The 125,149-nt window shown below is 38.1% G+C and overlaps 7 protein-coding genes across 17 annotated transcripts; 3 read left to right on the top strand and 4 right to left on the bottom strand.

Moving 5' to 3' along the window:
• Positions 1 to 7,750: 7,750 nt before the first annotated feature.
• On the bottom strand, positions 7,751 to 14,153 carry ankk1 (ankyrin repeat and kinase domain containing 1). Of its 2 annotated transcripts, none has more exons than XM_084127544.1 (8): positions 13,892 to 14,153; positions 13,334 to 13,613; positions 12,935 to 13,086; positions 12,789 to 12,838; positions 12,438 to 12,593; positions 11,779 to 11,879; positions 10,577 to 10,601; positions 7,751 to 10,471 (listed from the first exon to the last, which is right to left on the bottom strand). In XM_084127544.1, the coding sequence occupies exons 1-8, from the start codon at positions 14,086 to 14,088 to the stop codon at positions 9,216 to 9,218; spliced, it is 2,217 nt and encodes a 738-aa protein (XP_083983670.1). In that variant the 5' UTR covers positions 14,089 to 14,153; the 3' UTR covers positions 7,751 to 9,215. The 2 variants fall into 2 exon arrangements, with proteins under 2 accessions (XP_083983670.1, XP_083983671.1); XM_084127545.1 differs by having other exon boundaries at positions 11,788 to 11,879; positions 13,892 to 14,110.
• A 1,355-nt stretch (positions 14,154 to 15,508) lies between these two features.
• Positions 15,509 to 37,813, bottom strand: LOC311091567 (tetratricopeptide repeat protein 12-like). Of its 7 annotated transcripts, XM_084127539.1 has the most exons (25): positions 37,685 to 37,813; positions 37,349 to 37,518; positions 37,117 to 37,147; positions 36,816 to 36,893; positions 36,591 to 36,712; positions 36,411 to 36,470; positions 34,621 to 34,692; positions 34,436 to 34,496; positions 33,893 to 34,081; positions 32,467 to 32,536; positions 31,176 to 31,264; positions 30,655 to 30,823; positions 29,909 to 29,998; positions 29,151 to 29,214; positions 28,109 to 28,243; positions 27,769 to 27,861; positions 27,516 to 27,584; positions 26,810 to 26,911; positions 26,152 to 26,251; positions 25,822 to 26,047; positions 24,895 to 24,960; positions 18,518 to 18,751; positions 16,910 to 17,066; positions 16,442 to 16,562; positions 15,509 to 16,333 (listed from the first exon to the last, which is right to left on the bottom strand). In XM_084127539.1, the coding sequence occupies exons 1-25, from the start codon at positions 37,740 to 37,742 to the stop codon at positions 16,188 to 16,190; spliced, it is 2,772 nt and encodes a 923-aa protein (XP_083983665.1). In that variant the 5' UTR covers positions 37,743 to 37,813; the 3' UTR covers positions 15,509 to 16,187. The 7 variants fall into 7 exon arrangements, with proteins under 7 accessions (XP_083983665.1, XP_083983663.1, XP_083983664.1 ...); XM_084127537.1 differs by lacking the exons at positions 24,895 to 24,960; positions 25,822 to 26,047; positions 26,152 to 26,251; ... (16 more) ...; positions 37,349 to 37,518; positions 37,685 to 37,813 and adding an exon at positions 19,307 to 21,469 and having other exon boundaries at positions 16,179 to 16,333; XM_084127538.1 differs by lacking the exons at positions 24,895 to 24,960; positions 25,822 to 26,047; positions 26,152 to 26,251; ... (16 more) ...; positions 37,349 to 37,518; positions 37,685 to 37,813 and adding an exon at positions 19,307 to 21,469 and having other exon boundaries at positions 16,179 to 16,333; positions 16,442 to 16,559.
• A 371-nt stretch (positions 37,814 to 38,184) lies between these two features.
• Positions 38,185 to 62,606, bottom strand: LOC311091160 (uncharacterized protein). Of its 2 annotated transcripts, XM_084126950.1 has the most exons (32): positions 62,182 to 62,606; positions 61,262 to 61,485; positions 60,868 to 61,023; positions 60,335 to 60,523; positions 58,340 to 58,457; positions 58,141 to 58,251; positions 57,901 to 58,072; positions 57,649 to 57,811; positions 56,835 to 57,023; positions 56,575 to 56,749; positions 54,920 to 55,059; positions 54,335 to 54,636; positions 52,024 to 52,181; positions 51,487 to 51,714; positions 50,661 to 50,996; positions 50,216 to 50,590; positions 47,546 to 47,716; positions 47,315 to 47,472; positions 47,081 to 47,218; positions 46,749 to 46,908; positions 45,209 to 45,342; positions 44,851 to 44,976; positions 43,003 to 43,192; positions 42,859 to 42,924; positions 42,628 to 42,768; positions 42,488 to 42,547; positions 41,635 to 41,751; positions 41,213 to 41,364; positions 40,633 to 40,719; positions 40,222 to 40,368; positions 39,974 to 40,132; positions 38,185 to 39,846 (listed from the first exon to the last, which is right to left on the bottom strand). In XM_084126950.1, exons 1-32 carry the CDS (start codon positions 62,387 to 62,389, stop codon positions 39,688 to 39,690), a joined length of 5,409 nt encoding a protein of 1,802 aa, XP_083983076.1. In that variant the 5' UTR covers positions 62,390 to 62,606; the 3' UTR covers positions 38,185 to 39,687. The 2 variants fall into 2 exon arrangements, with proteins under 2 accessions (XP_083983076.1, XP_083983077.1); XM_084126951.1 differs by lacking the exons at positions 38,185 to 39,846; positions 39,974 to 40,132; positions 40,222 to 40,368; positions 40,633 to 40,719 and having other exon boundaries at positions 41,224 to 41,364; positions 41,529 to 41,751.
• Positions 62,607 to 65,711: 3,105 nt separating this feature from the next.
• Positions 65,712 to 67,673, top strand: LOC311090923 (uncharacterized protein). Its single transcript, XM_084126559.1, has 3 exons — positions 65,712 to 65,930; positions 66,033 to 66,126; positions 66,612 to 67,673. Exons 1-3 carry the CDS (start codon positions 65,882 to 65,884, stop codon positions 67,402 to 67,404), a joined length of 936 nt encoding a protein of 311 aa, XP_083982685.1. The 5' UTR covers positions 65,712 to 65,881; the 3' UTR covers positions 67,405 to 67,673.
• Positions 67,235 to 71,507, bottom strand: LOC311090920 (zona pellucida-like domain-containing protein 1). The gene is made up of 11 exons (XM_084126555.1): positions 71,467 to 71,507; positions 71,181 to 71,279; positions 70,871 to 71,097; positions 70,243 to 70,433; positions 70,078 to 70,150; positions 69,892 to 69,989; positions 69,724 to 69,807; positions 69,265 to 69,436; positions 69,059 to 69,167; positions 68,909 to 68,938; positions 67,235 to 68,773 (listed from the first exon to the last, which is right to left on the bottom strand). The coding sequence occupies exons 2-11, from the start codon at positions 71,272 to 71,274 to the stop codon at positions 68,616 to 68,618; spliced, it is 1,236 nt and encodes a 411-aa protein (XP_083982681.1). The 5' UTR covers positions 71,275 to 71,279; positions 71,467 to 71,507; the 3' UTR covers positions 67,235 to 68,615.
• A 5,072-nt stretch (positions 71,508 to 76,579) lies between these two features.
• laynb (layilin b) lies at positions 76,580 to 81,527 on the top strand. 3 transcript variants are annotated; one of them, XM_084126557.1, is made up of 7 exons: positions 76,580 to 76,838; positions 77,418 to 77,706; positions 78,315 to 78,472; positions 78,604 to 78,651; positions 79,711 to 79,797; positions 80,022 to 80,127; positions 80,236 to 81,527. In XM_084126557.1, the coding sequence occupies exons 1-7, from the start codon at positions 76,763 to 76,765 to the stop codon at positions 80,540 to 80,542; spliced, it is 1,071 nt and encodes a 356-aa protein (XP_083982683.1). In that variant the 5' UTR covers positions 76,580 to 76,762; the 3' UTR covers positions 80,543 to 81,527. The 3 variants fall into 3 exon arrangements, with proteins under 3 accessions (XP_083982683.1, XP_083982682.1, XP_083982684.1); XM_084126556.1 differs by having other exon boundaries at positions 80,010 to 80,127; XM_084126558.1 differs by lacking the exon at positions 79,711 to 79,797 and having other exon boundaries at positions 80,010 to 80,127.
• A 1,437-nt stretch (positions 81,528 to 82,964) lies between these two features.
• On the top strand, positions 82,965 to 123,670 carry sik2b (salt-inducible kinase 2b). The gene is made up of 15 exons (XM_084126551.1): positions 82,965 to 83,538; positions 85,882 to 85,998; positions 89,637 to 89,700; positions 95,574 to 95,735; positions 103,826 to 103,950; positions 104,457 to 104,580; positions 109,158 to 109,378; positions 109,480 to 109,632; positions 109,739 to 109,897; positions 113,822 to 114,053; positions 114,573 to 114,857; positions 115,936 to 116,096; positions 119,461 to 119,571; positions 120,881 to 120,972; positions 121,053 to 123,670. The coding sequence occupies exons 1-15, from the start codon at positions 83,401 to 83,403 to the stop codon at positions 121,606 to 121,608; spliced, it is 2,700 nt and encodes an 899-aa protein (XP_083982677.1). The 5' UTR covers positions 82,965 to 83,400; the 3' UTR covers positions 121,609 to 123,670.
• The last annotated feature ends 1,479 nt before the right edge of the window (positions 123,671 to 125,149 follow it).

The following is a 125,149-nucleotide window of genomic DNA, read 5'->3' as shown; positions in this document are numbered from 1 at the left end:
GGTGCTTGACCCTCAACGACGGGGTGTAGGGCACTAATCAATCATTGCACATTTCTAAATAAAATCTGCCGAGAACATTTTTCACCACTTGCTTGCATTCCAATCACAAATGCGGATGGATGGACGTGCTGTAAATGAAGTCTGTGAATAATGATTTTGCTCTGACAAATGAGAAACACTTGAGCAAAGTAAACCCCACACTTGACTTTTCAATAGACAGATTAAGAACTTAAAATTCTTCATGCCTCATTAGCTGACTAAATTACCTGTGAAAAATAGCGTCAGCTTGGTAAATTGCTCTAAATATTCCTGGAAGGAAACTACGACATTCCGTGTAAGAAACGTCATGAATCTGGACAGTTTCTAATTAACAAAATTGCTCATTTGATACCCTGCAATCAGGTCTACTTTTCTTGCGAGTCAATGAGGAACAAATGCAAAGACAGGTTTCATCATTAGACGAGGCATTCAACAGCCCTTGATTGCTGTCGGCACTTAACAAGAAAGGGGTCGTGGATGGGAAATTAAGTCATTTTGGAAATGTGAAAGGTGACAGAAAGTGACAAGGGAGGAAAGGAAACATTTATGAATCATTTAAGCTATTCTACAAGAGCTAAAAATGTAACCATGTGATACAAAAATGTAATACAAAATGTAAATGTATTTATTTATAATTTTGCCAACTGCAAAAAAAATTGGCACAAGTGTGTATTCTTATTGGAATTTTACTATTTCACCCCCTTTTCCTTTAATTAATCTATTAGGTACACAAAATAGTTACACTTAGGAACTTAAGGACAAAAAAGTCCCCATTGAAACCCATTAAAACTGCAATTTTTAATCCCAGGGCCATTTAACCATAGATATCCATATAAGGCTAGATGTCTTAAGGCGGAGTCACTTCCGGCATCACCGGCGGCCATCTTGCCACAGGGAAGCTGTGAATTAAGGTGAGTGATCAGCACGCACACAAATCCTCTTATCTCGCTGAAATCTTGACGGATTTACAAACGGTTTGGTTTCTTACAAACGTTATTAACGTGGCTATAATTCTTTCATATGGAAGTCCATTGTTATAATTATTAATATGTATGCAGTGTCATAACTACATCTCTGACGTTTATAACAAACCAAACCGTTTGAAAATCGATAGAAAATTGAGCAAGTTATGGTTATTTAAAAGTACATGCACCATGTTACGAGTGAGTGAGCTCCCTGTGGCAAGATGGCCGCCGTGTGCGGACGTCGACCTCCATTGGTCAGCAGCGCGGACGAGACATCTAGCCTTTATTATATGATATCTATGATCTCTAACTATAAATGATGCAATCTTTGTTAAAGGCACACTATGCAAGATTTGTACCTTAATATAACAGCTTCGAAATCATTACGATGGTAAACGAACTCATAGTAGGGCGAATCATCCCGATAGCAAAGCAGGGGGGCAAATCTCGCGAGAATCACGACTTGCTTTACGGCACGACGTCACATACATCAACAACATATGAAGCAGCCTCTATGGAAGACACTAGCACGCATTTCAGACGTGAATCATGGCAGAGTCGACGAAGAAAGCGCGGTCGGAAGATGAAAAGAAAACGACGGCTCTGCGTGAGTGGTATTTACAACAGCAACGTTAAATACATGTACTCCACAGCGACTCTAGGGGTCGCTATTTGAGAAAAACAGAAACTGCATAGTGTGCCTTTAATAGACTTTCATTCTGTTGGCAAGGCCATTTTCTCAGTTACTCAAATACTCACTTTAATACTGTTTTCTGCTTCTGCATATTATAGAGCCAATTAGATCAATTATACAATGATAATTTTGTGGTATGATGTCAGAGTGTGATTTGTATGTGGTTTGTGTGTGTGGGGGCGTGTGTAATATTTGAGAGAGAAAAACTCTACCGAAAAACACAAATCCAACCACTGTGTGCACCAGTGGAGCTTTGCTGGCATCTAATGGGGAAAATTTGGTACTTCGCCCAAAAAAAACAATCTTACTGGAAGCTAATTTTTTGAGATATCAACCTCACGTTTGAAACACTTTTATTAAGTATATATTTTGTAAGTATCATACATTATTATTTAAAAACTTAAACCTCCATAACCCAGCCAAGGGTTTTCTTTAAAATGAGACCAAACTTACATCTGTGCTCCAAAACATCAAATTTTTATGACAGTTTTTTTATTTTTTATGGACCTCAGAGAAACTTTTTTATATTGATGCACAAGGGTTAAAACGTAGTCATTCACTTTACTAATTCAAGCTCGTGCAGCATGTTTTGGACTAATTTGTCTCTTCAAGTCATCTCATTTGGATTTAAATCTTTGGGCTGCTGGAGATGTTGGGCTGAGAATGAGTTCTCAAGGCAAGAAGAGAGAGAGAGAGAGAGAGAGAGAGAGAGAAGGAGGGAGGGTGTGTGATGGCTCCCAAAGCACTGAAGCTATAATCACTTGCTTGGCATGGTAACCCCCACTCCTATGAGCCCAACTAAAGAGAATTAAGCTGGACCAGCTGAGCCACAGGCAGGTGCTGTGTTTGTTTTTCTGATGTGTTAATAAGAGTGCTCATGCTGCCTACTGGACCATACGCCACACACCCCACCCAGTCAAACTACACAGCGCTGATTCATTTAACAGGGCAGTGCTGTCAGGAATTGCAAATAGAAGTCATTTGTCCACACAATTATGTAATTATTTGAGGAAATAGCACTGAACCTATCCCTTCGGCTTAAAGTAAAACCTTGTTATGATTTGAAGGGATTTTTGATCGACTAGAGCCACCACATTTACATTCATTTCTAAGTAAGCACATTTCTACTAAAGCACTTTACAGGAAAGTAGGTTAAATGTAATTACTTCAGTAGGGTAGGATGGGAAGATGCCCCCGTAAGAATAATGTCCATTTACTTTTAAATTGTAACATATAGAGAAGTTTAACTGATGATGCATCAGCCAATGAGTTAAGGAAATATGTGCTAATCATTGCACAAAATGTGATGTCAGACTACTTTAGTAGTCCATTTTAATGTGTCCACAAATCGTCATTAACAAATAGGGGAAAAAAACTTTGATATTCAGCATAATACAGCGTCACTAATTTTTAGACACACTAAATCTCACAAATGTTAATATTCAGATAAAATTACAAAAATAAATAGAACTTCTTGTAGCCATTCATTAAATGTGTTGAGGTCATTTATAAAATATGTTTAGAATTATGTATGAATAATAATAATTATTATTTTTTTGATGCACAGAAATGTGATCGACGGAACTCTTTGTGAACTCTTTCGACGGTTTGTGTTTTGTTATATTTGATAAAACGTGTTGATTTTACCGCAAAATACAGTTGAATAAGTTGATTCTTACAATAAAATGTCGTTTTGAAGCTCTTTAAAGGGATAGTTCACCCAAAAATGAAAATGCTGTCATCATTTACTCTTCCTCAAGTGGTTCCAAACCTGTATGACTTTCTTTCTTCTGCTGAACACAAAAGAAGATATTTTAAAGAAGGTTGGTAATTAAACAGTTGCTGGTCCCCATTGACTTCCATAGTATTTGTTTTTTCCTACTATGGAAGTCAATGGGGCCCATCAGTCGTTTGGTTACCGACTTTCTTTAAAATATCTTCTTTTGTGTTCAGCCGAAGAAAGAAAGTCATACAGGTTTGGAACAACTTGAGGAAGAGTAAATGATGACAGCAAATGGTCACAGAGCCGCATGAATCGATCTCTTACGCTTTAAGTTTCAGCACAAAATAAACATGAATGAACATCTGAGGGTATGCTGAAAAAAACAACACAACTTACTGAAATATTTATTCTCTCATGTCCAGTCAGTGTTTCAACTGTGGAAAAACTTCTATTTGTTATTTAAAGTTTGTTTGAGCAAGTTTTTAAAAAAAACATACAAATCACAATTTCACAATTATTCACAAAAGTTTTGGAATAGATAAAGGTCCATTTCCACCTGTTCTGGATTTAAACAATTACATAGTTCTGGCATGAAACTCATGAAATGGTGCAGGCTGATAGGTCTTTAACTTATTGGTAGCAATCATGTCATTAACATATTGGTTGCTGTTGCATCAGCGGGCAATGATCTTGCTGCTCAAATTCAAATACTTGGCATTGTTTGCTGTTAAAGGCCTGTAGCGTGCTTTCATTGCTTACAGCAATGTCTGTAAATGTATTGGCAGTAGCAAGTCTCAGTACTTGCTCTGCAGCAGCAGCGTAGCAGATCTATTCCGCCAAGACCAAATACATTAACATTGCCATATCATACCAATCTCTATTACCATACCAATCTCCCGAGAGCTGTCATGACAAAACTTAAAATTATTTTAAATTACATAAAAAAGTTATGACCACTAAAATTACACCTGACAGCTAGTGATCATTTCTGTTGTGTCTAAAATAGAAAGCTTGATAACTCCAAACAAGAGTTAGATTTTAGATTTTACACAGAATGAGGTTGGGCAAAGGACAAAATATTAAGCTTAAACTAAAGCAAACAGTCTGCAGAAAGTACATGGCAATCGCCATGTTACAGGGTGATATATGACATTTTAGAAAGACATTTATTTTTTACATTTTGTTTGAAGTTGCATTTAAAATACACACCAGAGAGAGCAAATTAGGTTGGCCATGACACTTCTGACAGTAAGCCAGCCCTCTGGATGTGATAAATGTCAAAAACAATAATTTGATTGTGGCAAATACGGTATGAGCAGCTGATGGACTGACCTGAATGGAAGAATTTTTTGATTTAGAGGAATTCCACCAAATTTTGTATACACTGCAACCAGTTCAGAGTGAGTTACAATAATTTATTGAATTGGGGGAAAACGTGGATGAAAAGTGATTGAAAGTGAAGTCATTATTTTGTCCAGCATGTGACAAGATCAGTGAAGGACAATTGGTTGTCTAGGGAAAACTCCTTGGTGTTCCAAACATCAGGAAGTGAGTGATTAAGGTCGTGTACAGGAATCTTGTCAAGGTTCAGTTTAAGGTAAAGAGAAGGCATCCATGTTGTCCATGTCACAATGACAAACTCCCTCTAAAACTCCCATATTATTAACACGGCTTTGTCATGAAATTTGACATTAACCTCATTCTATCATACTTCAGTGTTGGATAAACAACAGTGCCACAAAATCTGACAATACGCACATCTCTGAGGAATTCTGAATCATATATGCAGAAGTTCTTTATCTTCCGCAAGGCGTTCACAAAGCCAGTTTCAATCAACATGACGAATAATCTGTAAACCATTATTTCATATACCACAACATTTGGGAATGAACCCTGCATCAGCATCTTTCACCACTACACTCCCAATAAGGTGATTCAGAGGTTTTTTGGATGACGGATGGTATTAGGTAGAAGAAAAAACTTCTTTTGGATCTGTCAATAAAAATGTTCTGAAACTGCCCGGTTCTTGGCAACAACAAAAACATCTTTAATATAATATGAAGCAAGTGTTTATTTTCCTTTGGCATTGAATTTATTGAAGTTTTCATAAAATAATAAATATAATGGTATTTGTTTGCTTTCCAGTGCCAAATGATTCCTTTCAGTCTTTTGATGTCTTTAAAAAAAACAAAAACAATTCATGACATATTCAGTAAATGCAACTCAAACATATAACGTACATGGACTGAAATCCACACAACCATAATTAATGGGGTGGAAAAAGACACACAGGTCCCTATTTTAACGATCTGAAACGCAAGTGTCAAAGCGCAAGTAACTTTGTGGGCGGGTCTTGGCGCTGTTGCTATTTTCCCAGCGGGATAAATTACTCTTGCGCCAGGCGCAAATCTAAAATGGGTTGGTCTGAAGTAGCTTCATTATTCATAGGTGTGGTTTGGGCGTAACGTGAAATAAACCAATCAGAGCGTCATCTCACATTCCCTTTAAGAGCAGACGCGCTTTGTTCTAAAGCGGATTGCTATTATAACAGCGAATTTGCACGCAGACGCGCGCCAGGAGCGGTTCACAGCCAAGGAGAGCAACGCTCTCGTCAGGGACGTTGGGGATGGAGAAACCCACCCAAATTAACTTCGGTTAAAAAGGTGTATGATAATTTGGGTAAATGTGTAAGCTAGATGTATGCTTTTATAATAAATTGTCTATCTATCTATCTATCTATCTATCTATCTATCTATCTATCTATCTATCTATCTATCTATCTATCATAATAATGTATGATTTGCAAAAATGAAAACTGCTGCTTCTGTGTAGATGAGAGAATCAAAGTGTATGCGCGTTGTGAACACGCTACATTGATTATGGCCAAGCATGCGCCCTTAAAATAGCATATGAATTCATTTTTGCAAATCATATTATTACAAACGATAGATAGATAGATAGATAGATAGATAGATAGATAGATAGACAATTTATTATAAAAGCATACATCTAGCTTACACATTTACCCACATTATTATATGCCTGTTTAATTTGGGTGTGTTTCTCCATCCCCAGTGTCACTTCTCTCTCTTTTACGGCCGTGACGAGAGCGTTGCTCTCCTCGGCTGTGAACCGCTCCTGGTGCGCGCCTGGCAAATCCGCCGTTATAATAGCAATACGCCAAGGAAAAAGCACATCTGCTCTTAAAGGGAATGTGAGATGACGCTCTGATTGGTTTATTTCACGTCACGCCCAAACCACACCTATGAATAGATTTGCGCCGGGCGCAAGAGCCATTTATCCCGCCGGGAAAATAGCAACAGCGCCGAGACCCGCCCACAAAGTTACTTGCGCTTTGCGCTTTGACACTTGCGTTTCAGATCGTTAAAATAGAGCCCTAAACTATTTTTTCCTGGTTAGTGGCGCAATTGTTTTCTAAACCTGCAAAATAGCATGAAGGAACGTTTGCGCCGGAACACGCCTCCTTTTTTGCGCTGAACCGCCCAGGGAGCGCAAGTTCATTCCCTAGTTTAGCAACGTGCTTCTGTGGAGGGAAAAGCGCGCTTTGCGCGGGTGCAAAATAGGAATGATACATGCGTCAGTGTACAAAGTCAATTGCGCTGGGTGCAAGATAGGGCCCACAGTGTGCCTTACTGTAGCAATTATAATGTAAACAAAATAATTATTATGGCAATAGATAATGTGTTGACACTGAGACCTGTCATTCTCTGGAAGTGGGTTTCAGTGCATGCTGGGTGAATAATCAACCACTCATTAGTAGAGCTGTCTATGTGCTTGCCTGAAGGACCCAAAAAGACTCTTTGAGATGGTACTGTATTTTTCAGCACATTTCTCTGGATGTGCAGTCTTGTGTATAAATGCATTTTTATCAAATTTGCTGTGGAGATTTAAACCTAATCCGCATATGATGCTCTTTGTTGCATTAGCAATAGTCCACAGGGGATATTTTGAGCTTTGGTAATATGAACGTTTTGAAGCTTTGAAGAAAAATGTCCCTGCAAAAATTCCTCTCAGGATCAAAACACTAACAACTATTTCATTACATTAAATTGAGGATATCTGACAAGTGTAAATCACACAGTGGGAAGCCTTCTCTTAATCTGCATTTGTTGTAAACGTGCACACAGGCATGCACACACACACACACACACACACACACATACAATACTAAGCAGAATTATTTATAAATTATTATTTTACTCACTTGGAATTCGAAATTCGAAACTTGAAATGATCTTATACATCCATTTTCAAAATTTATGTAAAATCTCTCTCCAAGAGAAAAACGCCTGACAACATGCTGTTACATAAAAAAGATCATTTATTTTCATATTACTGCATATCAATGAGGGTTGCATCAATCCACGCTATAGATGTTCTCAAAGCTTTAGTTATTATGCTGACATTAATGAGATAAGTAAAGTGTCATGTACATTACAGTTGAGAGGCTGCAGAGCAAACCACAGTCTGTGATAATAGTCTGTATGTGTTCTGATTCCCTCACAAGGCACTGATGTTTTATTAACATATTCACTTGAGGAAAAGTCAGTTGAAACCAGTTCACACATAATATATATATATTATGTGTGAACTGGTGTCAACTTATGACTGAAATGCACCACTATAGTAAAGTAGAAAGTTTTTTTTTTTTTTTTGCCCTTTGTATTTAGGACAAAGCTGTCGAACGTGAGCGGAAGCCTGCTGGGAAGTGATAAGCATGTTGTAAAACAGGTTTCTTTTTGGCTTTTGTCTGTGAACGTAACATGCCATTTGAATGCCACAAATGGTTGTGATTTTTTACCCATAACATTACTGTACACGTGTATGTTTTACATTGGTGGAATTCAATTCATACTAGCATGAATGCATTGAATGATGTTAAATTTTACTGTGCATGAATTTACAACTTATTTTATTCCTCTAATATGATGTGTTTTAAAGTTGAATGGGATATTGAGCACAAAAAAAAAAAAGTGTGCAAATAGATTAGATTGTGAAAAAATGTGGGCGTTACACACCAGAATGGAGCCAGACTGAATGTGAGGTTGATAAAGGTATTGCAATCTGGCTTCTAGTTAAAGGGATAGTTCACTCAAAAAATTCTCTCCCTCATGTTACAGTCATGTATGATTTTCTTTCTTCTGTGGAACATATTTTTTTCCATACAATGGAAGTCACTTGTGACCAAAACTGTTTAGTATCCAACATTCTTCAAAATATCTTATTTTATTTTCCGCAGAAGAAAGTAAATCCTACAGGTTTGGAACAACACAAGGGACTGTAAATGATGACAGAATTTTCATTTTTGAGTAAACTATCCCTTTAACATTATTCATTAACCTGTGCAAACGTAAGTGTCATCAACAGACAAGGAAAGTAGTTTCAGGGATGGAGCAAGTTATTGTTTTGATTCAATATTACAAACAAACAAACAAACAACTGATTTTGTAAGAATAAAATGCTCTGATGAATTATTCACTATAAATAAACTGACACAATTATGATTTTGTTGACTTTCACTACATGTTGCTAGTCAAAATCCTTCATTCATAACACTTCCATTCCCAGAACACACCTGAGCTCCAAACCAAACCCAAACAAAGGCGTTAAATTCTAGAAATCTAAATCAAAACAACAGTGAGAGTGTTTATAAGAACAGGCTTTGCAGGAAGGAAGGAAATCGATAGCAGGAATCAATGCTGGACTCCCTCTAATGGTAGAGTTATCTGTCACTGAACACGGCTCGCTCTCCGCCAGAGTCTCAGCCAGTGTGCTAGCTGTCCAGTAGCTCCACAGCTTCTGTATTGTTGCACCGCTGAGCCAAGGTTAAAGCGGTGCATCCTTTCGAGTCCTTTATACCCCGCTGTGCATTATTCATCAGCAGGGCTTTGATGATGGGGATGTTGCTGAGCTGGACGGCTAAATGCAATGGAGTTGACTGGCTGTTATTCTGTTCGTTCACATTGGCTTGATGGGATATCAGCTGCAGCACACTAGGGAAGCAGCTACTATTACAGGCTAAGTGGAGGGGCGTCCAGCCGTTATCCTCGGCCAGGTTAGGGTCAGCACCTGCTGTTAGCAGCACCGTCACCACCCCATCCTGTCCATGATGGCAGGCAAGGTGCAGAGGCGTCCAGCCGTCTTTCCCTTGGACGTTGACTAAGCCATGGTGCTCTTCCAACACAAGGATAGTCTCCGGATGGCCTTTCAAGGCTGCCAGGTGCATGGCTGTCCAATTTTGATAGGTTCTGATGTTGGGGTCGAGTCCGTTACTCAATAGGAGTCTGCAGATACCCGTGTGACCCTTCAGAGCGGCAAAATGAAGGGGACTGTAGCTTTGCTTATCGACTGTTTTCAGATCAGCCCCACTATTAACCAGCAAACGGGCCACCCTGAAGTGCCCCTCATCTGCCGCTAAGTGTAGGGAACTGGACTGAAGGTTATCCTGTTTGTTGACATCAGCTCCCTTTTTGAGCAAGAGCTTGACGATCTCTAAATGGCCGTAAATGCAAGCCACATGAAGTGGCGTACGGCCAGACTGGTGCTCCTGCTCATCCACGGCATCCAGACGCGGGAACAAGATTCTCACAATGTTCTCGTGGCCATTCTGAGCAGCCAGATGCAGAGGCGTCCAGCCGTCCTTCTCCTTGGCGTCGGCTCTCGCCTTATTTTCCAACAAGAGGCGAGCGGCTCTGTCATCGCCAGTCTGTACGGCAAAATGCAGGGCAGTCCACTGGTCACCATCGCTGAGGTTGACGTCAGCCCCGCGCTCTGTCAGCAAGCTGTAGATGTCGTAAAACTTGTGGAGAACTGCAACAATGAGTGGGGTGTAGCCTTTTACACTCTGGCAGTTCACAGAGGCTCCTAGATCCAGGACCATCCGCACGCTTTCTTTGTCCCCGCTTGCAACGGCGTGATGAAGGAGAGTGTTGTTGTCTTGGAAGAGCGTCGATACATGCTCTTTTCGCAGAACATTCTTAAAGCTCTCAAAGTCTTTTCTTATAAGCAGAGAGTGAATGCTAGAATCATCTGTAATGAATGGGATGGTGGACAGTTTTATATACAGTAAGAGTGTGTTTGTACAGTTTGGACAGAAAGTAAGAAAGACACTGATTGTGAGAACAAAATACTTGCCTGAAGCGTCAGCTGTTTTCTTTGGCTAATGGAGAGAAAGCTAAATTAAATTCATGTTACATCTATTGTGTGACTAGCAAATATATAGTTGTTGTCATGGATTTCAAAGAAATGTGTGTTTGTGTGCAGTTTTTGTTGTGCTGATCGAGATATGGCAGTAAGTACGTTTACATGCGCAGTTATAATTGAACTACAGTGCTTTCTTTTGCGTACTTGAGCTATAGTCTTTGGGCCAGATTTACTAACTGCTTGCGCAAGCGCAAATCCTCTTTTGGCGTTAAAAACTACTTTCAGGATTTACTAAGTCACGCAGTGAAAAATTAGCGCTAAAAAGGCGTGGACAGTTATTTTTGTGGCTGACCTTATTGCATATGCATTTGTAAGAGTTTCCCTTTCAGACACAAAATTTATGGGAGGAGAGTATTTAAATGAATCATGCACGGTGATTAACTAAGGTTTGCGCTAGTCAATTTACTGGCATTTGCACCATTATTTACCGCCCAAAAAAAAGCATGTCTTAAACCAGACGCTAAGTTGTGCTGCTCTTGGTAGATTGCATTGGTCATTATGGAAATGATCCGGCTGTGTCTGTGTTCTTTAATTTGCGCGTTGTCAGTAGATCATGCACAGAACTTTCCACTCCCATCAGCGCTAGTTTGCCCTATTTAGTAAATCTGGCCCATAATCTCTAAAAAATTGAAATTAATGAAAATATACACAACACTAAGGCACACTGAAGTACGATTAACATATATAAATGCTGGGCAAAGCCTAGCTGCTATCGCATTATCTAGGTCTGTTAACTGATGCTTGTTATCAGAGAATGCAGGTCGCAGGTTGCAGTCTTGCTAGATAATCTTTATGTATTATACACGTTGTGCATCATTACTGATGTTTGGAGCAAGCATACAACTCTGACGCCAATTGTAGTTTGATTAACGTGAATAAATGCTGAACGAAGCCAAGCTGTAGTTGCATTAGGTCTAGGTCTGTTTGTCCAAGTGTTAGTCCAATTTCAGTCGGACTAATGTGGTTATGACATTTCAAAAAGACAAATTATTGCTTTAGTTCGATTTTTTCTTTAGTTTGGAGTAAAAAATTTTTGTATATGAATATTTTGCACTGTTTAATATTACTCATGCTAACACCTCATGTGCTGATGGTGTAGTGTGGTCTAAACATGCACTGGAGGAGTCACTTACGTTCAATACCTGTTCAGGCAGACGCTTTCTTATCTCACCCCCTGAAACCGTCTCTGGTATTTTCAAGACTTCACTGAGGACTTCAGTTACCCGAACGATCTCTGCAGAAAAATGGAGATGATGCAGCTGATTGTCACTTTGGGAAACATTTTTGCTCTTGCCTTTTTTAGGGCTTTTCACACAAGAGTGATCATTTGGGAATTATTTTTGCAAATGGCCAGCCAATGATTGACAGCCTTTTAGCAACTCTTATGGAGCATCTAAATTGGCAGTGTAAAACGCACTTTTAGTTATCTGATGTACAAGATTAATCATATTTAGCTCATTATACAATACAACAATGCAGCAAAATTAGCAGAAGCTTATTAAACTAATGCTTGAACACAAACATTGAATAATAAAATTCATAAGCATTATCACTAATTTAATTAGACCTTTTACTGAAGGTGACCTGATGAAGATACAATAGCAGAGGAACAGGGAGGTTGATAAGAGGTGCAACAATGTTGGTTAATTGGTCATTGCTATTTCAGAAGGAATACGACCAGAGAGACAACCGAGCAAACTTCTACTGAGGCTTCTGGAATGCATTTTGTCTGTTTGTAATCGAGCACTATTCTTCATTAAGCAGAAGCAAGAAAAAAAAGGAGGTTTGTTACCACAGAAAGCAGGTCGCCGGCTGCAGTCTTGGTCCCAGCATTGCTGCATCACACCGATCATGTCCTCGCACTCCGGGGGCTTGACTTCAGGGATCTTCTCTACACCAGGCCTTTTGCCAGATGACACTTTGATTAATATTTCTGTCATAGTCAGACCTGTGGCAAGAAAAATAGAACAAATTGCTTGGAGTGTTATATTAACTCCAAATAATGAGTTTAATACAAACACAGCTTGTGCTTCAAGCAATCTCATAACAAACAGAGTGTAAAAGGCATATGCAATGAATTCAGTACAAAAGTGGCCTGAAACTAATTTGAACTAAAAGTGCCAAAATTAGGAACAATATTTACCTTGATACGCGCGCTGTTGAGTGAGAATTTCCCACATAATAATAGAAATGCTGTGAGAATGGTTAGACGATTATTTCATGGCATATCATAACTCATTGTCAAATTCATGCACATACCGTAATGTTCTTTAAGTTATGAACTCTCACCTGTACACATCATACTTCGTTCCAGGAGGTTCAGGATTCTGGGTAAAGGTCTCTGGAGGCACATAGTTTATGTTCCCTCGAGCTGTCAGGTGTTCAATAAAGTCAGTCTTATTAGAGAACTCCTCCCATTTAATGAGGCCAAAATCTGAAATCTTTAAAGAGAAAATACATCCTAAAACTGCAACAACACTATGAGGTTGCATATTTTAACATAACATATTGCATATATGTAGAAAGTAACATTAACCAAGAATTATAAAAGCTGTGACTAATGTTATCATATATACAACCTTATTTTAAAGAGTTAGCAAAACCACTAGCTCTCTTTCTTGTAGAGTCTATTTTTTACCAGAAATTACTTCAGATACATTTTAAAACATGACATAGTATCTGACTCACCTTTACGTGAAGATGATCATCAAGAAGAATGTTAGCTGGTTTCAAGTTTAAATGAAGGATGGGCGGTTTCATGCTGTGCAGAAAATTCATGCCCATCGTCATCTCATGGATCATCTGGAATTTCTTGGGCCACATTAAGAAATGACTGCTGAGAAGGTTATCCAAGGATCCCTTTCTCATATATTCCATCACTAAAGCAGGCGGATCTTTGCTTATTCCATAAATGGAGATTAAATAATTGAACTTCATTCTTCCAATTTTGGACATCTCTATCATGTTCCTATTGGGTCATAAAATGTAAAATAATTGATAATAAAATAATATATATAGTATATGCAAATATTTTATATAAAGAGCAGACAATACAAATAATAATACAAAATACAAATATAATGAGAACTACAAAAATACAGACTATGTATATAGCATATACATATTTAAATTTACTGCAGTTAGCATTCAATAAAACTGTCAGTTTATAATACTTTGTCATTATGGTAACTGCCAACTACTTACAAATAACAGTATATCTTTTTCTACTCTGATGTGTAGTTGTACCTGTAATCATCATTGGTTGTAGTCTTTAGGGCACACGTTTCCCGCCAGACTTTAAGCTTCACCTTATAGACTCGACCAAACTTGCGCTCAACCACTTTCTCCCAGTCATTTTCAAAGTCGTCTTTTTTAAAATGAGTAAATCTCTCCAGGCAGCCATCTCTGAAAGAATCCTTTACACTGGAATTATCTGCTGTCATTTTGTTTTCCAGGCTCAGGAAATGAAGACCGTGTCCTTCAACATTTCTTCTTGGCACACAGAAACCAGGTCAAGGAAATGCATATTAAACAAAAAGGACTGCTGGTTTTGGTGGGAGGAGTCAGAGCACTGATTTTTAGAATAGAAATGCAACAAAACCAGTTTTGAATGAGTTACACAGGTGAGGTTGAGAGATTTATGTGGGACACCTGATAACTGGATATACCAGCTTCATGTTTTTACAGCAGGGATCGCCTCATATGTTACCATGTTTGTGGTTTGTTGTTAGGGAAGAAGCTGCATTTTATTTAATATAATTTAGTGACATGTCCAAAGATATTTGATGCAAAATATATAATTGAAGGGTTTTATGATTAATTATCTTACAGCTCAACACAACTTAAACACGCAATTTAGTGCAAAAAAATGCATGTCCCATTTTCAATATAATTACTAATGTTCTCTGGAAGTTTTCCCACTGTTCGTTAATCTCTCAAGCACTGCCTTTTGAATTTCTTGGCACATTAGCAAAAACCTGTGAAGTGAATGTTATTCTAAGTCAAAGTGTGATGCAAATGAACCTTTAATGACAGGTTTTCAAAAATAAAGTAATGATATTAATAAAAGTAATTAAAATCAAGTGGCAAGCAGCACTTTTGAACCGAGGGGACGATGCCATGCCTCTTCAGCGTTCTTGTAAGGCTTCGAAGGAGAGACTTGGCATGCAGCCGCTGCGATTCAGGCTTTGTCCTCCACTCGAAGAGACACTTCATCCTTTAAAAGGTGCACAAAGCCAGCCACCATTTCAACATGAATACAGAATCTGTTGATTTTCTTCTTGGGTATATATTGATGCAAGGACCATTTAATATTGAAGCTTGTTTCTTCCCAGTTCTGTGACATATTCGCTTTGTTTCCTGTTGAGCCCATTTTGATTGTACTTTCAATTACAAGAAGCTATTATGTTTTTTATTAAGTGATCTTCAAAGACAGTAAATCTGATTCGCCCCTAGGTTGTCCCATCCTGACGGTGGGATTTACATAGAGATGCATCTCAAAGGCAATGTCTGCTTGTTACTACTTAATTGCTTCTTTTTTCATCCAACGGCGATTACTTGAGAAGGAAACACATGGAGTGAAATTTAATAAGCAGATGAACAACATATCTAACTTTTGTGAGCGCTGGGATAGTGATACATAACGAGAAGCATTCATGTATATCTTTGACATCAGCACATCCTGCATTAAAGAATGGTAAATGTCAAAAGTAAGAAAAAGAAAGTAGACAGTGGTAGGATGAACAACCCAACCGAGGGTTAGAGGGACAACTCACCCTCACCCTCATGTCAATCAAAACCTTTCTTCTGCAGAACACACACGCACATAAAAAAAGAAGATATTTTGAGATTTTTTTATATATATATATATTGTTTTTTATCCATACAATGAAAGTCAATGAGTCCAATCCTGTGTAGGACTTGACAGATGTTTATATAAATTTTTCAAAATATATTTTGTGTTAAGATGCGGTCAAATTTCAAAGGTCCATTGTCTACTGTCATAAGTTTAGCGATGTATGAAGCACAGCTCAGACTGAAGTCTCTTTCAAACCAATCAGCATTCTGTGGGAAAATCCGTGTGAGCAACTGGAACCTGTTGCGAAAATGTGTGTGGGGAAAACTTTTGCCCTCAAACGAAATTCCCTTTCACATAGATTCCAACTGAAATTACTGGATTTCATCTGATACAATTTGCAGAACAAAGGTAAATGTGACTGCACTTTTAAGGTTCTGAAACGACATGACAGTGTGTTATGTGAATTATCCCTTAGCTGTGTGACAAAAGTATTCACATTGAAATGGTTACTAGGCTTGTATTTTTAACATCTCTATTGTAATACTCAAAGCTTGACACTATGATGCAGAATAAATGAATATTCAGAAGAACTTTGGGTTACTTTTAACAATGTTAAAAGTTTCATTAGTTTCCCAGTCCAACAACTAAACATAACGATGAGCAATTCAAAAACTGTCAAATAATGATTGAGTGCTTGATGCAGATTTTAGTCCGGTTGGCTGGCTTGCAGTGAACTCTGTTCTGTTAGCATTCACAAAGGCCCCTGGACCAGCAGTAGGCAGACCTTTGCAAACAACGTCTGTTCCCAATCCAGACAAGCAAGAGAGCCAAACACACCAGCAAACAGCCGGCCACTGAGCTGATAATCACCACCATGGCTTCAGTGTCATCTGTACGGCATTAACAAACCAAATCAGACTGAAATCATCGGCTGAAATATCTTCCCATTAGTTTGTTTTATTACTCCACCAGAACAACTTGGTAACACAGTACGTTACCTGCTGTTTCAGAGGCTGATGAATTGTCTGCTCCTTTCAAAACAGGGCCGAAAGAAATGCGGTTTCCTGTGCTGCTGAAGATGGCCCTCGATTCCTCTCCATTTCGACGCTGCACACACTGCTGAGATGTGAAATGGATAACCAATAATGTCATCATCCTGAAAACAAGCCATTATACAACGCAGAAAAAAATTCCCTTAACATCTGCATACTTTAAACTTGTTTACAGACTCGGCGAGTAATTCTGTTAGCCTGTTACGAACTGTCGACCACTTCACTTTCTGTCTTGCAGTGACAGAGTAACAAGCTGCAGAGGATCATTTATTTAGAAACTGCAGATGCTGTCATCAAAAGAGGGAGAGTAATGAAAAGTAGAACATTTTTCAGGAGAAATATTGAGACCTCTTCAACAGTGATAAATGATCCCCAAGTTTTCATCTGTGAGGCCGGGTTCGGGTTGAGACTCACCCTCTCGCACTCAGAATGGTTCTTCAAGCACACACTCAGGTCACAGTGCAGGTAAGCGGTGGAGTAATTGATCATCTGGAAAAGACTGATGGTGAAGCTAGCGCTCTTTGACAGGACGCTAGGAAGCAGTCTAATGCCATGAGGCTCTATAGGCAGCCTGAGGGAGAACAAATCAAAGAGACGCATTAGCTCTGATGGCACGCACATTGCTAAAATAATGAACTTGACGAGTGATGCAAACAGAGGTGAAAGCATGACAATTAAATCCTGTGGATGGAGTGCTGTATGTAGATTTTTGATAGTTCTATGTTCTGATATTCGTCTTTTTGATGTCATTGTGAACGATTTCATTCATGCATTCATCAACATTTTTTTTTAAAAAAGAGCTCAAAATCAAAATGTCAACTGGATCTTGCAGTGAAATGACAGACTCTGGTGATGTATGCCGGACTTCTCCAATTATATGATCCTCATAAACCATGCCCCTTCCTGTTAATCGACTGAAAGCTCACATTTAGATCTGCCTCCATCCGGATCCGATCAACATCCGATGTACAGAATCAAGTTCCCGGCCCCCGCCGGATAAAAATAAACTTCATGCGTAATTGGAAAAAATAAGTTATGTGAACACATTAGTTAATTTTTTCAGTTACGCATGAAGGTTATTTACTTAATAATTTTAAAGTGACGGGTTTCCTCACTTTTTTAATTTAAGTCAAATGATCACTTTTTACAGTGTGCCTGCGTCAGTGTCTAAGATTCTTGCACTAAGCCTCGCTGTACTGTATATGTCAGTGAGAAAACACTACTTGTACTTATGTACCATAAACAGCATATAGTGCAGAGGTATGCAAAATGGGAAGCACTGGCTTCCTCCCTCTGAACCTTTATCAGCTGTTGTTGATGTTCCCTAGAGCAATTTACAATAATGAGTGGTTTATACACTTTTGTTATGTTTTATATGCTTTATGTGCTGTACTTTATTTCCTTATCCATTTTATTTGAGGAAATCCCACCTCCCATGTCTCCCTGATTGAGAGACAATTGTGCTAAACAAAAGCACATTACTGTACTTCCAAAATATAGAATTTTGAAAGAATTTACCTCATAGATTATGTTGTTTTGATACACGACTCTACTGAAGGTACACACTGTGCTGTCTCTGGATATTAGTGTCAGTGTGCTATAGGCAACAGAGCCGAGACACTCACAGAAAGTGAATACTTCACACACCAGTAGGAAAACAGACATCAGCAGTTTACTGTACTGCTCTAACCACACAACTTTCAGCTCGATATAAGTACATACTTCGCCCAGGATATTTATAGCTTTCCCAAGTTAAACAGTTTGAGGGAATGTTTCTTAGCCAATCGTTATAATGCTGTTCCCCTGTGATAAGGTGACCAGTTAAAACGTAGCTGAGTCTATAAACAGGAACTAATGCTGATGTATTAAACCTTCACATAAAAACGAGGGAGATGGGATCCGTATAATCCAGCCATGCTCGGACCACGTAGCTGATTTGGTACCATAATGTGAAATGTGGCCTGGTTCAAGGGCACCATGTGATTTGAGCTAATCTAAAATAACCTGAGAGGTGCACATTACCTGGAAAAAATGCAGCAGGTGGTGTTAAATTCATCTTGTCTGCCAGTAGGCGAGAGGCAGCAGGATTTTATCTCTAGATTGACCTGGCTGTTATTTGTTTTGAGGCTGATGACGACACGCAGGTTTCCCAGGGCAGGGATGAGATCTCCGGGCATGATATCTCTCTCCAAATTCAGACTCATCTCTGCTGTGTAGTTGCCAGTGCCGCAGAAATCATCAGAGATTTGCGCCTGACTGGAAGAAGACAATCAGACGGTCAAAATCCAATTGAGTGCATTGAAAATTAATCATGTTGACTTCAGTTTATCACCAAGCTCTATAGATTGCATCTGTACTTGTGGAGCTAAAGTTTATTCTGTATCATTCCATCCACAACAACAGCAGCCATACTTCTTTGGAAAATTTAAAATAAATAAATAAATAAATAAATAAAACAACTAATGTAATTTTCTAAACAAACAAACAAAAGTAGCTCACCAGATAATACTGATGCAAGTGGGACACTAAAATGTGACATGATTTTTTCACTGTCTCATTAATCCCATTAAACAAAATAGTCCAATTAATCAGATCATTTTAGATATTTTTATTTTGTTTTTAATTCAATCAATCAATCAATCAATCAATCAATCAATCAATCAATCAATCAATCAATCAATCAATCAATCAATCAATCAATCAATCAACCAAACAACCAACCTATCTGCTTATTGATCTAGCACAGCACAAATGCTAATAAAATTGTTTCTGTTCCATATTAAAAGTGATTGAAGAGTTCTGAGTCATTACCCACTGAGAGAATCGGATGATATAACCGTCATCTTCCTGTTTATTACAGGTAGGTCTGACACAAACTCAGTAGATCTCCCTGAGTCACTTTCAGCAATATCTTCACTCCCTCCCCTGGAGGGTAATGAACCACTGGGGAGCAATTGTTTCTCTGTACTTGAGAAACTCAAATCCGTGTGGAGAAGAGGAGAGAACTTTTCCCCAGTAACAGCAGACAACGCAGTCCGCCCAATGTGTTTTTGTACATCATCTGTTGCGCCTAAACTGGACATTTCATCAGATGGAAAGTTCGATTGTGTCGTTTGTGAATGCTGATTTACTGTTGAGGAAAACTCGGTCTCGTCCTCAGTTAAAGTCAAATGCTCTTTATGCAACACATTCTGCATTTGAAAAGGAAACAAAGGAAAAGTTGTTCCATTGGATGATTCAAGGAGTGATGTGTTCAGGGCCCCTTCTGGGCGTGCAGCAGCTGTTGTGTGCCAGCTGATGCCAGAAATTTGGCTGGATGTCATGTTCTGAGGATGCTCCTTAACATCTGATAAATTTACAAACATGTGATGTGATAAAAGTGAATTTTTGTGGTTGTCTTGTCCACTTTTATGCGCTATTGCTGGCCCAATAGACACTGACGGTGAAGCAGAGAAGGTCAAATGTTGTTTAAACTCTGTAATCAAGTGAACATTGGGGAGAACAGATGTGTGAATTGGGTGAAAAACAATCTTGTGCGGAATTGGCGTCAACAAGGTTTGATTCGTGCCTTGAACTGAACGACTGTTCTGATCATGGGGTTTCAGAGTTGTTGGTTTAACCATATCATCTTTCTTTTTTAAGTATGACTCAATCTGAAGTACAGATTGTGTTTGCGGTGTTTCTGTGAGAAATATCTCTCCAGGGTGAGCTTCAGTACGCTGCTGGACTGATGGGATACTGCTAACTGTGTAGCTGCCAAAAAACAGCATCACAGTCCCTCTTGGGATTTTAAGATCTTGTTGTTTATCGTCTAACGGCAAAGCAATCTTTCCAGTTGTCAACGAGTGATTTAAAAATGCATCCTTGCTGTTACTTTTCTTAGAGATGGACAAAAGTTTTAAGAGAACTTTGGCATCTGTTGTCACAGTATTTTGTGACTTACCAAAAGGTGTTGGTAGCAGAATGGACTTATTTTGTGAAACTGCACGAGTGAGTTGGGAGATGTTGGCAAAAGACACCCGTGGCTTTAAAAACATAGTTGTTGTAATGAAGGTCTTTGTTGTGGATATGTCGCTGTTAGAAAGTGGGACCCTAAAATGTGACATCTTTTTGTTGATTGTGGTTGCATTTACTGTTTTGTGTCCTGTGTCCAATGTACTTGAGTTCATGTTTGGCCTCTCGGATATGATGAATGGGACTTTTTGTGACCTGCCGTATTGTTGGTTTAGGTAAGTAGATTCGAATTTAGAGAAGTTTTCCATATTTGTAAATCTCTTCACAGTTGCAGACGTCAATGAAGGTGGAATCGATTCATGAGCTTGAACTGATACAAAAGGCTTTAATCTCTCTGTGGGGGAAATATTTAGAGGCTGTTGAGGCTGATGATCGTTCACTTTGAAGACATGAAACACATTCTTAAGCTTTGTCAAAGGTGGAAGAGGCACTGCAGTAGATAATTCATCAAACTGATTGAGGGGTTTTGAAGTGTCTTCTTGAGTTGAAATGGTTCGGAGAGCGGCAAGTGAGCTTTGAGTCTGTTTCATGAACATTCGCTTATTTGCTATAGTTGCTTCCTCAGCGTTGGCAAATGAGGCAGTACTAAAGGCTATCAATTCACTCAGATGAACTGGAAAATGATCCATTATGTTACGTTTCTCTGTCACAGAGATATTAGATGTTCTGGCTTCTTTGGTACAAAGATCTGACGTTTTGAGTAGAGAAGAGTTTTGAGCAACCAAAGAAAGGTCACTTTTATTCAGGCGATGAACGAAACTGTTTGGTGAGGTTTGGAGCGTTGGTTTAATTTGACGCTCTTTACTTGATTTGGTGTAAACAATTGATTTGCTTTCTAGTCCATCCCTCGCTGCGACAATTCTATGCACGGAGTCAGATATCAACCGCGAGGCCACAAATTGTTTTGTCATGTGCATTTCGCCAGCAGCTGTTTCCATGTTTGAAAAATAATTCAGCGTGGTTGCGTCTGGAAGCTTTGTAGGGGTCAGCTTTGAAGCAGAGAATAAAAAGATTGAGTCTGGGTGCTTTAGTGACACCCCGAAGGGTTTTGGTCCATTGGTGCTGGGATTTTTGCTGCTTTCTATCATTTTATTAACTATTACTTGGCTGGTTGATTTCACTTGTAATGGAGTATCAAGGATCACTGAACTTGGTGAAAGCAGATTCTTCTGCTCTTTTGGCTCATGCTCAGATCCATTTTTTGGATTTTGACCAAGCTCAGTGGTTAAAAGCCCTAAACCCTGCAAAACTGTAAAATGCATAATGGTCGAATGACTCTTATTTAAAGAAGCCTCTTCAGAACGATTCTGAGGCTTATCAACTCTAAACGACTCCAGAGTCCAATTTTCACTCTTGTTTTCGCCCTGTCTTTCCACACTCTCGTTTGACTCCCCAAGGTTATCAATTACTGCTGGATCAGAGGCTGATACCATGGGAATGTCATTTGCGGGCAAAGGAGTAATAGACTCCAAGACTCTTTGATTCTTGCTTTCCAGTGAAGCGTGAAAAAAAGCTGAGATCTTTTCCCTGCCTCTGGACAGATGAGCAGAAGGCATCATGGTGTCATTCATCACTGACTCAAATTCAGCCTCAGCTGAGGGATGAAGCCTTCCCTCATCATTGGAGATCAATGAGAGGTCTCCTTTGGACTGAAACGGTTTCACAGCAGTGCCAACCTTACCCGTGGAATGTGAACCTGTACCATAAGCTAAGACAAAGCTTGGCCCATTTGAGGTAATTGCATCTTTATCAGTGGTTGTGGTTGCATTTACTGTACTTGAGTGCTGCCTCTCATGTGGTGTATGGAACAAATCTGTCCCTGGATAACTGATTACAGGCACAGTCAGGTGAGCAGGGCTTTCGGTGGAAAATTTTCCACTGTTGTCACTGGAGCTGTTTTGCTCTTCCGATGGCATAGTTATAATGAAGGTTGTGCTCTCGGTTTGCAGGGACTGAAAGCCTTGCAGGTCCTCCTCCTTAGCACTCACTGAAAAGTAGCAGAGTTGCAATTTTGCTGGTGAGATGGCTCATAAAATACACATAAATACCTATAGTATAAACAATTCAAGAGGCATTAAAATTTTACGACCGAATACACGAAAAAATATAGATAGTTAAAATTATTGCATGCATAAGGATTGTTCCGTAACAGTACAAACGAGTGAGTTGCAGCATTTGCCGTATCTAATGAATAATTCAGTGTTATTTGTTAGACCGAAAAGTGTTAAATGGTTTGGGAAATGAAGTGATCTCTGAATAGTTGCAACCGCTGGACAGGAAAACGTAGAAGCACAGAACTGAACACATAACAACGGGTCCATAACACTGTATTGAATTGAAACATTTACTTTGAATCTAATCAATAGTGCTCTTATATCGCAATTAAATATATTAGAGAAAATGTTTAATATTTTTTGATACCTAATTGGTGGGTATAATGGGTAAGCATCAAAATTATAATTATATATTTTTAATTATATAAAAATATCAACAACTATATATAAAATTATAAATGACAAAATGTATCATTTTAAAAATAAATTTATGAATACAATTTTATATTTTTTTAAATAAAATTTAAACAATTTATATATATATATATATATATATATAATTATTATTATTATTATTATTATTAAAAAAATATATAAAGATGAGTTAATTTTATAGTTTGTAAATTACAACTATAATATCTTTAATAAATCATGTCTCTAACTTGACATTTACTGTGCTGATCACAGCAGTTATTGAAGACAAACTTAGTGTACATACCTGTGAGTCCAAAAATGAAAAATATGTAACCAATCCCCATGCTTAATCTTCTCTCTTGGTTTCTTTTAAGCTACACATACATAACATTATAATGAAACTACATTGAGATGCACAACACAGGATACTGTCCCAACAGAGCTCACACCACACTCTCTGAAGGAGCCTAATGTGAGCTTTACCTTCCTCTCTTGTCATTTATAAGTAGATTAGATTACTGACACGTGAACAAAAGCAAGCTGAGAAAATGAAACGGATTTCTGCGTCAGTAGAATCCCTCATCATCCTCATCGTGTTTGACTGTGTATAATTTTTCATGCGTGTTGGCTTGCGTGAGCTGCTATGATAAGCTAGTATCCGAGTCATCCATTATCAAACAGATTCAGATAAGACTCAAATAAAGTGTAGAGCAGTGGTTCCCAACCTTTTTTCCAGGAGACCCCTATTTAAACATTAAAAACTTTTAACGATGAGCAAAATCATTTGTTAACTTTTTAAGAAATGCAACAACGGAAACATTAAAGGGTTAGTTCACACACACACACACAAAAAAAATTACGTCATAATTCACTCACCCTCATGTCATTCCAAACCTGTAAAACTTTCGTTCATCTTCGGAACACAAATGAAGATATTTTAATGAAATATGAGAGATTTCTGTCCCTCCACTGACAGGACACAATTTTAAGAGCCTTCAAAAATAAAACTGGGAACTGGTAAAATACTATTGTAAATACCATTGTAAATAATATCTAAAAAAAATCATTAGTGATAGGCAAAAAACAATTTTGTTTGAAGTCAATTGTCATCAACGTTGACTTCTTTTGTGTTCCACAAAAGAAAGTCAGTCATACAGATTTGGAACAATATGAGAAGTAAATGATTACAGTATTTACATTTTTTGGTGAACTACCCCTTTAATTTAATTTAGTAATGAAAACTTAATAAAGTTTTAAAAAAACTATGAATAGAGATAATGGTGCACCATCTGAAATATGCTCTGGGACAAACCTTCAGTGTTAAGGTTCCATATTGCAGTCTGTTAGTCAAATCCTGTCCCGAAGTCTGGATTACACTGTCAGACTAATTTCTGCTAAACCTATTTGAATTGTAACAATTTTACTTTTTCTCATTACATCATCGAATGCTTTCTAAAGCTATCAAGTCTGCAAAGATGAGCAGGCATTAACCATAATAATCTTCAAATGCAGTTTTATTAATCTTTTTATTCAACACATGAAAGCTAGCATTAATCCATTTATCAACAAACAGGGAACAAAATGTAATCAAGGCAACACACTTCCCAAGTGAGTCATTTGGGATGAAAGGATATTGAAATGTTTCAAATATCGTCCCGGGGCAACATGTTCTCTACAACAGCAGATAACAGAATCACATGTCAATGTGAATTCTCTCTAATTAAAATGAACACAGGAAACAGCTGTATAATCAAGATAGGCCTTAAGGCATGACAGTAATTTGTGGCCTCACTTAAGATGAGCATCTTAAGCTGTGAACCAAAGGACAGCATTCATCTGTATGCGTGTGTGCGTTTGCATGTGTGTCCTGAGTTATGGGGTCAATTATTGAGGAACCGAATGTGGGTAGTGGCTCACGTGATCAATCTCGCACAGGAATGAAGGATTTCTAAACCATGAAGCTCCCTGAGTTTCTCCATGTGCCTGAAAAAAAAAAGCAAAACAGAGATTTATCAAACCAACAGAATTAGTTTTTTTTTCTTCTCATTTTGACCACACAATGTATTCTGAACAACCAAATATAAAACCAGAGCTAAGAATATGAAATGCAAAAAAGTATGAAAACATCAGCCAGTTTGCTCTGCACATAAAGTAGATTCATCGTTTATGTGTAATATTTTTGGCAGTGTCTGTACCCTCCACTGTTTTCTGTCTGGAATGTCTTTTTTAGGCTGCACTCTCACCTCAAAGGTTTGAAATCTCACTGTAAAGACTCTGAGAAGTTGAAAGCTCATCAAAGTTGAATGCCATAAGATTCTGACTCCTCTTTGAAGGACTATACTTGTTAGATGCTGATTGGGAGAATAAGACGCCTCAAAAACACTTAACCAACAGAGCTTCTTTTCTCAGGTCTGAGCTCATGAACCCTTCATAAATTAAAGATGAAGGGAAAAAACTTGATAGTTCTTTAGGTCAATAAGAGTATAAAGGTGCAATCGGTACATATTTAAAAGAAACTCTCTCTCACATCTGTAAAAGTGCTTGTTAACAGCAGTAAAATGAGACTAGAATATAAACAAATGTCAAATGCAACAAACAAACATGTTTATATCTGAATCACATCAATTAGGATGCCTTTCTTATGCCCTTAAACTGTAGATCTGACATTTTTAATTCATTATTCATTCAGAAAGTTCATCATCTTGTTGAGGTTAATTATTTAGAGGCATTATCTTTTCACCTTGATGTTTCCCAGAGTATCACTGCTGTTAATAAGAACATCAGCATGAATGTTAATCAATACAATGCAGCTGACTGCAAAAGGTAAGTCAGACTTAATTATACCTGGGCTCTATTTTGCACAGCTTCCCAAGGGTGATGGCCGCGTTCTGCCGAACGGCTGCTCTTTTGGCATCTCCAGCGGTGTGGCGTAGCAGCAACGGCACGCAGTCTGTGCCCAGGAGGCCACTGGCAGCTCCATCCACTTCTAAGCAATGCCCCATACACAAAGCTGCGTTCCCCACCACCAACTCATCAATGCCACCCAGGAGTTTCCTCAAAGTGTGCAGCCCTGAATGAATAAATGTGTGTAGCACACAAAGTCACCGTAAGGCCATAGAGCTTAAGACAACTTATTAAATCCAATCCTCTGCCTCCCTGGCCCTCAGAACTCACGTTTGTCAAGCTTAACCAGCTCCTCGCAAGCCTGTGGGATTGAGGCAGTACAGACTGTCAGGGCTTTAATGGAGTATCTGGAGCTCATCTCTCCTCCAACCTGACCGGACAGACACACAAGCAAGTTTCAGTTTAATCTCTACAATTGCCAACGCAAATGTAAAAAAAACAAACAATACAATTGGTCACCAGAATACAAAAAATGTGTAATGGAGGCAGCCCACAAAGTTAAACTCTTTAACCCTGTAAACCCTGCTATTTAAAAAAAGATATTGAAATAAATAATTAATATTAAAATATGCATTGCATTTAGGTTTCTGTCTTTGTGTTATGCACTTTGAACGACAGACAGAACGACAGACAGACAGACAGAATGAATGACAGAACAACAGACAGACAGAACGAACGTTAACTAATTATTTAAATTAAATTTGGGTAATTTTGGAAATTTGGCTTTTGGGCTGATTTAAGTCAGTAATTATTTATAATCCACTGGTCCTATGCTGGGCTGAGAAGGTCTTTTCGGTAGTGATTTGCATTGCCAATTTAATGCAAGGGGCATAATCTCTACCATCTCCAATATATTATATCCAATTTCATTTGACTTTATTTCCTTACAGACTCTGTTTCAACAACTGAAACCTGATATAGGCTCCACCTTCAGAATCTTCAGCAACTTCTTCACTATTCCATTCCGCACAACTTCCTGAGTGGCATCAGAAGACATCGGGAGGAGAACGCTCAGCAAACCTGCAGCTCTCTGAAGCCGAAGACAAAACAATATGTTTCATACCAGAACTCCCATCATTAGGACAGATAGGACATTTCAACAGGATAAGGCTGTACTCTGATGTATTTCAAGGCGGCTTGTCAAAAATGCAGTTATCACAGCAGTAAAACTCAGTCAAATCCATAATAAACCCTTTCACCTTAACTGTACTCAGAGAAACAGCCTGACTGGAGAGATATGAAGCGCCAAGGCAGCAAAACCCAAGCAAACAACCTGGAACCTGATTTACATAGTCAGAGAAAATAGTCCCCAATAGGGCCTGGGGCTGCTACGGTAATCACTATGTAAATGCTTCCGTGAATGCGAAATCCTTCTCTTGGGGATGTTAGCCATCTAAGGACATCCATATATTTAAACTTCCATTTTTGATCTTGTATAACCCATTTATGTAAATGTTTTGTAGAGATCCTCTAGAGATGCGAATGCGCAGGGTTCCACAACATCCCACATCCTGCAGGATGAACATTTTAATAATTAATGAGCAGAAATCTACAGTTCAAACGTTCTGGCGGCTCCCATCATCAGGGGGTGGGTTGAAGCTTGCTTTGGCCTTGGTAAAACGAATTCAACTCACTGTGATGACGCCTCCAGAGGAATCGCTCAGCAGGTCCAAGCACCTGCTGCTGGCCTGAACAGCGTGCTCCTGTGTGTTGAAAAAGAACCAAAAAGTATTCTCTCCAATTTTCCTTTGCTGTTTCAGACATGATTGCAACATATGGAGAGAAAAGGCACTAGAAGAACATTCTGCCTAGCCAAGGCCACAAAAAGTGCTCGATGTGTTGGATGAGGGCTGGTCAAAAGCCCAGAATATTAAACTTCTGCTTTACCTGGACAACTTGAGAGGGATTTGAGGCTAAGTTGATCATCAAACCCAGGAGGGGATAGAGGACACTTCTACATTCACAGGCGACGCACCGCTCCTGCAACCAAAACAGAGCTTTATCTTGACAGTGCCGGAAATTAAATTCATGTCCTTTTCTCAGTTTTAGCGTCTGTGGGAAATAGCGGTTTCACAGCTCGTGTAGCAGGATAGCAAAAGGAGCTTAAAAACAAACCCTTTGAATCAAAATTCCCAGTGCAAGACGTCATACATAATTCAGCAATGTTCAAGGACAGAGTATTTGGGAGCTTGGTTGTGATGTAAAGGGTTATCATCTCCAAGATTACCATTGCCTGAAGAGAGCATCTCCAAAAATGTTCACGTCCTGCCAGATTTTTATTTATGACATCATCCAGAGCCATGATCCCGATCACAGAAATCACAGAAGCCAGGATCTTGTCGTCAGCTGTCATGATATTTGACTACATGGGAAAAACAGTATTAGCCACATTTTGGACTAGTTTTATTACGTGCAATAACATTTTTTTTGGAAAGATTAACACTAACATTACTTTTATTCAGGAAGGATCAACACTGACAGTATGTTTCTTGGTGAAATCAGCATATTAAAATTAAGAAAGAAGAAAGGTTGGTAACATTTTAGTTTAGGGTCCCATTCTCACTACTGACTAGTTGCTTATTAGCATGCATATTACTGAATATTGGCTGTTTATTAGTACTTATAAAGCACATATTAATGCCTTATTCTGCATGACCATATTCTACATCCCTTAATCCTTCCAAATACCTAAACTTAACAACTACCTTAATTATTAATAAGCAGTAATTAGGAGTTTATTGATGCAAAAGTCGTAGTTAGTAGTTAGTTAATAGTGAGAATTGGACCCTAAACTAAAGTGTGACTGAAAGTTTTTTAGTATAACAGGATAAGCATTATAAAGTACCTTTATAATAAGACAAAAGAAACAGCTCTCATCATACTAGTATTCATATGATGAGTACTAATACTAATTATATCAGTAATTGGATGTATACATGGACTGTAATCTATGTTGCATGTAGCATATTTGCATGCTGTAGTATGGTAAAATAATATCTTTGTATGTAAGACGGAAGACATTTCAATGCTAAGATGCATATAGGGTCTTTGACCAAAAAGAAAATGTTCCTTTAATAATTATGTGACTGTATGTTATAACAAGTCCTACAAAGTATATAGTCATATGTCTTCTAGTTGTAAAGCCAGCAATGTACAATCCAGTGCCAAAATGTCTGATAAATCAGACAATAAAGCATTAGAATATGATATTATGATTTAGAATATTATAATTATTAAGAAGATGATTATAAATGATGCTTCATAATCACCAGCAGATGTTCAAGAGGAAGGGCAAAAGCTGCTGTGAAGATCTGCCTTGACTGAATCTTAAATCTGAAAAAGAGAAACAACAAAAACAGCAACAAAAAGATATTAAATAAAGAAATTAGCTACTTAACAAGAATAAAGCTTAACTGACTAAAATCCTCAGATAACCCTCTTGTTGTAATGCGCAAAGAGCCGTGGGGGCAAAAGATAAAAATGCGTTATAATGTGGTGGGCACTGATCCAAGCAGATCTATGGCTGCAAATCTCACGTTGGTGACGTCCCACGCACAACACGAGACAAGACCAATATGGCTAACCATCCTTATCTAGAAACAAGAGAGCGGCTTGAATTCACTGAACACTTTTCATTGACTATCTATCAAACCATTCTCATTTCCTTTTGTGCATGAAGTGGCTGCTTAATTCCATCTCCTGGTCACCGGGAGCACCTTTCTCTATCTGAGAGTGGTGAATGGCTAGAAACGTCGCTCTCTCACAGAGATAAATGGAGGGATTTGTGAATGTGATGGATTGTTTTGTCTTAAATGTGTTCACTTTGCGTTCTCAAGGGACCTGGGCTGTTGAGCTGAATGAATTTGAATGTGTCTCGATTTAATATGTGCAAGCGACTATGATGTATGGGAATCTGCTAGACTCTCAGGTGGGTCGTGCCCAAGATTTTGTAAAAAGAGTCAGTTTTGCGGTTTCTCTCACAGGCATTGATTCATATAGTAAGGGTGACTAAATTGATTGTGCATACTTATTTTCTGCAGCCAAGTTCTCCAGAACTGTCAGCGCCGACGCGGAGCTCGTATCACGGCAAACACAGCTCATCAGGTTCTCAGCCGTTCTACAGGAGACAGATTGCATTCGTTATGGGCTCATTAAAAGGACTTTAATAAAACATGCTATATCAGTAGGAGGCATTCTGCATGCTAGCTAATGAGATGAATCACAGATAGCGTAGCAACACCACACTTAAATCGATCTCCTGCTCTGGTTTGTAGAAAAAACAGAAGGTTGGAATGAAATTGACATCACCGATAAGTCAGTAAAAGCAATACATTTATTTATTTTAAACATATAATATGCACTTTTTGATATAATGAATTAATTATGCTGTTTAAATATTCAATTAAGTGACACAAACAATTATTATTCTAACAGAAAAACCTTTAAGAGATAAAAAATGTATCAGTATAAACATGGGACATTAACTAGTCTTTAAACTAGCACCTAAATGCTCAGTAATTAATGATAAGAGATTTATTACTTATTAATCATGTTCTCCGAGAATGTATTTTTATCTTTACCCCTGATCTAAAGCCATTACAGTATTTCTTAGCAGTGTGGCACGCCGATCCATTTTGTTTCACATAATTAGTCCTGTCTAAATGGCTCATTTGACCTCATATGTGTTATGTTGTAAGTAATTAATTCATGGCACATCATTATGTAGACTGCAATGCAATGCATTCAACATGACACCAAAAATACTGCACGTACTGGCATAAATTAAGGTTGTCGATGAGCACGTCCCTTCCGTGCTGAGTTTGTGAGTACAAGCTGAGCAATTCCAGGCTTTCCCTCTGTATTTCACATTCCGGTGATGCCAACATCTGGACTATGTGTTGTCTAGTAACGGGACACTCCATCAGCAGCTGTTGGTTCTGCTCTGGAAGGAGCACAATTATGGAGAGGGTTTAATAAAGACAAACGCAAATTTAAATGACCAGTTAATGAGATTGCCACTGAAGGGCACAAAGTACTTACTAAAGAGACTTTTAATGCAATAACAATTTCACTGCTAGCAGGCAAGAACAGGATAAATTGATATTGACTTGAATTCATTTCACAAATCCTCATTACTTTAAAAGTAGGGGGGAAGCAGAACCAGACCATGTGGTGTCGATACATTTTACATTTTCCAGAGAGAGACCGTTTAAAAGGATAAAAAAGGAATGTGCAAATAGGATTGCTATTTTTCCCTCAGCAATAGCACCTTTCATTTTCAAGGCTTATCTTACCGTTTCCACTGCAAACTGTCCTCCATAGTTTGACTACGGACTTGCATAGATCCACTGCATATGAATCTTTTGAAATCTGTGAGAGGCAGCTAAAAACAGAAAGGGAAAAACTGTAATAGAGTAAAACACACTTCAGTCATGCACTGTAGACCAAATGGAGTTAAAGGGATAGTTCACCCCAAAAAAAAGCATCCTTTTTGAATGGATGTCCTGTTTCATTGTAAATGCATGGAAAAGAACGACACACAAAAATTGTGTTCCATGGAAGTAGTAGTCATACAAAGTGTCGTTATTGTTAACTAAAACTAAAACTGAATTGAATCATTGGAGGTCAGCAGCAAAGATATTGGTCAATAAAGTGACATTAAATACATAAAATATATTTGTATTATTCAACATTTTTAATTATTGCATGTTTGTGTAATATTCTGAGTTGACATTTCACTGTTTTTATTCATTTTTAGGAATACTGAATCTGTTTTTGTGCAAGTGAAACAAGTAAATGCATGCTCACATTTAGTCTAGAACTACAATTACCATCATGTTCAGACAGCACAAAACACCTCTGCACTTACTCCTGATTCCCCTCAACATGGGGACTGAGAGGTGTCAGTCAATAAATGGGAAAACAAAGTAACTAACAAAGAAAATCTAACTCGGATATTTTGTTGTAATTTTTTTTTACTTTACTCGTTACTTAAAAAAAAAATCGGATTATGTAACTCACGTTACTTATAATTTGTTACACCCAACACTGGGAAGGGCATGAGACTGATGAAATAAATGGCATAATCTTTTTTTTTTGGCTTAACTATCCCTTTAAACAAACATGTGAGACCATTAGAGACCACACGTGTGCAAACTGCATGAAGCTAACACAGCGAATCTCCCTAACAAACCAATCAATCATTGTCAAACACGGATAAACCCTTTCAATTTCATTCTGGTGTGGAAAGTTAAATTCCAACACAAGACATGATCACACAGCAGAACCAGATTACACATCTGTTGTTTAAATGTATTCAAATTAGTCAATTAATTTTAATAGCATATTTGGTTGGTGCAAGACAACCGATAAGGGGAGAGAAAGCTGCTTGATAAATGATGAAGAAGCAATCAATCATATGGCGATTATGCATGCACACTTTAATACTACAGTAAGTACTATGCACAAAGCCTAAAATTCAATTAAGTAAAATACAACTTCTAGAGAGCTTTACACAGCTATTTTCAAATGTTAAAAGTACATTCTGACCACAAACTGTCAGGTTCGCTTCTTTAGCAACCTTACCTTCTTACAGTGTTGTTGCCATTAATGATACTGAAGCCATTGTTTAATCGGAATAAAGTCTGCCCAGTACCTGTGAGGGACACCAGATAAGGTCAGTGTTAGTAGGTAGTGAGAGCCATATATCAACACTAAATCACAGTAGCCAGCCCCAGACACACAATATGCTCCGTTCAAGGGCAAAAGAGCGTACAAGGAGAATAAACAAAAGCTCATCAAGAATAAGAGAGCGCTGCCTTATCTACACAGAAGCAGTGTTCATTCTGAGGAAATACTAGAAATTAGTTCACAAAGAGCCATTCAGGTATCTCGCCTGAACAAAACATTGGCACAAAGCTTTCAAACTTGGAGAACTTTCAAGATTATGCTTCACATTGCGCAGGCCCATATTTTACCCTAGCGGAATACTTCAAATAGCTTTAAATGGAGTATTTCTGTTGGAAAGGACTGCAGTGTGTTAAGTAGGAAGTTCAATTGAAAGTTTGATTCAGCTTGTAGTTTTTATAATGTTACCTTGATAAGGAACTTAATATGAAGTATAACACAAACATGCATGCCGTCCTGAAAAAAATATTATCATGGTTTCCACAAAAAATGTAGCAGCACAACTCTTTTGAATATTGATAAATAAAAAATTGTTTCTTGAGCACCAAATCAGCATTAGAATGATTTCTGAAGGATCATGTGACACTGAAGACTGGAGTAATGATGCTGAAAATTCAGCTTTGCCATCACAGGGATAAATTATATTTTAAAATACGTTCAAATAGAAAACAGTTATTTTAAATTGAAATAATATTTCACAAACTGCACTTTTACTGCATTTTTGATGGAATAAATGCGGCTTTGGTGAGCACAAGAGACTTCTTTCAAAATTGAAAATAGAAATTGAGTTTCAACTGTAACTTAAATATAATTGAAAAATATTCACTTCAATATTCTCTTCTTTTGTGAGGTGTGACAAGTAGCCCTGGTTTCCCTTATATATAGTATTTTTTGTCACAATCTAAATATATGATCTGTGCAGTGATATTTTGACACAAGATCAGAACCGAACAGACAAAAACTGACTAAAGGCTTTGCTTGTGATAGGACTGTGTCTGTCCTCTATGGCTGATCATGAGGATTAGTTTCCTCATCATGAACTGCAAATGAACCACAGAGCAGAATCAATGAGCCCTCCGCACAAAATTCCTCACTACTCTCCTCTCCGTATCGATCCTGAGTGCAAGAAATATCACCCTGGTTGCTGGAACAACACTGGGTAAACCGAAGGCATATTTCAGACAATTCTGAGGTTCAACAATGCCGTAAAAATGTGCTCGTCCTACCAAAAAACTGCTGGAGTTATGTGATAATTAATGAAATAAACAAGAAACAACAGCAGCATCTAATAAAAAAGGACTCTGAATTAATCATGTGAACTTACAGTCTTTAATAGCCTGTGAGAGCAGCTCCAATCCACCACAGTAGTAAAGATTGATCTCATTGGGTCTATCGAGCTTCTTCAGCAGCTCTGATACTGCCGTGGCCTGTCTCGTTCCCGCTTGTAGCTCTTCCCAAGCTGCCTTTTCCTGGAGAGCCACCTTCTCTTCCAAATCCACTTGTCTCAGATAAACTATTGCAATGTAATGTATTGTGACTGCTCCATGAACATATATCTTTTTTTTGCAAATTCATGTGGAAATACTCTATTAAAATGCTTAGAACGGAAATCCATAATGACATTACTCCTCTGGAAAAGTTCAAACTAATGTTCTAAAAACTGCTGGTGTAAGCTTTCTACAAGAAAATGTAGAGAGAGAATTGTGTAAAAACCAAAAATAAACGCAGTTTATTCTGGTACTGCTGAGATGCTAAAAGCTAATAACAACACTAGTCCTACTTCTGTTGCTAAAGAATGGATCTAAAGTCTAAAATATTTACTTTGCCTTTCCTTGCCTCAGATCTTCACAGCATTTTTAAATCATACCTTTGACCAGGGTCTCCCGCTGTGGCTCTATCTCCAAAATCTTTCGATAGCAAATCCTGGACTGAAAGTGAAGCAATAAAAAAAAAAAAACATGATAAAAGGACAGGTGTCAAATAAGGTGAGAAATAGTGTAATCCAGCTTTAGGCTTGAAAGGACATAAGGACTTCTACTGAACGATACATACCTGTGGGAAATCCTTGAGTGCTAGGTGAGATTTTCCCATGTGTATATATGCTTTAATACACTTCTTATTGCACTGTGAATGAAAGTTTTAAATTTTAATTAGCCACTTGAAAACAACAGAAGATGCATTGACGTAATAAACTAGAGTCAGCAATGTGACATTTCTGTCCTAAACTATTATTTTAGCAAAAAAATAATTAAATACAAATTTAGAGGTGAAAACACTGTTCTATAATGAACATGTTTTTCATTTCTTATAGTTAAAACTCATTTTGATATCTTTTAGGAGGCATTAAAGGACAACTCCGGTGAAAAATGAACCTAGGGGTAATTAACACATGGTTACCGAGTCAATCGTTCCCTGGGATGCGTTTTCATGAAAATCGGATGCAAAGAGTTTTATCTCTAAAAACAGAGTAGCTTATAATGCAAGTATATGGGGCACAGAGTAAGTAAAAGTAAATCGCTAGTTAATACCACTAACAAGGCTCAAAATAGCCTCACACTAACACGGTAGCATAATGAGGGTCCCTACATGCAAACCGAAGCATTGAGAACTTTGTTAGTGTACAGACAGTTTAATAAGAAGATAGTTTATAAAGACAGTACATTACGCGTTTACAGACAGGATCCATCTTGGAAAACAGTCTCAACTAATCGAGTCACGAACGCCGTGCTAAGTGAGCTGGTCGATAGGAATTACGTTTGTGAAATCTAACGTAGCACGGCGTTCGTGGCTCGATTAGTCGAGACTGTTTTCCAAGATGGATCCTGTCTGTAAACGCGTAATGTACTGTCTTTATAAAGTATCTTCTTATTAAACTGTCTGTACACTAACAAAGTTCTCAATGCTTCGGTTTGCATGTAGGGACCCTCATTATGCTACCGTGTTAGTGTGAGGCTATTTTGAGCCTTGCTAGTGATTTACTTTTACTTACTCTGTGCCCCATATACTAGCGTTATAAGCTAATTATTTCTTAGAAAAAAAGAGGGAAAAAACACATAAAACAGAAAATGATATCAGAGAGACTCCCTGTAGATCTTCATTACTGTGTGACAAGATGCGACCCTCTGAAAAACGTAAGAATTTATGAATTGTATTTTAAATGCTTTTAAAATTACTTTTAAATAGTGCTGTCAAATCGATTAATTGCGATTATTAACTACATAAATGTATAAAGTGTATATGTGTGTGTGTATATATATATATATACATATATTTTATATTTATAAACTTTTGTTTAATTGATTAAATATCGCAATTAATCGATTAACCGCAATTAATTGATTTGACAGCACTACTTTTTAATAATTATATGATAAAGATATGTGCACACACTTTAGAACAGGGTTCCTCAAACTCGGTCCTGGAGGGCCGCTGTCCTGCTGAGTTTAGCTCCAACCCTGATAAAAAACACATGAGCATGCTAATTAATGTCTTCAGGATCACTAGAAACTCACAGCTAGGTGTGTTTGATCAGGGTTGGAGCTAAACTGTGCAGGACAGTGGCCCTCCAATACCAAGTTTGAGGAACCCTGCTTGAATAAGAATATATAGCTAGTTCTTACTTAACTTTCTAAAAGTTTTCCAAAAGCAAAGACTATTCGGCACAGCCCAGAAGGAACTTCAACCCAATTTTCTAGTGCTGAGCAACTATCCAGTTCAATAGAAACCGCTCTATGTAGCCTGCTGTTCTCACCAGACAAGGTAGAATGAAAAACTCTCCGCTTCTGCTGACACTGAAAAATGAGGGGTCATTTCTCTGACCTCTTTCCTACTGATTTACTCACCCTCAGAGCCCACTCACAGTCACTTATGGCCTCCTTATATCTCTTCAGCTTGATAAAGGCCTACATAATACATGAATGTGAGACAATAAAATCACAAGAGGAGAAGTCTCACGGGAATATCAGTTATGATACGGCTCATCTGATTATTGTAGAGAAACTTGTTCTGAAATGTAGAAGTACCTGAGCTCTGTTTGTATAGAGAGCCTGCATGTCACGCAGCTGCTCCAAGCCTTCGGTATAAAACTTGACAGCCGTTTCGTAGTCACCTTGAGTGAAAGCCTCATTACCCTGCTCCCTTAACGCTGCGGGTCAAACGAGGACACAAGAAATCAAGACGTTGCAAACTAACAGTGCAAAACTGCCCAAAAAAACTGGCCATTTCGCTCTCAGGCTCGGTATACACACCGTTGGCTTTTTCCTCTTTCATCTTTCTTCTATGACGTCTCTCTTCGGCATCTTTCTCTAATGTCCTCAAGAAATTCTCTGACGAATCGAAGGGTACAACAAACCGTTGCAAGATTTATAATAAAAAAACAAGAGGTGAAGATGAAGGTAGCAAGTCTGTATTGATTTATGAATCATTTACAAGACTTCAGGGGCAGACATTCAAGTTTTATACCTGAAACCAAATTATTCAACAGAGACAGAGAAGTCATGTCAACTGCCGAACACAGAACATATACGAGACTCAAATACACAAACCTACCTGGATTTTGAGTTGATTCATACTGGATGTTCTGAAAAGAAGGGGAAACGCAGTGTAACTGTAGTTGAAAAAAAATAAATAATTTTTTTTAAATATTAGGTATGAATACAAAGTATGAAATAATTCAAATATTATTGATAATCACGAGTCTGTAACATGTATTAAAAATGCAATAAAGTGTGTTTTATTCACAGTGTTATATTGTATTAAATGTTTAATAAAGATACTGTACCAGGGACACATTTTCAGATGAGGGATGTTTGTTAATAACCGTCTTATTGATTGTGGTTTTACATTGTTCCACCTGCTCCAGGGATGAGATGAATTGATCTGCCTTCGCAAGTGCTTTCTCTTGACACGACACATCGTTGGAATTTAACGTTAACTCTTTTACTAACTCATCTGCAATCAGATATCAACAAACTTCAATAAAAAAGAGAGAAAGAGATTTAAGAAAGAGTCCCGTCCCGTCTACACTGACTTAACGTGACGTTGTATAATTAATCTAAGTTACATTCCGTTATAACGCAAGAGTCGCGTGAAGATGGGTTAAACAAACAGCACTTACCTATCTGGTCAACATTCCTCAAAAAGCGTTCGATATCGTCGTTATCTTGCAAAGTCATGCTTCAAAACGAGTTCACAAAACAAAAGGAATTTAGTGAAGAGAAGTGAGGCAGTTTTGTTTACGGAAGTGTGTCCGTAAGCATAGCAACAATTACCGGCATGTGCAAATGAATAGTTTGCTCCTGCTGGTAGATACTTATAACTACATTAAGCGGTCAAAATATCTATGACAATCTTATATCAATTTACACTTTTTTTGTTTGTTTTGCTAAAACGAATGTTTAGTAACGTGAAAACACCACCCTTTCCCCAGTACAATGACAACCACACACTCATTCTGTCAGAAAACATAAAATGAATGTTGAAATATTGATACTAGCCTACATATAAAGCTCTACTTTATGTTTTAGGGTTTATTGCAGATGAAGGTGCTCCACATTCATGAATATAAGCAACGACTAAGGTGTAATTTAAAAAAGCAGGCATACTTACACAGACAAAAATGTTTTATTGTGCCTTTATTTTTCTAGTTGTTACTTTAAAACATACTTTATAATAAATTACAATCCCTAGAGGGACATTCAGTCACAAAATAGCAGCTGTATTAAAAGTAGATTTAGAAAAACGCCACTATAAATAAATGTAATGCAATCAAACAAGACAAAACATGAGTACAATGACATAAATGCATATAAGTATTTGGTAAACAAGATTCTGAGACATCCAAGAAGTGCTAACGGGCTGTCTTGTACTTTTTATAGAAAACAGAACAAGACAGAAATGGTTTATTTGTTGCAGCTTTAAACTTTCATCATTGCAATTCTGCCCTGAGCATTTTGCAAAGTTAAATCTATTTTAAACTCAAAGCTTAGGCCATTATTTTGCTATATATGCTGCATATGCTTGTCTTTCTTTTTATTTTAGTCATAATCTAATACTGGTCTCATCTGGTGGGTCATGAGTCATGACCCTAAAATTGTTTGCAGGTCTGTTTTGATACGTCACGGACTGTGGGGAAATTACCGTTCTAAACACAGACAAATTGAATGGAAAAAATCATATAATTGTGTATGGATTTCCAGAGTTATTAAAGTCATAAATGTAGCCAGGTTTTTTATATTTTTCATCTTTAAAAAAATTTAAAGGTACATTTATAACACTATTATCTTGGCATTAAATAAAAAAAATGTTGCTGCCAGGTTGTATTTTAATATTTTATTACACCGGCTGATAGTGTTACTTAAATTCGACATATTTTGTCTTTTCTGACTGCCGTAATTAATACCTATCTTAATACCTATCTATATATATTTTATTTTTTAGATAGGCGTGGAAACGTGGTTGTTTTCTTCTGCTATTGGAACAAATTTATTATAATTATAGATACACTATAAATATAAAGTTATATTTAATATTTGTTATAAATATAATTTATTTTAGCAAATTCACTTTAAATGATTATTTCCTGTATTTTTCCTGTTTATTTTTTCTGAATTTATATGAATTATATTTTATATTTCTATATTATTTCTGAATTTCTTCATAAAAATGTCATGATGATATTCTCATTCAAATATCCCTATCCCAATTTTTAACAAATTGCACCCTGATTATCATCAAAGTTTGTGTGTCCAATCAAACTGTATGTTATTTTGGTGCAAATTTGCATAATTTGGCAGAATCTAGTCAGATTAGGTAGATGCCAACAATGTCAAATTGTGTAACATTGTCAAGTTGTTGGACCTATGCAATTTATGGTAATATTAACTAATATTTTCAGATAATTAGTTAAGGCATGTTTTTCAGTCACAGCTATAGTTGCTAGCTGTGTTGGGTCACCACTAGATGGTCCTGAAGCAAAACAAGGTGCTCGAACTTGGTCCAAGGGCTGTTACTGTACTGTTACGATAAGGCCGTGAGATGTCCTGCAGTATATAACATGCCTTTGAAAGCTGGATTTATCACTGTCAGAAAGACAGTGCTGTTCAAAGTTAAAATGTCAGTTCATGTAGGAGCGGCATCTTGGCTGTCTGGGCCGTCGCTGACTGACGGGTCGGTGTTGATGTGGTTGATCTCCAGGCTCTTAGGAGACTCTCTCAGGAGACTCTCGACCTGGCGGAACACTGAAGCCTCTCTGTATTTGTGCAGATGCCCCAAAACCTCCTGCCCAGAAAACAGCACACATTTAAGATCAGTCCTATCCTACGGCATCTGCTACATCCCAGTGAATTACTTGACAACAGCTACTGAGAACGTAAGGGGCGAATATGGCAAAATAAATCAAACTTGCATCCTCTGTGAAAATCCCAGGACTTGGCTTCTGCACTCTTTCCAGCAGAAGACCATCGAGAGCTGCGTCTGACGCCAAATCTTTCGTCCTCTCGTCGTCTGGACTATCAGTTTGTCCCAGTCTGGCATGGAACAGCTCACTTAGGCCCACCTGTAAAACCTGGAAATGGGGACAGGACATGAGATCATTAGCACATTCATTCTTGTCTTCTTCAAGCTGTGCTGGTGTGAGGCAATTGTATGAGGCACCTTGAAAAAGGCCCTTTGGAAGGCAGGATCAGAGTCTGTTCTCATCTGACTGGTGGAAATGTGTGCAGCACAGTGCATGAGCAGCAGAGAAAAGCCACCCACTGACTGCAACCTCCGACGGCGAACAAACAGAGTCCTCTCTTCCTCCTGAAGACATAGGGAGTGCTAAGTGCACAGGGGTTTGTATGACAGAGCTCTAAGTGTGCTTAACATGAATAAATTATAGCTCACTCGGTGACTGACAAATAAGGCAATTTAACCTTACTGCAACCAAACTAGCTGTGAAACCAATTATATCTCAGGGAAAGTGGTGTTAATTATCACTTCTCAAAGTGTGGTATATTATTAATAACTTTCCATATGTTCTATTTTTCGCTGGTTCAATATGTACATGCATAATTTTAGAAATACCTGATAATAGAAAGAGTTGCGGAAAGCATTGTTATTGTAGTTGTTGAAAGGAAGACTAGAAGCCAGTTGAAGTGTTACTGCTGGTATCTAGAATGAAGAAATCAAAGCTGTGAACAAACTATTTCTTTAGGCTATTTGCATGAAACCACTGCACAATCGTTTAAAAGTTTGACAAAAGTGACAGTAAAGGCATTTATACTGTTACAAAAGTTTCAAATAAATGCTGTTATTTTAAACTTTCTATTAATCAAATAATTCTAAAGAAAGATGTATCACTGTTTCCACAAAAATATTAAGCAGCACAACAATTTTCAGCATTGATAATAATAAGAATTGTTTCTTGAGCAGCAAATCAGCATATTCGTATTTCTGAAGGATTTTTTTTTTTTTTACTGGTTCAGTTAAATGATCTACCTGAACAAATCAAAGATATGCTGTATGTGCAACCCAACAACGTTAAAATACCTACTGTTTTTGTCATGTCACTAAAAAAATTTAAGTAAGTAACGTTTTGTTAGTTACTCTATGAGAATCACACATACTGTAAAAGCAAGTGAGAGAAAGACAGACAGATCCAGACCATTTTATATAACTGAAGGTGCTGGAGGAGAAACTGTCCATGCTGGCAGAGCAGAAGCTCTCGTGGGTTGAGTGTTTCAGAGCTCACTAGAATCAGCTCTCCTTCGCACTCCCACTGTGCATCCATGAAATCCATGAACGACCGGCCTGCACCTGAATGCATGTACCAACACACACCATTTAATGTGTCACACGTTGATCACTCTGCATCTTTGCAAACTTTAACACAAAATAAAGTTGTTAATTAATTACATTCTCACATCCCTTTAACCTTTAAGAAGATGCTAAAATAAAGCTCAAGTTATATTTCGACTGACATGTTGATGGTTCTCATGGCTTTAAGTCATCTGTTGCTACACTAATGACTTTGCAGTTGTGATGAGTTCAGATTGCACGTTTCAGTGGTGATAATTAGAGCCTGACCCGAGGGCTGGATCTTCAGCAGGCCTCTATCTCTGGCACTATCCCTGAGCTGCTGCTCCACTTCCTTCATCAGCTGGAAGAGAGGAGATAGCGCTACTAGTCTGGACCACTCTTCCCCTGCAACACCGTAAAACAAATACAGAACAGGAAAATAATTACTTTTTGTTTCCCAGGTTACTTTAACACTCTGGATATGACTTGACTCTTACTTTCAGTGTAAGTTTAGGAATTTTTTTTGGCCATTTTATTGACTACAGCCAAAAATTTAAAGGTGCGATCACATTAGAGAATTTTAGTGGATGTACGAGCAAGCTTTCTGTTGGATAGCATGGCAAATCCATGTGACTTACTTGAGCTAGTTTGAAATCTCCATGGGGAAATCTTTCGCCCTCATACAAAATTGATCTCACCTCACTGCTGGCAAAATAGACTTTCAATAAAACTTGGCTGTCTGTGCAATAGAAAGGCGAAATTTAATTTATTTTACATGAAATCAAGTGTAACGTCAGTTCTGGCAGGTTACGTTAGTCAAGCTCACATCAGCTGACTCTCAGCTGATCCACGTCTACCTGATGATACGACGCCTATCACTGTATACATATATAAGCTCGTCAATATTATCAACAGCTATTGTGTTTCTCAGGAGCAAATTCCCTCTTTTTTATGTTGCCTGCCTTAGCAAACACGCTAATAGCCTCAATAACTACTTGGGTCATGTGCTAAAGCAATGTAGCAAATCATGTTTTTGCTTCACTGTTCTCCTCTTGTTAAAACTTGGATTCAAGGTCAAGGAAACTTTTCTTAAACACAAACTGCAAGTTTCACTCAAGGTGCTCCAGTAAAACGCTCTGACCTGCTAGCTTTGGGATACTGATGTTTGCGGACAGACCAGGTTCCTGGAGAGATTGGACATCTGAATAAAACAAGAGAGAACATCATGTCGCGATCTGAAATGAGGATGCCGGTAACATCTCTGACTTAAGACAGCCTCACCCTGGCTGCGGTTTAGATGTGTTTTTTCCTGGCTTTTCTGAGTGTAAGATGGGTTTGACAGAGAAAGAGAGGGCACCGTGGCATTCTGTTCACTCGCAGACGGAGTCTTCATTTGATCTTTAAGGGATTGAGTCGAGACACCTGGCGTAGCCAGAGACACAAACACAGCTGTGAAATTCTACAGTACTGACAACCAGAGTCTTGCTATTTATTCTGTGCATTCAAATATACCTTTCATAACAGACACAGATTCGGTCCATGCTCTGGAAGCGATTTCCCGGCCAAACGCCCGCTTCCCTTTTGAGATAGGTTTGACAACTGAGACAAAAACATGATTAACGTTTCAATAATAAGGCATAAATGAGGATATTGTACCAGAGCTTTGTTGTGGTTGTGTGCTGGTAGACTGGCCAAGTGCTTTGCTTTCCTCCAACAGCTGAATAAGTCGTTCAAGACAAGGAAGGATTTTCTGCTGAGTCATGGCTATTACTTTCAGAGGGTTCCTGACACCCTTGGGCTTCAGCACACCAAAATCTTTAAACCAGAATGTGCCAGACACCAAAGACTGGAGGAAGAGAAACAATTTAGTATACTGTCAAGGGAAAATATTGAATAAAGTCTCCTAAAGCATTGTCGCTGTTTGGATTTAAATAGGCAAATGCTTAAATGAGCAAACAAGTCTATGATTGGATCATTATTGCAGTGATTATTATGTTTCTAGGATGTTGTATGTTTGGCAACAGTTCTTCTAACCCTAATTGATTGAGTTTGTTGCTTTTCATTTCTTAAACAACCATGTAGGAAGACACAATGACAATGTCAAGATTCATCAGGCTCAAATTGTGAAAGAATGGTTGACAGGAAGCAGGAATAATCATTTTCACACATGAATTGGTACCTCTAAGTCCAGACCTTAAAGGGATACTCCACTTTTTTTGGAAATAGGCTCATTTTACAACTCCCCCAGAGTTAAACAGTTGAGTTTTACCGTTTTCGAATCCATTCAGCCGATCTCCGGGTCTGGCGGTACCACTTTTAGCATAGCTTAGCATAGATCATTGAATCGGACAAGACCATTAGCATCTCTCTCAAAAAAATGACCAAAGAGTTTCGATATTTTTCCTATTTAAAACTTGACTCTTCTGTAATTACATCGTGTACTAAGACCGGCAGAAAATGAAAAGTTGCGATTTTCTAGGCTGATATGGCTAGGAACTATGCTCGCATTCCTTCGTAATAATCAAGAAACTTTGCTGCCGTACCATGAGTGCAGCAGGTAATTATATGACGCAGCGCCTGAAAATAGTCCCCAGCTCGGTAACTTCCAATGTGACCGGGACTAAGTTTGTCTAACCTATTAGACCTATTTTCAGGCGCTGCGTCATATCATTACGCCTGCTGCACCCATGTTACGGCAGCAAAGTTTCTTGATTATTACGCAGGAATGAGAGTATAGTTCCTAGCCATATCAGCCTAGAAAATCGCAACTTTACATTTTCCGTCGGTCTTAGTACACGATGTAACTGTCTTTTTTGAGAGAGATGCTAACGGTCTTGTCCGATTCAATGATCTATGCTAAGCTATGCTAAAAGTGGTACTGCCAGACCCGGAGTTCGGCTGAATGGATTCGAAAACGGTAAAACTCAACTGTTTAACTCTGGGGGAGTTGTAAAATGAGCCTATTTCCAAAAAAGTGGAGTATCCCTTTAAATTCATTGAAAGTCTTTGGGATGTGCTGGAGTAGACTTTACAGAGTGCTTGACTCTTGCATTGTCAGTACAAGACCTTGAACAAAAATCGATGCAACTCTTGATGGAAATAACATCACAACATTTATTTCTATCAAGAGGTGCATCCATTTTTGGTCAATATCTTTCATTCTTCCAAGCCATTCTTTCACAATTTGAGCCTGATGAATCTTGACATTGTCATCCTGGAATATGGCCATGATGTCTCTTCCTATATGGTGGTTTAAGAAATGAAAAGCAACACACTCAATTAATTAGGGTTAGGACTGCTGCCAAACATATACATGCTAGAAACAAAACTGCAATAATGATCCAATCGTAGACTCTTGCCTATTTAAATCCAAACAGCAACTTTCTTTTGGGCCGGGCAGTGTATATACAAAACAGCTCTAAGGATAAACCAAGGACATCGCTACACAATTATCGGTCAGTGCCACAAGCATGCATTACACATCTAGCCTCCGGCACATGTTACCTGCGCGGTGTCAGCACGCAGCTGGCAGACCAGACGAGCACTGTGGAGAGACGAAAGCACAGCGTCCAGCTCTGCTTGTCTCTGCATTAATTGCTCCCACAGTTCCTGCTCCCTCAGTTTCTCACCCTGTGATAATCACAAGACATCGTGTTATATATCCTAGAGCAGACTCCATTAAACTGGAAAATGGACAGTGCAAAGCCAGAGTATTGGCAATCACACCAATAGTCACACAAAGGATGTTAAGCTTCCAATGTATTGATCTGCTCATTCAACTGTTTAACAACGTAGTAATGAGCTCAGCAGATTTGAATGTTTCTGTTTGAGGGTAAGAGTTTCAATGTGAAAACAAGCTGACCAGATGCTGCGTTTCCTGTACTGATAGCTGATCCCGGTCCGTCCGCAATCTCTCCATGGACACACTCGCATGGTTCAGCACGGCTTTAAGCTCGGTGTGCCAGTAACACTGCTGCTCCCACTCCTCCTCGTCTCCTTTAAGGAAGAGTTCACATAGAGATGAAACCTTTTATGAAACAAAGCTGCTTTATGAAATAAAATTGAGGGCAATATTGTTTTCCAAAAAATGACAGTGACATCTAGCCAACAAACTCTCAAGGTAATTTGTAACTTTTTAACATTTTTGCAAACTGGTGACTTTTTCAATTCTTCTGAAGTCATATTATAGCTTTATGTGAGGAACATTCTAAAAGTTATGTTACTCATTGATAATTTTCTCTTCCAGCGAGTAACTCGAGAACCGCTGCGAACAGATCAACTGAATCAGTGGGTTGAACTCAAAAACCAAATAAGTAAAGGAATCATTATTTTGAACTGATCTGTGATCCTGATCCTTGTTCAGTATTGGGACTGAACAATTTCTTCGATTTGCTCAAAAATCAGTTCGACTCACTGGTTCAATGATTTGATCTTGAGTTAACTGCTTACTGGAGGGGAAGATTATCAGTGAATAATTACCTAAATCTGGGTCTGTTCCTCAGATATATATACTTTATTGTATGACTTCAGAGGACTTGGAATATAGTGCACAGGGAGTTTAGACAACTTTTACATATATTTTGCGGTGGGTGGGGTGGGGGGGTTGATTTGAGCAGCCATAGTCACTATGACCTGTCACTGAATGGAAAAGCCCTGTGTAAAGAAAATTCTTACAGTTATTACTTTTTTTCCACTTAAGCAAGACAGACATATTAGGGCAACATGAAGGTGAGTAAATAAAAACAGAACTGTCATTGTTGAGTGAATCTCTTTAACGCAGATTTTAAGTAAGTTGTCAAAAGCAGTCTGTTATTTGTCTATATATTATACACTAGGCCTAACGTTCAAAAGTTTGGGGTTATTACGTTTTTTTTATTTTTTGCAAGAAATTAATACATTTAGCAATTATGCTTTAAATTTTGCATTGACATTTTGACATTGACAGTAAATACATTTATAATGTTTTATAAAAAAATATATATTTCTATTTAAAATAAATGATTTATTTGACAAACTATTTATCCATAAAACCTGAATTTTTTCCCCACAATTTCCACAAAAAACTGAAGCACAACTGTTTTAAGTACTAAGACATGTTTCTTGAGCACCAAATCATCATATTAGAATGACTTCTGAAGGATCATGTGACAGACAATGAAGTTGTAAAGATGCTGAAAATTCAGCTTTGCAATCACAGAAATAAATTTAATTTTAAAATATAATAAAATTGAAAATAGTTATTTTAAATTGTATTTCACAATATTAGTGTTTTAATTAGTGTAAATACACCCTTGGTGAGCATAAGAGACTTACCGAACAAGAATTATGAATGCTATTTTTTGAATCTTTAAAGCATGACCGTTGAATGCGCTCACAGTGGGAGTATGAGCGTGAGGACTGACCTCCTGTGAGAGCATGTAACACATGGGCTGGTAGAAGCAGAGATAACTCTGAGTTCTGGAGAGCTTTTCTCTGGGCCTCACACTGAGCGCTTTCCTGAACCTCAGCGGCAGTCTCCCTTAGCTTTTCCCTTAGCTGCCTGTCGGTGTCCATCCAGTCTATCTGTTTCACACACACACACGAACATGCGCAGCATCTCATTTAGGATGCAAGGATGGTGGAAACGCTTTCTATCACTCTGACACTCACAGAAATAAAAACAGACACTTGGTCAAAAGACTTGCATTTTAAATAAGCCACAGAGTGCAGTGCCATCTCTGTGGAGTCAACTCACACAGTCAGTCTCATGTATGGATGTGGATAGATAGCGTTTAACGGCTCTGTCAAAATCTCCCACCATCTCTTCTTCCTTCAGTGTCTGTTCACGCCAGTAATTGCCCCGCGCGCTGCTCTCCATCTGGAGGGTTTCCACCTGAGGCAAACAAATACATTTTGCAAACATGTAAACACCCCCAAGCCAAATGAGCTTTTATGTGGCTGTGATGTGATTTAGTTCGACTTCGCTCACCATTACACTGTCTGGGTTTTCTACTAAAGTCAGAATCTGGGACACAGTTACAGGAATCACAGTCCGCTTCCAAACATCCAGATTGGCTCCAACAACTGGAGCCAGCACCCCTGTCACTGGGTCCACCGTCTGCGATCCAAAACGTATGGGAACCAGCCCTGAGAGTCGTAATAGGTTAACACCTAGAGATTAATGTAACAGGATTTGGACATTCCTAGTAACCTCCATTACCTTTTCCATCTGCATCCTCCATGGTTCCTGCCAGAGGCACCATGCAGCCTGATACCCAGTCCAACTGAGCTCCGAGAACTGGGACATGCAAACCCGAGCCTCCGGGGTCAGGATACTCCAACCCGGGTAGAGCTGGCAAGGAGAGCTCAATGCCAGGCAGCTTGATCTCCCCTAAAAGAGCACAAGCAGAAAGGAGGCAAAGTTAAACAATTTGAAAAAACGCAGTAGATTCTGCTTTAATCTGATTAGTGTAAATGTTAAGCATACAAATAAAATAGCAAACATTATATATATTAAAAAAATTATGCACAAAAATATTTTATAAAAATAAATAAAATGCAAAAATAATAAAAAGTTTAAAGGTTCAGCTTTTCTATCACAGTAATAAATTACATTTTAAAATATATTAAAATAGAAAACAGTTATCTATTTTACTGTATGTTTGATGAGATCATTTCTGCCTTGATATTTCTTGAGTAAGAGACTTTTGAATGGTAGTGCATCTCATAAAACAGTTCTTTACATAACCTGAAGTTAACACCACTGTAATCATAAAAGATCATTCTGAAAGTGATCTGTGATCTGCAACTGAGAATAAGCAACACACAGTGGGGGTCTTCATCGACTTAAGCAAAGCATTCGACACTATAAATCACAGTCTGCTATTGTCAAAATCATACAACTATGGCATTAGGGGTCCAGTTCATCAATGGCTCAAAAGTTATCTCAACAATCGACAGCAGTTTGTTCAAATTAATGGTCAAAGATCTGAGTTAAAAGATATAATATGTGGAGTTCCACAAGGGTCCGTTTTAGGCCCATTACTTTTCATTTTGTTCATTAATGACCTCTGTGAAGTTTCTAAAGTATTACAGTTTTTGATGTTTGCTGATGATACCAATATTTTCTATTCTGGAAATAATCTGTCAGAAATTACAGAAAATATAAATTCAGAAATGGGAAAAGTTAAGAAATGGTTTGACAAAAACAAATTATGTTTGAATTGGGAGAAAACAAAGTACATGATTTCTGGTAATTGTAAAAAGAATGAAAACGTAAGAATAGCAATTGAAGGAAATGAAATTGAAAGAGTTAATGAGATTAAATTCTTAGGTGTTATTTTGAATGATAAATTGAATTGGAAAGAGCACATAGTTTATATTAAGAGTAAAGTTTGTAAAAGTATTGGGGTCTTGTATAAATTTAAAGATGTTTTAGACTATTCTTCATTGCATATGTTGTACAATTCCCTAATACTTCCATATTTTGGATACTGCACAGAAGTCTGGGGTAATACATACCCTAGTAACACAAGATCTCTGTTTTTGTTACAGAAAAAATCATTAAGGATTATCAACAAGACAGGCTACATAGAACACACTAATAGTTTATTTGTAAATTCTGGACTTCTAAAATTTAAAGATTTGGTTGATTTGAAGATTTTGATTTTTATGTGGAAAGCTAAGCAGAGAGTTCTGCCTATGGTCTTGCAAAATGTATTTACCTTTGTATCAGAGGAAGATGGGCATAGAAGGCAATATCATTTTAAAACTCTTTTTGCACGTACTACACAAAAACAGATGTGTGTGTCTATTTATGGAGTTAAACTGTGGAACACCTTGGACTATGAACTGAAGTGCTGCAAAAGTGTTTGTAAATTTAAGAATTTGTATAAGAAAAAAATACAGGAATGTTATAAGAAAAATTATGACTAACATGCTTAAAATGATGATAATTAAGTGTAAAGATAGGTATTACTGAAAATATTTGGTGTTTGGGGTGAGGATTGGGGTTGATCCATTTATAAAGCAGCTGTTTTTTATTTTTTTCTGATGTGCACAAATAAGCGACAGGTACCATAAGATTTTCTTCTTCCTGTTCCTTTTATTTATTTATTTTTATTCGTTCATGCGCGTATGAATGAATGAATGAATGAATGAATGAATAGATGAATTTATGTATGACTTGTGCAATAAATAAATAAATAAATAAAAGTTATTGCACTGTTTGAATGAGATCCCATCCCATATTAAATGACCTTTCACTAAGCTCTGCCCCCTTGGTTAAGAATGAACTGGAGATGTCTGTGAACAGCATGGTTTTCAGTAAAATTTGCACATAAAGTGGTAAAAATGGATTGGATATTATTATTACATGGACTGGAATACATTGTGACATAGCAAAGTATTTTATTTGCCATTTTACTTTAAAGAAATTGTTCAGTTACGCAGTAACTTGATTTAAAACTCCAAAGACTGCAACTCAGAATGAAGAAAAACACTTCAGCACACACTCACAGTCAACAGATAAGAAAAAAAATTGAGATTAAAACAGATTGCATTAGTATAAAGGAGGAAGTTACAAATATTTCTAATATTTCTAACATCTTGGTACTGTGAACTCTGTGAAGTTACTTTGGACATAACATTTTTGGATAATTTCCACTAAATTGTGTAGTAAACCCTAGTCTGAGATGCAGACAATTTGGTTATCTACAACTGTTTATTAATGTTTTTAAGGAGGGGCTCAGCGCAGGGTAAATCGATCATGATTTTACAAAAGTATCAACAGTAACCATTTGTCAGAATGGAACATTTTTGTACTGACCTAACCTTTATATTAATATACAGATTTTGTACTGATATTTTGTAGTAAACAGCTCTTACCCACCCACACTACCACCATTCTCCACCACACCCCTGGCCTGTTCCTGTACGGCTTCCAGACGACTCAGCATCTGCAACATCCAATGTTGGCTGCTTTTCCAGGCCTGTTCCAGCTCAGATGTTCCTGCCGAGAGTCTATCGAGGTCACCTTGTAGATCTGCGGCTGTTGAGCTCCACTCATCACAGCAAACTTGCATGAGCTCTGCCACCCGCAAGCAGGCGCCCAGAGCCTGGCTGTCCAACAGAGCCTGGAAACCCCCAGCATGAGGCACCACCTTCCCTCCTCGCACGCTGCCTCCACCAACCCGCACCATCCGGCCGCTCAAGGGCTCAATGAAGGACTCGCACAGGAGAAGTCCCCCAACTGGAAGTACAGCCCCTGAACAGACACAGTCATCAATCAGGCTGTTTGAACGTGCTGAGATTCTTTCAACATACAGACAACGGACCTGTGTGGGGATCGAGACTGACCCCCGTGATGAGCACCAGGTTGCCTGTACGTGGGTCCAGCATGGGAGAGCCAATCTGAATGGGCAGCCGCATGCGCGAGATGGGACACATGTGCACGCCACCCAAAGGATAAACCAGTCCTGTTTGTGGATGGATGGTGACTGCCAGAATAGGCACCAGAACACCAGTGTCATAGTCACACATGGGTCCTCCAAGCACCAGCCTTTGGCCTGAACGAAGCCCCCGTAGTTTGGAAGCAGCATGGATTTCAGCATGGCGGGATGGAGGGTAAGGAATGAAAGGCAGCAGGGGTGATTCCCATTTCCCCACCTCACCTAAGAAGAGAAAACCATTGCAGGTGCCTCACCGTAAACTTGATTTAGCAAAAAGCAGTTAAAAAAGTTTTAATCAGATTACTGTAAACATTAAACTTACAACAAGTAAAAAAAGTATAACTTATAAACATAACAACTAATGAATAACATTTTTTAAATGTTATATTTATATTACTTCCTTACAATGTTTCTTCATTGCCATCACAACATAACACCTAAAATGACCATAAAAATGACAAGAACAACTCTAAGGCTTAAACAGCCTAATACACGTTTTATTTAAAAAAAAAAAAATATATATATATATAATAACAAATAAAAAATAATAAGCATCACATTTTTTGCTTTTATGTCCCCTTGTATTTACATTCAAGTGCCTCACTGTCACCTGGTTTCTTTAGCAGGGGTCAAGTGCTGCTGACTGATCTTAACTTGTACTGAAAACAGAATATTTATTTAAACATACTAATAAGCATATTAAGGGACTCACCCACACAAGCATCGGCTGTAAAGACAAGGGTGGAGGAAGCAGGATCAAAGCCCACATTTCCCGCCACAGGCAGTAGTTTGCCGGTCTGGGGGTGCAGGAAGAAGTCTGGGGGCACTGGCATGCTGTGCCCACTGGCCAATAACATATGGGCATTAGAGTTGGGTTGAATGAGGCCTGTGAGCGGGTCTACATGAACGGCATCACAAGCCCTAACAGATCCGTCAGGAGCTGTGGAGGGTAAAGGAGTGCAATTTTTCTGTGTTTCCACAGACTTAAATCAATCAGTCAAGCCACATACATGCCAAGTTGAGCCTCAGGGCACATTTGTCAGGATTTGACCTGCAGCCAAACGAGTGCTATGTTGTAAAATACTTCCACCTAGTGGTGTAGCTGACTATTTTCTGTTCAAATTCCACTAGGGGGCGTGATTGCACAGTCACTGACTGAAAGCATTCTCACCATATACAAAAACATGAGGTCTGAAGTATATGGTTAATATCTGTAAATTCTCACACAAATGTTTTTAATAGTTCTTACCAATGGCGTCTTCCCTACTGAGGACCGATCCAGTAGCAGGGCATAACAGCTGTGCTCCAGTGCCTTCTTTAAGCACAACCCAGGCTCCCAGCCTCTGGCTCTCCACTGATACCATCTCAGTCATCTCATCAGCCAGCACAGCTACTCGCTCCAGAACACTGCAATGCACAACATATACCCAAGGAAACTGATGAAGAAAAATTTTAAGTAATATAAGTATTATTTAAAATATTGTATACACACACACACACACACACACACACACACACACACACACACACACACACACACACACACACACACACACACACACATTCTTGTACATCTATCTTTATGAGGACATTCATTGACACAATGCAATCTCTAGCCGCTTACCCTTACCTTACCCATCACAACTAAGTGCCTACCCCGAACCCTTACCCTAAACCTAATTATAACCTTATCCCTAAAACCAAGTCTTGACCCTCAATTGCAAACAGGACTTAAAAGGGGTCTCAGAAAGTGAGGACCGGCCAAAATGTCCTCACTTTACTCTCTTTGTCCTCACTCCAATGGTCTAAAACTCAAACGGGTCCTCACAACGATAGCTGATAGTACACACACACACACACACACACACGCACGCACACACACATAAATACTATAGTAAAACTATTGTAACAAGCTACCAAAAAATAAATGTAAATACCATAAAGAGATACTATTGTATACCATATGCAATACTATACTATAATATTTTTTGCAAAAACTAAGGTTAAGGAATGCCAACACACAGGGATGAGAGGATTTGGGCTTTGAAGTGTCTATGTGATATGTACTGTGTAAACAGAAGGAGGTGCTGAGGGAATTGAAGGGTTGTGCATTGGCTGGGTATCCAGAGGCAAGAAGTCAGACAAACCCTGGTTTTGTGGTGGCCTGGCAGTGTCATGCAGTTCATGGATTCAAGGACACCTTGCTGCTGTCTCCAATGCTTATGTTATCTGATGTGCCTCATGAGTTCAACACTGAGGTCATAGACATGAACTGAGGCTAAATGTCTAGTTTCCAGTCCTCTCTATCTTCAATGAAACCTACTTTCTTTTCATCATGATAACATATAAATCTTACTACAGCCAGGCATATCGGATTTAGACAGCACATTCTAAAATACAGGTCCAATGTCATCACAGTAGTCACTGGACAATCAATCCTAAAGATCAGATCTGAAAAACGATCACAATTGTGTGCAGAAAGTACAAAGCTTTAAGCTTCTCTTTCGCTTTGTGATTATAGATCTGGAAATGTGATAAGAGGGCTGGGACGAGGATGAGACGAAGGGATTCTCCACCATTTATTATGGGGAAATGTTGTTTTTAAGAAACCATTTTACTGTAAGTGCACAGTTGCTTTCGAATTCAAATTACAAAGTAACACAATTTTAACAGATTAATCCGAATTTAATTCCTAAAAGATTTGTCTTGAGAGGGGTCTTCTTGAGATGCCTCCTGTGTGTGTACACAGACAACTGAAAAAATGACAGAAGTAATACAAGAATGTACCCCGGCCTGTATGTGAATAGCCCTTTACCTAAGCTGGCTGAACACAATTAGATAATACCAATTTAGGTCAACCAATTACCAAGCAATGCTTAATTTTGTTCAGTCTGTGGTGTAGAAAGGTCACGTTGGCAATTAAAGAAAAACATGGTCAGGTCAAAGTGTCTGAATCATTTTTGGTACCAAATGTTATACATTTTACTGGTAGTCCACTCTATGAAGAATTTTTGGCTATAATATGTCACAATTTACTTTATTTTGCTATCCTGCACCCACTAGTAAAAAATATCAAAAATTATATCTGGTGTCTGAATAATGTTTGGTTTGACTGTATATTTGATCAAAAATGTATTATATTTCTAAATATTTCTTATTATTATCAATGTTAAAAACAGTTGTGCTGCTTAATATTTTTGTGGAAATCGTGATACATTTTAAATGTTTGAGTAGAAAGATCAAGAGAACATTTATTTGAAATAGAAATCTTTTGTAACATTATAAAAGTCTTGTCAATTTTGATCAGTTTAACAAATTCTTGCTCAAAAGAAAAAAATCTGAAAAAAATCTTACTGATCCCAAACTTTTGGACGGTAGTATATGCCATTTAGTGTGATTATCTAATCATTGGGTACATCATACAGTATGATTAATTTGATAATAGGCCTATATTTTAATCAACTGAAAAGCATTTATGAACCATATTTTTGTTTGAAGAGGGTTTTTTTTCAAGCAGAGATAAAAACAGACAGATACATATCTGCCTCTCCATGACATACTGTTGCTTGATGTGTTTATCCCAGAGCGAGGTCTGACCCTCAGCCAGCAGTCTAAGAAGCCTGGCGCTCTCCCTCATTCGCGCTCTGAAGGTCTTCTGCATGGCCTGCTGCGCTCTCATCTCCACCCGCAGGATCTGCAGCTGACTGTCCAGTAGCTGTGTCAACTGATTCCCCAGCGCTCTTCGTCGCAGCATCTCCTGCTCCACCTGTCTCTCCAAACCTTCAGTTTTCCCTCCAAACATCCTCCAGCCAGGGTGGAGCTCTCTCAACTTCCCCAGCACCCCCTGGTAGAGCTGCTTCACCTACACAGGGTGCACGTTTCCTTCAATGAAACAAGCTTACAAAGGAACGCTATACTTACAACTCATTTTACAACTCAAGCCACACACTTTTCGCCCCAGGGAAGTAACAATTCACTTCTGTATCATAGTATCATACAGAACAGTGAAACAAGAGAGACTGTTAATTGCAACCGAGCATCTCGGTGATGCTATTCTATTCTATTATAAATATGTCTGAACTTTACGAGGGTGATATTTGAAGCTCTGAGGATGGGAATTAAGACTTGTTCCCATGGAGTCTCACCTCTCCTCTGAGCTGTCCGAGGCGTACTGTGACAGACACGCTGTGCTTGAGCAGGATGTCGTAGAAGGTGCTGGAACTGAAGGCTTCAAGATCCACTTGCTCTTCATAGTCCCAGAACTCATTTGACACCAGAGCCACCGCTGTGGACAATGCGAGCACAATCTGTGGGAATTCTAACTATGGACAGAGCTGATATAATACCATAGGAAAGCCAAATGTGTCACGCACAATAAGTCTCTTGACAATTATTGTTTTGAAAGCAAAGAGTAATCTTTGCTAACTGTGTACGATGCTGTCTAGTACTTTTAGTGTTTGTCAAACTGAGATATAGTTCTGCCAAAACAGCAGGGATATCCTCAAAACTTGCACCACATCAGGGTAAAATGAGTCAGTTTACTACTGCAGTCACAAATGTAGCCTGATAGCATGGTTATCTTAAGCAGATAAAGAATCTTGTCAATGGATGTTCAAATGCTACTTGGAGCAAATAAAAGAGCTTTTGACATCTTGGGGTAATTGTTTTCTCCTTTATTGTGAAACATATGGGGATTCCTTGTTCAATGGAATGTCCCATGTTCAAAAATCAATATATGTCATGTTTGTTCATTTTCTAACATGGAATCTATAGGAAAAAAAGTGACTTTCATTAATAAAACATTTCCTTTTTTTCTGGTTGTTGGGCACCCATTACAAACGTCTTTTTTAATTTCTAAATTTCAAATACAACAATTGTATATTTTATAATATAACATTCATATAAAATGTGTTATTATCTGCTACCAAATTGCATGTTTGTACTTCGGGGAAAATTAAAAAATAAAAATTTAAGTAGAATGCATCTAATAATAATAATAATAAAAATATTTTTTATCTAATCAGAAAATTTCAAATCTATGTTTGGGTAACATTTTACAATGAGGTTCTAAACTTCTGATCAAAAGTAGCCTATGGGGTCAGTAAGATAAAAAAAAATAAAAAAAAATGTACACTTTTATTCAGCAAGGAAGCATTATATTGATCATAAATTACAGTAAATACATATATAGTGTTACAAAAATTATATTTCAAATAAATGCTGTTCTTTCAATTTTTCCAATAATCAAAGAATCCTGATTTTTTTTTTTTATCAGTTTCCACAAAAATACAAAGCACCACAACTGTTTTTAACATTGATAATAAATAATGTTTCTTGAGCAGCAAATCAGCATATTAGAATGATTTCTGAAGGATCATGTGACACCAAAGACATTTTAAAATATACAAAAATAGAAAACTGTTCCTTTAAATTGAAATAATATTTTTACAATATTAATAAATATACTGTATTTTGATCAAATAAATGCAGCCTTGGTGAGCATGAGACTTCTTTCAAAACATTTTTTAAAAAATCTGTAGTTTACTTTATGTAAAATGAACAATAACCTAGAGTACAGTTCATTGTTAGTTCCTTATTTAGCAATGTTTGTTAGATTATGTGAAGTCTGTAATCTTTCAACTCATAATATGATATTGGCTGTGCATGAGGCATTAAGGACAAGGATCCTGGGATGTACAGGCTCAGAGGTGATAGAGGTGACAGGTCTATTTGTGTGAGAATGTGAGCGTAGCCCCTGGCGGTACTTAAAAAAGGTTTACTTGTGTCTATAGTAGGTTACCTCTCTGCACTGAATCCTCTGTCAACCCCACCTGCAGGTTTCGGTGTGTTTTTTTCACAGCCACCACCCTGGATCCCTTCGATGAATAGTCATCCATGTTGTACCTGAGCTGCAGATGACGGTACCTGGCCTGAGCTGGCAGTTTCTCAGGCCAGCCGTACTCCCTGAACAGGATCTGTGAGGACGCAGTGCCCAGTCACTTCAATAAGTCAAGCTTTGTTAACCCCAAATTTTTCGTTTAAGCCTCCCATATCACTTACCAATATTGTCACGCACAAGCACAAGACTACCACAGCTCCAGCTAAAAGCCCACCGATCATCGGCCAATCGGGGCGGAGCAACAGTTGGCGCCTCTGCGCGATGCCCATGCGAGTCAAATGATGTGGGTCAGATGGGAAGAAGGTTCCAGTGTCATAACATTCTCCACCTGCAGGCACTACCCTCACATACTGAAAGGACCAGACAACAACATCTACCAATACACATGAAGGTTGATTTATTTTATTACAACCAGGTCTTAACTTTTTTGCCCACCAGCTACTGTGGCTAGTGGTTTTCCAAAGTTACTAACCATTTTCACTGGCCACAATTTTAGCATCGATACTATGAGGAAAAACTGCCATATAGATATTTTTAATATTATCTAATAATTTGGCAGCAGGTATATTAGGGTGCTGTCACTTTAAGACCTGACGCATGGATAATTGTATTGTTACACATGCGTTTTCCATGTGTAACAGGAAAACGCATTTTGACCTTTTGACATTATTTTGTGTGTGTTTTACTGTTAATAAGCGCTGAGGCAGCTCTTGGTGCACGCACTTTGGGTGTGAGCACAAAATCTGCGGGAATAAGTAAAATGATGCGCAATAACGTGCAACTCTGCGCCGAAATTCAGTAATTTTGAAATTAGCCCAAGTTAACTGTGATACTAAAATTCACTTGTAGCATTCAAAACAATTGATGTCAGGTTTTAGCATTTTATTTTTAAAGTTATTTAGAGTGAATAGTATAGAATTTTAATATTGGATATATAGTGGTTATCGGCCACAACATAAAAACAGATCACAATACCATGTGCCTATGTTGGTTGCTGCTCAGTTTGAAGGCATACACCCCAGGCTCATGGAGACTTATGGAGAAAAGGGAGTGGGCAGATCTTGCCAGTTCTTGGTCCTGTGCCAGTAATCTGAAGGGTCCCCAGTCAAACGCAGCATTGGTGTTGTACAAGCTGTCCCTGTGAAAAAAGCAGGATTCCCTCTGTGACAATCTGGGACAGTGAAAATGAATGGGCAGCACATGAATCACATGTCAGCATGTACTTACACATCATACTGAGGGTAGTGCTGCTGGGTCACAGTAAAGAGAAGAATATCCCCAGGAAGTAGACATGCTGTTGGGTTCAAGACTCCTCCAGGCCGCATGTCGGATGTACCGAACGCTGATGATTTACTGGACCAGTGAGAGTCCCAATCTTCCTCTTTGTCTTTGATGTTTCCTAACATGACAAATCTCATTAGATGTCCAATATGGTATCTGGAATATACATATTGATGTATTAGATACCTCTGTCTGTATCTAAGGGCTCAAAATGGCTGTTGGTTTCCTGGCTGTGGGCCAGAATCAACCTCCGGACCTCGACGGGGACAGCATTGAGCAGACCAAAGAAGCCTGTCTCTGCACAACAGCAAACAAACAGCAGGCTGCTGATAAACCGTGGACACGAAACACTCTGTACTTCCTGCCCATGTCTCTGGCCACTCACCCCCTGTTTGCACCGTATACACAGGCCTAGAGAAATTGAGCGGCACATTGCATTCCAAGCTCCCACGGGAGTCCCAGTACTTCAGGACGGTCTCCAGCATGCCTCCCGACATGCTCACCTTTTAAGAAAACACAAGGATAGTTTAATGGCAAATAGGTCAGAGTGTTATCTTACCGATGTTTGTGAGGTGCTCTCACTTGTGTATTTAGGGCTGTATTACACTCTCAATGTCATGTGCAAGTCCCTCACATTGTGTACTGTGTTAAAGTTATCCAGTCATACTGTGTTTCCTTCCTTTTTTGCTGTCAGTCATCCTATGGATTATGATACTTGAATGAATAAAAATACTAGATCAACTTTTCGCGTGTTGTTGAGGATTTGTAGTCATATTATACTTTTACAGTACTTTTGATGTTTCCATTGTGTTACTCTTTATAAAAAATAATCTATATATTTTGATTTATTTTTCTTAATAATAATTATTACATTTATATTTTAAATTATGTTACTTAATTATTGTTACTTTTTATGAGAAGCAATGTATTAAGTTTTTGTGCTACTTTTTTTTTTTTTTGTTGTTGTTGCATAAGTTTATACCCCGACACAGCAGTGTTGTTATTGTAAAAGTCACCATGAAATCAAAATGAGCAATTCTTAATTTTTTACAGAATGTATAGTGTTTATTATAAATGATTTATCAATGCACAACATTATTGTTTTAAAAATTAATCTGAATTCATAATATTTCATCAAAAGCGTTAACCTCCCCTCCCCCTCGAAGCGGTGTAGCCAATGCTCTCTTCATGACGCATTGGCGGAGAGTGGGACTAAATATTTTCCACAGCTAACTGCAAACTGGTATTCAGATCTGCCTCTATTTTGTTAGCAACGTCCAACTTTCTACAATCCAATCAATTCCTAAAGGACGAAATCAAGTCCTGCCCTACATTTGTTCTTGTTCCAGAAGCTGTTGGATAAGCATCACAATAAATAAAATTATTAAAAATCGTTTACATTTGAAATAAAGCTGAAATAATATGTAAATATTAGATGAAAAATTAACTGAAAAAAAAAGGGTAAATAAAATAAAAGTACTAAAAGTACTAAAACTAAAATGGAAAAAAAAGCTAAATAGAAATATTTTTTTTCAAAACATAAAATATGCATATCTTTTATATATCAAATTTTTTTTTAAAAAATTGAATAAATACAATAATTGTATATAGAATAAAACAAAAAATACACTGCACAGTTTGCATAAAATTATAGAACTTTTACATAGAAATATAGACTTTTTATGCACCAAATCTGTTTTTATACTGAAAAAAACAATTACATTAAACAACCAATCACACTGGAATATTATATTTCTGACAACAGCAAAAAAACACACAGAAAACAATTTTACTTTGCTGTATTTTTTTTAAACATAAAACTCCTACAATACGTAAATGCATGCACCTTAAATATACCCATATTTTAACATGAAAAAGGGAGAGGTTTTCAGTTGTATTTGTCAGTAAATAAAGATATTATGGTGAAAATTTAACAAGTAACATGCGGTTTTTCTTTTTTTTCTTCTTTTTTTGCATATTGCTTGTAATGTGTTGAGGCCCGTTCCCACCAAGAATGATAACTATAAAGATAACTAACGATAACTATAGCATCCACAACAGCGGACGATATCATTCTGTTTATGCGTGCGCTGCAGTTTTGTCGTCTGTCACTTTAAATGCTCAAGTTCGTTACAGCGGGATGGATTCTGATTGGTTCAGCTGGAAAAAATTATTCTGAAAGTGATTCCAACTATATTGTTTCTCTGTGCGAAATCCTAGTTGTGGTGTGGACTCTGATATTCTTTTATATTTATAATGATATCTTTATCGTTATAGTTATAGTCATTGGTGTGAACAGGCCTTTACCCCCAAGACTAGACACTACTCTAATGTTTTGGGCCTCCTTACTAACACCAAATCACGATGTAGATGACCTGACCTGTTGATCCAACTCGGTGTAGAGCAGGTAAAGACTTCCAGTGCAAACCAGCTGCAGAACTGGACTCGGGGTGTTCCGGCACCAGCCCACACACTCAACTCTGTCTGACTCAGGCCTGGACAGACCTCTGCACACACACAGACCCAGGGAGCCATCGTAGCCCTCGTACAACTCAGTAGATGGACACGCCTGCAAGCAGGTACAACATATGACCTATTGATCAACGGGGTCATTGGGCTGCAAGAGTCCAAGGGTAAGTCACATGTCACGTTCAGTGTGAGGCCCCTTATGTGCATAATAAGAGTTCATGGAGAAAGGTATTTTACTTTAGAGGCAACTGGTCAACCATTCAACACTAAGAAAACATCCCATATTGGATGCCCTTCATGAGCAAAATAAGCGAGTCGTCACACACCATTCATAACATTTTTACTGCTAATGACCGAAAGAGCAAGTATGTCACCATCTGTGTGCAAACAGCATGACTGTAGTACCAAATTCTCAATATTATCTCAGTTTATGTGGACGCTCACCTGCTGGGAGCAGTAATGCTTCCATTGCTTGTGGTCTAGACATTCTCCATGCTGGTTACGTGCTCTTCCATCCTTGCAGATCTCATAGACCTTCAAGACACAGGCTTCTCCTTTCTGTGTGTATCCCAAACTACAAGGACACTGTCCGTCACTGGCCTACATTCAGGATTGGGAAGATGTCAGCCGTTAGAGACAACAAATCCTGACTCATTTCCCTAGTGGGTAGTAACTGATGAAAAGATCATTCAGCAGTCATTGAGAGTGGTAACTAGATTCCCACTGGGCTGAAACATGAGCTTCTGTCAGAGCAGAGGTCTGCAGATTGTTTCCCTACAGGGATGCAATTAGCTAGAAATGCTTGGGAACTTATGTAAACAATGCAATAAGTTCTTACCTGGAAGATTTGACCCTCTCGCAGACATGTACAGCTGTCCTGTCCAGGCAGAGGCTGCTGTGACCATGGCCCACAAGGCAGGCAACTGCTCATGCCTTCTCTAGGTCCATAGTGATGTGGTGGGCAGCTGATACAGCTGTTTATGGTTGTGGCCCAGAAACTTGGTCCAAATGTTCCTCTGGGACAGGGAACTGGACCCTCATCTCCCTCTGGGCAGTAAAAGCCTTCACAGTGCATAAAAGTAGAAGGTTCTCAAACCAATAATCTTGGTTGCTCCAACAACCAAACTCTTACGTTTTATATTTAAGGTTTTCTTCAACTACATTGGAGCCAGTGGACTTCTAGACAATGAGTTCCTAAAACACATTTTTCATAACTAGTTTAATTTGTCTTCAGACATTGTCTAACGTGATGGAAATGACGTGTAAAATAATTAGAAATAAAATCACTTATTTGTCTTCATTCATTTCATAACTAGTACTGTATCCTAAATAAAAAAACAAAATAATATTTTTTTTTTAATATAATTTCACATTTTTTTTATAATTTCACATTATTACAGCCTGGTTGGAAATGGCTTATTTTTTTCATAATTTTAACAATAAATATTGAAATGGTTTATGATTATTTCACTATTTTTATGTCATTGTAATTTCAGTAATACATTTTTATAATGCATTTTTACAGTTTAACATTGAAAGATTGGGGTTAGAACAAGGATAAAATATTATTATTAATGATAATAAACATATACATAAATGGTATTTAAAAAGTAGCCAAAACACGTTGATCAAAGCCTGGTAAAGAATTTAAGACAGTTAATTTGATGTTCGTTAAAATAAATAAATAAATAACCTCTGGGACTAGACACCCACTTGATGAACTTTCACCTCGTCATGTCCCAGAAAAGTGCAAGTTACCTGGTTTGCAGGAAAATCTTTCAGGAAGTCTTAGGTTAATGTTTGATCCATCAGCAAGGCTCAGTCTTAGGGTGAAGAACCAGCAAAGTAGGTAAGGCCAGAAGAGGCAAACCCTGAAAGAGCACATCATTTCATTATGTTGTCCAGGGCTCAGAGACAGCCCGAAGGCATACAGGAAGCTCTTTCCCTGCCATGCTGAATGATTCATGAACCGTCTAGAGATAAAGTATCACACATGCCAATAGGTAGAAAGATGCAACCTGATGCTGCCAGTTTAGATTACAGGCCACAGTGAAACCATGAAACTGATTAATTTTGGCTGTGCTTTAAATGTCTTTCAGCACATCTAAAAAACAATCATTCACAAGTTGCAGGTTTATGAGAAAAATCCAAGTCCTATCAGACAGTTTCTACTAGTGTGCAATTTCTCGAATAGTTTGGCAGGAGAAGTGAACATTACAGGCACTCTGTATTCAAACAAGCAATGGGTCACTAAAACAACAAACCTTGTTTTTCACATCCCTTGGCTTCATTCCTTTGATGCACCCCATAGGCGAGAAGGCCATGGTCAGCCTAGTAAACCAATTGCTTTATCTGGGTTAAAGTTGAATCTGCAGGATCCAGAGCCTTATATCACTACAGAAGGGAATTCTGTGACTTATTTCTATGTCATTTCTGTTGGAAAGCCAAGTAGGACTCAACACAACTGATAAAACGAAGCCAAATTTCATTCAGGTCAGTTCACTGGGTGAACTTCACAGGCAACATAAGTCCTGGGACAGAAAGTATGAAGTCCATATCATAATGTTATTATGCGCTTTTGTAATTTAAATAGAGGGCTCATGTATCGAAGTTTTCAACCCTGTTCACTTAAGTAAGAGCTGTCCAAATACCTCTGGTTAGTAGTAAACATATCCCAGTATTGACCTCGAAAATGACGTCAAAATTGGCCTTGGTGTGACATCACAATCACAGTGGCTACTCTGAATCTGCGTTGTTGGAAAAGCTTTGAAGAGGCGATCAGCAAAATAGGTTCCTGACGCCCATCGTTATCAAACTGACCCTCCACAACCTCTGATAAGGAACTGCTTTAAATGTGGACTCAGTGGAAGAATTTCTGAATTAACACAAAACACTTACATAAGCTAAAATTGTTACAATCTTTGAACTGTGCAACTGAATAAAATATAATATTATGTAAACAGGTCATAAAAGTTTAAATTTTAAAAAGCATGAATCTGTACACATTACACACATGCTATAATGACCTCATAATTTTTTATGCTTCAAAATCAATGAACTTGGACCCTGATTTAGGCTACTTGCAGAGTTTGTGTGGACTTTGACCTCATGGTGACTTATATTTTGACATTTCACACACTTTTAGGTCTACTAAGTATGAACTCAAATGACAAGGTAGTTTTAGTGTTAAAATTGCAAAATATCTGATAAAAACTAATATACAAATAAATAAAGACATTCGAATTACAATTATTTAGTAACTGATAGCAGCTACCCAATTCCCGGAAACATCCTTTTGCACTTTTTTTTTTTTTTGCAAATTAACTCTTATCCGTAAGACACCTTGCAATATCGTGTTTCCAAACATGGAGAATTGTCCTGCAATTCCTTCATTAGACCTGAACTATAACTACTGTGTCTGTCCGTCTTTAGAGATCTATTCAGCAGTGACGCACTTGTAAAAAGCAAGCGACTCGACTACGACTCGCTAGGCTCTTTTTCCTGGGGCTCGAGCCACCATAAAATACTGCTCTGGTAAATCCTTGTCTGAGAATGGATTGCCCGAGAAAATTATTTTAAATTTACTACGTGTTGTGTGTTTGCTACTTCGTTCCTTTCGACTGTTTAGAATTCTGAACTTAAAGGGATAGTTCACCCAAAAATGAAAATTCTATCATTGTTTACTCACCCTCAAGTTGTTCCAAACCTGTATGAGTTTCTTTCTTCTGCTGAACACAAAGAAAGATATTTGGAAGAATGTTTGTAACCAAACAGATCTCGGTCCCCATTGACTACCATAGTATATTTTTTTCCTACTATGGAAGTCAATGGGGACCGAGATCTGTTGATTACAAACATTCTTCCAAATATCTTCCTTTGTGTTCAGCAGAACAAAGAAATTCATACAGTTTTGGAACAACTTGAGGGTGAGTAAACAATGATAGAATTTTCATTTTTGGGTGAACTATCCCTTTAAGCGCGAATTAATGAATCACTGAGAGTCGACTCTATTTTCAATGAATACGGCATTCGAACAGTTCACTCACGAACTGAATCGTTTAAAACCAACAGTATAACACAAACACAGACAACAAAACAGCGCTGGAAGAACTGGATATTTATCAATGGTCCGGTTAAACAAACAATGTAAAGGGTGCCTTTTCGACGCCAATGGTCGCTAAATTTGTGAATGAATGTAGTAAGTTAGATCCAGTTTTGCAAAGTGTAGAAAGCCTGTTTGTTTAACTTAGTTTCCGTTTGTTTTGCGGTCAGTGAAGTATAGCCTCTATATATATATTTTATATTAAGTTAGGTTACTCAAATGCCAATAAAAATGTCAACAAAATGTAAAAATGCTGCTCCCAAAGTCACCAGAATTGAACGATTATATAACATCTCTTGTTAAATCATGTTATTGCTCAGACTGCACTGGTGTAAAATCAATAGGGCAAGTTAAAATGATGTAGCCTAACGGTTAGTGCTATGAGATTTGCACAACAACACATTACCCGGAACAAAATAGCACTTTTGGTAACTAAAATGGGTGCATATTGTTATTGCACAATTCCCTTTGTTTGTCAAATACTCACTTATACATGCAGCTGAAAGTAGGCCAGGTCTAAACTGAAATAATCAAATGTTCAAAGTATCCCACTATTGGCTTTGTTTATCACTAGCTTTGGCCATGTAGACTCAAAGCAAATCTAAGAGGATCCATTCAGTAAAGTAAAAACAAACAGCACCTTTGTTCGCAGAGTCAGAGATAACGAAGCAAGCACAGGCTGGAGGGCTCATTCTATGTGACTTAGCCAAGTAGGACTCAACAAGACTGATAGAACTAAGCCAAATGTCATGCAGTTCAGTTCACTGAGTGAACTTAACAGGCAACATAAGTCCTGGGACAGAGTATCAAGTATGAAGTCCATATCGCAATGTTAATATGCGCTTTTGAAATTTAAATCGAGGTCATGTATCGAAGTTTTCATCCCTGTTCACTAAAGTAAGAGCTGTCCAAACACCTCTGGTTGTGGTTAGAAGTTAACATATCCCAGTATTGACCTCGAAAATGACGTCAAAATTGGCCTTGGTGTGACATCACAGTGGCTACTCTGAATCTGCGTTGTTGGAAAAGAGTATAGCTTTGAAGAGGCGATCAGCAAAATACTTAAGGTTCCTGACGCCTATCGTTATCAGACTGACCCTCCACGTGGTTTGTGTTGACACAGGTGAAAAGCACGAAAACCTCTGATAAGGAACTGCTTTAAATGTGGACTCAGTGGATGAATTTCTCATTTTTTGTCTCCAACAGGTAAGGGCCAGATGTCCACTTGCATAGATTAATTACTTAATGGCATCTGAGTTGTTCTGTTTAATATATTGATAACCAACAATCTGATTGCATAAATCTTTTTTTTTTTCAAACAGAGAATAACCTTCATCAGTAAAAAAGTAAAGAAAAATGAATCTGAAGTTTGTTACATTGGCTTTGGCCTTTGCTACCACAACAGGTTTGTTGCCTCTCCAATTTCTATGATCAAATTCAATTGAATCTAAAATGGTTATTTTTATGTTTTATTACATTGATCTAATGCAACTATCCTCCTTTTCAGCATTTCCACTCAACGATGAGATCAGTCGAGAAGCATTTAGTTTACAGAGAGACAATCAGGCCACTGACAAGAAAAATGTTGGCAAAGACTCAAAGTAAGTTTACTCTCATAAGATATTTTGTTTACTTTCATTAATTAAAAACAGAATTCATATGCCATGCCTTGAACACAATTCTTCCATGAAAAATTCATTTTATTTCAGATATTAAAAATTAAAACAAATTATTGCTAATTAAATCTTTTTTGGGGCAGGGACATATAGTCACAAAGCCTGGTCTAAAATGTTTAAAAGCCTTAATAAAAAAATTCATGTCATGTAACAGACTCACCAAAAATGTAATAATGATATTTATGAATTATTATATAAAAAATGCTTTTTACATTGAAACATTTTTGAAAGTAATTATTAAGATGTGTACTTTAAGGTGTAAGGAAAATATTATTTATTTTTTACTTGATGGTTATACCACAGAGATTTTCTTGAATATGTTTTTTTTTTTTTTTTATCAACATGAATACAACAAGTTCTTTATCCTGGTAGGCTCTTGTAAGTCATTGACCCCTGATCCTGTTTTGCAGTGGTATGTGGAAGAATCATGTGGTGAGCAGTGACCTTTACTCCCAGGACTCTTACAACCCTATGGCAGCTGAACTGAGACGCAAGCTGAGCATGGAGTCTGAGCGGCTGAGGGCTCGTCTAAAGCAGGAGCTTGTGGAGTTGAGGGAGAGACTCTCTCCTTACCCCAGCCACCCAAAACACACCATGGCCAATGTCAAGGAGTTCCTGGCCCCCTTCACCAAGCAGCTCCAGGCCGCCCTCCAGTCGAATACTCAGGAACTCTGTGAGAAACTCAATCTGAACCTCCAGGAACTGAACCCAGAGGAAGCCACTCTCTACCAGGAGGCAGTGCAGAGGATCACACAAGCTCTGGATGAAAGCCACCAGAAAAGGACAGCAGCCTTTGAGGACTTTAAAACAAAAGCATTTGAGGCGGTAGAGGAGGAAAGAGACAGCAGTGGAAAGGAACTTTGGGAGGAAGTCACTGCCAGGCTGGGACAGGAATTGTGTACCTTCAGTTTAGAGGTACAAGGGAAGGTGGCAGCACTGAAGATAGCTTTGACAGGCCATCTTGCCTCAGCACAGCCTCCAAGGGATGTGATGGCTTCCAAAGTGGATCAGTTCTGCCAGAATTCCTCAGCTCGGAATCAACAGTTTATTTCTAACTTAGACCTACAGATGATCACTCTCCAAGAAAACCAGAGCCATGGTGAGTCATCTGGTTTCCATCAGACAAACATAGAGTCCATACAGGAGGATTTCTCCACTAGACTCACAGCCCTATTACAAGACATTGTACATACTCTCAATTAAACACACCTCCAGTCCTATCAACTGTAATGTAAATAACAGCTCCTATGTTTGGATTGTACATTGTGACTTGTAACTTTTGTATAACAATATTGTTGTTTGTACAGTTTTCAAAAAGAACCTAATATTATGTACTGCGCAATCCATTGAAGTGAAAGACAGAAAATAATGCCTTTCTTCATTTTACTAAGGATATGTTATGTAGTGTGTGGATATACTGTTTCATAAACAGACAAAAGCATGTAAATAAAAAAATTTGTACAAATTTGAAATTAATGTTGTTCATTGATTTTTGCCTCAACTACAGTATATTAATACAGTTATTCCTTTCTAAATACATCACATCTAGACAATTGTTATAGTAGCAAGTCATTGGCTAATACAGGGGTTTTCAAACTGTGGTTCGGGACCGCAAAGGGTTCTGTAGAAAATGTGAGGAATTATAAACAAAGAAACTGTAAAAGAAATCTATTTTACAAAATTATTTTTTTAGGGCTGTCAAAGTTAACTTATGTATCAAATATGTTTAACTAACTAAAATAATTTTTAACACAATATATTAAAAAGTGCTTTACAAATAAATCTGAATTTAATTGAAAATATTTATTGTTATTAATTTCATGCATCTAAATATAGGTAGGTAGAAAACTTTACAATACATAATATTGTAATAATTGATTTGCTTTTAATATTCAATTTAAAAGCCAATTATTTAATTCAGAAAACAACATTGTTTAATATATTTTTTTCACTCAATATAAACAGGTCTTTATACATGACAAAATAGCTGCCTTTATTTTTTAGGAAGAGGGTCCTTCAAAAAGTCTGAAAACCCCTGGGCTAATATACAAGCAATGTGTATAAGAAGCAAAGTTTGATTAAAACATTACAAAACGATTACATCCACAGTTTGTTCCTCTCAATAATACCTACATACCTTTTACAGTATAATTCAGATAATGAACACCTAAAACACATGAAACAATGCAGTATTTGCATTTACATGATACAATTAAGCATTAGCATTTTCTTCCAAGCGCATGGTGACTGGTCTACACAGTGCTGTCTAAATAGATTCAAATATGCTAAATAGGCATTATGCAAAGTGGTTCTTTGCTGGTTTGTGCAGATGCCGTGATGTGATCAGACGTCTTATCGGGCATATCAAATTAAGCTTCATTCAATGCAAAACAGATGGCGAGTTGATGGATCTCTTAGTGGAAAGCCTGAGGCAGACCACCGGCCCAGAAAAACTTCTTCAGCACAAACCATCCAGCCATAACCATCAACACAGCACCGCCGGTGGCAAAAATGACCCCCACCACCACTCCAGCCACGTTCATATTGTCCCTGTTCAATGGCTCACTGCCTCCTGATTCACAAGAGAAAACAAGCTGTGCTGTTACTGTCTAGCTTTTATTCATTTTTAAGTACTTTCATCTGAATTTCAGACACATCAAAGTGCAATATTTTGATTGAAATAAAGTTTTCAAAAAGAGTCTCATACCATAGGCCCATGCAGTGGGAACATCATTCTCTACAGGATCAAAAAGACACAGTTAGGCATGGCTCTCATTTGGAATTCAGTGTGTTTGACAACAAGCTGGGTCTCAGATCGGTCTCATTCTGGATTCATGTGTGAACGTGACTGACTCACTCAGGGCTGTGGTGTACAGAGGACCCACGGACACCGTGGCAGATTCTTGGGCTTGTGATCCGTAAGGTTCTTGGGCCCTTCGCCGTCGTGTTCTATTAGAGTTGCAAGACTGCATAAGTAAAATAAAGTGACATGTTAATTGGCTGACATTGCCAGTAGTGGTACTCTATTTAATGCGTTCTATTCGAACAGTAAAAGACTCCTACATTAAGTAATTCTTGGCACTTCACTGGCTCGCAAAGTCGCAGTATACAGTGCAGGTATATAGAAGACTTTTCTTGATTGCGGTGCTCCACGAAGCGGAAGGCTTCAAATGAAAATCGCGAAAACTTGGAAAACCCATTATAGAGCACCGTTGTCCGATTCTCTACAACGCATCTGTGATGAAACAATAGAGAGACATTGATGTAGTTGCACTGGCGTGAGGACGGGACATCACAGCAATAGCAAACAACAACCAACGATCCAATCAATTCAATCAAGTCCCGCCCTACATTTTTTATTGTTTGAGAAACCATTTCATTAGAATATATGTCACAATAGGGAAGAAAAGATGATAGCAACTTCCATTTCATGCTGACTTTAACTAAAATAGTTAACTGATGTTAACTAATGGAACCTTATTGTAAAGTGTTACCATGAATTCTTAATCAGGAGTAACTCACCCTGTGAAAAAGTTGTACTGTTTGTTGTTGGTGTGATTATAGGGAGATGGGGTTGCAAAACAGTGGTCCAACAACAGATGAAAACTAAAGAAAGGCAGAAATTGTTTTTTCATTCCTCAATAAAACCATTGAGAAACATGCTATTCAGTGAAACTGCAGTGTTCTTACTTTCCAGTGAGATTGTCAGCCTTTACTTCAACATAGACTTTAGTGCGCAGATCTAATCCATTTGGCGGAACCACCAAAGGGCTGGTATAATCTGTGTTCTGACATGAAAATAATCGAAAAATATCTTTAAAAATCTGGCATATTTTGCATTCAGAGAAAGGAATTTTAACACAAATCTAGACTTACATTGAAGACACCCATGCTGAGAGTGTCAATGAAAGTTCCATTGTTGTCACTAGTGGCCACTGACACTGATGACCTGCATGAAAAAAAATATAAATCAAGTCAATCCTCTTGTTGTCACTGCAGTTGGTGAAGTATGCAGTGGAGGGTGAACGTCTTAATGCTCACGCTACGATCTGAGTGTTGTTGATGAGGTATTCCAGTGGATAACGGCAAGAGAAGTGATAGTAGAGGTCTGTGGAGTAACTGATGATGCCCTCTGCCGAGCTGGGCGTATCAATGTATCCTGTGATAATGACGGCCTGAATGCTGGAGAACATGCTGAATGGACCAGAGGAGCTGGGCTTCTCATCCACAATCTAAAAATGCACAAGTGGAAATTATTATTTTTTTATAATTAGTAAAGTATGTATTCAGCTTTTGTTCATTTAAAAAAAATTCTAATTAGAATATAATGTATCACATGATGACCTTTTCAATAAAATGCTACACAAAAATGCTATACATCTAAAAATATTTTACTATTTATACTTTATATACTTTTTTGTATTTATAATACATATTAAATCACAAAAAAAATCATAAAAAATGGTTTAAAAATATCTTTACACATTTAGCCTCAATTTTTTTGTGTTTAACTATTTTTGGAAAAATAATTTGTATGTATGCAGCTTTTATTAATGTTTTAGTTTGTATTTGCCACCCCACAACTGTGATTTAAAAAAAGGAGGAGAAAAATGATGTTTTCAAACTTAAACATAGAGAAAGATAACAAATCTCTTTTTTTTCATCGCACCTGCAAAGACTGTCTACATGGGTTCTCCTGGCTGTGGTTGACTGCCAGCAGGTAGCGGATGACAGGTGGGTCCACAGTGGTGTCAATGGTGCCCTTGCACTGGGCGTTATTGCGCTCCCCGTTCAGAGCCAGGCCATTGGGATCAAAGCCTGCCCACTCAGCGGTGCACAGGTTTACCTCCAGAGTGATCACACTGGTGCCACAGTGTACCACCAGATCATTGTTATCTAAACAAAAAGGGAGGTCTTAGTGTCAAGCAAACTGCAGAGAATGGAGGACTGTCGTAAAATCTGAAAGGTCACAGACTCACCTGGAACCCTGTTATACACCGAGGAGCAGTTATAGGCCGAGTGAATGGGCTGTAGGACGAGAGCCAGTGCACATAAGCAGAGGCACAGCATCATTCCTGCTGTAGAGCAAAGGCAGAACATGACCAAAAGTCACCTATTTAAAAGTCAAGTCATCCAACATCACAACCTTAACCTCTGTAACAGTTACAATAACAGTGAAGGTAATTATTTAGAATTAATTGTATTTTTATAGTAATTTAGGGAAAAAAGCAGTCGATATCAGTGTAAAGAAACAGTACACCATACCTGTTTAACTCCCAGGGAGTTGAATGGACACTATCTGAAAAAGGTGATGAGATGATGCTTCTTATATAGGGTTAGACCCCAGGCGTGATTCAATAGGTGCAGGGAGTGTCTCATCCCCCCTACTACATTACCGTACAGTTCCTTCACAGATTATAACATCAATCCTCTGGCTCTGGTGAACAATGACAGTGACAGCAGGATCTGACACATATCCAAAAGACACTTTTCAGATAAGTCCATATACATGAATTCTAATAAAACTGTGATAACGACCATGTGGATGTTAATAGGTTTATATTTATATAATTTTACAATCAAATGCATTTTTTAATTGGCCTATAATGTGCAATATGCCATCAGGGGCTTTTATGTAACTGAATGTGCTAATATTCAGCCTGCAATATTTTATGAGTAAATGTTTCTTGCTTCTGAGAGCTGCCATTCTAAATGTTGTTGTACTTTAATGACAACAAAGTATCTTACTCTTACACGATTTTTATATTTTTAAAATGATACCCACTGTACTGTTGCAATTATAATTGGTTTTATGATGTATTATGTATAAGCTGGAAAGGATATTGACACCTGTCATTTGTATGTATGTAATAAATGCAGTCAGTTAATCTGTTCACTGATATTTTCTTTCAATGAAATAAAGTCTTGAATAGCACACAATCTAAAAATGAAATCCTATTGGCCAATATATTAATTTTAAATAGTGTTGGTTGATTAGTCGGCTTCAGGAGTAAAAGATTTGAAACTACGTATACAAATTATTACAGGGTTGTTGTGAGACTGATGTTATTGCTATATTGTTGTAAATGAACATGTAAATCCATATCTTCAAACTTTTAAATGTGTTGTTGTCTGTGTGAACCAGCAGTAAAAACAGTTCTGTATTCTTGCATTCAGATGGATTTTATTTAAAATACTTTTTAATGATTTATTCAAAATAATTTGTATTAATTTATCCATCTGGGAACCTATTTTTCTGTTACAGTATTGAATCTCAAAGATTTATAAAATAAATTAAGAGTCTATTATGTATGAATCATTTGAAACATGAAATGTTGCATCATCTCCTGCAGGGAATAGAACATTATGAATATAAGAAATGTGATAATTTGCCACAAGGTATGAAACACAGGATGCCAAAAATAGCTTTTGTTAGTCTGGCTCGCATGCAAGCATCATCTATTGTATTCTAAGAGCAGCTATCTCTAGACTAGCTCAAGACACCCCTGCTAAAGGCTAAAGGGTCGGTTTTGAGTGATGAGTGATATCTGACAAAGAACTTTGAATGAAGCATGTTCGCTTGTTTTTGCCAAAAAGCCCCTTGGTCAGAGAATACATTTCACATATTATGCTTCAATGTGTCACACCTTGATGATTTTCAGTTCTTCTCCACTGGACAAAACAACTTAACAGTGACAGCAATCTAAATCCCTGTGTTCTTCTGATTCAGAGAGGAGGTCAAATGCATAGTATGAGAATCATACTTGTTCAAGAAGTCAAACCATCTGCACAGTGAGGTTATTTTGAATTGATTCTTTATTCATAATTCATACATTTACATCTCTATAAATAAGAACTTTCCACAACTTCACATTCTGATCCTGTAACTACAGAATACAAATTTTAGCCACACAATTCTCCATTTTTAAAATAGAGGAAGAACAGAAAGAGAACCAAACAAAACGATTTGTCAGGTGCCAGCAATACTAGTATAATATTGTAATTGAATCATATTTTGTGGGGAACAAAATAGTGGTTTCATACTGTTGTTAGAGTTCTGCTTCTTTCATCATGATATTAATCACATAGGACATTTTACTACTGGAGAAAAAGAAGATTCCCTTTAAAGGATGTCAATTGTGACCGCATTAGAGTAGAATAGACCCAAGTTGATCAGAACCGACCCAAGGAACAGTGGAGCCTGTTCAGAAAAACAGAACAATACTAGTACAACACTACCACCTGCTGGTTCAAAGGTTTAAAAACAACAACACAAATATTTTGCCAGTAAATGAGCAATGATATTGACAGCGGTCTTAATACCAGATAATAATAGGTTATGTTAGGTCCGTTCTGCTTTAATATCAGAAATATTATTATCTTACTATTGCTAATGGTTCGAGCACAAAATAAGCAGACAGAATATAACCCAAATAATAAATTAAACAATTCTAAACAGTCTTGTCTTTCAATCTATTCTCAAACTATATCTGTCTATGATTACATTGAAAGTAGTGGCAGTATATCTGGTGTCTTCTCAAACTCAGTTATTACAAGAGTCAGTCTGTGCTTAAGTATGCGTAGGCCTATATCTGCCTGCTGCAATAACTACTTTCCTGCAGGTTATAGAAAATGCATTGCATTCAGTGAGATAAACTTTAATGTCCATTCTATATGCATGTGCAATAAATATACGGCAACAGCCATCCACACAAGGTGACACAAGCCGAACATACCTAACCAACTTGCTCAAGTGGTCAGTTTGTGTGCAAACGTGACCAACTGTCTTCATTTTTGATGTAATTAACGTGAAATTAGTATAGTAGTAAATATTAGCTTAGTTATCATCAAAGCTCTCTCTATTTTTTTGTTGATCAATAAAGCATTATTCTGCCTCAGAAGCCAGTGCAAAATTAGTTTTGAGAGATAGGCTACCTTCATGCGCAAAAGCTGCTTCACTGCCAAAGTTTTTGGACATAGCCCAGGCGTGCTGATATAGCCTAAGCCTACCGGAGTACCAATGTACCGACAACACTGGTTACTTTGGCTGCATCTGAAATCGAACGCTTCCCTACAAATACTAGACGAAAAAACAGTATGTGACAAAATAAGTATGTCAGAATTCACAGTACTGTACCCGTACCCACAGTAAGCAAAAAGTACCCGGATGAACTAGCTACTACTTCCAGCAAGATTCTGAAGTATGAATACGATGGACATTTTACTATCCCATGAGGCCATGGGAGAGGATTTGTGAATGGCGGTGAAGCAACGTAAATGGAGCTGGTAAGTCACTTGATAATGACGACATGGCGAATGTAGGCTAAACGTCTGGATTACATTCACAATACACACACTCATATAACATTCTTTTTTAGTGGTTGTGAATTACTTATTCAAAATAAGTACCTACTTAAGAGAGTATGCGATTTCAGAAGCAGCCTAAGTCTTTATGAACGAGTCATTGAATCATTCAATCAATTCATTCAAAAACACAGAATAGCACATGGTCGTAGCTAGAGGGCCCCCCGTGATTTCAACCGAGGGGGCCCACAGCAACAACCCGCACCAGGGCCCCGTATACCCTATCTACGGCACTGGAATAGCGCACTAGCACTTCTTATTTCTCCAATATCTTTTAATGGCGAGTATTCTGCTATTCCGTATTTAGCCTCCGTCTTTACGAGTTAGTCATCATTAACTTACAAATTATTTCATTTAGGAACAATGCACAGGGATTGTGCTGTGGCTTTGTTTGTGGTGGATCAAAAACAGACAAATTAACTGGCATGAAATGTAAGTCTAAAATATAAGTTACTCAATACAAGATATAAATAACAATGTAAATAATTTAAACACTCAATAATGTAAATATAACAATTAAAGCAATAACACAGTCACAAGTTTCTGAACGCTTTCAATACAAATGTCAAGCATACATTCAGTGGTTAGTGGTTCTCAAAAGATGTGACTTGAGCCTAATAAAAGAGACATGACAGAGGAGGGGCAATGAGTCCGGGCAGCCTGCCAGAGATCAGCACAAACAAACTGCACATGCAATGCCACTGGTCTAATGGCCTCACCCTTACTTCTCCAAAACCTCATGACATCTGCAGGATCTGTTCATAATACCAGATTTCACTGCATATATGATTACATACACAGTAGGAGTTTTCCTCTTCCATGAATTTAACCCAAGTTGTAACTGGGCCTCTTGTCACGAACACCAGAATTTTTTTTACAGTTTATATTTCCTAACTTAAGCTCCGTATAATGAATTTATTTTCTTTGTCAGGTCAAGGGGAAAATGTCTAGAAATGAAAAAGGACAAAAAAAACAAAAACAAAAAAACTCCCCACTAAGATGAAGAGGAAACAGCCTGTTGAAAAACTGTGTGCTTTCTTTCCTGACTGGCTTCCTATTCCTGGGGATAATGTGCGTCTGACTGTGAGCTGGCAGGGTCAGCAGCAGTGACTGAGCTCCTTTGACTTGCACAAACCAGTCACCCATCTTACTTCCTCTGTCAGTTTGCTTGTGAGCCAAACAACACTGGTCCCTCTGCACATGTCTCCGAACTGATTTTATGTGAATTAGAAACTACAGTGATTGATGCGTGTTAGTGATACACACAGGAAAAGTAGAAATTGTGCTAAAAGATGAAGAACACGGTTACTTATCACTTATCTCCTGCAACATATTTAACATACAAAAGCACTACAACATAAAACAATTTAGAAGAAAAAAATGAAATAGAAAAAAATTAATAATTTTTCATATTTTTATTTTGGGGTCTAACCTCCCAAAAATAACTCTATGGTACTATCCATTATATAAAAACACAATCATTTTTGTTTGCATGTCTTTTCTGTGGTGTAAAACGGCTTCTCGAACTAGAAAAAAAAAACTATGGCGCTGGGCGGGACTTGATTTTGTCCATGGGGAATTGATTGGATGGTTGTGGTTTGCTATTGCTGTGATCTCATGTGAGTGACAGGTTGTCCCGCCCTCACGCCAGTAAACACGTCATCAGAGAAGAGATGAGATGTCACCGCGAGAGGGAAGTTAGTTTAGTTTGACTGAAGATTATGAGGGCACCTGAATTAATAAAATAATGATGTGCATAAGTATTATACTACTGCAATATTCCATAAAAATAAGAATGGTCAATTTTGATTTCATGGTGACTAAAAGTTTAAAGCATCGAAAGCTCGAAACAGTAAAAAAAGTATTCAATCGGTATACATTAAAAAAATTGTGTAGCCTACTACTTTTCACTAATTTATTATTTGTTAATTAATTTAAAAAGTAGCTAACAAACAAGAAACGATATCGTGGAAAAATTCTTTGGAACACTGTTTACATTTACACAGAGAGTGTCAGCACAAAAACAGCTACAACAGTTTCTGCTGGCAAGCACATTCATTCGAGACCCGAGCAGCTTTCTTGAGTCGAGCGAAAACTTTGCCTGTGTTTGTTTGTTTCGTCTGACAGCGGGACGTTTTACCAGGATCTAGAAACCGTCGTGTCGAGGCAATCACACGCCTTTTGAAACTATGTAGAGATGGAGTTCATGAAACTGATCGGAACTGTTTTGGCAGTTTGTTTCCATCCCAGCTGCGCATCAAGCGCGTTCGGTGGTGAGTTTGTGCTTAATATTTATATAAAATGTCGGTTCATGCACAGTGGTATTCAAACGACAGGACTCCGTTAGATTTTTGTTGCCTCTTACATGCGTTGAAATAAACCTTAGTGTCCAGTTCGAGTGCACAATATGCAACACTGACAGTCAAACAATACGATGGTTTCGGTTAACGAATCGCAGTTTTTCAAATAAAGATTTCTGAAGCGTTTTGCAGAACCATTTAACGAATATAAACTTCTGATAATACAACAAAACGTTCAACTACAGCTTCACTGAGTTTTCTTTTTATGTTAAAGTTGTGTGTTTATGTTCAGTTTTCGGATAAGAAGCGTTTTAAAATTTGGGTCACAGCTGTTTTTTAGTCAGAGAGGGCATGGCTGATGGCTGTCGCACACATGACTTTGCTTGAGAGGATTTTCCGCCTGACAGTATGTGGAAGTTCTCCTGGTTTCTTCCTCACTTAGCTCACTGAATTCCCTGCGCCAACTTTCCTATAACGGTTCCCACAATGTTTCCACAATAGTGCTTTAGGTTCAACACTCTCATCAGTGTTTTTTGGTGATGTGGTTTGCAGAAAACAGGATATGCCGGAGAGGGATAGAGAAGCCCTGCTATAAGATCACAAGCTTCCAGGACAGCAGGCTCAGAGCGAGCTTTGAGGCAGCCAGAGAGAAATGCAGGGAGGATGATGGGGAGCTGCTCAGTATTGAGACCGAGAATGAGCAGCGTCTGGTGGAGAAGATTGTTCAGGAGCTCAGGGCCTTGGATGGAGACTTCTGGATTGGGCTACGAAGGAGCCCACAATATAACGTTGATTGTTCAGCACAGTATTACTGGCTTGATTACAGTCAGGCCACATATAGGTAAGATATTTGCAGTAACAACATCCTGAAATTTTCTGATGATTTTTCCCCCCTGTATGTTTGGTTTTAGAGATTCTGTCATGTTTTTCTCATCCTCATGTCATTCTTATTTCTTCACTAAAGGAGATATTTTGAATATGGTTCCGGTTGCAATTACAATAGATGGGCACAAAAGATTCATAAAAGTGCTCTATACCAGTGCTGTTATTGTTATATAAAACTACCAAAATTGTATTCGGTAATTGAAATAAAGCTGAAATAAAATACAATATAAATATTAGATGAAAAACTTTAACTTAAAGAAAAATTTGGCAACTGACTGAAATAAATAACAGAAATAAAAATGAATTAAGCTAGGCTATATATAAATATTTTAAACTAGAATTAAAGTAATAATAATAATAAAAATAATAGCTAATTGATAATAAATACATATATTAATAGTAAATAATACTAAAATAACACTGCTTGTATTCTATATTCTAAGTCTTATGAATCATAATAGTGAGTAAATGATTACATCATTTTCAATATTTGGTAAACTATCCCTTTAAGTGAAAGTAAAATGTAAAATGTGAGAATTTTCAGTGAATGTGTGGTGTGTTTAGGAACTGGCTGGTGACGGAGCCCTCTTGTGGCCTTGATCAGTGTGTGGCGTTACTCTACCGGCCCTCGTCTTCTGCTATCCAGAAGCAGCGCAACCTGTTCAAGTGGATGGACTACAATTGCAATTCCAAGAATAATTTCATCTGCAAGTACTCAGACGGTAAGCTTTTGCTTGTTAAGATTAGCTGTCACATTAAGATGTTTAATAGCGAACAAATATCAGTCAAGCATCTTTTGGTGTAAACATATTATGTAAAAGGACTTCAAATGTAAACTCCTGTATGTGTTTAGAGAAGCATCCTGTCCCCACTCCAGCAGGAAATATCACCACACATACAGGTAAACAAATCCATAAGTTTTATCTGGTGTGCTTGATACTTTTTTTTTTGACACAACAATAGTGATATTATATTTTACTTATTAGTAATATACAGTATATTAATAAGTGAGAGTGTCTAAATTGCTGTGAGATATTAGCATGTTTATAGTACCTATAATCACAGATAAAATTAGATTAATGGGATAGTTCCTCAAAGAAATTAATATTCTGTCATAATTTTACCAGTGCTGCTGTCATTAACTGAATCTAAAATAACTAAATAAGATTAACAAGTTTAAATTGAAGTTCTAAAATGACTAAAACTGAAATTAAATCAATTAAATATTTATTTAAAAAACAAAATTAATAAAAATAACAAAAGGACATAAAATTACAATGTTAAAAAATAATAATAATAAAATAAATAAAAAATAATTTTTAAAAAATTAATAAATGCTATAATAGTATATAAAAAATACTAAAAAATAATTACTCACCCGTTCACTTTAATTGAAAAAAAGAAAAGAGCAGCGTTAACATTCTTCTAAAATGCTTTGGTGCTCTATGGAGGAAAGAAAATTATATAGGTTTAAAACGACTGGATGTGTAAATGTGGACACAATAAAAGGACAGAATATGATTTTTTTCTTTAAAAAGACATTCCAACTTTGTATGGATAATAATGCTTATGATGACCTCTAGAGGTGGAAGTGGAATTATACTTTCACAAACATAAGAGGACAGTCATCATCTTTAAAGGGATAGTTCACCCAAAAATTCTGTCATCATTTACTCAGCCTCAAGTTGTTCCAAATCTGTATGCATTTCTTATTTCTGCTGAAAACAAAAGAAGACATTTTGCTAAATATGGGTAACCAAACAGTTGTTGGGCCCCATTGACTTTTGGGCCCCATTTAACTGTTTGCTTACCAACATTCTTCAGAAAGAAACTCATGCAGGTTTGGAACAACTTGAGGGTGAGTAAATGATGACAGAATTTTCATTTTTGGGTGAACTAACCCTTTAAGACCAAATATTATAAGTGCTTATTCCTCATTCGCTGTCATTCTTGTTTTTAGGTATTCATGACCTGACTTTGGTGCCAAAGCACCCGCCCATTACTGTGGACAATGACAGGATAAAAACTGAACTCTCAGAGTCCTCTGGTAATACAGCAATAAATACAGCAAAAACCCTGACAATTCATGATCCCAATTTTGTTAAGGAAAAATAATTATATTCTCTCTCTCTCTATATATATATATATATATATATATATATATATATAATATTTATAATTTCTTTTTAAAATGATTATTTTATAATATTTGATTAATAATTATATTTGTAACATTCAATAACTATAGCCTTTTTTTAGTTTCTATTTCAGATGACACGATTAATATTTACTACATCCTCCTGGCCATTCTACCAGTGATGCTGCTGTTGATATTGGTGGTGTCGGGGGTGTTCTGTTTCAGAGTCATGTCAAGGAGGTGTGTAATGCAGTGCAAACATTTTCATCAATTCATACTTTGATTATCTTCATGAACTATTTTGTCTGTCACCCTGCCATATAATATACTTTGTGTCTGTATTTGAAGGAGAAAAGAACAGAATGAAATCTATGCCGTGCCAGGACAGTGGGTGCGTCCAGTAGCTCCAAAAAGTCAAAATAGTTATGAACACACCAACAAATTCAACCAGCCTGGAGCTCACCTGGAGTACATGAGCTCTGAAATCGACAAAACATTTAGCGTGACATCCCCAAACAGTCAGTTTGAGGACTACGAGAACGTTCCGAGCCGCCCCGCACGGTGTGGTTTTGTCACTAATGACATCTACGAGACCTGCCGGAGCCCCTCGGCAGGAGAGGCCGGATGGGTGGACAATGACATATATGGATACTAAAACACTATATACAGTATATACTGACCTCTCTCCCACTAGTGTGGCACCATGTTTGATCTCATCTCCAGTCTGAATGCCTGCTCTTTGATGTGCACACTGTGACCTAGTGTGAAGGATTGGGAAGCCAGTGGGGTCTAATGCAGGGGTGTACAGTACAGTGAAGCTCAAATTCCCATAACTGACTATACAAAGAAGCATAAAGGTGTCATCGGCTTGTGAGAGCTTCCTCTGTGGAAGCTGGTATCCTGGAACAGGACCTTCCCTTTTGGAAATCCACAAAACACGCTGACCTCTCAGCCCATCTCAAAAACATCCTTCTATGTCTCTGAAAATGGCCTCTCTAAAGGATATCTACTGTTGTTCCCTTGTTTTTGAAGGCTAGTTGCTTTGTAAGCTCCATTGTGTAAAAAAAAAAAAAAAATTAAAGGAATTAGCTAAAGGACTTGTATGCATAAAACATTATTATAACATATTGATTATGTATTTTTCCTTTGGGTAGGTATGAAATTGTGAGAAAAAATATAAATGAGTTTTTGCTGTATTTTGATTGTAAATGATTATATGTTGTCTCTGTCCTTATAATAATAATAATAATAACTCTGTCACATTATTTTGACTTTTTCTTAAACAGAATAGCTGTTTGGGGTTACTCTACATTGTTTCCACACTCATGGAAAAGCAGGTAATTTTAAAATCAAGCATGGAAAAGGAGAGTACTTTTTCTAGTTATGCTTACTTATAAAATATTTCATTAGCTAAAACACTATAAAATCGTAATGACTACAAAAGACATGGAAATGGACTGATCAAAAGGTCTGACTCTATTTGAAAATGCATTATTATTCTGCTGAATTCTCCGACGTCAGAGCTGCAGGAGCAGTGAAGTATTTTATTAGTACTGCAGTACATCATGTGTCCAGGAGATGTCGCCATATGATAGGCTGATACATATTTGTTGTTTAAAATAAAATTTCCAATACAAATCGTTCGCTGTCTGTAGTGCTTTTTTACACTTACTCTTGATATTCTCTCTCATCTGATTCTAGAGACATTTAAAGTTTGCAACGAAACTGCTTTATATGATGATGTAATTGACCAAATATGAGGTGAGCTACGACTGCTGTGACGTCTACAGGGCTGGGTTGCAAACCCTTGACTTGTCCTAGATGTCATGTCATGTTTCAAAATGTTATTATTTAAAGGTATAGTTCACCTAAAAATAAAAATTCTGTCATTACTCACCCTCAGGTCGTTCCAAACCCGTAAGACTTTCGTTCATCTTCGGAACACAAATGAAGCTCTTTTTGATGAAATCCGAGAGCTTTCTGTAACTTACGCAAATAACTCTTCAAAAAGTTCCTAAAACTAGTCCATATGGGTTGAGCGGTTTAGTCCAAATTTTCTGAAGAGACTCGATTACTTTATTTGAAGAACAGATTTAGTTTAGGCTTTTATTCACATTTAAACATTGATCAGCGAACATAAACAGAAGCTCAACCGAACATGCTTGATGCGCGAGAACAAACTAACTCCTTGGTTCTTGCGGAAGCTCAAACATGCTGCGTAACATGAGAATGAACCTCATTGATTCTCGCACGTCAAGCGAATATGCTTGAGCTTTTGTTTACCACAACTGATGTATGAGTTGATGAATGTTTATTTGTGAGTAAAAGACTAAATTCAGTTTGTTCATCATATAAAGCGATCGTGTCTCTTCAGAAAATTTGGACTAAACCGCTCAACTCATATGGATTTGTTTTACGATTTCTTTATGAACGTTTTGAAGCATCAAATGGTAGCTGCATAGCTGTCTATGGAGATTAGCCAACAGAAAGCTCTCAGATTTCACCAAAAAGATCTTCATTTGTGTTCCGAAGATGAACGAAAGTCTTACGGGTTTGAAACGGTGAGTAATTGGAAAAGGGTGAGTAATTAATGACAGAATTTTCATTTTTGGGTGAACTAACCCTGAAGGCCGGGTTTGTGGGGTTCTACTTAAAAGGAGGTTTGTGGAAATGTTTAGAATAAAAAAAAAAGACATTAAATAAATAAGAAGATTATGAATAAGTAATATCTTTAAATAGGTAAATAATCTAGTGAATAAATAAATAATCCATTTTACAGTACAGCACAATGAGTAGAATTTTTTTTTAACTAAACAGAGACCAAATATTTTTCTAATGATGTCATTTTGACTTATTTATAATATTGATTGTTCAGTATTTATAGCCTCGCACGAGGATCGTCACACTGGGGATCAGCGACACCTAAAAGATTGAAACCCCTGCCCTGACTTGATATTAAGATACAATAAAGAGAGAAAAACAAAGCGCACAGCCTTCAAATACCGAGCACGTCCCCCGTCGGCTCTCATTCCTCGACTGAACTGAAGTACTCGAGAGAGACTTTATCAAAGTTGCTCACACTCACAGCCAGCGCTCGAGCAAACAGAGCGACGCTCTGGCCGTTGACGTAAGAGGTGGGTCTGTCGTCTTGGAAACGAATTGGCACTGGAGTGTGGAAGCGCTTCTAAGCCCCGCCCCCTGTACAAATACCCCCATAGGCTCTGACGTCAATGCACGTCAACCAGAGAACATGATGCCTCCTGCCAGTCAACTCGTGTACTCTCGCAAACACAGATGAAATATTAGAGCTCTATTGTATTGGAGGAGGTGGCGTGACACTTCGCCGCGCTCCGAAACACTCTGCTTCTCCTGGTAAGACTGGAGCGGACCGTCAGCGAGCACCGTGGCCGGCACACTGGCATTTCTACACGCGTTAGCCTCTGCCGACCTCGTTATCTTGAGGCTCAAGTGGCAGGTCTCTTATCTTCCAAACCCTAGTGTTTCACAAACAGCATGGTCATGGCTGACTGTCACCAAAAGCCAGTGCTCAGGGGTCCTGTCCGAGTGGGCTTCTACGATATCGAGCGGACTCTTGGAAAGGGGAATTTCGCTGTTGTAAAACTAGCAAGACATCGTATAACCAAGACAGAGGTGAGTTGAGAATATATGAGCTAACCTAAATATATGAACTAACCCTTGTGTATGCACTGCAAAACTACTGGATACAAAGTTACAGTCTCTAAAGTCTGGCTTGATAATATTATGTTATAGTTGACACTAGTTCTGTGAGAACTTATTGTCTTTGGGTAATAAACAAACAACCTGTTTGTCTGAAGCGGTATCAGCATTGTTGTGCTGAAGGAACCACCTGGAATGTTTTATAACTTCATCTGGGCTGATTTTTTTTTTTTTTTTTTAAACGTTTTAACCATTTTGTCAACATCTATGTAAAATATTTAAATGAATTAAAATGAATTATTATTTGTTTTTCATTATAAAATAAAATCATCATCAAACCTATATCTAAATAATATAAATGTTTATAACATTTAAATAAAGTATCTGGTGCATTTTTGTCATTTTCAGTTCAATTTTAGTTTTTTTCTTTTTCTTTTTCTGATCCAAAGTATGTTACAGTCTACATTTAGATGAAACCTTTGTGCAGCTTTGCACGCACTGGTACACGCACGTCCACCAGCCTAATGCCTCAATGGAAATATGCAGAGTATTCAAGCATTGTCAGCTTTAATTGTGTCTGAAACTAGTTGTCAAAGAAAGACAAAGCCAAAGGCTGTGTACAATAGCAAGAAATTATGCTGGTTTAGTGCCCTTTTATGGGCCATGCTGTTGTGCAGTGGTTGCATAAGCAACATGGGTGATTTTGTGATAATGGATGCCGTCTCATCACAAAACCTGAGCTGATGTTTGTCTTGCATTCCTTGCAAAGAAACCCTGCTGAGCACCAAATGCATGACACAGGGTCAGGGAAATCAGGGAAATGTCAATAAAATAATAATAAAATAAAAAAGATTTTACATTTTCCTAGTTACACTAAGCTCTAAAATGTTTACTCTATGAGTGCAGTCTTTATCAAATGATTTTTAAAAATCCAAGGTTCATGACCTCTGTTGACATTGTGTCACTGAAATGTGTTGCTTTGCAGTAAAGTTTTGGTTGAGGGTGTTATAGGTGCTTGCGTTGTGCCACGCCTGCTCTGAGAGCTGTGGTTTTCCGACTCTCTGCAAGTCTGCAAATGTAGAGTTGAGCATTGGAGCAGAATGTGAGGGAATTAAGATATGTAACAGGATTATGTTGTACAGAGTTGATGCATCTCTGCAGTGGCTGCCTTGAGGCGGCTTCATTTCTGTGGGGACGACACCGTCTCGGCTCCCAGAGCTTCTCATCAGCCTCTCTTGTGTTTTGTGATTTCTCTGTTCTCCCTCTGAGCTCTCTTCAGAATACACATGCTCTGGTACCATGCGTCTACCGCTTTGTGTTTCTGCTCCAGTATTGCCTCTTGCCTGCATTGTTCATGGTTTCAACGGACAGTTGGATCACTGTTACTTCCAATGAGAATGACTAACCACATTCGCATATGACAGGTGATTCATAGGGAGTGATGTGCTGTAATCATGTATTCAGTCAGTTACCATTATCTTGGCCCGGAGTCAGTGTGAGAGAGTTTCAGGCCAGTAGACAGAACTGTCACTTGTCCAATACATTCCAATTTTCTTACATGCATTTATCATGTACATATGTTTTAATGCCTTGCAAACGTAAACATTTGGATTTCTGTGAAATACTGATTGTTGTTTTGCAAGTTCTGATGATTCCGATCTCACTAAGATAATGTAGCTGACTAACATAGATTACGTCTTTCGAAATTGTGTGAAAGAAAGCATCAGATTAATAAATTATATAATTAATTTTTTTTGGCACCATATGCCATCATATATATATATCTCCTTATTGTTGAGCCTTACTTTGGCATTATAAATATTACTAACAGCAGGAAACATGCTAAAGCACCACAGTATCGTAAATCTTCAAAACAAAAATGTTTTATATCACTGTAATAATATAAAACAAAGGTTAAAGTCTTTACCTGTGGAAAATGTCCTGGTTTCTCTGCTTCTGTGTACTTACCTGAACATTATTATTACTATACAGTCAAAAGAGGGGTTAAAGTATGACTGGTTATGAAATGGTGAATTACTTGTGTTCTTCTCCTATTTGTCTGGCAAAAGATGAAAAGCCTGTGGGAAAATTATCATTTGGATCATTAGCCTACTTCAGTAGTTGAGCCGTTAACAGACACTTAGGTGTATATTAACTTTACTCGCGTGTATTGTGCCTTTGATCTGCGCTGGGGCTTGCGAAGACTAGATCAACTTGCACTGCAGACAGCAACAAGACTAATGAATTTCACTGAGTAGCTTGAGGCAATAGGCTCTGTACCAATGAAAGTGTGTTTCTGTGCCCTTAATTCAACAGGTTGCTATAAAGATCATTGACAAGACCCAGCTAGATGCTGTAAACCTGGAGAAGATCTATCGTGAAGTACAGATCATGAAAATGCTGGACCATCCGCACATCATTAAACTGTACCAGGTAATGCCTGCCCAGGCCATTTGCTGCCAGTATTGTTGGCTCTTAAATGATTTAAGTTGACATTTGACATTTTTAAGTTGATTTGGATAAAAGCATCTGCTAAATGTAAATATAAAATACTTGATATAATATTAAGGTTTTAAGAAGGATGTACCGATATGGGATTTCTAGGCTCAAAACCGACAATCAACAGCTGGTACAGTGACCAGTGATTTTACTTTAAAGGGGTCATCATGACATGAGAAATCAAATTTGCCTTGATCTGCTGACATTTAAGAGGTCTTTGTATCATTAAAACATCCCGCAAGTTTCATAGCTCAAAATATCCTCCTCATTATAAACAAAGCATTTATTTTAGGGCTGCCCCCTAATAGTTGACTAAACGTTAGTCGACTTGAAGAGGCTTAGTCGACCAAAATTTTATTAGTCAGTTAGTCGCAGAACAACAACAAAAAAACCTTGTGGCGGTTCTTTGTGGTAATTACAGTATGTTGGGCAGGAAATCCAAATGTTCGCCTGTCCTCCATCGACCTCAAATATGGCTTATCATTTGAAACATGTAAGTAGCAACTTTACATGGCTGCTTGCTCTTATGTTAACTTAGATAAATGTCCGCTAATTAGGTGCAAATCCAAAGCTGTGTCCCATTTTGAAGGCTGCGTCCTGCATATGTCATTGAGGCTGCTTAATTTCAGTAAACTGACCACTACGCATGACATGGAGGCGCAGACGCGATCACTTGCATTTTTTCCTGACGACATTTTCCTGATCATTTTTGGTCATACAGATAAGAGTTATAGATCATTTGAAACTGCCTACTTTTATTTGTGTAAATTCACAATAACACAAAAACATTGTGCCTTTGTAAAATAAAGAAAAAAAATACAGGATGCGCTTTCTGCCGTCTCAGTCTCCGTGAACTGGAGCATGTCACAAATGAACCAAAACTCAGCATAGGCTACTTGCCTCACAGATATGAGAAATGTATCTATAGAAAGCTTGAAATGTCTAACCAATTCAAATCAATTCATACAACTTGACAACTTGAACATACACTGCAGACAGCAGCAAGACTAATGAATTTCACTGAGTAGCTTGAGGAAGTAGCTTTAGGAAATAGAAAACAAGTTATTCTTTAAACACTATTTCTTATGAATAATTATCTCAGAAATAATTTTGTTATTGTTAAAATATTATTTATGTTAAATAAGTTTCAGAGGTATTGGTGGTCATTTGTTTTGTGTAGATAATCATACATTCATTATGCATTCATTTTGTCATGGTGAATAAGCAGAGGGTAATGGCTGTTTAACAACTAGGCCTAATTTGAAAGTTCCATGCTACTGCCACTAGGGAGGCGAAACGTGACAAACATCTGTGAATTTCAGAGATAGTGGAAAGGCGGCTTCACACATATACCACAGGTGACAATGACACACAGGACTGGTAATAGAACAAAAATTTACATTTACGCATTTAGCAGATGCTTTTTATCCAAAGCGACTTACAAAAGAGGAACATATATTATATGATATACCATGCACTTCTCTCATTTTACCTGAGCAAATTTCACCAGATTACCTCCAGCCATTTGTCTAAAGTTAATGGCTAACTACCTTTCACTGTAAACTTTCACATGACCAACATTAAAGTTGTTCAGCTGGAAAAAGCCTGTTTTAACAGGAGATCATTAACACTCTGGAGTCAAAGTCACACAAACTCTTAGATGATGAGATAACTTCTCCCTCAATGTGACTTCACTGCAGCATTATGTAAGACTTTAGGTCACTTTGGCTTTTGGGAATGTGAATAGCGCTTCCTTATTATAGAACGTACCGGCACCAGTCCAAGCCCCTTGCCGTGTAATCATAGTGTATCATTATTTCCAACGGTTACTCCATTCAAACTGCATGGGTCAATTAGTCATTTCCTTTCAGTCATCATAAACAGAGGGCAGCTCTGCAGGCCCTGCCATCTCATCTCTAACCCCCGGTTTCCCTCTGCCCCATCTGCCACGGCTCAGGGTCCTAACACCAAGCAGCTGCTCCGCACATGCACCCTCACGTACATGTAACGCGGCAGCAAATAATCCATATTTACTGTGGTAATCTGCCTCTATTCACACGTCATTCATCAGCAGCATTACGTGTCAGCTTTTTCTTTGGACCTATCAGATGGAGCATATGCAGTGCATATGCAGCATCATTCATGTAGGTTTCTAGGTAGCGTGATTTGTTGGTTGAAACTTTAAGCAGTGTCAATTTAACATGAAAATTTAGTGTGATCATTTTCTTAAAAATTGCATATATATTGCAGTTTATATGCACACACATATGCATATTGTTTTATTATTAAATGTAATAGAATAACTAATGTGCTAAGGTTGTGCATTTAATTAAAAAATGCATTAAATATCTCATATATTCAAATATACACTAAATACTAAATACTTCATATTTCTTAAATTCTATTTTTCTACATTTACAATGTTATCTTAGCATAGCATCAAAACGCAAAAATGTATGAGATTAAATACCATGTTTTATCTCAAGTCATCGTATAATGTCAGTTCGAGTGTTTGAAATAACTTCCGTGATCCTATGTGGCTTCTTATCACAGAATGAGACAAAAAATATATTATTTTGTAGTATTCTATACTGTGATTTCTTTAATTATTATGAATAGATAAATAGTTGATGCATAAATGTAGTGCAATTAATTAAACAAACTAAATCTACACACTATACATACAATAGGCATATTATGTCATTTCTAATTGATTGATAGCCCTACTTTGTTTGCGGTTATCTTTGACTACAGTGTGAACCATCTCTTGACTTAATGTGACTCACTACTACTGGCAGTTTGTCACATAAACCAACAGCCAACTAGTGTAGAATCAAATATTCGCATGAGATAATTTGAGTTATTTCCAGTTATTTTCTTATTTGGCAGCTGATTGGGATAAGACGTGCTTTGTGATCATTGTGTTCTGAACAGCTCTGAGATCACAGCTTCCATCAAAACAAGTTTCTGGAAAGAAGAATTAGTTGAGGAGTTTAAAAGATGATTCATATTCTGGCCTAGCTGCTGATTTTATTAGTCAACCCAATAATGCCTTTAAATGGCAAGAGTAGAAAATCCCCTACAAGTTGAGCCCAGATAAGGCTGATTTACACAAAAGCCTCTTGGTACAGATGAGGCTGATGTATCAGTAAACCTTAAACTGACTGTTTAATTGGCCGACAGTAGTGTTTATGTGGGACTCTTTGAATGTTTCTGAATTATAACATGCCACTTCTCTTCACTACATTTAGGTCTATTCATCTTTTTGTTTGCTTTGGCTAATTCTGGAGTCCTCCCACACATCGCTGGCTCTGACACTAAACTATGAATCGAGGCTACGAGTAAACTAGCGTCCCACTCTGATTCATGTGCGTTTCATTATAATACTGTGAACTCAGTGGGATACTTCAGATTTAATCTTAATGTAGCAGTCATTTTATCACTCAATGGTTTTTGCACTCTCTAAGTGCTTTTTTGTGTATTTTGGAGTTATGTAGGCCATCTACCATAGTGTCAAAGACATATGGAGGATTTTACATGTAACATGCATTATATTTTTCATCCTTACGCAGGTCATGGAGACCAAGAATATGCTGTACCTTGTGACGGAATACGCCAAGAATGGGGAAATCTTTGGTAAGTGTTTTTTAGTATTAATGACACACCAGCCATCACTGACCAAATTGCAATTGATTTGTATGTTATTTCATTTGTAAAAATTGTTTGTTCATATTGGTAGTTGCATGGTATATTGGTACAAAAATGTTGTGGTACCAAACATTTACAATGGTACAATACAATTGTTTTGCAAATTTCAGTGGCGTGAAGGTGTGAAAGCAAAGTACACAAGTGCAACAATGCATGATTTGAGAATAAAAATCAAATGCATTGAATATCTTATTATGAATAATTGTTACTATAAAAACAAATATTAACACTCACAGTATCTATAAATTATTGGCTGAATGTTGTTGTATTCAAGATGGGTTAGCAAAGCATTACATGAGATGATTTACAGAATGTACAATCTGTACGATTTATGTTTTTGTTTGGTTGTTTATTTGCACAAAGCTGACTATCACTTTGGGATGGGCATAACTACTCAATAGTGTTGTTGTTGTTGTTGTTGTTGTTGCTCTTGTTGTTGATTCAGGATGACAGCCAGATCTACCTCTTATTTCACTGAAATATCCTAATTCCACATATCACTGACATGGAGAAAGTGTGTATTTAGACTAACATCTTGGTTTCAGATGATAGTGACAAAGGTCAGGCTGAAATTAGCTCAGGCGTGACAAACACAGTCTGTGTGAATAACCATCATGGTCACAAGCAACAAATGTGTCAGTGATGATGATCATATTCTGACGGGTCAGCTGTCTATCTTTCCGTTGCTTTGGAGTTCTGTTCTGTCTGACACACAAGCTGGAAGCTAAGAGCAAAACTGAAGGTCAAAGAAAATTAAAGGAATATTTCATGCAAAATATTAAGGTACTGGTCCACCTTTTATTTTACAGTGAATGGGGACTGAAGTGAGGTAACTTAGATCAACCGAATCTTTGAAAAGATCTGATTTGAAAAGAACATAGCCTTGTGGGAAGTGGCTCATGGTCCTTTTCCAAAACTGTTCCACTCTTTCCTATCACTTCCTGTCACTGCTTCTACTGCCCTATCATAGCAAAAATGGCAAAAATATATAATTTTAAATGAACAGTTTGTTCACAAATCGGACATTGCTGCTTCTCTCATGAACATGCCAATGAAAGCTAGGACAGAAATTTACTGTCTCTTCTTCCTACAAAATTATTGTAGGATTTTGGAAGACTTGGAAAACAGGGAAGGAGTTAATCACTTTTATGATATTGTTTAGTGTAGACATGCACCGGTCGACACGCTATAAATCAGAACCGGACTGTTTTTGCTCTAAACACATGATCGGCAACCAGTTTTTAGTTTTTTTTTTTGCCGAATTCTATTCCGGACTTGCACACAAACTGCATTGCAATCATTTCCCAAAATGTAATTTGTGTGTAAATATTAAGAAGTCTGTAAACAGGACATTAACACAGGCCAGAGACGGGACACACTGAAGACGGACGCAAAGAGGAGAACACGGATGCGCCAGCAGAGAAAATACTGTACCAGATATAACAAGCTCACTGTTTGTGATGCTTGAAATCTAGGAAGAAAAATATAAATATTGAATTGGGGGTTTATATGAATGTATCTCTTAAGGGAACTGACTGTCATTTGCTTTTCCGCTTACCTCTGTATGAAGTAGTGTTAATAAGAAACAGCTGTTGTTCCATAATTGCCACCTACTGTCAGAGAGTGAATTTACATTTTCATTCAATCTGTCTGCTGTTTTTGTTTTGTTCAGGTGTTTAATGTAGCATAATTTCACAAATATGAAGTTGCTTTGAATTAAAAACAACTGCTCATGCTACATGAATGTAGCATCTTTGTTTGGATTGTGATTAAAATGCAGTGGTTTGCCTGTTATAGAGCAAATAAACAGCAAATAGTGATTGTCATCACTATAGTGATTCACTTTTATTATATTGAAAAGAGCAGGCAGGAGAATCCTGAGTGATGTGGGTTTGGAACAACATGGATGTAAATGATCACAGAATAAAAAATTTTAGTTGAATTATCCATTTAAAAATCCCTTGTTGGTGATTCTTGAAAGTGTTCTAAGAGTAGACTATATAACTTCCACTGACTGATCCTTTTGACTTTGTAGCAGCAGTTGCTGTTCACCACCTGTGAAAACTCACATAATCATCACACATTATTCTTACATAACAGTGTCTGTTTCACAGTACACGGCAATGTGATATGAAGAAATCTACCTATGAAGCTACCAAGAAATTGTTCCTACCCTAAGGATTCAGTTTTTTTTCTACGTGCATTTAGAGTTTTAATGCACTTTACGGGAAATAGCCTGTGTATAGTCCTATTGGGACTATCCTATTGGTCCAAAACTGTATATTCAACATCAAATATGTTCAGATTGGTTGTTATTCTGCATTGAGCAACATGTCTGCTTTCATTGTAGACAGACAAATTACTTAACACTACTTTGCTTCGGATATATGTTGTTTTTTGTAAACGTATTTGTCATGAAAATTCTGCTTGTCCAGCCACCAATCAGCACGTTGTACTAGCAAAGTGTTTTATCACTAGACAACAAACAGACATTTAGCGTGATGCTAAATCCATCTCGTGGTTGTGGTGTACGTCGTTGTGTGGACACCATGACCCTGGTGTTGGATGTGACAACAGCGTCTGTTTTGAAAGAGATATAAAGAGGAATGTCGTGGCTGAGGCAAACCAAATTACTTGTTCCTGCCCAAGTGTGCAACAGGGTGAGATAACAGCCAAAACTCCCATAGAGACTTGAAATGAGATTGCAGAGGTCAAGCAAATAAAAAACTAAAAACATAAAATGATCTGTCAACATAGCATGACAAATACTTGCATGACAGTTTTTGTAGAGATTACCATATAGTTACTGGTAGTACTGAGAGGCCATGTTGTCCAGCTTTTGTGATTCTCTGATTGCACAATATGATTATGCAACTTATTTACAGCATGTTCCATGGCTATAAGAGACTAAACGTCTTCAGTTAATCACAAATTATGAAAGATACTTTAAAAAAAATAAAATTAAGACACAAAACGGAACCCAATTAGTTCACACTAAACCTAAGCTATCCTAACGTAACACAGGCACTCAGTTCCATCAGATAATCTTCACAAGGATAAAAGAGAGGAGAGAGAGAGAGAGCAGCATTTGGTGTTGTGAAGTGCTGGGTTCGGTCCCCCGTGGTGGAGCTTAGCAGTGCAGAAGCCCACCACGAGAGCCTGTCTGCTCCACCAGCACCGCAGATCAGAGCCGAAGCTTTAGAGGGACCTGGAAACTGGGTCAACTTCGAATAAGCAGGAGCTGCAAAACGCACAGGCAAAGCAGGAGAGAGAGGGAAAGCTAAGGGACATTGATTTGAATTTTGGAAGTGGAGAGGAGAAATGTAGGCCATGCATATTTTAGAAAAATACAGAGCTCGAGAAAAGGTTCTTTTTCAACATGTCAGATGATCAGTCTTGACATCCGTGTCTGCCCTCAGCGTCTCAATCCTTGCCTTTTACCCTCAGGCTCTATTCCTAGTCTGTCAATTTTAGGTTTTAGCATGAGTAATGGTGGTGTTATAGGAAAATTCATAAATCCTGTCTAGATCATTTATGACACTAGAAAGAGTATACTTGAAATGTATTCTGTATGTTGTAAAAAGTCTAATTTATTTTAATATGTATGCAGGAATCCACTTACGGGAAATGACCAAAATTTAACGTAGTAGTAATACCATAGTATTTTTTAATACTCTTAATTTATTTTTTATTTAATATGATATTCATTAAAGTATTATTTGTTGAGTTGAACATATTTTTCACATTTTTTCATTAATTATTAATTTATTCATGTAGTTAGTATGACCTCATTCATTGAGAGACTCTTTGAAATCTTTTTTAATTACAGTTTATAGATTTATTTTATATTAAAAAAAGTCACACAGCAAAAGAAAGATTGTGAAAAGCTTAAAGATGTTAAAAAGCTTAAAATAAATGGAAATTTAAGTAAAGAAGAATTAGAAAATACCATGGTATTCTTTGGAGTATTATTCTTTGCTTTTTTTTCTAAATCTTTTAAACTATTATATATGCATGCATATATGCAGACTATATGAAATATTTGATTTTTATTATTAAAATACCTTGTTTATTAAACAAACAAACATGTTGTTGTTATTCAAATATTTGATTTCAGTGAATTAAAGATGTTGAACCTAATATACCCTATCTGTAAGTGACAATACTGCTAGGACAAGGTTCAGCTAGTTCATGTTTTAAAACCCCTAGTGCACAAGCCCTTCAGATAATGCATCTTGCTGGGAAGAGGAAATGCTTTTTCTCCTCTTCGTGTGCCTCTTCAGTTATTCAGTCCATGCAACTGTGGTGTGACTGCTGTTCTGGTTTGTAAGGGTCAGTGGAGAGGAAGTTCAGTTGTACAACTTATGAAGTCGAAGCAACTTTTATTAGGTCAGCCGGCCAACTCAGGCTCTTTCAGGTCTATCTTGTTCATGCTCACATGGCTAAACAGAAAGAGAAATGCATGGATAACAAGCACCAATGTACCTGGTATGCTGGCACCAGACTTATATTGTGTTCTGTTGGCCAAAGTCCACAGTCTGTGCTTTAGTGGGGTTGATTACAGACGGTTGAGGGGTATAGAGCAGAGTGTATGTACACCTTATCTCGGAGTAGATTCCCACCGGCCAGTTGACACAAATATGAGACATTCCTATGTCAGGTGTGCTTTTTGATTAGCAACATACCCCTAAAAATGTTTTTTACACCGGAGCACAATTTCAGAATGTTGCATCTGTTATCTAATTGGTTTGCTCAATAAATTTTACATTTGGTATTACTGTAAATGTATTATTATTGTAGTAATATTACAAAGTATATAATATATTAGATGTATTATTAGGTTACACTTTATTTTAAGGTGACATAGTTACATTGTTCTTCCTCAAATAAGTACTTGGTAATGAATGAGTTTCTGAACTACATGTACTTACTATAGAATTATGGTTTGGTTTAGGGTTAGTTACTTGTAATTATGCATAATTTACTGTTATTACTATAGTAAGTGCATGTAGTAACGTGTAACTACGTCCCCTTAAAATAAATGGTTCCCTATTATTATATCATTACTAATAGTATAATATTATTATAAGTATATTATACAAATATCATATACCATTAATATATATTTATTTAAAAAGTGAACCCTGTACAAATGCAATAAAGGTAGTAGCTTAGCAGCTACTAGGTTAGTAGCTAATATGCATTCTTTGCACACAATACATTCTTTTAAATGCATTTTTCTTCTCTATTCTTTAGACTAGGTTAATCAAGGTAATTCTGCAATCATAAATAACTATCTGTTTTTGAAAATAGTTTTTTCCCCTGCTATTAGAAAAACAACTTATGCAGAGAATGACGCCTTAAACATGTTGCCATGTACACAAAGTCACTCTGCCAACCCACCTCAGTATAATCCCAGGGCGAGTATGGAATGGAATGTGTGAGGATTGTAGGTTTGGCCATGGGCCAAGGCCCAGGGGCTGACCCAGCACTTTAGGGTGTGGTGACCACATGATTACACCATCCGGGGGATGTTTACCCTACTCACACACCACAGAGCCTCCTTATTGTGGCTCATCAATCTCTGCCACTAGCCACACCACACCACCAGAGCCTTTCCCGGTACAACGTGTGGTCATGGTTTTCAAATTATTGCTTTTTTTTTGTCCAGTCACATTTTATTATGACCCATATTACACTACAGTACCCATGCAGAATGTTTAATTGATTGTGTATTTTGTGATTTAGTTTAGATAAATCACAAAATTTATCTAATTTTATCCCACTTCCTCTTTATTTAGACTACCTAGCCAAGCACGGACGGCTGAGCGAACCAGAGGCACGACGCAAGTTCTGGCAAATTCTGTCTGCTGTTGAGTACTGCCACAATCGTAACATCGTTCACCGGGACTTGAAGGCGGAGAACCTGCTGCTAGACGGACACATGAACATCAAGATTGCTGGTAATAGTTCATAGTTACACTATCCAAAATTTTGGCTTTGGACCATTACTAGTCTGATACAAAAAACAACTGCTATCTGCTATATTATATTATATTATATTATATTATATTATATTATATTATATTATATTATATTATATTATATTATATTATATTGTATATAATATATAAATAATAATATAAAACAATTTATTATTTTTACGGCTATAATGAATTATATTTTACTATATATTGTATCATTTTATATAATATAATACATGCACAAATAAAATATATTATATTAAATTTAGTTTGGTTTATTTTATCAAAGCTTTTTATTCGTGCAACTGAGTAAATGCGCAAATAAAAAGCACAAATAAAAAAAAATGTGTGTATCAGTAACACTGACTTGGAGACTGTAGATTGTTTATAGAAGTTTGTAGCACCACAAAACAGCTGAAAATTGGTCAAAATGGTTTGGTACTTTTTGGGGGGGAGTTTTCCTTGCCTTAATTTTTCACCTACATTTTTGTGAGTTAATAGTTATAGTTAATTATAGGGTGTGATGGACAGTTTATATAATCAAAGCTGTAATGCTCAGGATGATGACTCAGGTACTACTCAGTTGGCAAAGCCATGACTTGCGTCAAGAGGACACAGGTGCATTCTGTGCTGAGCCATACATGCAGACCAAGGTTAATTTGCAATTTGCAATATAAAGTGAGCCAGACGCTGAGTATCGCAGCCATCCAAGGCTCTTCGTGAAAGGAGAGCTTCCCACACACATATGTGCACACATATTCAAACACAGACCAAACACTGTCAGTTTTCCTGACACCTCAACCTTCTTTCTGCCCAAACTCCACTGTCATGATGGTAGATTGTGATGTTTTGCACAGCAAGTAATGCAGTGGCCAGTCACAGAGGGGTGTCCCACAAGGCTTTGTTAAAGGTCCTTTTTACTTTAGCCATCACACTGATACACAGTCAGCCTCTTAGAAGATGGCCGGAGCTGGGTCACTCAAAGAAAGGTCACCAGCCTTTTATGTTCCACTTCAAACATTTTTGTGCCTGTGTCATCATGATTTAAAAAAAAAGACATTTTGATGAAGCAGAAGACACTGTGAAACTCTAATCTTTTAACCATGAAGACCCTTTCCCATACTGTATAGATATACAGAGAAATATATATATTTCATTTCACAGTGATTTTGCATTGTGATTATATGACGGATTAAAATGTCAACGCTTGAAGCAAGAAAAGAGTATACATCTGTTTTTATTCGTGTTGAATGAGCAAACCTGTGGGAGTGGGAGACTTCCTGGGGTTGGCCAATGATTGGGAAACCGGATAAAAAATGGTTAGGATTGGATCCCCAGAGATCTTTACGCAACCAACCTCCAGCACAAATCCAATGCATAGTGTGTTACGCACACTGCATCCTGCACACTGTGTCCACTGCATAACGAAATTATGAGAGCCAGGGCTATTGACCTCAATAAAAGCTTTTATTTAAAGTAACAAAAAGATCAGGTCTGCCTGCCGGTAAATATGGCACTAGCCACTGTTTTCCAAGCTGCAGGAGTTAAGCTCTGGGGCCGGATGATATTGAGTGATTCCTGTATTGAATGTTGAGGCTCACTCCTGCAATGTCTGCCGCTGTACTGCCTAGAGCATTGACGTCAATTCCTCCTGCTCAGCATTCAACTCATGAAGTGGGTCAGCTCAACTGATATGGACTCATCATACCGGCTTCTTACATCACAGTCACAGTGTAATGCAACCACGGCTGCTTTTTATCTCTCCTTAAGGTTCACATTTTCATTTTATGAGGTCCCTGAAGCTCAGATTATAGACAAACTCTCAATACTCAGTGGAATTTAAGTGAAATCAGATGATTTGACATCCTAAACTTTGAAATTTTTATACATGTAAGGTTATGTAATTAATACAATTATTTATATATATATATACAGTGAGGAAAATAAGTATTTGAACACCCTGCTATTTTGCAAGTTCTCCCACTTGGAAATCATGGAGGGGTCTGAAATTGTCATCGTAGGTGCATGTCCACTGTGAGAGACATAATCTAAAAAAAAATAATCCAGAAATCACAATATATGATTTTTTAACTATTTATTTGTATGATACAGCTGCAAATAAGTATTTGAACACCTGTCTATCAGCTAGAATTCTGACCCTCAAAGACGTCCTTTAAAATGTCCACCTCCACTCCATTTATTATCCTAAATTAGATGAACCTGTTTGAGGTCGTTAGCTGCATAAAGACACCTGTCCACCCCATACAATCAGTAAGAATCCAACTACTAACATGGCCAAGACCAAAGAGCTGTCCAAAGACACTAGAGACAAAATTGTACACCTCCACAAGGCTGGAAAGGGCTACGGGGAAATTGCCAAGCAGCTTGGTGAAAAAAGGTCCACTGTTGGAGCAATCATTAGAAAATGGAAGAAGCTAAACATGACTGTCAATCTCCCTCGGACTGGGGCTCCATGCAAGATCTCGCCTCGTGGGGTCTCAATGATCCTAAGAAAGGTGAGAAATCAGCCCAGAACTACACGGGAGGAGCTGGTCAATGACCTGAAAAGAGCTGGGACCACCGTTTCCAAGGTTACTGTTGGTAATACACTAAGACGTCATGGTTTGAAATCATGCATGGCACGGAAGGTTCCCCTGCTTAAATCAGCACATGTCAAGGCCCGTCTTAAGTTTGCCAATGACCATTTGGATGATCCAGAGGAGTCATGGGAGAAAGTCATGTGGTCAGATGAGACCAAAATAGAACTTTTTGGTCATAATTCCACTAAACGTGTTTGGAGGAAGAAGAATGATGAGTACCATCCCAAGAACACCATCCCTACTGTGAAGCATGGGGGTGGTAGCATCATGTTTTGGGGGTGTTTTTCTGCACATGGGACAGGGCGACTGCACTGTATTAAGGAGAGGATGACCGGGGCCATGTATTGCGAGATTTTGGGGAACAACCTCCTTCCCTCAGTTAGAGCATTGAAGATGGGTCGAGGCTGGGTCTTCCAACATGACAATGACCCGAAGCACACAGCCAGGATAACCAAGGAGTGGCTCTGTAAGAAGCATATCAAGGTTCTGGCGTGGCCTAGCCAGTCTCCAGACCTAAACCCAATAGAGAATCTTTGGAGGGAGCTCAAACTCCGTGTTTCTCAGCGACAGCCCAGAAACCTGACTGATCTAGAGAAGATCTGTGTGGGCCAAAATCCCTCCTGCAGTGTGTGCAAACCTGGTGAAAAACTACAGGAAACGTTTGACCTCTGTAATTGCAAACAAAGGCTACTGTACCAAATATTAACATTGATTTTCTCAGATGTTCAAATACTTATTTGCAGCTGTATCATACAAATAAATAGTTAAAAAATCATACATTTGTGATTTCTGGATTTTTTTTTTTAGATTATGTCTCTCACAGTGGACATGCACCTACGATGACAATTTCAGACCCCTCCATGATTTCCAAGTGGGAGAACTTGCAAAATAGCAGGGTGTTCAAATACTTATTTTCCTCACTGTATATATACACACACACACACACACACACAAACATACACGTATATTAAGAAAATTTGTGCTGTGTTGGATAATTATAAGAGTGGATTTAGTAATTCAGGGTGAAATTATCATAATACAATCATGATTGTTTTTTCCCCGTTTTAAGTTAGATCTGTTTATAAGCTTATTTGTTATAAACAACTTACTCAGATTTGTGCTTTTGCATTTGCACAATGTTATGAAAAAATACTGACTTGTGATCTATGCTTTAATTTTGACCATTATACACTAGTAGTATCAGATTTGTCTTAGAGTCATATTTGAAGCCATATTTGGCCGTCTCGCACCACTGTCTTAGATTTCTGGCAGCGGTGGCCATTGTATCTAATCTCAGAGCACTTTGTAAAGCTTTTCCAGCCCATTAAAGCAAGGGTGAGGTGGTGATGACGGTTTCCGTCTTCAGGGTTTGCACGGCATGATCCACTAAGCCCTGTTACAGATGCTGCTCAGCCTGTGTGTTGGCTTAGCATCCTTCTGTTCCTTCATTGAATGTTGTCCAATTTGAATGTTATACACATTTGTCGGTAGACATAGTGTGGTATAATGTCAACTTAGTCGCTTTGAAATTTTAAGTGACCTTATGTAATGCAGTCTGATTTTCTGGTCATTCACAGTGTTACAGCTTCTTAGGCAAAGTGTAAATCAAGTCACAGAATCATGTTTTATTACTTTCATCAAGAAATTGTTTGAGTTCAGTTTTCGTTTCTGTGTTGATGTATTTCCTAGTGAAACAGGAAGTTCAGATGAAACATTTTAAAGGGCTTGTCCCTTTTACAAAATAGGCACTACGTATTAGTTAAGTCACAGCCATGAACATAATTCACTATTTTCTAGTCAGTTGCAGGCGGTATTAGAGAAACTGATATATTCATTCTAGATGGCATTTGATTGGACAAAAATCTGTGTAGTGCAGAATGAGTCATCTGTATTTTTGCTCTGTTTCTCAGAAGAGGAAGACTAAATTTGAAATGCTTTATCTAATTTTCACTTGTATCTAGATGATCTCATACATAACACACATGGGCTAAGTCACAAAACTCTATTTTTGATTTAATGGATCTGAAAGATATATATATAAAAATGCTGTCTGACTGTACTACAGGCAAATTACACTATAACAGCAAAGTTTGTGTGGGAATGATTTTTAGTTTTTTTGTAATGGCCTCTCAGTAAGTACAACACTAATATTAGTCATCAAAGTAGAAAGAAGTGGGCTGCAAAAGCATAATTCTGTGAGCTTTGAGGATGTCTGGAGGAAATGTGTTTTTGGCTTAGGATATTGGAGAAGGATGTTTTGCAGTGTCTGTATTGTCAGAGGCATGGGTAATTTTTAAGGCAAACATTGCACCTCTGGTTCTTTGCACAGAAATTATGGTATGCAGTTGGAAGGATATTATATTTCTCAACTCTTGACAATTGATGATAAATGATCCACACACTTACAGGATCCATTATTCACCTTTTTCCACACTTGCCAAAAGTGGGTAAAATGAGAACATTTAACCACCATTAACATCTTACCAGTCATATATATGACTATATATATATACATACAGCGGGGGAAATAAGTATTGAACACGTCATCATTTTTCTCAGTAAATATATTTCCAAAGGTGCTATTGACATGAAATTTTCACCAGATGTTGGTAACAACCCAAGTAAGCCATACATACAAAGAAACAAACAAAAATAAGTTCAGAAATTAAGTTATGTGTAATAATGTGAAATGACACAGGGAAAAAGTATTGAACACATGAAGAAAGGGAGGCGCAAAAAGGCATGGAAAGCCAAGACAATTGCTGAAAACTTAATTAAAGCAGTAATTAAAAAGCAATCTAGCCCCCTGTCAGTGGAAATTAATAACAGCTGGTTCAGTCCCAAATGATGGCCTACAAAAAGGTCTCATTGCCAAGGTGTCACACAAGACACATCTCATGATGGGTAAAAGCAAAGAGCTGTCTCAAGACCTTCGCAACCTAATTGTTGCAAAACATAATGATGGCATTGGTTATAGGCGCCATTCTAAGCTTCTGAATGGTCCAGTGAGCACTTTTGGGGCCATAATACGGAAGTGGAAAGACAATAATTTCACCATAAATTTGCCTCGACCAGTGCTCCTCGCAAGATTTCTGATAGAGGAGTGAAAAGAATAATCTTTTAAATTTATATTAACCCTTTCATGCATGAATTATGATAACATCAGTCAGGATTTTTTTTCCTATGTGTTTTTATTGCTCTTAGGGCATGAAAAACAAGAATTGATTTTTATTTTATTTTTTTTACAAATTTTTCAAAGAGATCTTCAGATGTCCACTTGAGTGGACAGCATGCGGTTGGTTTAATCTTAAGATATAATATATTAAATATAAGACAATAATCAAACACATAAAGTATGTGAATTTAACAAACTAATCAATACAATTATATCAAATCATGTGAAAACTATAAAATATATACAAAAAATATAAATGTAAAATATTGCAAAGGCTTCATACAACTTCATACAAGTTGCACTTCGCGTATCTTTGATATCAGAACATGAGGACGTGATTCCATCAGAATTTTCTACAGTCTGTCAAGGTACAACTGTGGAAACCACTCAGATGGTCCCTCCAGTGCACCAGAGTATGGAGATTTACCCTTATTAGCTGATAATTCTGATTATGTTCTAGATGGACATGCACATTTCTATCATAGCCCTCCTCTGAGAAAACTTAGCGATACGTTTTTTCAGGCTACGTTTACACGTGGATGGCTATTTTCATAAACGGACATTTCTCCCCTCTTCGTTTTCAAAAATAACATCGTGCACACGAACCTGTGTATATGCTGTCAAGAGCATGCCAAACCTGTAGGTGGCAGTGTAACGAGAAGCTCAAGCCCACCTTAGCCAATCAGAATCCCGAAAATGGTCACATTCCGTGACGTCGCTGCCTAAAACTCCGTTTTTCTCAGTTTACATGCAAAAGTGCAAACGAAGATTTTCAAAATCTCCACTCTGGCCGGAGTTTTTAGAAAGAATCGGTTTCATTGGCGAATCCTCCGTTTGCGTGTAAACGAAGGGTGCAAACGAAGGGAAATGTCTCCGTTTTTCAAAATAACCATGTACGTGTAAACGGGGCCTCAATCTCATCTGAAATGATCAGTGTTTGGGGTAATGCATTACAAGTAACATGCATAACGCATTCAGATTACTTTTTTGATGTTACAAGAAAAGTAATGTGTTACAAGTAACATGCATTACCTAATCAGATTACTTTTTTATCTAACAAGTAATTAACTACAAGTAATGTGCATTACCTAATCAATTACTTTTTGATGTAACGAGTAAAGAAACGCATTACAAGTAACATGCATTACGTAATCAGATTACTTTGTGATGTTATGAGTAAAGAAACGCATTACAATAACGCACATTACATAATCAGATTACTTTTTGATGTTATGAGTAAGGAAACGCATTACAAGTAACATGCATTACGTAATCAGATTACTTTTTGAAGTTATGAGTAAAGAAACGCATTACAAGTAACATGCATTACGTAATCAGATTACTTTTTGATGTTATGAGTAAAAAAACGCATTACAATAACATGCATTACGAAATCAGATTACTTTTTAATCTAACAAGTAATGCATTACAAGTGTCATACATTATGTAATCACATGACTTTTTTCGATGTCAATGAAAATTACATTCTAATAATACAAGTACATTTATTTACAGTAAAAAATGTCACTGCAGATTAAGTTTTTAAGTTTTAAATTTCAAAAACAATATTCACATTATAATTATGAATTGTAGCTGAAATATAGCAATTGATGCATGACGTCCACTACAGTGGACATGTGATTAATCAGAGTTTTCTCTCAATCTAAAATCAAAACTTGGAAAATTTTACTGTGATATGACTCATTAGATATTGCTTGATGCTGCAATATTTTTTTTACCTACAAGAGTCTCCTAGGATAGAAGGAATGGGTGGATATTCCGGAGCAACTTGGCATGTCTGACTGACCCTTGGCCATCTTGGTTTGGAGGGGGAAAAAATCGAAACACAACGGCTTGCCACTTGGTTGCAATTTATAGGATGATGCACCAGGGTCCAATGAAGAGGCTGATGTGCAACTTTGCCATAAAAACCCGTGCAAATTCAAGAAAATGTTTTTTTAATAGCTGTCCACTGTAGTGACCACTATGCGTGAAAGGGTTAAAATAGAAAACAGCTATTTTAAATTGTAAAAATATTTTACAACATTTTTTCAATAAGTTAGAAAATCAGCTAGAAATATCTCTTTTTAGTGGGTTTAGTCTCTATTAAATGCTTTTTAAACACACTAGTCATGATTAACTGGAAAAGTTCAATGGTCACTTGGTGTGGGAACCTTGATAGTACAATCAGTATTGAGCACAGGCTTAGCCAAGCCTGTCAGTTTCATTCTTATTTCACAGTTCTCTTTTTTTTTTTCTTTTTTTTTTTCTCTTTTTTCCCCCCGTCTTTGCAGATTTTGGCTTTGGAAATTTCTTCCAGTCGGGAAAGCCCCTGGCCACATGGTGTGGGAGTCCTCCATATGCAGCCCCGGAGGTGTTTGAGGGACAGCAGTATGAGGGACCTCAGCTAGACATCTGGGTAATGCCTCTCTGCACTTCCAATGTATCCGTGCACGTTCACACTGCAGTGTGTTTGACAGTAAATGATTAGTAAGTCAGCTGACAGTTGTTTGTGTTACCACCTATTCAACCTTTGAGAACTCGACTGACGTCAAAGCGTAAACCAAACACCCTGCAGTTCGTGTGAGAGAGATAGAGATCAGATCATGTGAAATCTCTCTTGCTCGCTTTTTACTGCCATTAAGGAAGAGTTCACCCAAAAATAGGAAATCATTTACTCACCTTCAAGTCGTTTCCAAACCCATATGACTTTTTAATAAGGTGAAATTTTCACATACAATGAGAAAAGAGCAGCACGTACCTCCTGTTAAACATCTCACTTTGTGTTCCACGAAATAGAAAGTCATACAGGTTTGGAACGACATGAGGGGAAGTAAGTGATGCCACATGCCACCTGTACATTTGCACATTATGATCTTGTTTTTCACCATTGAGCTGAAGCTGTGTGTGTGTGTGTTCCTGCAGAGTATGGGGGTGGTTCTGTACGTGCTGGTGTGTGGTGCCCTGCCCTTCGATGGGCCCTCTCTCCCCGTCCTGCGGCAGCGTGTTCTGGAGGGCCGTTTCCGTATCCCTTACTTCATGACAGAAGGTGAGACGTTCTCCTAGTGCTCAAAGTCCACCAGGAGAGGTTTTCTGGCGGTAGTTGCTGTTTTTTTTTTTTTTTTATGAAATTCAAGCCTGGTCAATTAAAACATTCCATAAGTGCTTGGCTACAGTTTGTGTGTGTCTGGACTGGATAAAGAAGAATGGCTCTAACTGCTCAGAGACATTGAGCCATGGAACATATCCCTTTGAAATTAGTTATGAGGGTCAACTTGTAAACTAGTTATCATGTAACCGAATAGTCTATTAGTGAGGTTGACTGGTAGGGTTGCACTGATATTACAATTCTGGTCGATACCAATAAACCAATTAATTGCTGTTTTTGTCCAAATATATCCTATAAATGTTAAATGCTACAAGTGAATTTAGGCATCACAACATTATAATGTGTATATTCATTTTGAGATTTGCTAAATTACATTTAACAATGTTATTACATTGTGTTTTTAAAAGTCAAATTTAAGTGAATGTTAGACAACGCCAAAAAAGGTCATCTACACTACCGTTCAGAAGTTTGGGTTGGGCAAGATTGATTAATGTTTTTGAAAGAAGTCTTTTATGCTCACCAAAGCTGCATTTATTTGCAGTTATTGTGAAATATTATTACAATTAAAAATGACTGTTTTCTATTTGAATGTATTTTAAAATGTAATTTATTCCTGTGATGGCAAAGCTGAATTTTCTGCATCATTATTCCAGTCTTTAGTGTCACATGATCCTTCAGAAATCATTCTAATATGCTGATTTGGTGCTCAAGAAATTATTATTATTATTATCAATGTTGAAAACAGTTGTGCTGCTTAATATTTTTGTGGAAAACATTTCAGGAATTTTGATTCATTTGTGATACGTTTTTCATTTTTTGGGAAATAGAAAGTTGGATGAACAGCATTTATTTTGAAGTCTTTTATTATAAATGTCTTTGCTCTCACTTTTGATCAATTTAATGTGTCCTTGCTGAATAAAAGTATTTATTTCTTTAAAACAAAAATTCCTATTCACAAAAAACTTTTGAATAGTAGTGTAAACATTTTATGTAAAAATATGGTAAATTAGCAATTAATAAATCTATTAAACAAAGTCTTTAATATCACTAATATGGTACTGATTATCAAGCATACCTACTGACAAGTTTATTAGAATTTATTTGTCATATTTTTATCATTGGTTCCACCATTATTTTTTTAATAGTGTGTCAATTATTAAATAGTACTTTGGAAATGCATCGCAAGAACATGCTAGCTAAATTAGCCCACTTGTTAAATGCTCCTAATCAACACATTCCAATCAGGGTCAGGTGACCCAGAAAGCCATCTAGTCATACAGGGCTTCCTTAAACCTGATTTGTTGTCCTACGCAGAGTAAAATCAAAGCAGTCAGCGTTCGCTCCACTCTTTTTTTTCTTCTTTTTTTTTTGCCAGAATAACGCAAGCCGTGAAGGGCAGGATTGTATTTGAGAAAAAGGAAAGGAGAGCAAGAAAAGAGATAGATAACGTAATAGGGCAAAGGTTGAGATGCAAGATTTCAGACTATCCTGATGGCAGTGAGCCAGTTCATGCCAGACTCTGAGAGAGGGAGGGGTGGTCCGCTTTTGACGTAAGAGTCATAATGTCACATTTGTTCATTTTTTCAAAAGCTTTGCTCACTGTGATTAAGCACGGATCAGGTAACCCGAGGAAGAGTGAAGACATGTTAACCTACCGGTCTTGCCAGGATGGCCCCTGATTTGGGGGGAGGGGGGCCGGTAGTAGGGGGTCAGTTGACTTTGTTCAAGACATTTAAACAATTAAGCCACGTTGAGAATGTTAGCCCAAAACTCATGTCCTTGCGGGTCCCCAAGTGAAACTGTTACTCCCCAAAATGAGAACAGTGTGTGGGTTTCCTTTACATTTTGTTTTCAAATGCTCTCATCACACAGGATTTCACCCCACCTCAGTCTGCTCTCAGCCAAGACTGCTTGCACACACTACATGCTTCACACTACGTCACACAGTGAACACAGCACACACAGTTGGGAAAGATTATGAGAGCCTGGTGTGCTATACAGGGAACTTTGGCTTATTTCTCAGTGAAGGAAAAGTACTTTTCCAGAATTATCCTGGTAGCTTTAATGAGAACTCAAGATGAGATGGAACATTCAGGAACTTTCACAGTAATGGCATTATCTTCTAGGACATGTAGGACAAGTTTTCTGCCCTTTGATACTTTGAGGTGAAATAAAAGTATGATTGAGGGAGGAACTTTTACTATAAAGAATGTGTTTAGTGAGGTGTCACTAGAGAGAATTTTAGTATGTCTATCACAAGTACATTTGAAAAAGTCTTTTAAAAAAAAAATTGTATTGAGATTATTATTTTTGTGGCAAGAAGGGCGGGGCCGAGAGCCGTGAGAGACTGGCGCGAGGCCGGTGGCGTGATTAATAACGAGCGTCTACTCTGCGCCGCTCCAGCCTCATATCTTTCACGAAAGAGCTACGGAAGCATAAAAGGAGGAGCGACGACAGTGAAGGACGAGAGAGACTTCATTTTAAATTTTTTACACTTTTACTTTCGTTTTGTTTTGGTATAATTAAAGTGTTTGAATGTTCGCCGGTTCCCGCCTCCTTCCCTGAACAACATACTGCGTTACATTTATTATTTTATTTTTTTATTCTTCCTTGTAATTGCCTTTAAAATAATCTTCTGTGCTGACTTGGCATTAATAAATTTGATCTAGCCTTAGTTTTGATACGTCTTTGAATTTACTCCAGGGTAAATTATATTAATAACTAAAATTAAAGCAATAAAAAACGAGCTTATGTTGCGTTCACGCTATGTCATAACCGTAGTTATGATCCGTAGATAGCAACCCATGACGTTCGTACTTGGAGCTGTACACGTCCTCGGACTCGGAATTATGCATTTCTGAGGCAACACTATCAATGCCAAAATGAATCTGTACAAGTCAGAGCTCTAAGTTGTTTACGGTCATTATTATTGTAATGTAATGTAATGTACTTTGAGACATGAGGTAATTTAACACCGTCTCTCTCTCTTTGCAGACTGTTCTGGCAGGGTGTGTTCATGTGTTTTGAAGGAGGCATGGCTTTAGAAAGCGCTCTGAAGGGAGGGTGGGATCTTATGCTTTCAAAGCTAGCTTGCTATTGCTAGCCTCTCCGAAATTGCCTACCCTACCTTTAAGTGACTGAACGCCAGTAGGCTGGCACTATGTTGTGATATAAAACTATTCTTTGTAGATGTCTTGTTCTGGAGCCAGGTGTAGACAAATTAATGTGAATTTCCCTTTCTCCCAATAATCTGTTGAGATTTTCAGTGAATAAAAACTTAAATTTTGTCTTTTTCTTCCACAAAGCTATTGTTTAGTTTCAGAAAACTTGCTGTTAAGTGCCCGAGTCAAATGGACTACTTTAAGGATGCTTTTTGGTGCTAGACAGTCCCGGTTCCCAAGTAAATGATGACCGAATTTTAATTTTTAATTCATAAAATTTGTCTTAAGTTTTGTCTTTAAAGCAAGCAGTGATTAAAAATCTAATAATATCAGTAACCATTCATCCTAAAATCAAGGTATTTATGCTTATGATTTCTACATGAATATATTAATAAGATTCTGTGATTTTTTTTTTATTTATTTTTTTTTTATTTTTTTTTTTCCCTGCTGAAGTGAGGGAGCCGTCAGGAGGAGGATGTTTCCAGCAAGCGGACATCCCACTGTGTTTTAGCACAAGGAGTGTTACTGTAGCCATGCGACTCCCTCTGTTTGCTCTCGTGTCTCACAGGCTCTCCAGCAACCATAAATGTGACAGATTAACAGGATGAACAAGTCTAAAAAAAAAATAGTCAGCAATGAGCAACAGGAGCATTAAGCACAGCCGCATCACCACCAGCCCTGTGACGTCAGTTTCATTCAGCCCAGCTGAGTCAGACGTGGTCAGTAGTCAAGGACACAGGGACAGACAGAAGACCTTGTGCATTCTCGGATGAGATAATGTAATTAAGGTTTGTGTTGGTCTGACAGTGCAGCATTTGTTGGGCAGTTTTCAGCAGGGACTGTAGACAAATCTTGTCAGTGGAGGTTACAGGCTGTCACCATTGCTGAGTGTATGTCTCAGATGCAGCAGTGTTTACTGTGAAGCAAACACACTGTGACCTTTTCAGGTTGAGATTGTACAGAGCTGCTGTTTTCACTGCTGAGACAAGCACAGAACTTTCTTACTGCTCCCACAATTATGATAATACTTGACCAATGATACTACTAATAACTGTTATCAGAATAAACAGTTCTTCCGCCAAGACTTTTTCCCCTCCAACATACACCACTGTTCGTGTCATATTTATCTTTTATGAAAGAACGTCAAAAAGAAAAGCATTTCTTTTAAATATAAATCTTTTGTAACACTATCACAATCACTGTCACTTTTGATCATTCAAATGCGTTTTTATTATAGTATTAATCTCACCCTAACCCTAACCCTGACCCCAAACTTTATTTAAAAAAAAGTTCCCCATCAATTCCTGGGTACAGGACGTGTCATGTTTATCTTTTTCTTTCCTCTCTTATGTGCAGACTGTGAGCATCTGATCAGGCGGATGTTGGTGTTAGACCCCTCTAAACGCCTGTCTATAGGACAAATAAAGGAGCACAAGTGGATGGTGATGGAGGTGCCTGTGCAGCGGCCGATGTTATATCAGCAGACTGTGGAGGGGGAGGCTGGTGTGGGAGAATACAGTGAACAGGTGCTCAGGCTGATGCACAGCCTGGGCATCGACCAGCACAAGACCGTAGAGGTGAGAAATTACACTGATTTTAAGAAATGAAATTGCGTTAATGTTCATACAAGCTTGACTAATGGCCCTTCTTTTTAATAATTTCTCCATATGTTCTGCAGTCTCTTCAGAATAAGAGTTACAATCATTTTGCTGCTATCTACTACTTGCTGGTTGAGAGGCTAAAGGCCCACCGCTGCAGTTTCCCAGTTGAGCCCCGACTCGACGCCCGCCAGAGACGTCCCAGTACGATTGCAGAGCAGACCGTCGTCAAGGTAAAACTCTTCAAATTGCCTCTAAAAATTAAAATGTTAACAGCAGTGCAAGTATGATGTTGGCCAAGCTGTTGACTGTGTCCGGATCTTTTTCTCTGCACCGCAGGCGAGCAGCGCTGCTCCTCAGGTGAGCCTCCTGCCTCAGAACATGCGTCTCCTGCGATCCCCAGCTATGCCTCAAGCTTCTGCGGACTCCTTCACATTCCCACATTCCACCTGTGCTACTGAGCACAGCCTCATGGAGGAGGAGGTTGGGACTCCCAAAGTGAGTGAGAAATGGATTAATGTTCAATTATAGGGGAAGAAGCTTGTGTTTCTCTCTGTTGCTTGTTTAGGCATTGATTCTTCTATGAAAACTAGAGTTTTCACTCAAGCTTAGCAAATAGGTAGGCAGGTAGCTAGAGGTAGATGTAGTCACCTTTATTTATATAGCACTTTATATAATACAGATTATTTCAAAGCAGCTTTACAGTGATAACAGGAAAATGATGTATTTCGGCTGTTGTTCACCTGAAGTCAGTTCAGTGTTGATTCAGTTCCATTGTAAAGATCATCAATTATTAGATTAGTTAATTTCATCTACAAAGCAATTCTGCAGAAAACAGTGATATCTATCATCCAGCTCTGTTCACTTCTCATAAAGCAGCGTCAATACAGTCAGAACAATAAGATCAATAACATTGTTGAATACTAAGTGACAGTGGCAAGGAACCCAAACTCCATCAGGTGAGAACACGGTGTGATTATGATTCAGGGTATATTTTAAGATAGATAGATCTAGATAGATCTCTGTCTACTATATATGCATATGACATATATATATCTTTATATATAACTATATAACAAAATAAGCCCATTCTTCTGAGACATTCTTTCTACACTGATGTGCAGCGAGCTGTTGAGACGCTGATACAAACAGCTGTTGTTACAGAGTTGAATCTGACTGCTGCACGCTGAGTGCTCTTACACTCCTTCCCTACATTGCTGTTAAGCAACGTTAGTCCTTCCAAGGTCAGGCAGTGGGCCTGGCTGTTTGCTCAGGCCTTCTCATCACGCCCGCTCCCCGAGGAGCCTTTTGTTCAGAACCATCCTGACAGACGGCCAGATCGGCTGCCAGCTTGGCATACAGAACAGGAATAACAGCACAGGAGCCGGCCAGCTCTGCCACTCGTATCTACTTCACTCACTCGAGACCTAGTTATGCTGTCTTCATTTTTATCTGTCTCTTTGAGGAGGAGTAATCAGCTCTCTCAAAGACTCTTCTTTCACTCACTCTCGCTCTGTTTTCATTGCATTTTGTGTCGATGAGGGAAAAGCTGTTTACATTGATGTTTTTTAGTGGCCTTAGTCATTTTTGTCTTTATGTATCTGATGGTGAGGTGAGACGTACACTGTGAGTGTTTCCCCTTGAGGCCGTCCACAGCTGTTTGGCTTACATAAGCGGGTCAGACTGTAGACGTCTCTGGCAGTGACACACATTGGACGTGACAGCTGTCCATTCGCTCCGGCTTAGTCATTCCACTCTTTCTTCTCCCTCTCTTTCACTCTCATACACTCTGCACCACAGACTGTCTGGCTTTGTGTGTTTCGGTATTTTACCATCTTCGGAAATGTGGAGTAATTGAGCATTCATGACTTTCATACTGAACATTGCATTAGCTAATTCCTCTCTTTAACATTGTGTTTGTTTAAATTTAGTTTTAGTAATTTTGTTATGTTTTTGTTTTTATTTTATAGTTTTTATTCCTTTTTATTTATTAGTTTTAGTTTATTTAGTTTTAAGTTATTTTGTTGCTTTAAGTTAAACTAAATGAACTTGAGAATTTTTGCCTTGGAAATAAGTTTGTTTTTTATGTTTTATTTTATTTTATTGCAGGTAATATTTTTGTGTCAAGTAATAATTTTTTTTTAATGGTTTTAGTTTTAGTTAATGATATTAACCCTGTTCAAGAATTTTTCAGGTCATAAAAAAATCTTTGTGACTCCATATGATTGGAGGATGGATGGGAGAACTTTTTGTGACATCAGCAAAAAAAACAGAAGTAGTTTTTCAACATTGTGTTGAAAGATTACAAAACATAATTGCATAAAATAATGTATGTTTCCACACAGGTTTCCTTAAGCATGTTCCTGTGTGCCATTGGCTGAACAAACAGATAGCCCCCACCCAAACTTACTACTTGAGATAAAACAGCGATTGTGTTAACACTTTTTGGAGAAATCAACCTACAAATGGCTTATTTATAGTAGTCTCCACTTCCTCCACATGAGATAGAATTCAATATTTTAGCATTGAAAAAATGACACACGTCCCCTTAAAGATCAGAGGGGGAATTGTGGCACTCTCTCCTGTACGAGATCATCAAATCTGAAGCTTGATCTCAGAGAGTACAACACAACCACTGGTGGGGAGGGGACGGCTGGGATTACATAATTTGTTCAAAGTCCGAATGATCACACTGTTTGTGTGTGAATAACAGAGGGGCCGGGCACAAAGATGGGCTGAAATGCAAAAGAATAAAGAGAGGATCTGTGGCTGTTCTTTAACCGTGTGTTGGGATAACAGCATTCCTGGCCCAGCATGCTGCAGGAAACTCAACTCATCCAGATGATCCATGTTGGTTGAGTGTGTGTGTTTGATGGCATGTCTCTCTCAGTGTACTCTGTCTGCATGAGGCTCTGACGGCCCTCTCAGCCAAAACACACTTCCTGTCCCTGCATTCCAGACTTCCACCCCCTCCTCTTCAGCTCACTCATTCGTTTGAACGAAATGCTGGAGTGAAAGAGAGGGAGCAATAAAAAGAGGCAAAAGGGAGAGACTGCAGAGCTTTTGTTTACTCTCGCTCAGTCCCCAAATCAGTAGGGAATGTGTTCATCAAGTTCTGCCTGTCATCGTACAGCACGTAAAAGTACATGTGCATGGTGCTGACTGAGTGGAAATGTGCCTCAGGACTGTGGGTGACTTGTTAGGGCTGATGGGAGATTAGAACTAGTTTACGGGAAATACAGTGCTGCGAGGCATGTGGGTGAAATGTCTTATCTACAACACCAGTGTAAGTGAGAGTTCATGCAAAGTAATAAAAAGAAACATCCTGAAAAGTTGTCATCTCCCAAATATTTGAAAGAAAATATATAAATTGCATATATACTAATCAAGTCACCTTTATTTTTATAGCACTTGATACAATAAAAATGGTTTCAAAGCAGCTTTACAGTAATAAACAGGGATATAAAACTAATAATAATAATGCAAATTTAATCAAATATGAGATTCAAATTCTGCTGTAAAACAGCTATAGCAAGATAATAGTGTCATTATTCAGCTCAAGTCGGTTTAGTGTTGAATATACTACACTTCCACTTCAGAGTAATAAAGAAACAACTTTATGACTCACAATGTGGCTTAATATATTTCACAGTTTACATTTTATTTTTCATTTAAAAAAAAAAAAGTACCTGCCAATTGCAATATCAAATCATCAGGGAAGGCTTTCCATAATGCCTGCTACAGACTGTGTGATTTCACATTATATGACATGGATGTAATAAACTTGGGTGCGACTTGTATGTAGACTGTACAATGATGACACCTATTGAATTGTAGGCCATGACAAAAGTTAGTATAGAAGAATAAAACGTCATCAGCATACGCCTGTGGTAAACAAATTGAGCCAGATGAATTGCACTTTGGCAATTGTTTTTATGTTCGGTGAAAATAGGAGGAGGAAGCGAAAGAGGAGAATATGGACATGGTCATGGCTAGGGAAAAGAGAACAACTTGGCATGTCAATTTTGCAAATGAAGCTTGATGCAAGTAGTTTTAAGTTTCAGCGCCATGATCAATACACCATTTCATGTTGCATTTTTATTGGCTAGTCAGTAGACGTAGGTCGCAGCTGCAAACACACTGTGAGATGATAATGCAAAATTTCTGACAGTGTCAGAAAATTAGCGCAGACAATCTTTGGTCGCAACATCGTCACTGTACGATGTAGGACCACCGTTTAGCAGCCACGATCACAGAAATCACCACGATTGGTCATCTTTCAGCTGGGCCAGCCCAAAATCGTACAATGTGTACCAGGCGTTAGATGTTGCAACATGGCTGTGGGAATTTCCTCAAGCACAGTAGCATCATTCAAATACTGTTCGCCACATTTTATTTAGAGATTTTTACATTGTTTTCCAGGTCAACGGCTGCATGCTGGACCCCTTGCCCCCCGTGGCCGTTCGCAAATCCAGCGCCTCGTCTCCCAGCAACATGATGGAGATGTCTATAGACGAGGGCATCGAGACGGAGGAGCTGGACACTGAGGATGATCATACCCATGTCTTCAACGCCTATCAGACGGCCCGCTTTGGTCAGCGCAGACACACGCTGTCTGAGGTCACCAACCAGCCAGGAATTGTGACCAGTGGAGGTGGGTGTGGCTTAGGGGTAACCACATAGTTATAGGTTTAAACCCCACTTCATTGTTAATAAATCAGTTAGAATAAAAATGACAATGAATTCACAATAATCTACTATTTCAAAACTGTTAAAGTCCCCCTGTAGTCAATAATTGTATCCCTTAAAACTCGAATGTAACTACACCCTTGCCTCATTTAGTAAACGCGGTTCTATGAATATGCAAATTAGCCCCGCCTCCACTCACTCACACCAGCTCAGAGATCCAATCGTTGACGTGATTGGTTACAAGGTAGTTTGTGACGTCAGAAACCCCAGCGATTTCAGACCGCGTTTTTGAGACTGTCTTTGGTTCACTGCAGTTTTAAGGAGAAAATACTCAGCAATGGTGTTGACTTATGAATTTGCACATGGTTTGTCTTAAAGCATATTAAAACACCACATAGACATATAAACAACATTAAAAACTTGATTTTCACCACAGGGGGACTTTAAGATTATAAATGAGTGTCATCTCATTCTCTTTACCCAGGTAAACTGTTCAGCATGGGTCATAACCCCTCTCTGGGTAGCGTGGACACAGAGTATGACATGGGCTCTGTGCACAGTGACTTCAGTCTGCTGGAGGATGCGCCCTCTCTTAACGAGGTGGTCCTGGCAAACACACCCGTCACCCGCCTGACTCCGCCCTTCATCAGCGCTCGTCCCGCTAACCCCACCATGCAAGCGCTGAGCACCCAGAGGAGAGAGACACACAACCGCTCTCCCATCAGCTTCCGTGAGGGCCGCAGGGCGTCAGACACCTCACTCACTCAAGGTGAGCAGCATCCTGTGCTCTCCATGAGAATAAATACACAAAAGTTTAGGGACAAATTTTTTTTATTTTTATGAAATTAATATATTTATTCAACAAAGACATTAAATTGATTAGAAGTGACAGTGAAGAATTTTATATTGTTACAAAAAAAAACTTTTTCAAACGAATGCTGTTCTTTTAAACTTTCTATTCATCGGAGAATCCTGAAAAAAAAATCTACACAAAAGTCTCCACATAATTATTGAGCAGCACAACTGCTTTCAACATTGATAATAACAAGCAATGTTTCTTGAGCATCAAATCAGCATATTAGAATGACTTCTGAAGGATCATGTGACACTCAAATTTGTTATGCTGATGATGTAATTTCTATTAAATAAAATCATTAAAATAAAAAAATAACTAAAATATAAAATAATTTTAAAAAGTGCTCAAGTTTTTACAAGTGGTCTCAGACGTCTGAACCCCACTGTGGTACATGCATTAGATTAAAACATTTCTCTGCTCTTCCTTGTCTTCTCTCGCACTTATTGTTCTTTTCACACACTCTCTCCCTGTTTCTCTCTTGTTTTCCTCCTCTAATTCCCCACCCCCCCGTCAGATGATTCATTGAGTGAATCAGAGAACGCTTTGAAGATTAGGCCAACTCTGTCCTATTGAGTTCTCTCATCCTGTGGCCTGAATAATTACCCTTAATCACTTGAAGCCCTAAAATAACCTGAGAGTCCCTTTTTTCAACCCATCTACCCTCTTCCGTTTAGCTGCAGAGAAGTCAAGAGCCACTAAACAGCATTTTAATGGGCACTTGAACGATGAATAAAGCATTTGCACCCATGCCTGAACATATGTTCTCCTGAAATAGACTGATTAACAACTTTAATAGAGGTCGCATGGTAGAACCACACAGGAGCAAGCAGAAGTGGCGTGGGCTTGAGGGAATGTGTTTCACTTCCTCTGTTCTGACACTCCCATGTAAGAATTCATGATGACACAGGGGGTGGAATATCATCTGATGATCAATAAATCATTTGGAAATAACAGTGCTATTATTCATAGTCTTACTCCTCTCTCCATGTAGGCTTGGTGGCCTTTAGACAGCACCTACAGAATCTGGCACGGACCAAAGGTATCCTGGAGCTAAATAAGGTGTATGAGCAGATGGGCTCTGGAGAAACCCCTTCCCTGGGGCTGCTGAGCCCTCAGGCACATCCACATGGCTTATTGGACCCTGCACTACAGGTCAGTCCACCAGGGGAGCTACTAGAAAGCACAGATTTGAGCTAGCCTAAAATAGTTTTTTTAGTATCTCTAATGCCAGTTTCAGACTACACGAAAATGATTGTGTCAGATATGCAATTTTGACTTATAATATCGTATTGTGGACAAAAAACATGTCAGACACGTTGCTTCCAGACCAAATTATTGCTTGCTGTCTTTAACAACATTTGTAATGTCATTGAGATTGAGGAACTATCGACTGACGTGTTGTGAGCGTAAACAATGGCTATAGAAGCCTTGTCTTGTCATCAGAAAAGCCCCATTAACAAAGAATGACAGTTGACACGTTTCTAGATTGCACGAAGAGGACAGTATGGAATACTCTAAAGGGAACTTTAGGTAAAATATCGATTTTTATTTTTAGCCAGTAGTAAAAATAAATGTACTCTGTACCTGGTTGCTGAAACACCTCTGCTTCAATAGTAGATGTGTGAATAAATTCTAGCCTTTCCATTCTTAACCAACATACAGTTGGAAAACGGACTCGAGCGTTTGAGTAACCAAACTCACATCTCCAACCTATATTGCTCTGGGACGTGTCAACGGTAGTGATGTCCGGTTGTTTGTGAACGAATCGTTCTTTTGAACCGGTTCTTTTTAGTGAACGTGTCGAACCAGTTCACCAAATCGAACTGAATCGTTCAAAACAGTTTGCGTATTGAGTCAGGGCTGGTCCACAGTTTTCTAAAGTTACTCGCTTTCGGACAGTCCCTCCGACTCAAAATAAACCAATATCCCGGAGTATATGTTACTCCAGTAACTCCAACAGTTCACTGAACTGAGACATGTTGTGCTGAGAGAAGTGATGAGCACGAGCAGCTGATGCGTGTACTACCGAACGCACAGGTACAGCCACGGTCGCTTTGGCCAGGTGGTATTTATAGCATAGGAGGCGGGATGCTTTAGATTCTAGAGAGCATTTGATTGGACAGAACATGCGATGACAAGCTGATGTCCGTGGTGATGTCAAAAAAATCCGTGATCCATTTTAGGGGAAGTGAGAGACTGTAAAATTTGAATGCTTATTTCTCCTAAATGCAAATTTTTTAATTGTTTTGGATCACACCAGCTTATTCATAACCTTGAGGCTAACCTATTCATACTAACATCTGAAAAACTTACATTTTGATTTCAGGGGGCCTTTAATATAAGGTTTAAACAGGGCCATAAAGACAGGAGTACTGCCTTAGCTCCACGAATCTTTCCTCCATTGCACCCATACTGTCGTCTCTCTTTTGTTTCGGCATGCTTGAAAGCTGTGTACAGAAGAGCTTCTGTGCTTCTATTGGTCAATGTCACAGATGTGACGGAACCCGTCTTGGAAGACCGGAAAAAATTAAACATGCTAGTTTTCTGTCGTGAAGCATCACAGACGTGGCATCAGTTGTCATCCACTATACGAGATAAAACGATGGATTCTTGTGTCCTGAAGCCCATTGTTGTTAAGAACACCCTACGTCAAATGTATCGTGCCAAAATCAGGCTAAAATCCTGTAGTCTGAACTGGGCATTACAATTCTGAAGGACCAATGCAGAAGATTTCAAACTGGGGTCTGCAGAAAATTGCACACAAAAAAAATTAAGGCTGTCAAAATTAACAGTAACTTGTGTTATTAATATTTTTTTTAAACAGTTACCAAATTAGATGATATTATGGTTTCATTCTTTTCAAAACTGGACAAAATTTATCCTGTAGCTCAAACAGTAGACAGTTGGCAATTGCAACACCAAGGTCATGGGTTCGATTCCCAGGGAAAGCAAGAACTGATAAGAATGTAAATGTGTACCTTGAAATGCAATGTAAGTGGCTTTGGATAAAAGTGTCTGTCAAATGCATAAATGTAAATTTAAATAATAAACAATTCTACATGTATATTTGATTTATACATCTTATACTCCTCTAGCATTGTTTAGAAAAAAGATACACTGGTACACTTGCATTGTCAATACAAGATCTTGACAAGAATAGAATAGAAATAACATCACAACATTTATTTCCATCAAGAGGTGCATACATTTTTGGTCAAGGTCTTGTACTGAAAATGCTAGAGTCAAGCAATCTGTAAAGTCTACTCCAGCACATCCCAAAGACTTTCAATGAATTCAAGGTCTGGACTGCATCAGGTGCATCAGTTCATGTGTGAAAATGATTCTTCATGCTGTCTCCCAACCATTCTTTCCCAGTTTGAGCCTGATGAATCTTGACATTGTCATCCTGGAAATATTGCCATGATCTGTCTTCCTACATGGTTGCTTAAGAAATGAAAAGCTACACACTTTATCAATTAGGGTTAGAGAAGAACTGTTGCCAAACCGCTATAATGATCCAATCATAGACTCTTAAGCATTTGCCTATTTAAATCCAAACAGCGGCAGGGCAGTGTATATATGTGTGTGTGTGTGTGTGTGTGTGTGTGTGTGTGTGTGTGTATATATATACAGTTATTTCCACATAATATTTTAATGTTTTTTTTCCCATGTTGTTTTCACGAAGAGACCCTCAGTAATCATTGTCTGCATTCCACCGGTGGCAAATAGGTCACAGTTGAAATAGTTGAACTATGAGTGTTGCGTTATAACGCTTGGCCTGCATACAATACTGTAGCTTGAAGCTTTGCTCAGTAAAATTTGTGAACAGGGAGAAGGCCTTAATGCTGGTGCAATAATTACAACATTCCCAGGTTGAGGTGAACCAGGGTTCTAAGACATTATTGTGAAATGTATTACTCCGAGAAGCACTGCGAGTTACTTTGGTTGAAAAGTTCCAGAACGCCCTTACTTGAACTCTTCTACCCTTCTAACCTCCCTACTGACACACAGACAGCCCGCTTATGTAATAACTGGAGAAGAAGCAGCCAATTGTCAGTTGTTTACTGTCCATCCGGTAAGCCCGCTGAATGCGGCCATTGTCGAGTAACAGGCTGGTGGCTGGTGCCCATTGCTCCATGCAAGCCGAAGACAGAGATTTAGTATGAATCAATGAATAAACACTTATGGGAATAACTAGTAGGGGTACCGCACAGGGCAGGCGCCAGTGTCTAGATGAAGTCCAAGAAAAAATCTGCTCTAAATCATGTTCATTTTAGTGAGCTAATATAGTAGAAAAAAGAACAGTGAAAAATGATCTTCCATTAGAAGCATGTGGCATTGTGAGTAGGATCAGCTACTGGAGCAGACTGGCATGTTTTTCCCTCTGGGTCACTGGACAGCTATTCAGCCTTTTCATAACCAAGTAATGAATTTATGCATTTGAGTGCACAGCCGCCGATGTGGCCACCTAGCGAGGCGCTGACATGTTTTCTGTGTGTATGTATGGTTTGTGCAGGAGGAAAGAGGTCACCAGCATGACATGGCTCTATGCTCAGGTGGAACACACCCTGCACTGTTGTCAAGGAGACAGAGTCTGGAGCCGCAGTACCTCTCTCACAGAATACAGGTGACGCACCTTTATTTCTGCTAACGTCATCCAGCTAATGATCATTATAGTTCATCTGAGATGTGTGTACACTTACAAAGCACATTTCTGAGGCTTCATGGTCTACAATAGTTGCTTAGTAATGATAGGTTAAGACAAGCATAAATATTACTACTGCTCAGACAGTCTTACCTGGATGAACAACATAGCAAGATGCTAGCAACCATCCAGAATACCATAGCAAATATTAGGGGTGAAGGAAAAAATCGATTAGTATATTTCAAAAATCGATTTGCATCGATTCACAAATTTCAAAAATCATTTTTCTAAAGTGTTACACTTCTTTGACTTCGCAGTACTACTTAAAATTACTTAAAGTTATTGACGTTAATCACAATAAGCCGCGAACAAGGATTGTCAAAATGCAAATCGTATGGACTGTGGAGTATTCACTGTTATTTTTCCTACGCAAACGAAAACAAATGGGAGAAAATCGGATGTGTAACAGTATATTAGATCCGTGCATTCATTCTTAAAGGGACAGCAGCCTCATAAACTGTTGCCATCCGTTTCATTAATGTTCATTTAAAAAGAAACTCGCTGCTTTTGACTGAATCACTTTTATATCTTTAATATGAATCAATTTATATTCATACAATTCATACAGTGAAGACAAAGTAGTAACCTATGCTACTGTACCTGGAAAACGTGTTTGTAATGCACTTCTTTGTTCCTATTTTTAATATCAAAAAATAAAATAAAATTGCCTGCCTTGCTGTATTACAGAAGACTGTAATGATTGTAGTCAGCTTAAAGGGCATTTGTTTTATATTGGATTGACTAAAATGGGAAGAAAAACTAAATTCAGTTGGATTTTTTTCCTTCTAGACCTATTAAACTGTCTACCGCAGTCAAATAAGCAAAGTAACACAAAACAGTAAATAACAATCAAATCTACGCACATGTCTAAATTTTATTAAAAATCGATTTGAATCTAACCAAAAGATTCCTACCCCTAGCAAATATATTCCGTCATGCTTGCAACCACATAAAAACATGCTAGCAGCCACACAATACCTTTGGCCAATAAGTTTTGCAGTAAGCCTTGACATTTGCAAAGATGCTGAAATATATTATTTAATACTTCTCTGCTGTTGGTGCTTAGCTCTCTGTTCTTTCCATTTCCTGTCCTCTTTCTGCTATCTCTATCAATTAAAGTGATAAAAGGCCAAAAGTTCACTGCAGTATTTCTCAAGATTTTCATGGCAGTGCTGAAAGATTGCTAGAGCTCTGCATTTCACGATCCTTGATGTTGTGCATCTCTGTACAGAAAGCCACACTGATGGCCAACAGCCCCAACAGTTGTCAGATGTTCTGCAAAGAAACTCCTCGCAGTCTGGAGCAGCAGCTGCAGGAACACAGGTACTACCCTTCTTTACTGCGGTCTTTCTTGATGTCAAACAAGTGATCCGTCTATTAAACCCCTTCTGTTCGATACGCAGGCTGCAACAAAAACGTCTATATCTTCATAAACAAACTCAAATGCAGACATACTTTAACCAGATGCATATTGTGGAGGACCCTTACGCTCCCTGTGCAACCATGGGCCACCAGGACTCCGGAGCCCCACCTCAGCCACAGGGTTTGATCGCAGCATCACATCAGCAGCCGCAGAACCGCCAGACCTCACCTCCGTTTGCACATGCACAGCCACTTGGCCACCTAATGGAGCCCAACCCAGAAGCCCTAGCGTATGAACCCTACCTGGGACATTACTCTCAGATGCAGCCTCTACCACAAAGCTTCTCCGCTCAGCTGCAGCCGCAACAGCACGAACCCCTCAACTACACCTACTCAGCCTGCGATCCAAGCCACTCCCTCTCAGGAGAAGCACTGTACCCGGAGCAATACGACTATCCGCTTGATCCCGGGCAGCCGCCTCCACCTGCGGAGGGCGGCGCGGCTGGGTACGAAGGGTTGGCATTGGCCGACCCATTTCTGGACAGTGAAATGATGGAGACCGTGGACCCCCAGCACGGTTTCGTACTGGTGAACTAGGCTGAGACTCGAATAACCAGTATTACCTTGATATTTGACTCACTACGGATGAATTGACGGATGAGATGACGTCACAGGGACGGATCGAGTTTTGTACGTTCGACGTTTAGGTTCTTGCGAACGTGAGCTGTGATCTTTATACTTTACGAAACTCCTCCCTACCTCCCTCCTCGTTCTCCAGTGGTCCCACCTGCTGCTCTCTCACAATAGAGTGCCGGATGGCGTGGCGTTCGGGCCAGTTGCGTCGGGGGCTCACCTCGTCGCCTCCAAGCTGACCGCGGGATAGGAGCTGCTCGCTACGCGCCATATGTAGCACAAAGACAGCCTAGATCTGCAATACAGAGCCTGATCGACAGCACAACTAAATATTGACACGTTTTGTACTGAACAAAGTCAATCGAAGCGTCTGACTTTGATTACGAAAGACTAGTCGTGCACACTCGATAAGTGCAATGTTAGTTTAAAACACATGGCAATATTGAAGCAATATACTGATTCATTTAGAACTGAAAAAAAAAAAAAGAAAAAAAAATGAAGCCATAAGTAGGAACTGCACCACCCAAAACTGCTACCACCGGATGTTTCTCAACTTCTAAACGGCTCAAGTCCAAATCCACAGATACTTGTGGATGAAGCTGTGATTTTCGATTCTTTTTTTCCACTGGATTTCCTCCTCACGCTCATCCTAAAGGCCCTGAAAATAACAAACTGTTCTCCTCAAACCACAACAGTGTTATTTTGTTTGCTAATATTGCAGTTCTTCAGAATCTGCACTCAAATTGGTGTACTGTGAAGGGATGAGTCATGACTCTTGTATGTCAGGTGACATTATCACCTCCATGGGCGATGTCGGCATGCATTTTAATGATTTGGAGATTTCAATTATTATTTTGGTGGTATTTACCCCTTTACACTAAAGAACACATCAGCATTCACGTTTATTCACAAGACACTGGATTGTTCGGCCAATTCATTGCATTAACGACAGACAAAACAAAGATTGTTTTTGTTAGCAGCACTTAGTAAATCTGTTCTACTTGAAATGACAGTCTGTGACTAAACCCAGATATCAGATACTCTACAGAGAACGATCATGACGCAAATTGATCGCAAGGTTCGGGGCTTTTAACAGAACACGCATTAAGGCAGATAATATACTGGAGCACTTTGTCATGGAAGCTAAAGTTAATGTAGCTGAGGAGACGGCAGATTGGTAAGATGAACCTGCTCTGCTAGTTTTGTCAAATAAGAGACAAATTCATCTCTTTCCAATAACTTTCTCCCTGCGAGCCGGCGCTCTCTCAAAGAAGGATTCCGAGAGAGCGCGACTTAGCGATTGTTTTGTGTAACATAGGGGTTAGAAACTTTGGAAGCGCTTTCAAAATGCAACAGATTTTGTATTTAATGTGATAGTGTTCCGTGTGCCTTTTTCTTCGTTCTTTTAAGTTAAGATCTTAAAGGGATAGTTCACCTAACAATGAACATTCTGTCTGCATTTACTCTCTACTCACTTGATCCAAACTTGAATGGCTGACTTTCTTCTGTGAAACACTTCACAAGCGTCAAAAAGGACATATAACTATCATGAAAGTGGCCCAATGAGTTTGGAACGACCCGAGGGTGAGTAAATAATGACAGATTTTCTTTTTTGGGTGAATTATTCTTTAATAACTTTGTTTTTCAGTTTGATTCTGTTTGTATTGTTACAGGACATATGTAGACCCAGGTTTTACAAAGGTACAAAACCAAAGTCCCCTCAGAAATGTTCCTGTATAACACCACAATGTGGAGTTTGGAGCTTCTTGGACTGCTTCGTAAATGTGCTTTTTCTTTTTTTCTTTTCTTTTTGTCAATCAGTATATGCCGTTGAAAAGTATTAATAGCAATATTTCTTATGAATAGTTCAGAAAGAGCAGATTAGTGAATGTGTTGCCATATCATAATCACACCTGCTGGCGAACACCATTCCTTGGACATTCTACTATTCTACATTTACCTTCAACATGGTTGTTGACCACACATAAGCTAATGTGCTGTTAAGATTAAAAAAAGGTTTATTGAACTAGCGTTTTGTGTCTTTATTTCCTGGTGGGATTTTCACTATCACAAATCATATTCTTGGGGGCTGTTCGTTTTACACAACAGCAGAATACAATTCACACACAGCTCGTTATTTACCGGAGTGACAACCGCATTATATAACCGAACTCACAACTGGATTTCAACGACGAAGTCCTGCTGTGTGAACGGAAACACTGGACTTTTCGTCTGTCGCTGCACAGACAGTTTCAGAGTCGCAGTCACAGATATGAGCTGTGTGTCATCTTAAGGTTTTCGACACACTCACTGCCAACGGAGCTCCCGCCACTTTCGTGGTCTCCGCGACTCAATGCGTTCCAAATACCAAATGTCATAAGACTTTAACGTTAGGCTACTGTTTTATAGAAGTTACCATCTTTTATATTAGTTTAGTCACATCGGTTACTCGTTCATGCTGCTGCTGTGTTAACGGCACATTTCGAAACTCAAACGCGCCTTTCCGGCTTCGCACGCATGACTGTGTTATAAAAAGGCGGTGGTCACGAAGTTAAGTTAGTCACCATGAATTCAAAAGTGAGATTTTTTTTTTTTATCTCTTTCCCCGCCAAACCTGAATTTTCAGTTTTTGAGAAAACGCTTGCCCGCCAAACACGGAATTTTCCGGGTTTCCGTGTTTTCATTAATACGATATAGGCGGCGCTATGACACATCTTCTGAAAGAGAACTGATACTCCTGATCAAAGCACATGCGAAGAAACTGCAGATCATCAACATAAACAGCATATAAATCAAAACTGTCTAATGTTAATGAATGAAATGTCGACCCGGGATGAGCTACACTCTGTGCAAGCATTAGCGGTGTTGATGGACTCGATTTACTCATTTGATCATCGTTCTGAACATCGTCCAGACACGTATTTGACAACAACGTGATTTTCTCTGCTTTTTTTGCTCAAAATGTTGCTTTTTTATGAAACCTATTCAAGTGTTGAATTAAACTAGAATAAAACGGGCTTTTTTTTTTCTTTCTTTTTTTTTGGTTTAAAAGCAGTGTCTGTTCTTTTTGATATAGGCTATTGCATGTTCAGAAATTCATACAACAAAATATTCTGGGGGCCATGACATTTTTGTGAAAATGATCAAAAACTGTGAAGTCCCCTTACTCACCCTGGAAAATGTTAAATCGTCGTGTTTACATTTAGAAGATCATATAGGCCTGGTTTCACAGACAGGGCTTAGATTAAGCCAGAATTAGCCCTTAGTTTAATTAGGACATAAGTAGTTTTTATAAATGTGCCTTACAAAAAAAAAAACATTACTGATGTGCATCTTGAGACAACAATGGCACTGACATATGTTAAGATATATCAGTGCAAGTTGCTTTCAGTTAAAACAGTTAACAAGCATTTAGTCCAAGACTAGGCTTAATCCTTGTCTGTGAAGCTGGGGATAGAGTATTTCAGACTATGAAAGAAATTAAAGTATTTTTTGTGTGCATCTA

The sequence above is a fragment of the Abramis brama genome, assembly GCF_963993115.1.
Source record: "Abramis brama genome assembly, chromosome: 10".
Lineage (NCBI taxonomy): Eukaryota > Metazoa > Chordata > Actinopteri > Cypriniformes > Leuciscidae > Abramis > Abramis brama.
This window is presented reverse-complemented; position numbering and strand designations above follow the sequence as displayed.

Bases quoted from the DNA above. Each gene is read 5' to 3' on its own strand.
- sik2b (XM_084126551.1), top strand. From the start codon at position 83,401: ATGGTCATGGCTGACTGTCACCAAAAGCCAGTGCTCAGGGGTCCTGTC. The intron at 85,999-89,636 runs GTAATGCCTGCC...ATCCTTACGCAG, and splicing joins ACATCATTAAACTGTACCAG to GTCATGGAGACCAAGAATAT. The intron at 109,379-109,479 runs GTGAGAAATTAC...TATGTTCTGCAG, and splicing joins ACCAGCACAAGACCGTAGAG to TCTCTTCAGAATAAGAGTTA.
- LOC311091160 (XM_084126950.1), bottom strand. From the start codon at position 62,389: ATGAATCATTCAGCATGGCAGGGAAAGAGCTTCCTGTATGCCTTCGGG. The intron at 58,073-58,140 runs GTATCTAATACA...TTGTCATGTTAG, and splicing joins GCCCTTAGATACAGACAGAG to GAAACATCAAAGACAAAGAG. The intron at 42,925-43,002 runs GTACAATATCCT...CTATCTCAAAAG, and splicing joins ACAACCACAACAAAGCTCTG to GGAAGCGGGCGTTTGGCCGG.
- ankk1 (XM_084127544.1), bottom strand. From the start codon at position 14,088: ATGACAGCAGATAATTCCAGTGTAAAGGATTCTTTCAGAGATGGCTGC. The intron at 13,087-13,333 runs GTGAGTCAGATA...TTCTCTTTAAAG, and splicing joins ATGATCATCTTCACGTAAAG to ATTTCAGATTTTGGCCTCAT. The intron at 11,880-12,437 runs GTAACAAACCTC...ATTTTTCTGCAG, and splicing joins CCGGCGACCTGCTTTCTGTG to AGATCGTTCGGGTAACTGAA.
- LOC311090920 (XM_084126555.1), bottom strand. From the start codon at position 71,274: ATGATGCTGTGCCTCTGCTTATGTGCACTGGCTCTCGTCCTACAGCCC. The intron at 70,151-70,242 runs GTGAGCATTAAG...TTTTTCATGCAG, and splicing joins AACAACACTCAGATCGTAGC to GTCATCAGTGTCAGTGGCCA. The intron at 68,774-68,908 runs GTATGAGACTCT...CTTGTGAATCAG, and splicing joins TCCCACTGCATGGGCCTATG to GAGGCAGTGAGCCATTGAAC.
- LOC311090923 (XM_084126559.1), top strand. From the start codon at position 65,882: ATGAATCTGAAGTTTGTTACATTGGCTTTGGCCTTTGCTACCACAACA. The intron at 65,931-66,032 runs GTTTGTTGCCTC...CCTCCTTTTCAG, and splicing joins GGCCTTTGCTACCACAACAG to CATTTCCACTCAACGATGAG. The intron at 66,127-66,611 runs GTAAGTTTACTC...CCTGTTTTGCAG, and splicing joins AATGTTGGCAAAGACTCAAA to TGGTATGTGGAAGAATCATG.
- laynb (XM_084126556.1), top strand. From the start codon at position 76,763: ATGGAGTTCATGAAACTGATCGGAACTGTTTTGGCAGTTTGTTTCCAT. The intron at 78,473-78,603 runs GTAAGCTTTTGC...GTATGTGTTTAG, and splicing joins CATCTGCAAGTACTCAGACG to AGAAGCATCCTGTCCCCACT. The intron at 80,128-80,235 runs GTGTGTAATGCA...CTGTATTTGAAG, and splicing joins TTCAGAGTCATGTCAAGGAG to GAGAAAAGAACAGAATGAAA.
- LOC311091567 (XM_084127537.1), bottom strand. From the start codon at position 21,447: ATGGAAACAGCTGCTGGCGAAATGCACATGACAAAACAATTTGTGGCC. The intron at 18,752-19,306 runs GTAATGACTCAG...GTCTTCTTCCAG, and splicing joins TCATCCGATTCTCTCAGTGG to TCAGGCGCAAATCTCTGATG. The intron at 16,334-16,441 runs GTAACGTACTGT...AATGCCGTACAG, and splicing joins ATCAGCCTCTGAAACAGCAG to ATGACACTGAAGCCATGGTG.